Genomic DNA, 144,179 nt, shown 5'->3' on the forward strand with positions numbered 1-144,179 from the left:
AGATGGGTGTAGAAAAGCAAGCAAGCAAGGTGGTCCAGACCAGAAACAGTAATGCATTTGTGCCAAGGGGAAGTGGGCCTGAATTTTTAGAACAGTTCTGCTGAGGGTGTTCTGGTCACCCGTCGGGCGTGGATGACCGCCGACCTCGCAGGGAAATATCTAGTGCTGTGGAGGGTATATACAATGCTGTCTGTCTTCATGGTATATATATATGAATGATGTAAAGGGGATGATTTTGTATGTCGCAGGATAGGAATTGTATGGTTACTACATCAACATGATACACGTTGCTATATTACTGGATTGGAGATCAGTTTTGTCGTCTAATATTCAAGTTCCTGTCCTCAGTGGGAGAGCAGTGTAACTGAGTAAGTCTTTCCTTATTTGATGATACATAGGGGCACCTTGCAGGGTTTAATTGTCTGGTGCAATATGGCTATCTGTCTAAAATAGTTTTTTTCCCGCTGAAAGTCTCATCTGCAGACAAAAAGGCGGACAGTACTTCGATACAGGTGTCTCTACATAGCAGTGGGAACGTTTGTGTGTGTTGAAAGCAGGAAGGGTAACACATGATGGATGGGGCACCACTTTAGGACCACGAGGAAGACTGCACTCAATGTTATTCTCCCCTATTTTCGTAAACATGTTCTGTTAGGGCAAGAATTTCCATGCATACAAGCTGAGCCATCAAGAAAGCGAGCATTAACTATTTCTGGGACACTATACAATTCCTGAGAGGTCGACTCGGTTCTTACACTACTGGTCATTAAAATTGCTACACCAAGAAGAAATGCAAATGATAAACGGGTATTCATTGGACAAATATGATACTAGAACTGACATGTGATTACATTTTCACGCAATTTGGGTGCATAGATCCTGAGAAATCTGTACCCAGAACAACCACCTCTGGCCGTAATAATAGCCTTGATTGCCTGGGCATTGAGTCAAACTCAGCTTTGATGGCGTGTACAGGCACAGCTGCCCATGCAGCTTCAACACGATACCACAGTTCATCAAGAGTAGTGACTGGTGTATTGTGATGAGCCAGTTGCTCGGCCACCATTGACCAGACTTTTTCAGTTGTTGAGAGATCTGAAGAATGTGCTGGCCAGGGCAGCAGACGAACATTTTCTGTATCCATAAAGGTCCGTACAGTACGTTCAACATGTGGTCGTGCATTATCCTGCTGAAATGTAGGGTTTCGCAGGGATCGAGTGAAGTGTAGAGCCACGGGTTGTAACACATATGAAATGTAACGTCCACTGTTCAAAGTGCCGTCAATGCAAACAAGAGGTGACCGAGATGTGTAACCGATGGCACCCCATACCATCACGCTGAGTGATACACCAGTATGGCGATTCGCGAATACACGCTTCCAATGTGTGTTCACCGTGATGTCACCAAACATGGATGCAACCATCATGACGCTGTAAACAGAAGCTGGATTCATCTGAAAAAAATGACGTTTTGCCATTCGTGTACCCAGGTTCATCGTTGAGTACACCATTGTGTGTGCTCCTGTCTCTGATGTAGCGTCAAGGGTAACCGCAGCCATGGTCTCCGAGCTGATAGTCCATGCTGCTGTAAACGTCGTCAAACTGTTCATGCAGATGATTGTTGTCTTGCAAACGTTGTGGAGGAAGCGATCCATTACAGCCATGCGGATAAGATACCTGTCATCTCGACTGCTAGTGATACAAGGCCATTGGGATCCAGCACGGCGCTCTGTATTATCATCCTGAACCCCCCCCCCTCCCCCCCGATTCCATATTCTGCTAACAGTCATTGGTTCTCAACCAATGTGAGCAGCAATGTTGTGATACGATAAACCGGAATCGCGATAGTCTACAATTCGACCTTCATCAAAGTCGGAAACGTGATGGTACGCATTTCTCCTCCTTACATGAGGCATCACAACAACGTTTCACCAGGGAAACTGCCGTTTGTGTATGTGAAATCGGTTGGAAACTTTCCTCATGTCAGCACGTTGTAGTTGTCGCCACTGGCGCCAACCTTGTGTGAATGCTCTGAAAAGCTAATCATTTGCATATCACAGCATCTTCTTCCTGTCGGTTAAATTTCGCGTCTATAGCATGTCATCTTCGTGGTGTAGCCATTTTAATTGCCAGTAGTGTATTTTACATAGCCATATGACATCAGTAAAAGATTGGGAACCTTGTTAGATGCACTTGCTATGGTTTGCAGCTACACGCTCACACTTCATTGTGTTCCGTCAGTCACGCTGGGCAGTTAAGCACAGTTAGACGCATCTCGCATGTTGCGCTAAGAACAATGCACCCTGTGGTATTTGGTGATGTCAGTATCCCCAAGTATCACATCAGCAATGGGGAAACACACATGCTACTCAGAGGTGTCTCGCATCTGGGACTGGCGTGAGCGTGCATTAGAGTTCTGTGATGTTAGCATAACACTAGAAGGACTGTAACTGTATGCCCAAATATAGAATCAAGTGTCACTTGCTCGCTGCAGGCAGCAGCAGCAGTCACAGCTAAGTGCTTGGGGACGACGGGCGGGCTGTACTGTGGTGGGCACAGTTGCGAGGGCAGCGATTGCCGGTAGCCTCCTGTGCATTCCTGTGAACAGGGGATGGTGGGCGGTGCTTTCGCACGGTGTTTGTGTGTCTGTTACATTATTTTGCGAGCAGGTCTGTAGGCTGCGCTATGGATTATTTGGACAGTTTATGTGTTGATTTCGTGTTCGCACATCAGTGTACTGTATTATTTAGGAGGACTCTGTATGTCTGTACCGAAATTACTTCGGTAATTTAGGAGTTGTTTGCATGTCTGCAGAGCGTTATTTAGGAGTAGTTTACTGGTCTGTGGGCTGTGTAGCATGATCCCAAGCATGTCAGAGTGTGTTTTTGTATCAGTGTGGTAAATATACTACCTTTCAAAATCCATCCTTAAATCAATTGTTCCAAAATAAATAAAGTATACTCCTTACTTACTCTCTCCAGCAGTCCAGTGCAGGCTGAGTTATTTTCCTCTCCAGAAAGTCACCTTGGGTTATGTCACGAAATGGACAACAGCTCCCTCTGGTGACAGTATTGTGTATTATGTCCATACCTCTTGGCGACCACACTGTTTCCTGCCATTTCCCCCCTACTGTCTTGGGTTCCGTCACAGAACAGACAACATTGCTCTCTGGTGGCAGTACTGTGTACTAGGTCCAGACCTCGTGCAGAACAGTTTCACGCCAAAATCTGGCATCTTGTATAATGGTACTTGTGTCATCAGCTGACGTTATGGCCGCCAATTGGGTTTATGTCACGGAAAGGACGACAGCGTCCTTTGGTGGTGATACTGCATACTAGGTCAGTTGGACTCCTGACCCCATGGTGACCACACTGTTTCCCGCCATTTCTCCCCCCCCCCCCCACCCTAGACCGCCATCTTGGATTATGTCACAGAACAGACGACAGCACCCTCTGGTGGCAGTACTGTGTCCTAGGTCATTTGGAGTCCAGACCTCGTGGCAGACACACTGGATGGTGGTTCTGCCTCTAATTGTTTAAATGAAGACTGGTGCATGCAAAGTAATAAAGACTTATGTCCAGCACAGGACAATTCCTCTCTCCACCAATCCCTAGGAGGAGTTAGCAGTCGGGTGACTTAGGTTAGTGGAGGTAGCCCAAGTGACCTATGTTCCCGCCATTTTCTTTGGTTAGTAGAGAGAGCCCAAGTGACCTTTCTTTACCACCAAAATTCAAACTTCGCGCCAGTTCCTCAGATGAGGTGGCGGTCAGATGACTTGGGTTAGTGGAGTAGCTCAACTGCCCTTTCTTTACCACCATTTCATTAGGTTAGTAGAGGTGTGTTGCATTATGCTGATGGAATTTGAACTTCCCGCCATTTTCTGGGTGAAGGGGGTTAGGTTAGTGGAGGTAGCCCAGTTGATCGATCTTCCCGCCAAAATTCAAACTTCCCTGTACTGTAACTACTATTTGTTCACTCCGATTTAGTTTTTTACATCTTTCATTGTCTTTCCCAACTAGTTTTCATGCCTCCCCTCTGAGCTGTGTTACATACAATGTGCTTAGCTGTTCACTCTCATTAATTCATGCACAATGTTTAAGGAATAATCTCTGTCTTCATATTACCCTGTCTTCCACTATTAAGCTTTCAGGTTTCCAAACCTCATCCGATGCAGTCCCCAATAATGTCCTTCCTTCTCACCCTGTATGGTAAGTCTTCCCTGAACCACGGTTCTGGGTGACTTTCCGACTTTCCCTGAAATCTACCCCTTTTCCTAGACCTTTCTGGTCCTTTACCTTCACCCTTCTTCCTTCCCCTTTGGCCTTTCTGCCTGAAGAAAGAGCCATTGTCTCCAAAAGTTTACCAATTACAACTGTCCTTCATGTGTGTGTCCTGCTGCCACTTGCTGAATAGATTTTTTATCTATCCAATTACATTCATTAGTATGATACAACCTATGACTATATACATACAAAATTCAATTGTCTTTTAAACAGATAATGATTAATTATTTTTATCACAGATCTTCTCCAGACAATCTTTTAAACCGTAACACTGTTAACACAGATTTATTACACCCAACACTTCAGTATGCTAAATAACTTGCTCAAACTTGGGATCTTTGCCTTTCGTGGGCAAGTGCTCTACCATCTGAGTTACCCAAGTGCAACTCACGACCCGTCCTCACAGCCTCAGTTCCACCAGTACCACATCTCCTACCTTCCAAACTTCACAGAAGCTCTTCTGCAAAACTGTCAGAACTAGGACTCCTGGAAGAAAGGATATTGTGGAGACATGGCCCTTGCTCTCGAAAGGCAAAGGTCCCATGTTCGAGTCTCGGTTCAGCACACAGTTTTAATCTGCCAGGAAGTTTCGTATCAGTGTACACTCAGCTGCGGTATGAAGATTTTGTTCTGCTAAATAACTGATTATAATTATTTCCGTTCACTGAAGTTATGTTATCATGCGTATACATTATTGTACACCAAAGCAAAAATAACATATGAACATGATCTCATTTCATCTCAAACTTATGGGTTTGAGTATATGTATATTCATTGATAGCACACAGGTTTGTTAATTTTAACTGCATAAAACATATTTAGTGATAGCTTCCCACCGATCTGGACCCGACTACAACATGCTCTCTGTTGTTGATGGTCATGGGATGGAGTGAGAGCAATTATGATGACATACTAACTGGTGTGAACATGTTGAGGTATAACAAAGGAGTCAGTATGGAGCAAGAATTCCTTGCTAAATCAAATAAACAAAAACCATGAAAGTCTACAAGCGACAATTGAAGCAAAAATTTATGATATTCCATTGAACCTAGTCATTGACACAGGTGCTTCTGTTGTGTCCTCAGTTTGGAATTGTTTAAGGCTATGGGGAAAGGACGGAAGGTACCAACCTTTCCAGTTAATAATTGTAAGGTGCCTGGACCATGCACAGTCACAATTAATTAAGTATCGGGTGCAGATTTATATAGGAAATGAAGCAATAATTAGCTCGTTCCTAGTTGTAAAGGGATTAAGAGTGGCCTGCGTCCTGGGTGTTAATTTCCTCAGAGAGAGGAATGCAATTATCCACCTCTCTTCTGGGAAATTCAGCAATGTAAATAGATGTAGATGAATCGAACTACATATGTTTTGGACCAAGGAAGTACTTGTGCCTTGTTATAATAGACTAAGCATAAAATGTAGGAACCAGGGGGTACTACATTTACATGACAATTCACTGGAACAAGAGTCATATTATCCAAATGATCAGAGTAGTGATTATCAAGTAAAACTAGATGCAATTCAGGTTAAGGTACAGGAGTCGCAAGGTATAAGCACTCGACAAAAACAAGCACTTACACAGTTACTGTTCTGCCACGCAAATGTGTTCTCAGAAAAGCCAGGAATAATATATAGGTACACCTACTACATAGAAGTTGTACCACATCAAACTTCTGTAAAGCAACTTACTCCATCCCATGGACAAAAAAAAAGGCAATGGATGGTGAAATAAGAAAGATGGTAGAATGGGGCATAATAGAATCCTCGCTATCACTATACAGCAGCTCACTTGTGGCTGTGGCCAAATCTAATGGTAAGATCAGGCTCGTACTTGACACACGAAACATAAATAGGATAATAGCGCCCATCAGGACACAAACAGAAAATTTAGAAGAACAAATACAAAATTCCATGGAGTGCAGCACTTGACCTTCATCGATTTGAGTGCATCATACTGGCAGAGTCTGTTCATGCAGGAATCACAGAAGTTCACAGCATTCATTTTCAGAGCTAGGAGCTACCAATTTAAAGTATCTCTCTTCGGGCTGAACGTCAGCACCGGAGTATTTATTACAGTGTTCAACAAATTCCTCGGACAGGACTTACTTGAAAGGGTTACTGTGTATGTGGATGACTTAGTTACTGCTGCAGCCATGTGGGAGGAACATGTAGAACTGATACACAGTGTGTTAGAGAAATTTGAACAAGCAGGTGTAACAGCAAATCTGGAGAAATCCAAATTTGGACAAGATAAGATAAAGTTCTTAGGTCATATTACTACACCACAGAGGATCCGTCTTGATGCAAGGAAGCCGTAATCTATACAGAAATTCTCTAGGCCAAGGACAGAGAAACAATTAAAATCCTTTGTTGGATTAATGCCATTTTTCAGGTGGTTCGCACCTGAACAATTGCTTAACAATGAGGCGCTGCTTAACCTACTCAGAAAAAACATGTAACTGGTGTGGTCTCGGGAATGCCAGCTAGCCTTCAAAGCAATAAAGACAGCATTAGTAAATTCTAATATACTCTAGCACCCTGATATGATGAAAGACTTCTGTCTAGCAATGGATGCTTCCTCTTATAGGCTGGGGGCATGTTTCTTTCAATTAGAAGAAGGCAGCAATCCAGCTGAAATTAGAATTGTTGGATACCCAAGCCAAACATTAATCAGCTGCGAGAGAACATACTCCGTCGCGAAGCTAGAAGTGCTTGCGGTAGTGTGGCAAAAAAGAAATTCCATTATTACGTGTATACAGCAAAGAAATTTGCATATACAACGACCATCAAGTCTTAAGCTTTTAATGTCTACAAACTGTTCCACACCAGATTGAAAAGGTGTAGGCTCACATTACAAGAATACCACATCAAAATTATGTATATCAAGGGAAAGGACAATATAGTAGCCAATGCATTATTGCAACTACTGACTACCTGTAGAGTTACCTGAATTCCTGAATTATTGGAGCTCCTGGAGCAATCCACAGAATGTAAATTACGATTAGTATCAAGGGTACAGAAAAAATTTTCTGTATATGAATAAAAACATACAACATTTACAAGTGTGGACCCCATATGGGGAGAAATTATATAGGATATCAGAGCTGACAACAGTAAATATCAGCAGAACTATAAGGTAGTTGATGGGGGTGCTGTTTCACAGAAGGAAGATATCTGAAGACCAGTGGTGAGAGTGTGTGTGTGTGTGTGTGTGTGTGTGTGTGTGTGTGTGTGTGTGTGTGCCCAGCCAGTCTATAACAGGCATAGTGTGGCATACACACCTGACATGGGTTATGTAGGCATTGGGAGGTTTTGCAGACTTCCTTGGGAGGTACTGTTACTTCCCATGGATGAAAAAACAAATCCGTGTGGTTTGTCAGATGGCAAAGCACAACAATGTGTCTACGCAGTTTTAATTACACCCCATCATACCAGAAAAACCACTTCAATTGGTATCGCTGGATGTAGCAGGTCCTTATCCAGAGGCCAGGGGAGGCCTAAGTTATGTATTAGCTGTATACGACATCATCACAAAATATCTCAAGATTTACTCTATGAGAACATTCACAGCAAGGGAGATCGTTCAAAAAATAGGGACAGAATACCTACCAAACGAAGGAAAGCCAGAAACCATTGAGACAGATAACACAATGTATTTCACTGAGCACATGTGGAAAAATTACTGCAGGGAACAGGGAATACAACATGTCTTGGTATCAAAATTCCATCTGGAAGCAAGTTTAGTTGAATGAAGCTTTAAAGAGATGAACAAATTCATATGGATGTATATACCTGCACAACATTTAAAGTGGGCAGAATTAATATCATGTTATGAAGAAATTCACAATATGATGCCCCTTTCAGCTACAGGTTATGCGCCTGTGGAAGTAATTAAACGTAAAGATAGTGGAAAAAACGAGTGGCTTACGCCACTGGCACATTTACCAAGAAAGGAAACGATGAAGTAAGAAAAAGTTAAAGATGTGCTGGGCAACCTGACTAAGCATGCCCAGAAGAGAAAACAAAAATATGATCCATCTGTAAGAAATAACAAAAAATATAGCATAGGAGATTTGGTATTGGTGAGACACCATCCGAAATTGTCCACTGCACAGAAACAAAATAGCAAATGGCAACTCATATATTCAAGGCCATTTGAAGTGGTAAAACTACTGCATGGGTGTGGTTATTTACTAGCACATCCACAAACAAGAAGAGTAAAGGGTCTATACCCACTCACAGAGGCAGTAATAAGGTGTAAATAGTAGTATTACAAAACTAGTATCTTTGTGTTAGAACGTAAGCATAGCTAGCCGTAAGTTCAGACATCTGTTAACTGATACACCATGTGATCAAAAGTACCCGGACACCTGGCTGAAAATGACTTACAAGTTTGTGGCGCTCTCCATCAGTAATGCTGGAATTCAGTGTGGTATTAGCCCACCCTTAGCCTTGATGACAGCTTCCACTCTCGCAAGTATATGTTCGATCAGGTGCTGGAAGCTTTCCTGGCAAACGGCAGCCCATTCTTGATGCAGTGCTGCACTGAGGAGAGGTCTCTATGTCTATCGGTGAGACCTGGCATGAAGTCGGCTTTCCGAAACACACCAAAGGTGTTCTATAGGATTCATGTCAAGACTCTCTGCAGGCCAGTCCATTACAGGGATTGTTGTGTGACCACTCTGCCATAGGCTGTGCATTATGAACAGGTGCTCGATGGTGTTGATAGATGTAATCGCCATCCCCGAATTGCTCTTCAACAGTGCAAAGTAAAGAACATGCTTAAATCATCAATGTAGGTTTGTGCTGTGATAGTGCCACACAAAACAACAAGAGGTGCAAGCCCCCTTCATGAAAAACGTGACCACACCATAACACCATCGCCTCCGAATTTTACTGTTGGCACTACACATGCTGGAACATTATGTTCACCGGGCATTTCCCAAACCCACACCCTGGCACTGGATCGCCACACTGTGCGCCACTATTCGTCACTTCACACAATGTTTTTCCACTGTTCAATCATCCAATGTTTACACTCCTTACACCAAGTGAGGCATTTACCGGTGTGATATGTGGCTTATGAGCAGCTGCTTGACCATGAAATCCAAGTTTTCTCACCTCCCACCCAACTGTCATAGTACTTGCAGTGGGTCCTGATGCAGTTTGGAATTCCTGTGTGATGGTCTGGATAGATGCTGCCTATTACAAATTACGACCCTCTTCAACTGTTGGTGGTCTCTGTCAATTAATGGATGAGGTCGGCCTGTACACTTTTGTGCTGTACGTGTCCCTTCAATTTTCCACCTCACTATCACATCGGAAACATTGGACCTAGGAGTGTTTAGGAGTGTGGAAATCTCACGTACAGATGTATGACAAGTGACACCCAATTTGAAGTCCGTGAGTTCCGCAGAGTGCCCCATTCTGCTTTCTCACGATGTCTAATTACTGAGATCACTGATATGGAGTACCTGGCAGTAGGTGACAGCACAATGCACCTAATATGAAAAACTTATGTTTTGGGGGCGTCTGGATACTTTTGATCACATAGTGTATTTAATAGAAAATAATTATTAAATATGATTGTTTCAAAGTTGAAGACTTGCTACAAGCATGAACTGTGTGCAAGATGTAAAAACTTGTGTCAAACTGACAGTGTAGCTTAAATATTTTTTCTGAGAACCAGTGAAAGACTGAATAATTTTATTGTATTTTTCACAGTAATAGTAGTAAAGAGGATAATTTGTGCAAGGGGAATAGTACCTAGTGTACAGGCTTTATTTTTCACATTGCTTGGTATATAATATGTACTTGTAATCAAAGAGTTAGAACCCTGAGAGAGTCTCAGAGAAAAATTGTAACATTTTAAAAATAATGAGCAAATACACAAGGGCCAACATCATGAGTGACTTAGATATCGGCACTGAAACGTTCTTAAATGAATTCCAAACCCGCTAAAACATACGTTTTTGTATGGAAACTTAGCTTCTCTTTAAGCATGACAAACATTCACAATTTTTTTTACTTGGATATGCGAAACACTAAATATTGTTTACTATGAGAAAACTACACTGTAGTCCCATAGGAGTGAATTTTATGTGACAACTATTTGAAAAGTAAAAGTATTTATTGGAGAGTATGCCAACATCTAGCTAATGCACAAAATATATATATATATATATATATATATATATATATATATATATATATATATATATATATATATATATAATGGAAGGAAACATTCCACGTGGGAAAAATTATATATAAATACAAAGATGAGGTGACTTACCGAACAAAAACGCTGGCAGGTCGATAGACACACAAACAAACACAAACATACACACAAAATTCAAGCTTTCGCAACAAATTGTTGCCTCATCAGGAAAGAGGGAAGGAGAGGGGAAGACGAAAGGAAGTGGGCTTTAAAGGAGAGGGTAAGGAGTCATTCCAATCCCGGGAGCGGAAAGACTTACCTTAGGGGGAAAAAAGGACAGGTATACACTCGCACACACGCACATATCCATCCACACATACAGACACAAGCAGACATATTTAAAGACAAAGAGTTTGGGCAGAGATTGGGCAGAGATGTCAGTCGAGGCAGAAGTGTAGAGGCAAAGAAGTTGTTGAAAGACAGGTGAGGTATGAGTGGCGGCAACTTGAAATTAGCGGAGATTGAGGCCTGGCGGATGACGAGAAGAGAGGATATACTGAAGGGCAAGTTCCCATCTCCGGAGTTCGGATAGGTTGGTGTTGGTGGGAAGTATCCAGATAACCCGGACGGTGTAACACTGTGCCAAGATGTGCTGGCCGTGCACCAAGGCATGTTTAGCCACAGGGTGATCCTCATTACCAACAAACACTGTCTGCCTGTGTCCATTCATGCGAATGGACAGTTTGTTGCTGGTCATTCCCACATAGAATGCGTCACAGTGTAGACAGGTCAGTTGGTAAATCACGTGGGTGCTTTCACACGTGGCTCTGCCTTTGATCGTATACACCTTCCGGGTTACAGGACTGGAGTAGGTAGTGGTGGGAGGGTGCATGGGACAGGTTTTGCATCGGGGGCGGTTACAAGGATAGGAGCCAGAGGGTAGGGAAGGTGGTTTGGGGATTTCATAGGGATGAACTAACAGGTTACGAAGGTTAGGTGGACGGCGGAAAGACACTCTTGGCGGAGTGGGGAGGATTTCATGAAGGATGGATCTCATTTCAGGGCAGGATTTGAGGAAGTCGTATCCCTGCTGGAGAGCCACATTCAGAGTCTGGTCCAGTCCCGGAAAGTATCCTGTCACAAGTGGGGCACTTTTGTGGTTCTTCTGTGGGGGATTCTGGGTTTGAGGGGACGAGGAAGTGGCTCTGGTTATTTGCTTCTGTACCAGGTCGGGAGGGTAGTTGCGGGATGCGAAAGCTGTTTTCAGGTTGTTGGTGTAATGATTCAGGGATTCCGGACTGGAGCAGATTCGTTTGCCACGAAGACCTAGGCTGTAGGGAAGGGACCGTTTGATGTGGAATGGGTGGCAGCTGTCATAATGGAGGTACTGTTGCTTGTTGGTGGGTTTGATGTGGACAGACGTGTGAAGTTGGCCATTGGACAGGTGGAGGTCAACGTCAAGGAAAGTGGCATGGGATTTGGAGTAGGACCAGGTGAAACTGATGGAACCAAAGGAGTTGAGGTTGGAGAGGAAATTCTGGAGTTCTTCTTCACTGTGAGTCCAGATCATGAAGATGTCATCAATAAATCTGTACCAAACTTTGGGTTGGCAGACTTGGGTAACCAAGAAGGCTTCCTCTAAGCGACCCATGAATAGGTTGGCGTACGAGGGGGCCATCCTGGTACCCATGGCTGTTCCCTTTAATTGTTGGTATGTCTGGCCTTCAAAAGTGAAGAAGTTGTGGGTCAGGATGAAGCTGGCTAAGGTGATGAGGAAAGAGGTTTTAGGTAGGGTGGCAGGTGATCGGCGTGAAAGGAAATGCTCCATCGCAGCGAGGCCCTGGACGTGCGGAATATTTGTGTATAAGGACGTGGCATCAATGGTTACAAGGATGGTTTCCGGGGGTAACAGATTGGGTAAGGATTCCAGGCGTTCAAGGAAGTGGTTGGTGTCCTTGATGAAGGATGGGAGACTGCATGTAATGGGTTGAAGGTGTTGATCTACGTAGGCAGAGATACGTTCTGTGGGGGCTTGGTAACCAGCTACGATGGGGCGGCCGGGATGATTGGGTTTGTGGATTTTAGGAATCCTTACCCAATCTGTTACCCCCGGAAACCATCCTTGTAACCATTGATGCCACGTCCTTATACACAAATATTCCGCACGTCCAGGGCCTCGCTGCGATGGAGCATTTCCTTTCACGCCGATCACCTGCCACCCTACCTAAAACCTCTTTCCTCATCACCTTAGCCAGCTTCATCCTGACCCACAACTTCTTCACTTTTGAAGGCCAGACATACCAACAATTAAAGGGAACAGCCATGGGTACCAGGATGGCCCCCTCGTACGCCAACCTATTCATGGGTCGCTTAGAGGAAGCCTTCTTGGTTACCCAAGTCTGCCAACCCAAAGTTTGGTACAGATTTATTGATGACATCTTCATGATCTGGACTCACAGTGAAGAAGAACTCCAGAATTTCCTCTCCAACCTCAACTCCTTTGGTTCCATCAGTTTCACCTGGTCCTACTCCAAATCCCATGCCACTTTCCTTGACGTTGACCTCCACCTGTCCAATGGCCAACTTCACACGTCTGTCCACATCAAACCCACCAACAAGCAACAGTACCTCCATTATGACAGCTGCCACCCATTCCACATCAAACGGTCCCTTCCCTACAGCCTAGGTCTTCGTGGCAAACGAATCTGCTCCAGTCCGGAATCCCTGAATCATTACACCAACAACCTGAAAACAGCTTTCGCATCCCGCAACTACCCTCCCGACCTGGTACAGAAGCAAATAACCAGAGCCACTTCCTCGTCCCCTCAAACCCAGAATCCCCCACAGAAGAACCACAAAAGTGCCCCACTTGTGACAGGATACTTTCCGGGACTGGACCAGACTCTGAATGTGGCTCTCCAGCAGGGATACGACTTCCTCAAATCCTGCCCTGAAATGAGATCCATCCTTCATGAAATCCTCCCCACTCCGCCAAGAGTGTCTTTCCGCCGTCCACCTAACCTTCGTAACCTGTTAGTTCATCCCTATGAAATCCCCAAACCACCTTCCCTACCCTCTGGCTCCTATCCTTGTAACTGCCCCCGATGCAAAACCTGTCCCATGCACCCTCCCACCACTACCTACTCCAGTCCTGTAACCCGGAAGGTGTACACGATCAAAGGCAGAGCCACGTGTGAAAGCACCCACGTGATTTACCAACTGACCTGTCTACACTGTGACGCATTCTATGTGGGAATGACCAGCAACAAACTGTCCATTCGCATGAATGGACACAGGCAGACAGTGTTTGTTGGTAATGAGGATCACCCTGTGGCTAAACATGCCTTGGTGCACGGCCAGCACATCTTGGCACAGTGTTACACCGTCCGGGTTATCTGGATACTTCCCACCAACACCAACCTATCCGAACTCCGGAGATGGGAACTTGCCCTTCAGTATATCCTCTCTTCTCGTCATCCGCCAGGCCTCAATCTCCGCTAATTTCAAGTTGCCGCCACTCATACCTCACCTGTCTTTCAACAACTTCTTTGCCTCTACACTTCTGCCTCGACTGACATCTCTGCCCAATCTCTGCCCAAACTCTTTGTCTTTAAATATGTCTGCTTGTGTCTGTATGTGTGGATGGATATGTGCGTGTGTGCGAGTGTATACCTGTCCTTTTTTCCCCCTAAGGTAAGTCTTTCCGCTCCCGGGATTGGAATGACTCCTTACCCTCTCCTTTAAAGCCCACTTCCTTTCGTCTTCCCCTCTCCTTCCCTCTTTCCTGATGAGGCAACAATTTGTTGCGAAAGCTTGAATTTTGTGTGTATGTTTGTGTGTCTATCGACCTGCCAGCGTTTTTGTTCGGTAAGTCACCTCATCTTTGTATATATATATATATATATATATATATATATATATATATATATATATATATATATATATATATATATATATATACACACACATACACACACACACACACACACACACACACACACCAGAATATGTGCAGTGCAACGAATTTTTATAATATAAAGAATGTAAACGGATAATGTAAAATTTCTAAAGGATTGATGTGTCATATTTTAAAAAAAAAAAAAAAAAAAAGAGAGAGAGAGAAAGAGAGAGAGAGAGAGAGAGAGAGAGAGAGAAGCCTGATTATTACAGATATAAGAGGTAGACAAGAACAGAATATTATGTGATTGTACGATACAGAAAAATGACTGTTCAGACAACAACAATTGAACGTTGTGTAAAAATACAGCAGGACAGAATGTGCAAGTAAAGTGCTTTTGATAAACAATAAATGCGCAGTAGGCCACATAATGTGTATTCTTTCCGTTCGAAGAACCTGCACAACACCATGTGTCTCTAACAGTTTGAACATGAACTACATAACAGAGTCCAAAAGGGACAAACATTCAGTATTTGTGACCAACATTTATGTAATTTAATTATGTGTAACTTTCATTATTTGTGACATGTTTATCTCTTGGGCAAATATGACAGTATGGCAATGTTAAGCCAGTGATATGACCAAGGGCTCCGGCACAGTTTTCCTGGGTTTCCTGTTGCACATTGCCCATGTGGGGGAGCCATGTAAAGCAACTGTTCCCAGGACTAGGTGATTTCAGGTGTCTCAAGATATAAATGAAAAATATACATTCATCTGTTACAAAACTGAATTAAGACCAGCAGACAAATCATGTGAAAAACAATTAAGTAACTGCACAACTTAACAGTGATAAATCTTGTGAAATATGTATATAGTTCAGTGATTGTGTCACATTAGTGACTCCGCAGTAACAAACATTTCCATGTGTCTCACTACAAAGCCAGGTGGCATTATAATGGCTCCTGGATAAACAAAACATGAAATCATGATAAATTGTACATATTCATCTGAAATTCTTATTATTGACTCCCATAAGACGCAATGTAACGTAATTTGCAATGTAACATAATAAACAAAATTAAAATCAAACAAAATGGGAGACAGAATATTACATAACACTGACATGCAACTAACCTTTTCACATTTAAGTTTAGTTTACAGAAAAGCATTGTTCCAGCTGCAGCAACACTAAGATGGTACTGAACAACATTTTTTAATATACCTGAGGACTGCTACCTTCCAACTAAGAAACAACAGTATCTTCCACAAATTACTAAAATTAGCATAAAAAGGGTGAACTGATACTGAAGAGTTGTCTGGTGGCATTGTTGGAAAATACAATAAGAGAAGGAAAGTGTGTGAACAGACCATATGTTCAATGCAGTACCATCCCGGAAATGAAAATCTAAAACAAGCAATTGTCCTTTAACACAGCAAAGGAGAACCTGTAGACATTTCAAACTGAATGGCTATTTACTTCTCACCCTTGTAACAGACCATTCACTAGTACCACAAAATCATCTGAGCTGCTCTTTAAAGCAGAGTAAATGAATCAATATTGTGTAAGAAATTAACTGGAAATACAAACCAAATAACTGAAAGGTAGAAATTTTAATATTTAGTGGCAGTGTCAATTGAGCAAAAATTTCCACAAGGTTTCAGCAAACAATGAAGACTGCTACAATTTCTCGATCCAATAACAGGATATACACAATGCCACATCCTGACAGTTGTGTAAGAAACAAATGGGAAAGCGTGCGAAATCATAATTTCTGTGATTCTTGAGCTCCAAAGCTTTAGAAAAAGTGAAGGAGGTAGCCATGCACTGTGAAAGCTGCAGCAAATGGCTCTGTGCACCTCATTATTCAAAATTGCTGTATATTTGCATTCATAACTTTACTACTATGTATATGTTATACATGATGGTTTTCTTAACTTACATTCTCCATAGTTTCTTTTTATTTCTCACTCTCAAGCCGCTGTCTAGGCACAATACATTTAAATGTTACAAAGACACGCCGTGTCTGTTAGCATCTTTGAATTTTTTATTCCAAATAGTGAAACTAATGACCCGTTTCTTTTTCTTTTTTTTTCCTTAGGGCGTAAAACATCTAAGGTCATAAGAGCCCAGTATAGAACCACAAAAAGCTGGGATCGCAAGAGTTAAAAAGCATTTCAAGGTCCAATACAGAAAGGAAGAAAAAACAAATCTAAAATGTCGACACATTATGGAAGAGTATCTAAAATATGTCAACAAGATACCGAGTCACCAGGTAGAAATCAAATCTCTTTTGTCATGTTACTGCTTTAAAAAAAAGAAAACTTAAAACACAAGCCACAGTTCGCACGTCATCCACTAAAATGTCCGGCAAAGCAGGCAGCAGCACGACCGTGAGATGTAAGTGGCTAAAATAGGCGCAGAGGATCAGGAAATGTCTGACTTAATGGCTGACTACAGAAAGGACAGCTTGGTGCAGGGTTGCCACTCAACAAGTGGTGGTGACTAAAATGGCAGAGACTTATACGAAACCGAGCTAACATTATTTTCTAACGGCGAGACAGCTGGGAGGAAGTCGACCAGGCTGTTGGGAGAGGTTTGACTTCTCTGAGATTGTTCCCATGAAGGGAAAACCAATGGTCATGCCAAAGTGACTGATACGCCAATAGAAAAAACAGAGTAAGAGGCGGGCCAAAAGGAGATGGACTGCAGCCTTGGCTGCAGCATCAGCAGCATCATTTTTAGGCACACCAAGATGGCCAGGAACCAACATGAACATCACTTGGGCTCCCCCATCCGGGAACAAACAGAGGCAGTCCTGGATCAGTCGAACGATGAGGTGGACTGGATGTGGACCATCCAGACTGAAGGGCACTGAGGAAGTCAGAGCAGATCACACAGCAAGTGAGCTGGTGCTTCCAGACGTAGGGAACAGCCCGATAGAAGGCAAAATGCTCTGCAGTAAAAAATGTGCACTGGTCGAGAAGCTAGTATTGAAACTTATCATCCCTGATGACAAAAGCACAGCCAACACCGAGGGTGGACTTGGAGCCATCAGTGTACAAAACTATGCTATCAGCAAGTTGTGATTGAAGTTTGAGATATTTGCAGTGATGGTCAGCTCGGGAGTTGAATCCTTTGGGAACGAGCTGAGGTCAAAATGAACACAAACGTGTGCCTGAAGCCAAGGTGGTGAGGGGCTCTCACCCAATCGGAAGGTGGCAGGAAGTGTGAACTGCAGCTGCAGAAGCAGGTGATGAAAGTGGACGCCGGGAGGCCGCATAGAAGAAATTTACAGTCTTAGACATAAAAACTGGCCGCCGGCCGGCCGCCACAGAGACTAAGTCCGAGTCGTTCACTTAAGGTGGCCAATAAAACTGGCCGCCCCTGATAACTCTCTAAGTCCGGCCATCTGCACAATCTGGCAACACCGTAAGATGCGGAAGTGTTAGGAGGAAGTGTTGTCTACTTCCGATGTGTGCTCGCACTGTGTGAGCCCGTGGTCTAGCGATAATAGTCGCGCATTCTAAACTGATAGTCGCCTGTTCGCGTCCACCTATATGAATTTTTTTTTTTTTTTTTTACTACATTTCGGCCCTCGTATAAAGTTATGAGTCTGATTGGACATCGAAGATAATTCGCTTGACATTCTACCCACCAGCAATAACAAGTATTCCAGAAACAATTCCGCAGAACAGCTCGTGGCTGCGTCGCGATCATAACAGCTTACGCTCGAGCGTTTCCTCGCGCTGCAGCGGCTAGCCGGCTACCGGCCACCGGCCAGACGCCACCCGCCGCCTGAAATCCGGCGCCGCCCATGTGAACGCGGCGCGACGCTGTCAGTATATGTTTTAACTTGTCATTTTCGAATTTGAAGTTCTAGTTATCATCTTGCAGTGAAGCATTGCATTTTGCATACTTGAAAATCATGAACTACGGTTATGCATTGTAAAATTGAGTCGCAAGTGGAAGAAGGTGTAACATCTGCAACACAACGTTTACTTTTGGTATAACAGAGGGGTGAATGCAGAGGAGGCAACTAGAAAGATTTGAACTGTGTGTGGAGCGACTGCTTTTGGGAAAAATACGCCAGAAAAAGATATTCTTGTTTCAACAAAGATCGTTCTGGCATGAATGATTTTCCACATTAAGGAAGTCTCGACTACTGATACATGTGATAGATTACCATTTCACCATCATGCGACATTTGCAATCAACAGGCAAAGTTCAGAAGTCTGGCGTAGGAGTACTGCATGCTCTAATTCGAAACAACAAAAATCATGGAGTGACTATTATTGAACGTCATCTGGTCGCTCATTGAGCATTCGTATGCAGTACTGTTGTTGGTGACGTGTTATGATGCCTTTATCGTTAACTTCCTGAGAAGAAATGAAAGGCTGAGCCCCACCAAAAGACGTAAACTCGAGCAAAGAGTAGTGTGAACATAATATTTTACATCTGATAGCTCCAAAAGTGTGTTTTGGGCTACGAATTCTGCCCCACGGGGTGTGTGCAGCACAGCTGGAATTTGTTGCCAACAACTAAGACACCTTTTGGTGGCAGTGTAAGGAAATCGAGCAACAAAACTACATCACCTGTGCTACTGCATGATGACGCACTCTGTTGATTTGAGAAACAAAACTGTCCAGGAGATTGATAGTAAAGTCGTCTCTCAGGCATTTGTATTGATAGGGAAGTCCTCTCTCAAGCTCATGTCCCTCTCGTCATATATTCGTAAAAATTTACCTTTCCCGCTCTTGATCGATCAACCGTCAAGGCAATTCATTTCTAGACGAAAATACTCTTAAAACTACACTGGTTTAATGACATCGTTAGAACTAGTGGGTTTTTACGGGCGTAGAATTTGTAAACAACATTAGCATTGTCAGATTGTTTTAGATATCGTGAAAGAAACTTGTGCTCCTGATTAATTTCCCTTTGGCGGTTACTGATGCGTTTAGTAAACTAATGGAAAATTTAATTAAAATATTCACTGTACTTATACAAATTAAATTCAGCTTACTACAGTAACAACACGACGGCAGTCTATCTTAATAAAACATTAAGTGTCTATAAGACGATTGATCCTATTTTAACGCGAATTAGTAGGATATTACCGACTTTTGACATCGAAAAGATCTGTATTTACTTCATTTCGTGTATCATTCGCAAGTATTATGAAAATGTGTCATTTCATAGATAAAATTATGTATTCACAACAACTAAAATTTGTAGGTAGAAAACAAAAGTGGCATTATGAATTTGGCAGTACCGTAAGGTTTTCGTTCTGACACTAACGTAAGGGTTCCTGAAAGTAGCAAGACCAATTTTGCTCGAGCGTTGTCTTACGATTCCCTTATTGAGTTTGTATCTGCCTGCTTGTAGCTCTGCTACAAAAGAATTAAAAATCTGGCTTTCAGCGAGTCTCTAAAGGCGAACGAAAGCAGCTTGCACCTGGTAGCCAAGCATGTTACCTCAGAACTGGTTTTTTCCTGAAGTGGGAAGACATCCTTTTGAGGTTCAATTGTTGGCAAATGTCAGTCAGACATGTGCCGTTGGTCTAAACGTTTCGGTGTGTTGAATTTGTACCAATGATTTTTCTACAGGTTTTTTCTGTCCCAAATAGAGAGTTGAAGTCTCCCATTAGTATTTTCACGTCGTCTTGGTGAATTTTGCTCATAGTATTTTGAGTGTGTTCCAGAATTTTTCGACATTTTCGGTGTTTTTCTTATTTTCGATGTTGGTGGGGACATGTGCATTGATGAGTTTATATTTTTTACTGGGGCTCTTAATGGGCATAGTCATAAGTCGGTTGTTGATGGGCAGGCCGCGGTGGACGAGCGGTTCTAGGCGCTTCAGTCCGGAACCGCGCGACTGCTACGGTCGCAGGTTCGAATCCTGCTTCGGGCATGGATGTGTGTGATGTCCTTAGGTTAGTTAGGTTTAAGTTCTAGGGGACTGATGACCTCCACTGTTAAGTCCCATAGTGCTCAGAGCCATTTGAACCATTTCATTGTTGATGGGTGTGATTTCTTTGACAGAGTTGATGATAGATCTGTGTTCGAGAGATTCAATGCCAAAGATTGGTACGCCTTTCGCTACCTTTTGTTGTATTTTGCTCTTGAAGATTCAATGGTTTCCGTAATGCAAGGATTCATTGTCAGTTAGTCGTGGTTCATGAAGAGCAAGGGTGAGAATTTTTTGTCGGTCGATTTCTTATGTGAGATTATTTAGTTTTCGTGTTTTGATCAATGTGTCGATGTTTAGTTTTCAAGTGCATGTTTTCTGCTAGTAGGGAAATTTACCAGAGATCTTCGATATTCTCTGCCGTGCTAACCTGGACTCCCCAGAATCCGAAAATCCGACTGCCGCCTGTCGACAGGCGGGTTGTGTACCACCTGGGGTAATGTTGACTTTGCTTGCATAGTTCATGTTTCTTTGTGTCTCATTGGTTTGGCCTGGGTGATTCCAGGACCGGACAGGACCATAGGGTGTTGAAGCCTTTGCAACCAAATATTTTCAGCTGAACTCACTGAGCTGACAGACGGTGACCAGAGTAGCGGTGATTTTCACTCAGACGTGTCTGGATTTTGGGTTCAACGGATTGAGTAGCCGTTCAGGATTGTGTTAGTATTTGGTTCACCCCAAGTATTTGATTTCCTCGGTACCACCTATATGGGGGAGGGTTTCCCCTATCCGCCGCACTGGATTATTATTATTATTATTATTATTATTATTATTATTATTATTATTATTATTGTCATTATGTAATCAGCAAATCCGATATGGTGTATCTTCGAACCACTGAAATAGATGTGTATTGTTCGATTCAGTATTTCCATCACATAAATACGGGTTATAATTACGTTACATTGCTGCTAGTAGACATATTTCTCACTTTATCTTAGACAGTTGCTACCTGTTACTCCATCATAGGAATTTATGTGCGCAGCATTGTTGCAATACAGTCGTTCAAATTATACGATTTCTGTAGTTTCATTTCGATACCAGATCGTTCTAATAGGATTCAGTCAGTCAGTCTTAATGTGGATATTCGACTACGACCCTCATCATATGATAGGCTGGGTAAACCACATTCTTAATCGGACTGTTGAATATAGATCACTAATCTATGACAGGGTCTGAATTCTTAAACACTGTGGAAAATAATAATCCAATGTGCTTATAACAAACACGTTATTTAAATATAAATATATGAACTAACGAGATAACAGTTTATTTACAGGAGCAGAGCCCCATCCATCATAGCAGAGCAGTGCAAGATTGGTTTCAGGGCCAAGAGAGGATAAAGCTGTTGCCGTTTGTTGCACGATCGCCGAACATCAGCCAGATAGAGAATATGTGGGTAGAAGTAACAAGGTCATTGCCATGTGGACCTACAAATGCAAGCGACCTTTGGACGAATATAGAAATCGTATGGTGGGAAGTAATCCATCACGCTACACTGTCGACAACTTAATGAAATCAATGCCCCTACGCCTGCGAGAAATCTTACGTAATGGCCGTTGGTCGGTTGGTTACTAAAAGTATAGTCCACAAAACCCATGTGGACAATTTTCTGATAATCGGTCAAGCGTTGCTTTGTCGCAGCTCTTTAGCACCGAGCGAGGTGGCGCAGTGGTTAGCACACTGGACTCGCATTCGGGAGGACGACGGTTCAATCCCGTCTCCGGCCATCCTGATTTAGGTTTTCCGTGATTTCCCTAAATCGTTTCAGGCAAATGCCGGCATGGTTCCTTTGAAGGGGCACGGCCGATTTCCTTCCCAATCCTTCCCTAACCCGAGCTTGCGCTCCGTCTCTAATGACCTCGTTGTCGACGGGACGTTAAACACTACCCACCACCACCAGCTCTTTAGCATAAAAGTCCATTTACTTTCAGTCTCCTCCTTACAATTCTTGCAATGCAAGGTAATTGAAAAATCTCATCCACTCGACGCCAACTGAGGAATTGACTGGTGCATATGTTGTTCAACACACAGTAGTTGTCACCCTCACTGGAATAAATGACTGTTTGTGCGTGTGTGTGTGTTTTCGTGTTCACGCACAATCTGAATCAATACTACTAACATTAGAGAGACAACCAACAATAAATATTGCAGCAAATATGACTGTAAAGTATTTTAATGCGATGAAACTGAATTCTTACCCAACCCACGTCCTGCGTATTACGTTAAGTAAGATGTATTAACTCCATAGTATCGTTAGCAGAGACAGTGCGCTCTTGTTGTCGAGGCTCGCGACAAGTGCAGCGATTAGCAGTGCCCAATGCCGCCGCGCTTTGTTTATGCTGGCTGAGCGTGGACACTGCAGCAGACGCTTCGCCACAAACACAAGGAAATCACCTGGGCTCTGACAGCAGTGAGCGGATATCACTGCCTGCGTGTTCTTATAGTAACCAACGTGAGACTCTACTCACAGGTGCCATGGAGCAATTGCAACGGGTATCATGTCATTAGTCATCAGAATATCTACCAGTGATGAAATGTCCACTCTATTTGAATCCCACGAAAACAGGAACCTTATCAGAAAGGAATGTGAGGTGGTATTAAAATTTATCCAACATACAAAAATTAACTGCAGGGTTTTCAAGTATGCAGTAGCAGCACACAAGGAAATATTATGTCTTGGAAGCGTATATTTCATTTCCTCTTCTCATATTAACGCCCTTGTTTTAGTGTTTTAGTATGAAGTGAGAAAATAAACACGAAAAACTAAAGTCCCTGAGAAGTATTTAAGTCATTATCTCTTCTCATATCACGTTTGTTTTAGTATGAAGTAAAAAAATAAATAGTTTAGGGTTCTGAAGCATAGTATGACACCAGATTCTTATCGTAGGCGCTATCGGAAACGCAAAAACAGGGAGCTGTCCATCCTTTTGTCCAACAGGCTGTTTCCTTTCATGCCTTACTCTCGCTAGGAGATTCTTATTTAAGGACTTGTGGGCATCAAGTTCTTCAGCAGAATAAGCCTTATCTTATTGTGCTAATTACGGTACGGAAAAAAATGCAACAAAGACGAGTTCCCCTGAAGCAGTGAGGATATTTGCACATGTCTGTATTCAGCAATGACTGCCAGCTGCCACAACACTTCACAGAAACCATGCGGCAGGCAACACAACTGTGCGTGCGCTTCAGACTTCATTCAGTAAGCCGTCAGGAGATGGATGGAAACGTCAAATTAACGTCGCTTTCCGAGTCGTACTCAATCCAGAATGAGGTGTTATTAAGTTAGTTGAGCGTTCTACCAATTACACTTTCATAATTCCAATATGAGTATCCCGACAGCCAAAAGAACCCGTTAGTGTGAAACCATCGGGATCTGCATTAATAGCAAACTGCAAGAACTTGAGGCAATACGTCGACTCTTTTCTTCGCTGGGTGACCTATTACTGTTATTTAGGATTCTCTGTGTCCTAGCCGTAATGCAAATGGAACTTCAGAGGCGCTTTCCGCTATTCTTGACAAACATCAGCAACTTGTAATCACTGCGAGTTACAACTGCGTGATGATAATGGTTCAGGTTGTCAGTAGTTGTGGTGGTGTTATGCTGTCAAACTGCTTACAGTAACGTTAATGTTGGCGCACATAATTTAGCGCTAACTACCTACTTAAGTAAAAATAGTATTGTAGCGTCGTCGCTTCTCTTTATTTATCCTCAGCTTGAGTAATACAATTTTACGAACATACTACACCATTCGCGAGCTGCTAATGATACAGTATGACTACAGAGGTCATCGTGCGGGTATTACATTAATTCTGCAATGAATTGCTTAGCAAATATTACCCTCAGCTATGCAGCTGGAATGACTCATTACACAGGTACTCTATGTTGCATTTGGTTAAGTGACCAGTTCGCTGCAATCCTGCTTCTACTGTTCGTAAATGCTACTATATACTTAAAAAATGGTTCAAATGGCTCTGAGCACTATGGGACTTAACTTCTGAGGTTATCAGTCCGCTAGAACTTAGAACTACTTAAACCTAACTAAAATAAGGACATCAGACACACCCATGCCCGAGACAGGATTCGAACCTGCGACCGTAGCGGTCACGCGGTTCCAGACTGTAGCGCCTAGAAACACTCGGCCACCCCGGCCGGCATACTTGTATGCTGACCATCCGTTATTTGACTAAATATGAACTACAATCTGATTCGCATATATATGACATGGGTTATCGCCGGCACAAAGTAATGACTAAGGGTTGGATGCCGTTGAAGTCCCGTTACATTGATGGCAAGACAAATGTTCGCAAATCTCCTGTGCTGCCACAAAAAGCAATTGCATCTGAAGTATCGAAGGGCCGACGTCCACACTGTCACAGCGCGTTGAAATACAGCAACGATGGCAGATGAAAATTTGTGACCGACTGGGCTTCGAACCTGGACCTCCTAGTAACTAGACAGACGTGCTGATCACTGCACTATTATTAATTTTTTTTATAGTTTGAGAAGACTTTCAGCACCAGGTAGGCGGAGGCAAAGAAGGCAGGTGTCGCAGATCCGAGGCCTCGCCGCAATGCTTCCCCCGCACCTGTCACTGAGCACCTGCGTTAATCCCATGTATTCCATGTTTGCGCCCATATATTCCTTTAAATTGTAGAACAAAATTGAAGTAGTAATTAAGGTAAAATAAATTACAGTTGCCGCCTCCAATGGCGTGCATTCCTTGTAGAAAATAACTTATAACAGTGAAAAAGGTGACGGAAAAATACATGACAAACATTCATTCTGAAATATATTCACAATTTAGGTTATTATGCACTGGATGCATATGAGGTCTGTAATGAAGACATACATTTATCAACAAATGAAAAACGTTTCGGAGCTGGAGGGGTTTTGCCAAATTAGAACAGTTCTAATTTTAGGACCAACGTAAAAGAATATTCCGGGAATAAAAAAGTGAAAGAATGGTATTCTGCTTCTAATAAAAAAACTGTCCCCCTATTTGTAGCTCACATAAAGCAATAGATAAAAAAATTGATAGCATTCCTTATATTTATTATTCTTCTTCAGCTTAAAATGTTCTTCTGCAATATAAAGCATGTACTCTTCTTAGTTCTAAGTTTTGGTTGTTACGACATAAAACCCAAACGATCCCAGATGTCACGAATAACTGTTATTCTTTGCGGACGGGCAACATTTCCAGTCGGATTGTAAAGCTTCAGTTATCGGTATCTGACTTCTTGCTGTTCTGTGCTAATTTCTTCTCAGTCCAGTTCCAAATTCTGATTCTATTTGCGCATAAGAACATGAGCGCTACAGTTTCTACCAGCCGACATTTGTGCCAGTATGGAGATGGTCTCAATTTGATTTTCCATAATCGTTCCGCTGTGGGTATGGTTTCGTTTACAACGTCGCACCATACGGCATTGACTCTAGTTGGTAGAATTTTATTGTTGATATTTTTCCTGACGTTCCTCCAGTCTTTTGTAGGTTAATTTACCGTAATTAGTTTGTGAAGACGATGTCTGGTAATATAATAATCATAGACGGTTCTAGTGTTGGTTTGTGCTGGCGGAAGTCTTATAGCCGGCCGAAGTGGCCGTGCGGTTAAAGGCGCTGCAGTCTGGAACCGCAAGACCACTACGGTCGCAGGTTCGAATCCTGCCTCGCGCATGGATGTTTGTGATGTCCTTAGGTTAGTTAGGTTTAACTAGTTCTAAGTTCTAGGGGACTAATGACCTCAGCAGTTGAGTCCCATAGCGCTCAGAGCCATTTTGAAGTCTTATACAGCTCCAATCGCCATAGTACTTTCGGACGTAATCTAGGCTGGCATGCTACATTAACAGGAGCGTTCCTATCCCCAGGATCTAACGAGAGGAACAGAAGTTTCGTAACGCCTGTCTTAGTAGCATGTATTGGTTTAAAAGCACCTCTTCAATTCCAAGTCCTCTGCCTCTGCAAGTCATTGCCTCCGCAATGTCGCCGTGTGGAAGGATACTTTGAAGATATTTTGTTTCCACACATACCAAGAGGCTACAGCTAATAATTTATGTGCAGTGACCTGCGGTATCGGTAAGACTGCTGCGACATGATATATTTTGCTAAGTATGTATGTATTTTTAAACTGAACTTTCTGCAGTCGGTCTAACGATCGCATGTCGTTGTCCTTCAACAAGGTTCCGATGACATTAAGTTTGCGCTTCCAATTGTTCGTAACCATGCGCTTGGGATTCGCCCTTAACCACAATCCGAGTTCGAGTCTCCACTCGCTCGCGGATACATTGAATTCCTGCGATGGTTCGGACGATGACGGGCGTCTAGCACTGAAAATTTTCGATTACTCGTCGAGGCCCAAATAATCATACAGGATGTTTCAGGAGGAATAGTAAATATTGTAGGAGGTGGTAGTATAGACAAATTGCAGAAAAAAGCCATATAACATGTGTCCAATTTTTATCGCGTACATATAGCTGGGTTCAACGCATTTTCGTTTCGTATGTTGGTCCTTACGGCACCCTGTTGTCTACACTTCCTTGAAAATGAGCTTCCAGCGTTATTGGAAGAGTTTCATTTGGCTACAAGGATGGGTATGTTCCTTCAACATGACGGGGCTCCTGCACATTCTAGTTGTCAGCTGACACAGTATCCAAACCTAGTATTTCCTGTAAGATGGATCAGTAGATATGGGCACTTTTCTTGGCCTTCAAGGTCGCTGGGCCTTATCGCTTTGGATTTTTGCCTGCGGGGATGGTTAAATGCGAAGTCTACAAAGAAAAAGTAAACCCAAGAGCCGATTTGATCGTTCGGATTATGAATAGTGCAGCCCTCATAAAAGAACGCAAAGACGACCTCAGATGAACTACACGTGGTGTTATCAAGAGAAGTCAAATGTGCATTGAAGTCGGTGGGGGAAGTTTTGAAAATCAACTCTGAACGTCCTCATTTGCCTTTGCTTTGAGTTTGTTAGGGTTACGTACTAACAGCTGTATCTCTGTACTCAATAAAAAGTGGACGCATTTATTTGGAATTTTTTATGCAATTCGTCTGTATTACCACCTGCTAAAATATCTATTGTTCCTCCTGAAACACCCTGTATATGGATATGTGTGTGTTGTCTGTTCTTTCGGACATGTCCGAAAGAAAAGACACTACAAATCCGGGTTCGAACCTGGTCAGAGACTAATTTTCATCTGACGCCGTTGTTCTATTTTAATGCCCATGACGGCCTGGACATCTGTCTTTCAATCTTTAATTGTTTAACAAGGCTGTCTATTTCGATTCGTAGTGTCTGTTCTTTCGGAAATGTCCGAAAGAACAGACACACACACACACATACACACACACATTTTTATCTTAAGTGATATTCGGAAAATGTTCGGCAATTCAGTGATAGTGGCGGACTGGAGCTGCATTAGCCTACTCATTTCACTAGATATAGTTGTAATTTTCTGAACAATTCCTGTTTAAAAAATGACAGCGACAGTGCCTCTAATCGTTTACTTTGTCGGAAACCTGCTTCTTTCTGCCCTAGCCTATACTATAGCAATGAGTGATTGCTCACATTCTTGATACCTCACTGGACGTGCTACTGCAACTGTAGCCAAAGATTCAAATCCCGCTGGATAAGTATGTTTCAAGTCAGATGGTTTTGCTCCTCCCCTTTGTGATTGAAAACGATCACAACGAAATTAAGTATAGGTATCCTATGAAACCCTTGAGTTCATATTGCGGTGCTGTGAAGATGGAAAAAGTAGTTTTTCACAATTATCAGATGACAGATGGAATTTGTCAGATTCCACTAATTATGATTGCATTATTAACTGTTAGTTCAAAGACGCTTTTCTGCCGCTAATTGTAACTGTTATTTGAATGTTAGAACTGGAAGAATAGAAACATCAAATTTTCGCCATATGGAATGGTCGAATTCACCTTAAGTCTTCACGTTTCGAGGAAAGGCAGAATATCCGTCAGGAAAGCTGACAACAATAAACAAGGCCATGCCTGTCTTCTGGGGGATATGCCAATGACAGTGATCTCAATAACAATATTGTACAGCAAAGAGACATTGCCAACTCAACCACTGGAGAAGCTCCAAAATTGTGAATCGCGTCTGGTGAATACGCTTTCAAGGTTTCGGTCCGATGAAGACAGTAAAACACAAATAATTGTCGCAGTATTAATTTATGACATTTAGTTTGCATTCAGTACATCGATGTATTACAAGTAATTGCATTCTAGCTCCAAAACCTAGTTACAGAATGCGAATAAGACTCATTGATATATAATGAGGGTCTTGCGGCCCTAGCCACCCGCAACTTTGAGACGAAGCTACAGTCACTTCTGAGGTCACTCACAGAACACATCAGCTGGTATCCTTCCTGGCAGTATAACTGATACTTGGCAACAGCGCAGAATATGTTTGGCAACTCTGTGACCGACGAGTTACTTCCTTGATGGCATAGAACTATCCTGCTAAATTCACTTGATATTATCGTGTCATTTCAATTGAATACTGTGAGTGATTTTCTCTTGAGATGTGACATAAGGAGATCAGTTAATGTCTTTGAGTCAACGAAAGTGGTTCCACACTGGAAATACAACTACTCTCGTATCTTATGTTGCGATTTATCTGCCATAGCGGCTACTGAGCCAGTAAGTACAGCAAAGGCCCGCACCTGTTCGCTAGCTCCTTGGTAAAGTGCTTGCCTGTCAGGTGCACGCTGCCTTTGTTCGCCTTTCAAGACTCGCTGAAAACCAGATTTTTTAGTTCTTTTGTAGCAGAACTACAAGCAGACAGATACAAATTCAGTGTGGGAATCGTAAGACAACGCTCTAGCAAAATTCGCCTTGCTACTTTTAGTAAACCTTAGTGTCAAAGCAAAAACCTTACGGTACTGCCAAACTCATAATGCCACTCTTGTTTTCTGCCGACATATTTTTTGTTGTTGTGAATACGTAATTTTATCTATGAACTGCCACATTTTCACAATACTTGCGAAGCAAATCATGTGAAGTAACACTTCACCAACTTGTTGGGAAGGTGGAAAAAGCACTACCCTTTCTGGATGCTCTCTATATCTTCCTGTAGGTCGAGGGGGTTCTAATAATACGATCTTCGAGTAAGTGGTTAGAGATGTAGAAGCTAGTGGTGAATGAACTCATAGATGAGCTGAATGCGAGAGACTACTCTTGAAAAGAATAATCAGACGATTTATTCACAGTAAGACTAAGAAAATGTGCTAGTACTGTTAAACCTATGTGCACTGAAGATTATGGAAAAGTATTTAAAGACGAGCCCCACGAAAATTGGTGTAGTATTATTTATGGAGAAGCATGCCCGGCACACATACTGAGAAATTATGTTTCTCGATGAAACTGTAGAGAGACTTGTAGTGCATCTAGCGGTAGCCCTGGATGGAAAACTATTATGAAACCTCTCATAAAGAATATGTTCCACTGAGAAAGATAATCGTATAAGCACTAGAAGCTGCTGTAGGGTAAACTGGAGTCTAAACCCAGTACGTACTGGATATACATCCCTGCAAAAAGACCAATGATAATTTGTTGGCCTACAATAAGAACAAAGTTGAACAGAAGGTGGCTGCTAGGGAGTCTGACAAACTACAGAGACTGCCGTGCTTTCACAAACAGATGGGATTAGCAGCCCTCTTAAAATGGATATTATGCTAGACGTGCCTCCAATACACCTGTGGCTTAAAATGGAGGCAGCGGCAGGGGCATAAAGGCTAAAATTTGGAAATAACTGGATATAGTTAGAATATACGGAATCCCAAATCAGTATTGCTATGGCTGGGGAAATGCCGACTAAGTATACAATAGCTTATAGCTGTTACAATAAATCTTGCCATGTAATAGTTGGAAGCAGGGATCAGTGGAAGAACGAACCACAACACCGTGCAGGAGACATAATATAGTGGTTTACTGACAGGTCGAAAACAGATGAAAGTACCAGGTCTGGTGTACTGCCTAGAATCTCTTTCGGGATGATGGCCACAGTACTACACGGTATCTTCTATCAGCATGTGCACGGAGGAGAATTAGAGTAGACCCTACAAAAATCGTAACATCTACTTTTATTCAGGCAGCCAAGAAGCTCTGAAATATCTATCAGCCCCTGCAACTAGCTCGAAGATCGTTGCAAAATGCCATGAAGCATTTTCTTTCGGACATGTCCGAAAGAACAGACACCACACATATATATATCCATATACAGGGTGTTTCAGGAGGAACAGTAGATATTTTACCAGGTGGTAGTGCAGACGAATTGCATAAAAAATTCCATATAAATGCGTCCACTTTTTATTGAGTAAGCTGGCCGCGGTGGTCTCGCGGTTCTAGGCGTGCAGTCCGGAACCGTGCGACTGCTACGGTCGCAGGTTCGAATCCTGCCTCGGGCATGGATGTGTGTGCTGTCCTTAGCTTGTTGTTGTGTTTTTGGCGCGCAATTCAATTGCGTTGGAGCAACACGCTACCTAGTATTCCTAGGAGCGTGTTGCTGGAAAACTCACTTCCGGTGCGATTGCGTAAGCTGATAAGAGTCCACATCCGCTGCGTGCGCCAGGACTGATGCTATAAATAGCACACTGTTCTGTCTAGCGCATTCACTTGGTTTGAGTGAATAGCCACTGAGGCACTGCTTCTTACAATGACGCGTAAACGTTTAAGTAGTTCTAAGTTCTAGGGGACTACTGACCACAACAGTTGAGTCCTATAGTGCTCAGAGCCATTTGAACCATTTCTTTATTGAGTACAGAGATACAGTTGTTAGTACGTAGCCGTAACAAACTCAAAGCAAAGGCAAATGAGGACGTTCAGAGTTGATTTTCAAAACTTCCCCCACCGACTTCAATGCACATTTGAGTTCTCTTGATAACACCACGTGTAGTTCATCTGAGGTCGTCTTTGCGTTCTTTTATGAGAGCTGCACTATTCATCATCCGAACGATGAAATCGGCTGTTGGGTTTACTTTTTCTTTGTAGACTTCGCCTTTAACCATCCCCGCAAGCAAAAAGCCAAAGAGATAAGGTCCGGAGACCTTGAAGGCCAAGAAAAGTGCCCATATCTACTGATCCATCTTCCGGGAAATGTTAGGTTTGGATACTGTGTCACCTGACGACTAGAATGTGCAGGAGCCCCGTCATGCTGGAGGAACATACGCATCCTTGTAGCCAAATGAAACCCTTCCAATAACGCTGGAAGCTCATTTTCTAGGAAGTGTAGACAACAGGGTGCCGTAAGGACCAACATACGAAACGAAAATGCAGTGAACCCAGCTACATGTACGCAATAAAAATTGGACACGTGTTATATGGTATTTTTTCTGCAATTTGTCTATACTACCTTCTCCTACAAGACTATCTATTCCTCCTGAAACATCCTGTATAATTACTCAGGTCTCGACGGGTCATCAAAAGTTTTCAGTGCTAACCACCCGTCATCGTCCGAAACCTCGTGGGAATACAGTGTGGCCTCGAGAGAGTGGAATAATGGACCGGGGGAATTAGCGTCTGACGAGGAGCGCGTGTAGATAGGTGCTGCAGTGAGGTTGCATGCTGTGTCCCGACAGAGTCCACCGTCGGGGGTTCGAGTCCTCCCTCTGGCATGGGTGTGTGTGTTGTCCATAGAGTAAGATAGTTTAAGTTAGATTAAGTAGTGAGTAGCAGCTTGGTCTCATAAGTTCTTACCACAAATTTGCAAAACTGTAAATCCAAAATACTGCATCTCGGTTCTTACAATATTGCATTAGGTGCGCCCTGGTTAGATGTAACTGAAGAGAGACTCCTACTCGGATTGTGGTTAAAGGCGATTCCCAAGCGCATGGCCACGAACAATTGGGAGCGGAAACTAAATGTCATCGGAACCTTGTTGAAGGACAACGACATGCCATCGTTAGACCGACTGCAGAAAGTTCAATTTAAAAATACATACATACTTAGCTAAATATATCGTGTCGCAGCAGTCTTACCGATACCGCAGGTCACTGCACATAAATTATTAGCTGTAGCTAAATATCTTCAAAGTATCCTTCCACACGGCGACATTGCGGAGGCAATGACTTGCAGAGGCAGAGGACTTGGAATTGAAGAGGTGCTTTTAAACTAATACATGCTACTAAGACAGGCGTTACGAAACTTCTGTTCCTCTCGTTAGATCCTGGGGATAGGAACGCTCCTGTTAATGTAGCATGCCAGCCTAGATTACGTCCGAAAGTACTATGGCGATTGCAGCTGTATAAGACTTCAAAATGGCTCTGAGCACTATGGGACTCAACTGCTGAGGTCATTAGTCCCCTAGAACTTAGAACTAGTTAAACCTAACTAACCTAAGGACATCACAAACATCCATGCGCGAGGCAGGATTCGAACCTGCGACCGTAGTGGTCTTGCGGTTCCAGACTGCAGCGCCTTTAACCGCACGGCCACTTCGGCCGGCTATAAGACTTCCGCCAGCACAAACCAACACTAGAACCGTCTATGATTATTATATTACCAGACATCGTCTTCACAAACTAATTACGGTAAATTAACCTACAAAAGACTGGAGGAACGTCAGGAAAAATATCAACAATAAAATTCTACCAAGTAGAGTCAATGCCGTATGGTGCGACGTTGTAAACGAAACCATACCCACAGCGGAACGATTATGAAAAATCAAATTGAGACCATCTCCATACTGCCACAAATGTCGGCTGGTAGAAACTGTAGCGCTCATGTTCTTATGTGCAAATAGAATCAGAATTTGGAACTGGACTGAGAAGAAATTAGCACAGAACAGCAAGAAGTCAGATACCGATAACTGAAGCTTTACAATCCGACTGGAAATGTTGCCCGTATGCAAAGAATAACAGTTATTCGTGACATCTGGGATCGTTTGGGTTTTATGTCGTAACAACCAAAACTTAGAACTAAGAAGAGTACATGCTTTATATTGCAGAAGAACATTTTAAGCTGAAAAAGAATAATAAATATAAGGAATGCTATCAATTTTTTTTATCTATTGCTTTATGTGAGCTACAAATAGGGGGACAGTTTTTTTATTAGAAGCAGAATACTATTCTTTCACTTTTTTATTCCCGGAATATTCTTTTACGTTGGTCCTAAAATTAGAACTGTTCTAATTTGGCAAAACCCCTCCAGCTCCGAAACGTTTTTCATTTGTTGATAAATGTATGTCTTCATTACAGACCTCATATGCATCCAGTGCATAATAACCTAAATTGTGAATATATTTCAGAATGAATGTTTGTCATGTATTTTTCCGTCACCTTTCTCACTGTTATAAGTTATTTTCTACAAGGAATGCACGCCATTGGAGGCGGCAACTGTAATTTATTTTACCTTAATTACTACTTCAATTTTGTTCTACAATTTAAAGGAATATATGGGCGCAAACATGGAATACATGGGATTAACGCAGGTGCTCAGTGACAGGTGCGGGGGAAGCATTGCGGTGAGGCCTCGGATCTGCGACACCTGCCTTCTTTGCCTCCGCCTACCTGGTGCTGAAAGTCTTCTCAAACTATAAAAAAAAATTAATAATAGTGCAGTGATCAGCACGTCTGTCTAGTTACTAGGAGGTCCAGGTTCGAAGCCCAGTCGGTCACAAATTTTCATCTGCCATCGTTGCTGTATTTCAACGCGCTGTGACAGTGTGGACGTCGGCCCTTCGATACTTCAGATGCAATTGCTTTTTGTGGCAGCACAGGAGATTTGCGAACATTTGTCTTGCCATCAATGTAACGGGACTTCAACGGCATCCAACCCTTAGTCATTACTTTGTGCCGGCGATAACCCATGTCATATATATGCGAATCAGATTGTAGTTCATATTTAGTCAAATAACGGATGGTCAGCATACAAGTATGCCGGCCGGGGTGGCCGAGTGTTTCTAGGCGCTATGTCTGGAACCGCGTGACCGCTACGGTCGCAGGTTCGAATCCTGTCTCGGGCGTGGGTGTGTCTGATGTCCTTATTTTAGTTAGGTTTAAGTAGTTCTAAGTTCTAGCGGACTGATAACCTCAGAAGTTAAGTCCCATAGTGCTCAGAGCCATTTGAACCATTTTTTAAGTATATAGTAGTATTTACGAACAGTAGAAGCAGGATTGCAGCGAACTGGTCACTTAACCAAATGCAACATAGAGTACCTGTGTAATGAGTCATTCCAGCTGCATAGCTGAGGGTAATAGTTGCTAAGCAATTCATTGTAGAATTAATGTAATACCCGCACGATGACCTCTGTAGTCATACTGTATCATTAGCAGCTCGCGAATGGTGTAGTATGTTCGTAAAATTGTATTACTCAGGCTGAGGATAAATAAAGAGAAGCGACGACGCTACAATACTATCTTTACTTAAGTAGGTAGTTAGCGCTAAATTATGTGCGCCAACATTAACGTTACTGTAAGCAGTTTGACAGCATAACACCACCACAACTACTGACAACCTGAACCATTATCATCACGCAGTTGTAACTCGCAGTGATTACAAGTTGCTGATGTTTGTCAAGAATAGCGGAAAGCGCCTCTGAAGTTCCATTTGCATTACGGCTAGGACACAGAGAATCATAAATAACAGTAATAGGTCACCCAGCGAAGAAAAGAGTCGACGTATTGCCTCAAGTTCTTGCAGTTTGCTATTAATGCAGTTCCCGATGGTTTCACACTAACGGGTTCTTTTGGCTGTCGGGATACTCATATTGGAATTATGAAAGTGTAATTGGTAGAACGCTCAACTACCTTAATAACACCTCATTCTGGATTGAGTACGACTCGGAAAGCGACGTTAATTTGACGTTTCCATCCATCTCCTGACGGCATACTGAATGAAGTCTGAAGCGCACGCACAGTTGTGTTGCCTGCCGCATGGTTTCTGTGAAGTGTTGTGGCAGCTGGCAGTCATTGCTGAATACAGACATGTGCAAATATCCTCACTGCTTCAGGGGAACTCGTCTTTGTTGCATTTTTTTCCGTACCGTAATTAGCACAATAAGATAAGGCTTATTCTGCTGAAGAACTTGATGCCCACAAGTCCTTAAATAAGAATCTCCTAGCGAGAGTAAGGCATGAAAGGAAACAGCCTGTTGGACAAAAGGATGGACAGCTCCCTGTTTTTGCGTTTCCGATAGCGCCTACGATAAGAATCTGGTGTCATACTATGCTTCAGAACCCTAAACTATTTATTTTTTTACTTCATACTAAAACAAACGTGATATGAGAAGAGATAATGACTTAAATACTTCTCAGGAACTTTAGTTTTTCGTGTTTATTTTCTCACTTCATACTAAAACAAGGGCGTTAATATGAGAAGAGGAAATGAAATATACGCTTCCAAGACATAATATTTCCTTGTGTGCTGCTACTGCATACTTGAAAACCCTGCAGTTAATTTTTGTATGTTGGATAAATTTTAATACCACCTCACATTCCTTTCTGATAAGGTTCCTGTTTTCGTGGGATTCAAATAGAGTGGACATTTCATCACTGGTTGATATTCTGATGACTAATGACATGATACCCGTTGCAATTGCTCCATGGCACCTGTGAGTAGAGTCTCACGTTGGTTACTATAAGAACACGCAGGCAGTGATATCCGCTCACTGCTGTCAGAGCCCAGGTGATTTCCTTGTGTTTATGGCGAAGCGCCTGCTGCAGTGTCCACGCTCAGCCAGCATAAACAAAGCGCGGCGGCATTGGGCACTGCTAAGCGCTGCACTTGTCGCGAGCCTCGACAACAAGAGCGCACTGTCTCTGCTAACGATACTATGGAGTTAATACATCTTACTTAACGTAATACGCAGGACGTGGGTTGGGTAAGAATTCAGTTTCATCGCATTAAAATACTTTACAGTCATATTTGATGCATTATTTATTGTTGGTTGTCTCTCTAATGTTAGTAGTATTGATTCAGATTGTGCGTGAACACGAAAACACACACACAAGCACAAACAGTCATTGATTCCAGTGAGGGTGACAACTACTGTGTGTTGAACAACATATGCACCAGTCAATTCCTCAGTTGGCGTCGAGTGGATGAGATTTTTCAATTACCTTGCATTGCAAGAATTGTAAGGAGGAGACTGAAAGTAAATGGACTTTTATGCTAAAGAGCTGCGACAAAGCAAAGCTTGACCGATTATCAGAAAATTGTCCACATGGGTTTTGTGGACTATACTTTTAGTAACCAACCGACCAACGGCCATTACGTAAGATTTCTCGCAGGCGTAGGGGCATTGATTTCATTAAGTTGTCGACAGTGTAGCGTGATGGATTACTTCCCACCATACGATTTCTATATTCGTCCAAAGGTCGCTTGCATTTGTAGGTCCACATGGCAATGACCTTGTTACTTCTACCCACATATTCTCTATCTGGCTGATGTTCGGCGATCGTGCAACAAACGGCAACAGCTTTATCCTCTCTTGGCCCTGAAACCAATCTTGCACTGCTCTGCTATGATGGATGGGGCTCTGCTCCTGTAAATAAACTGTTATCTCGTTAGTTCATATATTTATATTTAAATAACGTGTTTGTTATAAGCACATTGGATTATTATTTTCCACAGTGTTTAAGAATTCAGACCCTGTCATAGATTAGTGATCTATATTCAACAGTCCGATTAAGAATGTGGTTTACCCAGCCTATCATATGATGAGGGTCGTAGTCGAATATCCACATTAAGACTGACTGACTGAATCCGATTAGAACGATCTGGTATCGAAATGAAACTACAGAAATCGTATAATTTGAACGACTGTATTGCAACAATGCTGCGCACATAAATTCCTATCATGGAGTAACAGGTAGCAACTGTCTAAGATAAAGTGAGAAATATGTCTACTAGCAGCAATGTAACGTAATTATAACCCGTATTTATGTGATGGAAATACTGAATCGAACAATACACATCTATTTCAGTGGTTCGAAGATACACCATATCGGATTTGCTGATTACATAATGACAATAATAATAATAATAATAATAACCCAGTGCGGCGGATAGGGGAAACCCTCCCCCATATGGGTGGTACCGAGGAAATCAAATACTTGGGGTGAACCAAATACTAACACAATCCTGAACGGCTACTCAATCCGTTGAACCCAAAATCCAGACACGTCTGAGTGAAAATCACCGCTACTCGGGTCACCGTCTGTCAGCTCAATGAGTTCAGCTGAAAATATTTGGTTGCAAAGGCTTCAACACCCTATGGTCCTGCCCGGTCCTGGAATCACCCAGGCCAAACCAATGAGACACAAAGAAACATGAACTATGCAAGCAAAGTCAACATTACCCCAGGTGGTACACAACCCACCTGTCGACAGGCGGCAGTCGGATTTTCGGATTCTGGGGAGTCCAGGTTAGCACGGCAGAGAATATCGAAGATCTCTGGTAAATTTCCCTACTAGCAGAAAACATGCACTTGAAAACTAAACATCGACACATTGATCAAAACACGAAAACTAAATAATCTCACATAAGAAATCGACCGACAAAAAATTCTCACCCTTGCTCTTCATGAACCACGACTAACTGACAATGAATCCTTGCATTACGGAAACCATTGAATCTTCAAGAGCAAAATACAACAAAAGGTAGCGAAAGGCGTACCAATCTTTGGCATTGAATCTCTCAAACACAGATCTATCATCAACTCTGTCAAAGAAATCACACCCATCAACAATGAAATGGTTCAAATGGCTCTGAGCACTATGGGACTTAACAGTGGAGGTCATCAGTCCCCTAGAACTAAAACCTAACTAACCTAAGGACATCACACACATCCATGCCCGAAGCAGGATTCGAACCTGCGACCGTAGCAGTCGCGCGGTTCCGGACTGAAGCGCCTAGAACCGCTCGTCCACCGCGGCCTGCCCATCAACAACCGACTTATGACTATGCCCATTAAGAGCCCCAGTAAAAAATATAAACTCATCAATGCACATGTCCCCACCAACATCGAAAATAAGAAAAACACCGAAAATGTCGAAAAATTCTGGAACACACTCAAAATACTATGAGCAAAATTCACCAAGATGACGTGAAAATACTAATGGGAGACTTCAACTCTCTATTTGGGACAGAAAAAACCTGTAGAAAAATCATTGGTACAAATTCAACACACCGAAACGTTTAGACCAACGGCACATGTCTGACTGACATTTGCCAACAATTGAACCTCAAAAGGATGTCTTCCCACTTCAGGAAAAAACCAGTTCTGAGGTAACATGCTTGGCTACCAGGTGCAAGCTGCTTTCGTTCGCCTTTAGAGACTCGCTGAAAGCCAGATTTTTAATTCTTTTGTAGCAGAGCTACAAGCAGGCAGATACAAACTCAATAAGGGAATCGTAAGACAACGCTCGAGCAAAATTGGTCTTGCTACTTTCAGGAACCCTTACGTTAGTGTCAGAACGAAAACCTTATGGTACTGCCAAATTCATAATGCCACTTTTGTTTTCTACCTACATATTTTTTGTTGTTGTGAATACATAATTTTATCTATGAAATATATGACGAGAGGGACATGAGCTTGAGAGAGGACTTCCCTATCAATACAAATGCCTGAGAGACGACTTTACTATCAATCTCCTGGACAGTTTTGTTTCTCAAATCAACAGAGTGCGTCATCATGCAGTAGCACAGGTGATGTAGTTTTGTTGCTCGATTTCCTTACACTGCCACCAAAAGGTGTCTTAGTTGTTGGCAACAAATTCCAGCTGTGTTGCACACACCCCGTGGGGCAGAATTCGTAGCCCAAAACACACTTTTGGAGCTATCAGATGTAAAATATTATGTTCACACTACTCTTTGCTCGAGTTTACGTCTTTTGGTGGGGCTCAGCCTTTCATTTCTTCTCAGGAAGTTAACGATAAAGGCATCATAACACGTCACCAACAACAGTACTGCATACGAATGCTCAATGAGCGACCAGATGACGTTCAATAATAGTCACTCCATGATTTTTGTTGTTTCGAATTAGAGCATGCAGTACTCCTACGCCAGACTTCTGAACTTTGCCTGTTGATTGCAAATGTCGCATGATGGTGAAATGGTAATCTATCACATGTATCAGTAGTCGAGACTTCCTTAATGTGGAAAATCATTCATGCCAGAACGATCTTTGTTGAAACAAGAGTATCTTTTTCTGGCGTATTTTTCCCAAAAGCACTCGCTCCACACACAGTTCAAATCTTTCTAGTTGCCTCCTCTGCATTCACCCCTCTGTTATACCAAAAGTAAACGTTGTGTTGCAGATGTTACACCTTCTTCCACTTGCGACTCAATTTTACAATGCATAACCGTAGTTCATGATTTTCAAGTATGCAAAATGCAATGCTTCACTGCAAGATGATAACTAGAACTTCAAATTCGAAAATGACAGTTAAAACATATACTGACAGCGTCGCGCTGCGTTCACATGGGCGGCGCCGGATTTCAGGCGGCGGGTGGCGTCTGGCCGGTGGCCGGTAGCCGGCTAGCCGCTGCAGCGCGAGGAAACGCTCGAGCGTAAGCTGTTATGATCGCGACGCAGCCACGAGCTGTCCTGCGGAATTGTTTCTGGAATACTTGTTATTGCTGGTGGGTAGAATGTCAAGCGAATTATCTTCGATGTCCAATCAGACTCATAACTTTATACGAGGGCCGAAATGTAGTAAAAAAAAAAAAAATTCATATAGGTGGACGCGAACAGGCGACTATCAGTTTAGAATGCGCGACTATTACCGCTAGACCACGGGCTCACACAGTGCGAGCACACATCGGAAGTAGACAACACTTCCTCCTAACACTTCCGCATCTTACGGTGTTGCCAGATTGTGCAGATGGCCGGACTTAGAGAGTTATCAGGGGCGGCCAGTTTTATTGGCCACCTTAAGTGAACGACTCGGACTTAGTCTCTGTGGCGGCCGGCCGGCGGCTAGTCTTTATGTCTAAGACTGTACATCTCATATTGGCAGTGAAGTATGTCATAAAAAAAAGGGTCAAAGGTTGGGTAGCCTGGCATGGAAGAAAGCCAACGCGCATACCTACTGAGTAGGATGTCGCGCTGATATGACAGTTGTAATTCACTGCCTTCTGTGTACGGACTCTCAACTGGGCTAGTACGGAAGGCACCAGTGATGAGACGAATCCCAAAATGGTGGACTGTATTTAGATGGCATAAGACAGACAGACGGCAGTGCAGAGGAGAAGACAATGCATCCATAATCCAACTTGAGGCAGACAAGAGATCGGTAGAGATGGGGGAGAACAGTCCAGTCAGCTTCCCAAGAGGTACAACTCAATACACGAAGGACATTGAGGGACTGAGTGCAGTGTAGGACACGTGGGGAGACCAACTGAGTTTCCTATCGAACGTAAGCCCTAAGAACTTCGTTGCATTCATGAGCAGGGGAGCATTTTGGTCCAGTCTTAAGGACGATGGAAGAAACATCTTTTACCACCAGAAGTTGACGCAAACTGATTTGGTAGCAGAAAAGCGGAAACCACTTACAACACTCCACGAATAGAGACGGTCCAGACGACGGTGAAGACTGTTGCAGGAAACACATCCGCTGGTAGTTGCAATAAATAGCAAAGTCATCAACGGAAAGAGAGGCGGAAATATTTGCTGGAAGGCAGTCCATAATTGGGTGGGTTGATGGCTATGGCGAAGTGCACGACACTCAATACGGAGTCCTGAGGCACCCTGTTCTCCTGCAAAAACGTGTGGGATAAGTCATACCCAGAAAACTCTGTCTGTTAAAAATTCACGGATGAAAGTAGGAAGACGGCTGCGAAGGCCCCATGTGTGCACAGTACGTAGAATGCCTGTCTGCCAACAGGTATCATAGGCTTTCTCCAAACCAAAGGACACGGCCACCGTTTGACGCTTCTGCAGAAAATTATTCATGACGAACACCGACAGGGTGATGAGATGATCAACTGCTGAGCACCACTTTCGGAACCCACAATGAGCATTAGTGAGAAGATGGTGTGACTCCAGCCACCATACTAATCGACCATTGATCATGCATTCCATCACCTTACAAACGCAGATGGTAAGGGAAATTGGATGATAGCTGGAAGGAAGATATTTATCTTTACCAGGTGTACTTCACGCACATAGTTGCTTGTAGTGGATGCAGTTCATTAAAGTAGAGTGACTGTGAAAGACACAAAGCACATGTCGTCGGGCATGACTCGCATTGCTGTACTCCAAAGTCCACCAAGGGACCAGGACCCGATGGGGAGTAGGAGTAGAAGTAGGAGGGACAGAGGATTCGACAGCCGAGAGAATAACGTCCACGAGGTGCTTGACCTGATCATCACAGCTGGGAAATGGCCATTCGTCAAAGACTACCAAGGAGGAATAGAGCCTCCAGTCAGCAAGAGAGAATTTCCAATGAGTGGGCTGCTGTGGCAGAGTACGACTGAACAGGCGAGTCACAGAAAGGAAGTGGTCATTCGAGTAAGTATCGGAAAGAGCACAAACGCCAAAAAGAGAATCTCTCGGGCAGGCGACAGGCGAGCCCCAAAGAGGATGATGGGCTTTGGCGTCACCGAGGAGCAGAAAGGGTGGAGAAAGATGAGCAACAAGCTGCATCAGGTCCACCCTAATGACAGCAGAAGACGAAGGGATATAAAGGGTGCAGACGGAAAAGATAAATTCGGGAAGGAAAACACAGGCAGCAACTGCTTGCAGGCGGGTGTGCAAGGAGATAGGACGATGATAAACATCATCTCGTATAAGCAGCATGACCCCACCATGAGCAGGAATCCCCGCTGTAAGGGGAAGGTTCACCTGTAGCGAAGTAAAATGGAAAAGAGCAACATGGTCTTGAGGACATAGCTTGGTTTCTTGGGGGCAGACTACAAGTGGGCATTGCGATTGCAGGAGCAGCTGGAGGTCCACCCTGTTAGACCAAAGGCGACAGATATTCCATTGTAAGAGGGCCATAAAAATTTAGGAACACTGGAGAAGGAATAAGAAACACTCACCTTGACGGTCACTTAAGGCGAGCAATCAAGGGAGGACGGCCACTGGAAACCACAGGTGGAGGATGTTCGTCCATTAACTCAGAGCGGTCAATGGAGCTTCCCCGGTGTCGGTCAGTTGTAATGGACCGATGGGTCTAAGAGGGCCTACGAGGCCAGAGGGCCGACGAGGCCAGAGGGCCGACGAGGCCAGAGGGCCGACGAGGCCAGAAGGCCGACGAGGCCAGAGGGCCGACGAGGCCAGAGGGCCGACGAGGCCAGAGGGCCGACGAGGCCAGAGGGCCGACGAGGCCAGAGGGCCGACGAGGCCAGAGGGCCGACGAGGCGAGAGGGCCGACGAGGCGAGAGGGCCGACGAGCCGAGAGGGGGAAGACTGTTTGCCTTTGGATGATTGTTTTGACTTTGCAGAAGAGCCAGACAGCTGTGAACTCGTGGTATGCAAGAAATCGTCTCGGGAATAATCCTTTTTGAACTGACGGTTTGCTGGCTGCATTTCAACAGTCTTCACTAGTGAGGGCGAAGAGCAGGTAGCAGAATCTACAGCCCAGGAAGCGGAAGGGAGTGTCAGATTTAACGCAAGGCGACTGTCACCATCACACTGAACTGTAAGTCACAAGTTAGCATAGCCATGTTTTTTGTGGGACAGGAGAGGCTAACATGGTGCTGTAGCTTCCTGATGAAGGGACATTCGGTTTACAGTTCACCAACAGTTTCCAGGCTACAGAAAAAGGTACTTTTTCCTTCACCCTTATCTCCTGAACAGCCCGCTTGTCCTGACTGACGAGACAAGAATGAGAAGAAGCAGCAGCAGCAGTATGTTCTCCATTACAATTGATGCAGCAGGGGGAAGGAGGTGTATTTTTACATGACGTACTGTTATGATTAAACTAGTGGCAGTTATAACACTGCAATGGATTGCAAATGTAAGAGATGACTTCATAGCCTGCCTTTATCTTGGTAGGAAGTGTTAACTGATCAAAAGTTAGGAACAACGTATGAGTGGGCACCAAATTGGCAGCTCCCTTCTTCATAACTCAAACAGCAGAAATGCCCTGATCCAATAGATAATTAGTTACTTCGTCCTCCATTAAACCATCCAACAGCCGCGTGTAGACAACCCCGCAGGACGAGTTAATTGTCCTGTAAGCCTCCACTTTTATAGGATATTCGTGGAGGATTTAGGCCTTAAGTAGTTTCTGGGCCTGGAGAGCACTATCAATTTCCAAAAGCAGAGTTCCACTGCAGAGACAAGAGCATGACTTCACAGGGCCGGCGATGTAATCCACACCTTTCTGTATAACAAAGGAGTTAACAGTAGCAAAAGTCTGGTTTTCGTTTAAACGTGAGATGACTAGATATCGAGGCGCAACAGGAAGAGACATTGAGGCAGGAGCCTCATTCAACTTTCATTTATGTGAAACACTGAGAAAGAGAAGGAAAAATCAGTCATTGGGAAGAAGTCCTCCACAATTGCCAGTGTCTCCAACGGCACGCTCCTTCCAGCCGGGGGACCTCCAAAGGGGAGCCCCCTGCCTTAGGTGATTGTCCTCACCTTAGGTCACACCTCCCAAACGACAGACAGAGGGACCAATGGGCAGAGGAGAAAGGTAACAGCGCAGGCAATCACCCCTCCCTGTGCCTGGCCAGTACCAGGAGGTACGTGCGGGCCCTACATGCCATTCTGGGGCTGGGAATTACCCATTACCCAGTCTCCTGCTACGCATAAAACGCATGGGTGGCAGTCAGGCGCACACAGGGAGGTGAAGGAAAGGAAGAGACAGGGAGAGAGCGGCACAGGGAGAGAGCAGCAGAAACCAATGCAAATGAGCTTCAGGAGCCCATGGAGGCACGAGACATATCCTCAAGAGAGGGGCAAAGAATAGTAGAAGAGGAGACAAGCAGCACAGAAAGAGAAGCGGTGCTGCAAGGGCTCGGGCCCCGTGGTCGCTGAGCACATTCTCACTGAAGAGCGGTGAGCCCCATGGAGGAGGGGAGGGGACGGGTGGTGGTGGAAATGGTGAGCTGAAAGATGACCACATGTTTAAAATGTTTGTCCAGTTTTTGAACAAAATACAACAGGAATTCTGCAATACATAGATTTGCCTGGATGACTGTATGCACTGCAATCTTAAGTGGGTGTCATTGAGTCTACATGGGAATACACAGGGGTCAGCTGCTGCATAGCCCCATGTTCAACGACATGCACTGACCAGTTTACTCAGGATCACTGGTGCCTGGACCAACAGTCTACTCTCATCATACCTGCCATAGATCACCACCTATTCCATTTTGAGGAGCAGGCAAGCTTCTGAACCCCACATACTGTGATGAGAATTGGAAACCCATCATCATCTTGGCTTATTCTCACCATCCTTCAATCATTTACAGAAATATCACATAGATGATAACAACAGAACATCAACAACCAATCAGCTTCACAGTTCCCAAGATACTTGCTCCAGACACCAGCCTATAACAATCTGCCGTTCGTCAAATTTGTTTATATTAGTGAATTTCCCCTTTTGATGCCCATATTGTCACTAGAATGATTCCCATTCATCTATGCTCCACCTATATAATTTCCTTACCATGCCACATGCCTACTACTACTACTACTACTACTACTACTACTATTGTTATTATTATTATTGTCTTCCCTTTCTCAGACCTTAGGTCTGGTTCGGAATGAAAGTGACGCGGACCTTGATCAAGCGTCACTTCCTTTTAACTGTACGGTATATGTTACATTGCGTTTAGGAACTTTCGGGTAATTGAACATGTATCAATAATTACGGATTTCTGAAGTTGTATATATAAGTTTGGATGTAGCTGTATTGCATTGATGTACTGGTGGATATTGCGTGGTATGACTCCTGTAGTTGATAGTATAATTGGTATAATGCCAACTTTATCCTGATGCCACATGTCCTTGACTTCCTCAGCCAGTTGGATGTATTTTATTATTATTATTATTATTATTATTATTATTTCTTTCCTTTCTCAGGCGTTATGTCTGGTTAAAAATGGAAAGTTACGCGGACCTTGATCAAGCGTGACTTCCTTTTAACTGTACGGTATATGTTACATTGCATTTAGGAACTTTCGGATAATTGAACATGTGTCAATAATTACAAATTTCTGTAGTTGTATGTACGCATTTGGATGTAGTTGTATTGCCTTGATGTACTGGTGGATACTGTGTGGTATGACTCCTGTAGTTGATAGTATAATTGGTATAATGTCAACTTTATCCTGATGCCACATGTCCTTGACTTCCTCAGCCATTTGGATGTATTTTTCAATTTTTTCTCCTGTTTTCTTCTGTATATTTGTTGTATTGGGTATGGATATTTCGATTAGTTGTGTTGATTTCTTCATTTTATTGGTGAGTATGATGTCAGTTTTGTTATGTGGTGGTGTTTTACCTGTTATAATGGTTCTGTTCCAGTATAATTTGTATTCATCATTCTCCAGTACATTTTGTGGTGCATACTTGTATGTGGGAAGGAGTTGTTTTATTAGTTTATGTTGTAAGGCAAGTTGTTGATGTATCATTTTTGCTACATTGTCACGTCTTCTGGGGTATTCCGTATTTGCTAGTATTGTACATCCGCTTGTGATGTGATCTACTGTTTCTATTTGTTGTTTGCAAAGTCTGCATTTACCTGTTGTGGTATTGGGATCTTTAATAATATGCTTGCTGTAATACCTGGTGTTTATTGTTTGATCCTGTATTGCAATCATGAATCCTTCCATCGCACTGTATATATTGCCTTTTCTTAGCCATGTGTTGGATGCGTCTTGATCGATGTGTGGCTGTGTTAGATGATACGGGTGCTTGCCATGTAGTGTTTTCTTTTTCCAATTTACTTTCTTCGTATCTGTTGATGTTGTGTGATCTAAAGGGTTGTAGAAGTGGTTATGAAATTGCAGTGGTGTAGCCGATGTATTTATATGAGTGATTGCTTTGTGTATTTTGCTAGTTTCTGCTCGTTCTAGAAAGAATTTTCTTAAATTGTCTACCTGTCCATAATGTAGGTTTTTTATGTCGATAAATCCCCTTCCTCCTTCCTTTCTGCTTAATGTGAATCTTCCTGTTGCTGAATGTATGTGATGTATTCTACATTTGTGGCATTGTGATTGTGTAAGTGTATTGAGTGCTTCTAGGTCTGTGTTACTCCATTTCACTACTCCAAATGAGTAGGCCAATATTGGTATAGCTTAAGTATTTACAGCTTTTGTCTTGCTTCTTGCTGTCAATTCTGTTTTCAGTATTTTTGTTAGTCTTTGTCTATATTTTTCTTTTAGTTCTTCTTTAATATTTGTATTATCTATTCCTATTTTTTGTCTGTATCCTAGATATTTATAGGCATCTGTTTTTTCCATCGCTTCTATGCAGTCGCTGTGGTTATCCAATATGTAATCTTCTTGTTTAGTGTGTTTTCCCTTGCCTATGCTATTTTTCTTACATTTGTCTGTTCCAAAAGCCACATTTATATCATTGCTGAATACTTCTGTTATCTTTAGTAATTGGTTGAGTTGTTGCTGCCAGTTTTAGATCATGTATAGCAAATGTGTGATTTTGTGTGGGTATGTTCCAGTAATATTGTATCCATAATTTGTATTTAGCATGTTGGATAGTGTGTTCAGAGCAAGGCAGAACCAGAAAGGACTTAACGAGTCCCTTGGTATATTCCACGCTTAATCTGTATTGGCTGTGATGTGCTATTATTTGAATTTGTTTGGATATTAAGTGTGGTTTTCCAATTTTTCATTACTATGTTTAGGAACTATCAATTTAGGATCTACTTTGTATATTTCCAATATTTGTAGTAACCATGAGTGGGGTACACTATCAAAAGCTTTTTGGTAATCAATGTATGCACACTGTAGCGACCTTTGTTTAGTTTTAGCTTGATATGTCACCTCTGCATCTATTATCAGTTGCTCTTTACATCCTCGTGCTCCTTTGCAACAGCCTTTTTGTTCTTCATTTATAATTTTGTTCTGTGTTGTATGTGTCATTAATTTCTGTGTAATGACTGAAGTTAATATTTTGTATATTGTTGGTAGGCATGTTATGGGGCGATATTTAGCTGGGTTTGCTGTGTCTGCTTGATCTTTAGGTTTCAGATACGTTATTCCATGTGTAAGTATCAGGGAATGTGTATGGGTCTGCAATATAACTGTTAAATAATTTAGTTAGATGTGAATGTGTTGAGGAGAACTTCTTTAGCCAGAAATTTGCTATTTTATCTTTTCCAGGGGCTTTCCAATTGTGAGTAGAATTAATTGCTTGGGTGACTTCATGTTGCAAAATTATCACTTCAGGCATTTGTCGTATCATCTTTTATGTATCCACCGTGCATGCCTGTTATGTTGTACCGGGTTTGACCATATGTTGCTCCAGAAGTGTTTCATGTCTGTTATGTTTGGTGGGTTGTCTATTTTAATGTGTGCGTTATCTATTGTCTGGTAAAATTTCTTTTGGTTTGTGTTGAATGTTTGGTTTTGTTTCCTTCTATTTTCATTTTTTTTGTATCTTCTAAGTCGTTTGGCCAATGCTTGTAATTTCTGCTTCTTTTCATCTAATTGCTCTATCACTTCTTGTTGTGAGATTTTACCTAACCTTTTTCGTTTTTTGTCTGACATTTCATTTCTTATAAATTGTGTTAGCTGTCCGATGTCTTTTCTCAGTTTTTCTATTCTGATCTGTAGCCTGTGTTGCCATGCTGGTTTTGTGGGTTTCTTCTGTGTTGGTTGGTTCTGATCTCTGCCTAGTGTGTATATTTAGTGTAGTGAGTGCTCCTATATAAACCAGTAGGTGTAACTCTTCCATAGTTTTTTCATTTATTTTGTTGTGTATGATTGTGTTGATACTTTTTATTGTTGTTTCGACTTGTGGGTTATTTGGCGGTCTATGTGAGAATGGTCTAATATCTGTGTTTGTGTCTTTGTATTCTATACATGTCAGCTGAAATTTTTCTTCTATATCTAACATGTGCGTCACCTCGTGTTCTATTTGTGCTTGTTCTGGTGGCTGTCTTAAGATTTCGTTTTCCTCTGATTGTTTAATTGATGCGTGTTCTTTGTTTGTTTGCTCTGGGATGTTTGAGCCTATTAGTGTATTTTCTTCTTCTTCTGATTGCACATTATTTTGTTCCAGTATTTGTTGTACTTGTTTGATGTTTTCTAATTCTGACTGGGGTATCGTGTTATTTTTGGTTATTACACGGATCTGATCAGCTAGTCGTTCTGTTAAAAATTTTAATTCTGGGTATCTGGTAATAAATGTTGTGTATACTTGTGATCTGTATCCAGTTGTGTTGGTTCCTAGGTTTGTTACTTGGTAATAACAGAACATGAGGTGTCGATTAACTTCATCTGACCATCTCATCCTCTGTCCGTTTTCCTTCTAGGGTGGTTGCAGGAAGCATATCCTGCAAAACACCTCTATTTGGATTTGAATCATTTTCCAGTTGGCTAGCAGTGTCGTTACCATTGTGGGCGGGCATAGGGTTCAAGCGTCGTCCCCGACCATGACGGCGCTTGTCAGAGGCTTCTTTAGTTCTGTCCTGAACCAACTAATCACACTAAAAGGGGGGTTAGCCCTATTAGTGGTTTGTTCTTTTCGTCGCCATTTACGACTGACAGAACATACCGGAGGCCTATTCTTTTCCCGGGCCTCCACGCGAATTATTATTAAATTTTAAGGAAGAGGTCTTCTGGCTACTAGGAATAATACTTAGATTTTAGATAATAGTATTTTTCAGTCTATGATCAAATAGCAAAAATAAATTACTTTTAATATCAAAGCTATATTTCCTCCGTTACTGACCAAAACACTGTCAATGAGCAGTGTTGGTGGGAGAAAAGTTTACAGTTAATAATGATCTATGAATATTTTCTGGAACTCCCACTGGTTTCATTGAACTTTCTCACTGGCCTTTGTTCAAATTTAAGATTTTTCTGTTCCTTTTGTCAGAGCTGGGATGAAAGTATTTAATACCAATTCTCTAGTTCCTACTTTATTTATTACAGACTGTACAGTAAAATAAGGTCACAAATACACTGGGATGAGACAAAGTAGTTTTCTAAAATTATAAAACTACACCGTTAGAAAGGTCACATTACCACACACACGCTATTCCAAATATTACATTTACACATTTACACACAGTACAAAGTTGACAGAAATTTGTTTCATCATTTCAGAGTCGATCATATAAAATGTTCATTATGTTACTTCATACAAAATTACAAAAACTATGGATTAAAGCAGAGTAGTGCCTTAAAACTAAATCACAGAAGTTTAGTCATCCTCTTCAGGTTAACAGGTGATACTTCAGGAAGGGTGCTCACTTTCAGGTACTTGCTTCTGGAGTACTTTTGGTACAATGCCTGAAAATTAAGAAATATAGCAGTATTAATGGCAAACAGAAAGCATGATGCAGTAACTGAAGAGTACACAGAATTCTTCTAAAAGCTCCCAAGCTTTTATGCATCAGTGTGTCCTGTGTTCTGGTTCATTACAGAGTTGCTAGTTGCCCGTGCATGGTCACTTTGAGGCCACTAACTCCCTGAATTGTTCTAATGTTACTGCAGAGTGATTCAGTATGTTCTGCAAACACTAGCACCAGCAACACTATCACTTATTCCTAAGCATTTTAATTACAACAAAACCAAAACGTTGCTCAAAATTTTTTCAATACTTCCTACCAGTTCACGTATATCAAGTTCTGCAGGTATTGCTCAACTATTATTACTAACATTTTATTGAGCCCATCAATTTATAATGCCTTTTTTTCAACAGTCCTGACATTTAAGTGAAATTATATTCTCAGGAGACAAAGCTGTCAACCTCCCTTGAAAATGCTGCACACAGTTTTTTCTAATAACTACCACACTTAATCCTGGCACAATACGTCAACTTTATATTGTACTACACCGAATCACTATAGTTACAACTCCTTCTGGCCTTTGCATCTATTATTCTTGCTTTGTGCTGATCCCCCTCTCTTTCCCTTTTCCAAAAAATGCTTTAAATTTAGCAATTGCTGTGTGGTTAAGTAACTTAATATACTACAATAAATTATAAAATATAACAACAACATTCTTTACCAGGGCTCAGATGACTACCAATGCTATGGGAACACTACATACCAAAATATGAAACAGTAACATACCTGATATTTAGAACTTTCAATGTTCATGACTGCAAATGCAATTTTTTTCGCAATATCTGCAATGTCTTTTAGTTTGTATTGTGAGTAGTAGATTAGCGTTTCTGACCACACACTGGAAGTATCAGTCTTGCTCCTCAACCTGGAAGAAAGGAGGGCAACGACTAACATTTTATTCATTCTATATACACTCATCTGAGCAACTGACAGTAAATCATACATCTGCTTTACATGAACACTTAAATATTTATAAATGAAGTAATATATGAAATACACCAGCACTATATGTTCACAAAATGTTGTGCATTATTTTAATTAAGAGAGAAAAATGGCAATTTAATTGGGTTTATAAAATAATGAATGCATCAGTTCCACATTTCACAATGTAATTGACCAGTAATCAAGAATTTGAGTACAATTCTAACAGCAAAAGATCTCTTAGAGTTTCACAAATACTGCACCTCCACAAAATTGGAAACCAGCCATTTACTGACAAAAAGCTTGTCCAAGTATGTGCTTGACAATGAGCACAGCACTGTGTTGCATTGCATCACAGAGGGAATGGAACAATTACTAAAAGTTCTGGTCGCTAGTACCATATTAAGGAACTGTCAATACTCTGTATTAAATGCCTTAAAGGTAACTGGACTAGACTTTCCTTCCCCATTCCACTTCTACAGTAGAACATGTTATGGAATTAGTAGAGTCAGTATAAATTTGACTATGTAATTGGACAAGTTAAATATCGCCTAATACTGATTTTTGAAAGAGACTTTACATCCGCTGAAATAAATATCGAGTACCTGAGACTATCCGAGTTTGAAAGACGTGTAGAATAAGAAATGAAAGAATCTTTATGCTATGGAACGGAATATGTGAACAAGATACTAATGAAATTCTTAGAGGACAAAGGAGTATAATATAAGATGACCATTCCCCATATTCCATAACAAAATGTGTAGTCTAGAGAATTTGGGACAACAATGACACGACATCGCAAAATTATGAAAAATTTGTCGGGACGTGGAGAAAGGGCTTCGAAAGACACCATACAGAAACGGAGGTCCAAAACTAAAACTTAAATGGCCTTCACCATACTGCTTTGATGGATAAAAATTAGAAAACAGTCTCAGCCTGCACATCATTTGCTAAAACAACTGGGAACGTAAATGTTTAAAAAAAAATGGGCATTCCATCAAGAAGTGACGGACACTTAAAACTCAGCTTAATGTGTACAAAGTGGTGAGGAGTGCCACTTATCAAATTACAATGGCTAAAAAGGCAGTGCCCAATACGCAACCTAGTTAAAATGCCATCCCGGAGGGAGGGCTGAGAGCAGGCCATCCAAGCTACTGGGAGAGGCTTAACAATCTTGAGTTTATTCCCATGAATGGAGGACCAATGGCGATGCCAAAGGGACACCACCACCTGACAGATGGCAACACAGATCATTGGAGCAAATACAGAAACTAGTGGGCTGAGGTACGAGGACTGCAGCCTTGGCAGCAGCCTCGTTTCCTGGCAGAGCAACATGACAAGGAACCCAAGAACATTACAGTAGCTCCATCAAGAGTGAGCACGTGACAGTTTTCCTGGGCTTGTTGCACTTTAAAAGTACTGAGAGTGTGAGCAGAGGGCAGAATTGAAAAATCTGTGTCGCTGGATGTACTAAGTGGCATGATACAGGGCAAAGAGCTCAGCTGTAAAAACTGAGCAGTGTGCTGGAAGCCAATTTCAGAAGATGTGGGCGCTAATGACGAAAGCACACCCAACACCATGGCCAGCCCGAGAACCATCAGTGTACCCAAACATGCTACTGTGAAGTGCTAAACACTGTGAAACTGAAGGCGATAGAGCAAGGCTGGAGCAGTGTCCTTAGGAAGAAAATGAAAGCCAAGGTTAACAAGGTCTGTTTCGTGGAGCCAAGGTGGTGAAGGGTTCACACCCACCAGGAAAGTTGCAGGTAGTGTGAAGTTAAGCTCCTGGAGCAAGTGCCGAAAGTGGACTCCAGGGGGTAACAAGAGGGACGCGCCCCATACTGGTGAGCAAAGGAATCATCAAAGGAGGCATAGGATTGGTGGCCATGCATGGCAGACTAATGGCATGCATACCTGCTGAGGAGAAAGTCACAGCAGTAGGACAGTGATAGTTCAGTAGCTTCAGCATATAGACACTCAACCAGGCTAGTGTAAAATGCGCCAATGGCCAAAGGGATGCCATGATGGTGGATAAAATTGAGACGGCATAAGAGGGACAGATGTGCAGAGACAAACGAAGCACCCAAAGTCTAGTTTCGAACAGACAAGGGACCGGTACAAAGGGAGAAGAGTAGTTCGATCTGCACCCCAGGAAGTACCACTGAGGGCACACAGGACATTGATGGGTCGCATACAGTTGGTTGCCAGGTAAGACACTTGGGAGGACAAAGAGTGTTTCCTATCAAGCATGAGCCCCAGGAATTTTGTAATTTCAATGAACGGAAGAGCAACAGACCTAGGATATAAAATGGTGGGAGAAACCAACTGTGTCACCAGGAATTCATACAGACTGTTTTGTCAGTGGAAAAACTAAAGCCATTGTCAATGCTCCAGGAGTAAAGACAATCAAGACATGACTGAAGACATCGCTCAGTGAGACAGGTCCATGAAGAATTGCAATAGATTGCAAAATCGTCAACAAAAATGAAGCCGGAGATGCCAGGCAGAAGACAGGCCATTATAGGGTCAATGGTGACAGCAAAGAGAATAATGCTCAGGACGGAACCCTGAGGTACACCAGTTTCCTGGATGAAAGTGGTCGACAAGGCAGCACCCCAGCCAATAACTTGCAAGCAAATGAGTAAGGCACTTTTTCTTTTACCTGGATCTCCTGGACAGCCCGCTCATGATACAAGGGACAATCTCGAGATGAGGTGGCATGGCTGCCATTGCAGTTGATACAATAGGGAGGCGGCGGCACACAATCGCCCTCATGTGCATCCCTACCACAGGTTACACATTTGGCTGGGTGTTGACAAGACATTCAAGTGTGCTTGAAACTATGACACTGGTAGCAGCGCATCGGATTCAGAATGTACAGTCTGACTGTGATAATTTCATAGCCTGCTTTGATCTTTGACAGCAGCACCACTATCAAAGGTGAGGAAAAGAGTGCGGGTGGGTACTAAGGAAGAATCTACCTTTTTCATTACACAATGGACGGCAACGACACCCTGATCGGAGAGGTAACATTGTATTTCAGCCTCTGTTGGACTGTCCAGCAAGCTGGTGTAAATTACACCACGGGACGAATTCAAAGTGCGATGGGCTTCCACACAAACAGGGTAGCCATGGAGACGTGAGGCAGCAAACAATTGTCGCATTATGAATCATAAGCCGTCTCCAAATGCAAAGTCCCATTCTATAAATGAAAGCAGTATTTCACAGGGCCAGCAACTGAATCAACACCTTTCTGAATAATACGTGGATTTACTGCAGCGAAGGACTGAATCTTTAGTACATGAAACCATGACGAACTGTGGTGCAGTGAGAAGGGTCTTTGAATACTTAGCTTCATTCAGTTTATGTTTCGGAGACTATGATGTGAAGGTGATTGGCTCATTGCAAGGAAGTCCCCCACAATTTCCAGCATCCCCAATGGCATGCTCCTTCCAACTGTGGGCCCCCCTTCACAAGTGGCGCACCCACCTTAGGTGATTGTTCACACTTCAGGTCACACCTCCTTAACACCTGACAGAGGGACCAATCGGCAATTTGGTAAGGTGGCAGCTCAGGCAATCACTCCTCCCTGGGCCTGGCCTGTACCAGGGGTATGTGCGAACCATACCTGTCGATCCCGGGCTGGGGATTACGTGTTACCCAGTCACCTTTTACACATCAGACACGTGGGCCAGATGTCGAAGTGCACAGGGATTTGAGGGGGGAGGGGGGGAGGAACCTTAAATGCCGAAGTGGAGGAATGAGAGGAAGGAAACAAAGAAAGGAAAGGGAAGGGAAGGGAACAAAAAAACTGGTGAGACTTCTGATGTCAGCGCCAGACAATACAGAACATTCCCATTAACACCCTAGACATGTTCTCCACGGAAAGGGAAAAGAATAGAGGATAGACATGCAGCACAGAAGGGGAAAGATGCTGCAAAGGCTGGGGCCCGTGGTAGCCAAGCACAAATTTGCCGAAGAGTTGCGAGCCTGCTGGGGGAGGTTGTGTATGCGACGCCAAACAAAAATTGCCCTACTTCCATTGAACTGCAGTTCAGTAGCAATTTTAACTGTTAACACCACACTTCCTGAACTCTTGTGCAATGAATCTTACCAAAAGTGACAGATTTGAGATATCTTTATTGCAGTGCAAAAATTAAACTATTTTTGTAACATGCAAGTGAAAGTATGGTAGTCTTTGCGAACACAAATTAACACTGGGCCTATTCAGTTTGCTTCTATCAGCCAATCCCTGCATAGGATGTGTATAGTGCACAAATATCATTCATGATAAAATTAATTTAAATTGTGCTGCAAGAGGTAGTTTGAAAGTTTCTTAAAAATACTGGAGTTCATTACTTTACAATCTATCTTAAACTGCAGGCTATGGACCACACTGTCACCACAAAATTTATTAAAGAAATGGTAAAAATAATAATACTAACTTGATATTGAAATAAACATTCTCAGTGTTATGTGTGATGGAAACAAACCAAGCATGCACAAGTTTATGTTCGTGTGAAGCTGTGGGGCTATATTTGGTGGTTTTCATGTCGAAACCTGTGCACTACAAAAATGTGCACTGTAATTGATGCAGTGCATTAAATATGTCCTTGTTGGTAATACCAAGAAATGTGATTTAGCAGGATGAAACTGTTACTTATGTTCCAAGTTAAGATTTCCTCACTATTGTGGCAAAAAGGAATTTCCAATGAAACAACTTTCGAGAAGGAGGGACAAATACTTCAGCTGACGTCAAGTAAACACAAACATTAGGTTGCACCTTAAAATTAGGCTAACAACTCTTATGGCCAGAGATCCATACAAGTCTGCGTTTAGCACAGACTTGTTTCAGCCATAGGGTGATATAAGGTATGTTAATGCTGACATGGCAAAGAGCCCGTTTTGCTATGGCAGGATTCAACTGGGTAAATATTTTAAAGAGATAGTAATCCCTTTAGTATTTAATGGGAAACTTCCAAGGCAGCAGGAAATTTGGCCATTGTTTTATTATACCACAGCAACAGACTTACCATCACAGAAAAGGCAAGATTTTTGTTATTTGATGAGAAACAGCCTACAAAATATTCAAGGGAAGGAATCTCCAGCATAACTTATGTTATTAAGAAATCACAGACAGTAAATTTGAACAACGAACAGCCAAAGCATGTTTTTACAAAAGAAATCAGGTCTCTCATATCAGATATTCTGTATTGTGTTCATATACCAAAACCCAGCCGGCATAAATGGAACTTTTTTTTTTGCAAAGTGCATACTTACAAGGCAAAAAAAACAGCCAAGATTATCAGTTCTACTCCTTTCAACAAAAATTTATACAAGCCTGGAACATAATCAAATAATTCCATTCATAGACCAAAAGGAAAATAATAAAACAGAAGAAATTTAGTAAGAACTGGACCATTGAGGCATATGAAGGACAAACAGTAGGTCTGATAAGAGCACCTCAGAAGAATCACATTCAGTCAAAATCAAAGACTAAAACCATCTCAATTTTTCATAATCAGATGTTTTCTTAAAATGAAGATCATAGAAATTGGGACATTGGGTGTCCTGTCATACTAAAGGTTCATATGAATCAAAATCAACTCTGCAAAAAACGGCTTCCGCATATACATACATACATACATACTCTACAAACCACCATACGGTGTGCAGTGGAGGATACCCTGTGCCATTACTGGACATTACATGCTCCAGTCGCAAATAGATCAAGGGAAAAAACAACTGTCTATATGCCTAAGTTCTAATTTCTCATATCTTATATAAGTGATCCTTATGCAAAATGTGTGTTGGTAGCAGTAGAATCTTTCTGCAGTCCACTTCAAATGCCAGTTCTTCAAATTTTCTGAACAGTGTTTACTTAAAAAGAATGTTGCCTACCCTCCAGGGACCCCCCCCCCCCTCCCCATTTGAGTTCCTTGACCATCTCTGTAATACCTATATGTTGTTTGAACCTACCGGTGTCGAATTTAGCAATCCACCTATGAACTGCTGCCACGTTTGCCTTTAATCTGCTCTGGTGTGAATCCCAAACATTAGCAGTATCAAAGAATAGGTGGTAGTAGCATCATATATGCTGTCTTCTTTACAGATGAACCACACTTTCCCAATAAACTGAATTTGACTATTCACCTTATCTACCACAATCCTCATATGCTCATTGCAGTTCTTATAGCTTTGATGTGCTAATGTTTTTCCTATTCATCCACATTCATGTTTTTTCTATATTTAGGGCTACCTGTCATTCATCACACCAACTAGAAATTCTGTTTCAGTCATCTTGTATTCTCCTACAGTCACTCAGCTTCCTATACACCACAGCATCATCAGCAAACAACTGCTGACTGCTGTCTACCCTGTCCACCAGATCATTTATGCATACAGGACACAATATCAAGGAAAGTTCTGGTCAAGAATAGCAAATTATTTAGGAATATAAAGTAGGATCAACCTTTAGTTGAGTAGTCTTCTTTATTCCTAAATATTTTGATAATAATAGCATTCTTATCACAAATCCCTTGAGCACTCCTCGCAATACCCTTCTGCGATTACAGGACACGACCTAATATCATGTCTAATCTCCTTTTGCCCTGAATAGTGCAGCAATTCGACATGGCTATTCCTTGAAGAAATAATGAGTCATGTTGTCCATGCTGCCTCTATAGCTAACCATAATTCCGAAAGTTCTGCTGGTGTAAGATTTTGTGCACAAACTGACCTCTCTGTCATGTCCCATAAATGTTCGATGGGATACATGTTGGACAACTCGTGTGGCCAAATCATTCACTGCAACTGTTCAGAATATCCTTCAAATCAATCATGAACAATTGTCACCTGGTGACACTGTGCACTATCATCCATAAAAATTCCACTGTTGTTTGGGAACAATAGTCCATGAATGGTTGTAAATGGTCTCCAAGAAGCTGAACTTTTTCCACTCAACAATCACTTCAGTTGGATCTGAGGATCCTGTCCATTCCGTGTAAACATAGCTCACACCATTTGAAGTAACCACCAGCTTGCACACTGGTTTGTTGACGACTTGAGTTACGGTTTCATGGGCTCTGCACCATGCTCGAACCCTGCTATCAGTTCTTACCTGATGAAATACAAACTCATCTAACCAGGCCACAATTTTCCAGCCATCTAGGATCCAACCAATGTTATCATGAGTGCAAGAGTGGCACTGCAGCTGATTTCGTGTTTTTGGCTGCCATAGCCCACTTACACCAAATTTTGCCATTTTGCCACATTGTGCAAATGTGGTACATTTGTCAATTCAGAACTGTCTCCCATAAGTCCAACCCCTCGTCCAAGTCGTGGGAGATGGGCAACGGCACAAAGTAGGGGATTGCCTTTAGGGGCGATGTACAGCGGGGACTTTGTGTGCCCCAGGACCGCTACGGTAGCTGAGAAGGCCCTATGGGAACCCTGAAACGTGACGGCTAACGGGGCTCTGGTGAAGCTGCGATAGGCCTAGCAAGCCAGTAGTGGATAAATCAACTGCTTTCAAAAAGGGAACATGCCTCGGATCACGGAACGGATTTAAAGGAAACCGACCAAGCAATGGAAAAGGATTACGAGATGGTTTACGGCTGGGCACCTTAAACGTAAGGACTCTAACTGGGAAGTTAGAAGAAATTGTAGAAATGATGGAAAGGAGGAAATTGGACATCTTGGGACTTGCTGAGACTAGGTGGAGAGGAGTTGGTGAAAAACCACTAAGTAAAGGATGTAAACTGTACTGGATAGGGAATGAGAGGGGAAGAAATGGAGTGGCAATAGTGGTCAGAGAGGGTCTGCAGGAGGAGGTGGAAGGTATCAATGATCGAATGATAAAAGCCAGAGTACGGGTGAAAGGAAAAAGCATTGAAATCATCCAAGCATATGCCCCACAGGTGGGGTGTACAAAAAAGGAGAAGGAGGAATTTGAAGATGACATGCAAAAGCAGCTAAATGGAGGAAATCAGATTATAATAGGGGACCTCAATGCACATGTTGGCACAGACAGGAAAGGATTCGAGGAGATAATGGGACCAGAGGGCTGGGGGAACCGAAATAGAGAAGGAAAATTGTTGCTGGAATTCTGCAAGAGGAATGGGCTGGCGATCGCAAATTCGTGGTACAAGAAGAGGAGTAGTCACAAAATAACTTGGTACAGTGGGGACTGGTCCCAAACTTCAGTAGTAGACTATGTACTAGTGGATAGGCAGATGATGAGCAGCCTCACAGATGTTAAGGTCATACCATCTGAGGCCTTAGACAGCGACCATCGGCTGTTGGTAGCCACCCTGAGAGAGAAAAAAGATAGGAGGGCAACAGATATACAGGAGAAAAGGTTGAAGACATGGATGCTGAAAGAAGATGAACGGAGGACCCAGTACCAGACACTGATCAGGAAGAAGCTGCCAAAGGAAGATCAGAGAACAGTGGAAGAAGAATGGGGCGATTTTAAGAGGGCTCTAGTTGAGGCAGCTGAGACTGTGTGCGGAAGAACTAGCACAAAGAGGAGAACTAGGGAAACCCCATGGTGGAACAACATATGTAAAGAGGCAGTACTTCGAAAGAACAAAGCCTTCAGAGAATGGTTCCAGACCCGAACAGAGGAAGCTAGGGTAAAATATAAGGAAAGCAAGAAAGCGGCACAGACCATAGTAAGGGCGGAGAAGAAGAAGTGGATGGAAAAATGGACAAGAATGTTAGAAGAGGACAGTGAAGGGAACAAAAAAGTACTTTACACCATGGTAAGAAATAAGAGGAACGACAGAAGCGAGTGCCTGAGGATCATGGATAATAATGGAAGAGTTGTGGAGGAAATGCATGAGCTCAAAAAGATTTGGAAGGAGTACTTTGAAGATCTGTTGAATGCTGCCAAGCAGGTAACTAACAGCAATGGAGAGCCTAAGGCAGCAGACGATTATAATAGTGGGGAAATTGATGATCTAACTTGGAATGAAGTGGAAGAAGCCATAAAGAGGATGAAAGGGGGCAAGGCACCAGGTTGGGACGAAGTAACAGTGGATATGATACGAGCAGCAGGAGAAGTAGGAACCCAGTGGCTATACAGAGTGCTGAGGGTGGTGTGGAAGGAGAACAGAATTCCTGAGGATTGGAAGAAAGGAATTATAGTCCCGATCTTCAAGAAAGGGGATAAAAGGAGATGTGAGAACTACAGAGGAATCACCCTGCTATGCCACTGTGGAAAAATCTATGAAAAGATGCTGGAGAAGAGAATAAGAAGCAGTATTGAAAGTAGACTGCAAGAGGAGCAGTACGGTTTCAGACCGGGAAGATCAACAACGGACCTCATATTTGCGGTAAGGCAACTGCAGGAAAGGCACTATGAGTACGGGAAGGACTTAATCATGGCCTTTTTGGATATTGAGAAGGCGTATGACAGTATCTGTAGGGACAAGCTCTGGGATGTGCTGAACGCAAAAGGGATAGATGAAGAGATTACACGAAAAGTCAGAAAAATGTATGAGGGAAGTGAGAGTTGTGTGAAAGTGGGGAGGGAACGTACTGCATGGTTCAAGCTGGAAAATGGGCTGCGACAGGGAAGTGCACTTTCGCCTTTATTGTTTATTATTGTTATGGATGAAATCCTACAGCAAGTATCAGATGCAATTGGAGATCATAAAATGAAAGCAGTGCTTTTTGCCGATGACCTGATGTTATGGGGAAATTGCGTGAAGGAGGTGCAAGAGCAGTTAGATGCATGGGAGGCAACGGCAGCACAATATGGAATGCATTTCTCTGCAAAGAAAAGTGAAATAATCGTCACAACAAGGAAGAAGAATAGGCCAAATGTGGATATAACTTGTGGAGGGGAAAAACTACAAGTGGTAGAGAACTTCAAGTACCTGGGAAGCATGATTGAAAGTAAGGGGGGAAACGCAATGGAAATAAATGAAAGGTGCAGAAAAGCAGGGCAGTTCTACAAATGCATTAGGGGGCTTATTTGGAGCAAGGAGGTGCCACAGAAATCCAAAGGAATTATATACCGAACCTACTTTGTCCCCATATTGACATACGGAAGTGAGACATGGGTAATGCACAAAAGCGACAAAAGTAGAATACAGGCTAGTGAAATGAAGTTCCAGAGGAGCAGGTTGGGTGTAACAAGACGAGACAGATTGCGAAATTTGTATGCGAGGGAAAGACTAAAGGAGGAACCAGTACAGGACAGGATAGAAAAATCAAGACTGCAGTGGTATGGACACATGAAGAGAATGGATGAGGGAAGAATTCCAAAGAGGATGTTTGATCTGCAACTGGAGGGGAAGAGGCCCAGAGGAAGACCAAGAGATAGATGGGTGAAGGGAGTGAAGGAATGTGTGATGAGAAGAGGAGAGAACTGGACGAAGGTGGAAGAGGGGGAATGGTGGAAAGACAGAACACGATGGAGAGGCTTGTGTTCCTGACAGACCCAGCCAGTGGCTGGAAACTGTCCAAGATGATGATGATGTTGTTGTTAGAATTCAGAACTCTATGCAAATGCTGCCGCTCTTTTTCATTAAGTGAAGACTGTCAGCCACTGTCTGAGGTGATAGGTAATGCCTGAAATTTGGTATTCTCAGCTTATTCTTCACACTGTGCACCTCCAAGGATTGAATTCCTGGAATGGAATGTTTCCTGCGCCTAGTTCCGACTACCATTCCATGTCCCAATCTGAACTCCTTGTGTGTGGCCACAATCATGCTGGAAATCTTTTCACATGAGTCAACCAGAGTACAAATGACTGCTCCACCAATACACTGCCTTTTTATACCTTGTGTATGCGATATTACCACCACCTGCAAATGTGCATGTAACTATCCCACAACCTGTTATCTCAGTGTATATCACGGGAGAAAGGCAAGCATAGTTTCACACAAATGAAGTTTTCTAAAACAGTATTTACTTATGGAAGTAAGCTTTTCCATCTCTAGGAAACTTATTAAAATAACTCTTGCAATTTAATAACTGAATAACATGCAGAAAGTCAGATGTGGGTAATGGAAATCCTGCTTTCGCACAGGAAAGTTATTGATACCGAACAGTTTCTTTAAGATGAATAAGGACAAATACACTGCTCAAAAGAATTAGGGGAACATCACTTGGGCATCTGCCACTCGCCAATGAGCAATAATTGAGAACTGTGTATATCTACATTATACCATTATCGTTCACAGATTAACTACAGAACAAATCATCACATTCTCAATTGTTCATATAAAAAAAATTATAACATTTGACAGGCGTCAAAAACGAAGCGAAAATCATTCCTCCCGTCATCCTAGGCGCTTTTCATTGGTCAGAGCGTCAATAATGTGTATGCCTCCACGAGCATTTATTACTGCCCGACACCTATGAGGCATGCTCCACGTACATCTACAGGGGTCACCATGTGGTATCCATTCCCATTATTCAATGACAACCCGGAGAGTTCTCGAAGAGTGTGATGGAACAGGACTGCCATGACAATATACATAATGGAGTTTAGGTTGTGATTCACCACTGGCAGTTCCTTTACTTCAATGTCTAGCCTAAGACATTCCTGCTGATGCTTGTCACATGGGCCCTGGCATCAGAAGGAACTTGGGGCCACCATTGTACACAGCAGCTACCACATAGTCCAACACAATCTGATGTTCTGCCTGGCAGTAAGGTAACCACAGAAAATGACAAGATCCATATGGTTGGAAACACTCAAGCCACTCTCAGCATCACGCAACCTTGGAAATCTGGCAGACATTTGGCAGGTATCTCTCACCATGGGTCGCTGCACACAAGCACAGCCACCACTTTGTATCTGAGGAGATCTGGAGTCATCTGTGACTAACATGTTTTGCTGGTCACTAAGTTGTCAGAGTCATATGGTCCTTTCTATTAAAATGTTCATCATAGTTATCAGACAAGAGGCTCCACTGGCCCTTCTGAGATCTTGCAGGACTGGCAGTATTTGTACGACACCGAAATAAACATATGGCCAGATATCTGTCTTCACTTGAGGTTGTAATGCTTCAGCAACCTGGTCCAACTCTCTGTGTTTTCTGACCTGTCTCTCTCTAATTTGTGTACAACGTATGGAAGACACAATGAGAGGTATTGGCATCTGCAGCAACACAATTGGTAGTTCATCCTGGTAGATCAAATAGACCGAACTTGCAACTTGCACTGCATTAAGATATCACATTGCATGTGTTTAGCCGAATACAGGCTGCGATTCAAAAGTTTGAAGACTTAACTCAGAACTAGAAATTTATTGGACATAAAAGTACACCGGACTGAAATGCTTCAAAATATGATCCTTCAGCATCAACACAGCGCTGCCTTCCACCGTTTGTAGCCCTGCTGGAAGGCCTCGGGTGTCATGCTGTCAATGGCTCTCGTCACAGCCTCTTGGATGGCGGTTGATGGAGCCTAATTGCTTCCCTTTTAGGCCTGCCTTGAGTCAGGGGAAGAGGAAAAGGTCACTTGGAGCCAAGTCGGGGCTGTAGGGTGGCTGTGGTAGTGTTGTCACATTTAATTTTACCAAAACGTTGGCGGCGGCACGTGACTTGTGAGCGGGCGCATTGTTGTTGTAAAGAATCAAATCGCCCTTGATTGCCAGGCAGATGTGGCGAACTCCATCCCTTCCATCCCTCAACTGGCAAAGCACTCCAGCATAAAAGGCACCTGTGACTGTCCATGGGGGAGCGGAGGGGGAGGGGGGGGGGGGGGGGAGATGTGTGTTCATGCGATCTTTCTTGGGATTCAGCAAGGAAGCATTGCGCCATTCTGAGCTTTGACGCTTCGACTTAGGATCGGACTTTTAGACCCAGGTCTCATCACTAGTAACCACTTTCTCCAGAAGGTTCGAATCAACATTCAACTGTTGGAGCATTTCCTGGCAAACAGTCGTGTGCTGTTTCTTCTGATCCACCAACAACTTTTGGCACACACTTTTCGCATCATCAAATTCTCCATCACAATCCTCCACACCGTACTCTGCCGATGAGCTGGGACTCAGTCAATTAATCTAGTACTAAGACGACGGTCATTGTTTGAAAGATCCCACACACTCCCCACATTTTGATCTGGTTGGCTTGATGATGGCCTCCCAGAGTGGTCACTGTCTTCAATATTCCCGCAGCAATCTTTGAAACATTTGTGCCACATGAAATCCATTGCACTGGACATGGCTTCTTCCTTAAAGGCCCCTTGAATCACACCGTGAGTCTCCGTGGCGGTTTTGTTCAGTCGCACGCAAAACTTAATCGCATAACGCTGCTCCCAGTGCTCCTCCATTTTCGCCTCTCCCACTTTTCGACCGAGGTCAATGACACACACACACAGACACACACACACACAGACACACACACACAGACACACACAGACACAGACACACACACACACACACAGACACAGACACACACACACACACACAGACACACACACACACACACAGACACACACACACACACACAGACACAGACACACACAGACACAGACACACACAGACACAGACACACACAGACACAGACACACACACACAGACACACACACACACACACACACACACACACACACAGACACACACACACACACAGACACACACACACACACACACACACAGACACACACACACACACAGACACACACACACACACACACACACAGACACACACACACACACAGACACACACACACACACACACACACAGACACACACACACACACACACACACACACACACACACAGACACACACACACACACACACACACACACACACACACACACACACAGACACACACACACACACACACACACACACACACACACACAGACACACACACACAGACACACACACACAGACACACACACACACACACACACACACACACACACACACACACACAGACACACACACACAGACACACACACACAGACACACACACACAGACACACACACACACACACACACACACACACACACACACACACAGACACACACACACAGACACACACACACAGACACACACACACACAGACACACACACACACACACACACACAGACACACACACACACACACACACACAGACACACACACACACACACACACACAGACACACACACACACACACACACAGACACACACACACACACACACACAGACACACACACACACACACAGACACACACACACACACACACACACAGACACACACACACACACACACACAGACACACACACACAGACACACACAGACACACACACACAGACACACACAGACACACACACAGACACACACAGACACACACACACAGACACACACAGACACACACACAGACACACACACAGACACACACACACACACACACACACAGACACACACACACACACAGACACACACACACACACACACACAGACACACACACACACACACACACACACAGACACACACACACACACACACACACACACACACACACACACAGACACAGACACACACACACACACACACACAGACACACACACACACACACACACACACACACACACACACACAGACACACACACACACACACACACACACACACACACACACACACACACACACACACACAGACACACACACACACACACACACACACAGACACACACACACACACACACACACACAGACACACACACACACACACACACACACACAGACACACACACACACACACACACACACACACAGACACACACACACACACACACACACACAGACACACACACACACACACACACACACAGACACACACACACACACACACACACACAGACACACACACACACACACACACACAGACACACACACACACACACAGACACACACACACACACACAGACACACACACACACACACAGACACACACACACACACACACAGACACACACACACACACACACAGACACACACACACACACACACAGACACACACACACACACACACAGACACACACACACACACACACAGACACACACACACACACACACAGACACACACACACACACACACAGACACACACACACACACACAGACACACACACACACACACAGACACACACACACACACACAGACACACACACACACACACACAGACACACACACACACACAGACACACACACACACACAGACACACACACACACACAGACACACACACACACACAGACACACACACACACACAGACACACACACACACACACAGACACACACACACACACACAGACACACACACACAGACACACACACACACACACACACAGACACACACACACACAGACACACACACACACAGACACACACACACACAGACACACACACACACACACAGACACACACACACACACACAGACACACACACACACACACACACAGACACACACACACACACACAGACACACACACACACACACACAGACACACACACACACACACAGACACACACACACACACACAGACACACACACACACACACACAGACACACACACACACACAGACACACACACACACACACAGACACACACACACACAGACACACACACACACACACACAGACACACACACACACAGACACACACACACACAGACACACACACACACAGACACACACACACACAGACACACACACACAGACACACACACACACAGACACACACACACACAGACACACACAGACACACACACACACAGACACACACACACACAGACACACACACACACAGACACACTGCAAGTGATGCACACTCTCCAGGGTTCCGGAGGCAACTGCCGCAGCATCAGTTCATTCCCTTATTTAGGAGTTGTACCTCGCTTGAGTTATCTGGACTATAGGAAACAAAATGGCGGCCATTTGAAAAAACTAGCGTTTTTTCATCTATTTCAAGAGGGGAAAAAAAGGGCGTTTCAAGAAAAAAGGCGTTTGAAGTTTAGACTACACATAAATGTAATATTATGCAACTTATGTTCGATCTACTATTCCAGATCCATAAACTAGGCCTTCCTCTTCCTCATATAGGGCGTTGTGCTCGATCTAGGCCATCCTGCACTGCTCCACAGCCACCCGTACAACCGGTGACAAGCGGTTTTGGCTGCTTGAATCCGGTGGTCATCCGAATGCTTGGTGAACTGTGTCGAATAGAGCCCCAGGGTGATTTCTATTGTTATGGTCTTCAGAAATGCTGAGTACCCTTCGTTAAAGCTGCTCACTGCCAGGAAAGTCACACTCTCCACAGTCTTCACACCAGAACGCAAATGCTTGCGGGTTAACTTCCGAACACACGCGTTCAAACTTTCATTTGAACTTTATGCTTTTCCTTCAAAGCAACAGTACACTAACTCTTCCTCCGAAAGGGCTTCGTAGATAGGATGAATCACTTTTTGAACTTCTTTGGAGAGCGGCTGGTCGTGCTGATATTCTTCCAGAGGTCCAGTAGCCTCTGCAATGCGCCACTTGCACCAACTAGTTTCCCCATCACTTGTGGAAGTACGTTGCCCAAATTGCCGCCTCTGTTACACCAAATTGGAATGCCGTCTGTGTCAAGCCATAGTACGTCATAAGCTTCTTGATCATTTTATCAGTTTTAGCCATGGGCAAGCACATTGAATAAGTTTTCAGGGCTGCAAAGTCGAAATTCCCAGAAAAAACTGGTGCGTGAAAAAGGCCGATTTCAGGCAGGTATATTTTTTGTTCAAGTGCGAACAACAAACATTTCCGTTCCATATTCGGAAAAATGGATTCAGGGGTGGATTGTAAACACTTATGGATCCAGAACTGCAATTAAAGGAAAAAAAATTGATTTTTTGAAACAAAATATAGTAACTTTGAGAAGTATATAGTTGGTTGGTTGGTTTGGGGAAGGAGACCAGACAGCGTAGTCATCAGTCTCATCGGATTAGGGAAGGAAGTCGGCCGTGCCCTTTCAGAGGAACCATCCCGGCATTTGCCGGGAGTGATTTAGGGAAATCACGGAAAACCTAAATCAGGATGGCCGGACGCGGGATTGAACCGTCGTCCTCCCGAATGCGAGTCCAGTGTCTAACCACTGCGCCACCTCGCTCGGTAAGTATATAGTTGCATACAGATTTGAGTAGAAAAGTTCATGATCAGATACTACGAAATCTAATGATCACTAGACATTTTGAACTAGTATCTCCTAAAGGTGATGAACTTCACAGTAAAAGATACGGTTATGCTGAGTGGGCCGAGGGCATCAATAACGAAAACCAGTCATGTTTCTTTATGTCACAATGTGCAGCAAATTCATGAAACAGCTAAATACAGCCCACAGGAACATTCTGTAACACAATCAGGGTATATTTCATTAACTTCTGCCTGTCACAAAGCTCTCTTGATGCAATGACTAAGAAGGCTTGATTCAGCTATTTTAGGAGTACAAATACCAACACATTTTGCACCCCAATAAGCAGATTTCATCTGGAAGAGGGAAACCATTATTAAAAGAATTCAAACTGACATTTCTGGACTATTTTATATCTTACCTCAGTGCGAGATACAGAGCTGCTGCTGCCAGGCGTGATGGAGCTAGGTAACACAGCTCATATTCCATTAAGCACATTTCTTGGAAGTACTTTGCTAGAGTGTACGTTACTTCATCTGGCTGAAAGTTACAAAACCAAGTGAATACACAAAAAACAGCAGGAAGAAGGAAGGAAGCACAGAAGAACTAATTACTATAGTATCTCTAGGAACACGGAAAATTTGTGTAATCGTAAATTCCAGCAGTTCCTATTTTGTTTGAGAAGAAAGACACCAATAAGCTCTTTATAAGTAAGTTACTTAAATTTGTTATGGACAAGAAAACAACTGAATTAAAAATCTGAAGGAAAACTGAATGGACACAGATTTCAGAAGCATTTCTGAATGTAAATGATTACCAGGTGTAGATGGAATTGAAAACTTATTGTCTTAGCAAGCACATTTCTTTAAAAATGCTGCAAAATTAAACAGCATTTCATTGTTAGTCTCCATTTGCATCCTCCCCCCTCCCCCTCCCCACTCCAGCACATTCTACATTTAAATACAACAGGACATTAACCAAGTCAATAGACAGATAAGCTACATAGGACTTCAAGTTTCTTCCTAAAGGTTGAACTCCCAACACAAGACAGAAATTAAAAATTATGTGTGTGTTAGACAATTATACAGCATAAGCATTAATTAAAGGACGATTTGAGGACAATGACAAGTATCCTATTAAAAACAGATCTGAAACCCAACACATTCATCAATACAACATATGCAGAAGTGTGGTTGTGCCAATGTTACAAATACTTTAATGTCTGTGGCTACATTTATTTCATAACACTGCACGTGAAGCATAAATTATGAAGTGATAAATGAAATTCCAGATATTTAAGTACTGATAAATAGCATTTCAACAAGTGTATCAGTCACAGCTAACCAGTACCATGCCCTCCTACATTCCCCAACTTGAACCCATTTGACGCTTTGCGTGGGGACTTAAGAGATTTGGTGTAATGCAGTGCTGTTGCTAGTTTAACTCTGGAAACGCATTGTCGATACTTCTTAATAATTCAGAACACGCGTGACATTTTTGAACATGTCCAGACACCATTGAGAAGCCCTGTTTAAATCTGCCTTCAGATAAGTGGTGGTTATATTGATGTTGAACATTAGCAATCTTTATGTCCTCAAGTATACATTTGCAATTTGGATCCTTTGGGACTATTTTACAGTGTTTTTTGTACTCAGCCTTATGTTGTGTTTGTGAAACCACTGGTTTCCAGACTCAGGACCATTTTCTCATTTCATTGTTCTCTACATCCATTTCATTTGTACTTACAGTAAACAACCTGTACAGGAAACATGACTAACTACAGGTTTTGTATCTGGCAGAGAACAGAGAAACAGTTTGGTGGTGGTCAGAGAGAGAGAGAGAGAGAGAGAGAGAGAGAGAGAGAGAGAGAGAGAGAGAGAGAGAGAGAGAGAGAGAGATGGTTAGAACAACATGGAAACTAAAAGGAATGCAATGTCGAAAACTGTGTGTACCACATGGAAGCACGAAACATAATGCCCATTTTAATACAATGAAACTGGAGGACCAAGGGATCAAGGAGTTAGAACAATGTATCAGATGGACATGACTGGCTGACCACAAGAATAAAGAAAGGACGACCCAGCCACTCGTGAACAAACTAGAACTGCCAGCCTAAAAGCTTAGACCAGAGTCCAGACATCATAAAACTTTAGTCACACTCATCATCAGCTCCACCCGAGGACAAATCCCCACCGTTATTTGCCTCCGCCCTTGCATCACGGTATAAAGTGCACCCTGTCAAAATACAGCATACTGTAATTTATATGCCACAAGCACCACAAAATGGGGGATCCTTTCACTATAGTAAGAAGCCACGTATAAGAGTATAGTGCTCGATGTTAAGACATGTAAGGGTCACTTCATCCTGCCTGAGCAACTGGCAGGAGAAATGCCACGGATGGAGTGTTAATTTCACAAACCACAGCTTATCGCCATTCACCGCCAGCCATTCTTCACCCCATACCTGCATGAGCTTCCTACATAATGCAGAAATGACAGCCTGCAAGGGAATAGGACAATTTGCTACATCTTGTCCTCTGCACACCTCCTTGGCAGCCCAATTGGCCTGTTCATTTCCCAGTATCCCTAAATTCCCTGGCACCCAGCAGAATGACACCTGTTTTCCCTGCCAGAGCAACTATAGTTGATTATATATTAGCTGGGTCAACAACTCAACTGGTTACAGAATCTGGAAAGGTAAGGCACTGAGGGAATCTGAACAGATGGGAAACTGTTCGCCTTTAATATGATGCATCTGCTCCAGTGCCTTCAGGATCGTGGGGAGCTCCACTGTGAAAAACGGTATACATCAGGAAAGGGAATTCCCTTGTTTGGAGCCATCAGTTTACACGACTTTCAAACTGTGATGCATGTCTAAAATGCCAGGAAACAGATTGAAACGTAAAATCTGACTTCCTATCTTTCTTAAAATTGGTCAGGTCTAAAATAAGCCTAGGACTCTACAGAACTTGAGGTGCAAAACTGCTCCAACCATGATGTAAAACATCAAGACTGGTCACACCCTTCTCTAGAAGGCAATCCTGTGCACAAATCTCAGAAGTTCTGTTGCCAGTTACATAAAAGCCTTTCCAGTGGAGGCTGAGTAATGGTATGGTAGGTGGGTGTGTATGGTGTGGACAGTGTTTTTATACACCTGGCACACCATAAGCAGCCGTCACCTGATGTGAAGGGGAGGTTCACCAGCCGCTGCACAGAGGCTTGGTATGGGGCTTGTTCCGAATGCCACAGTGGCCAACTGAATCCCTTCATGGTGCACCACATCCAACATCTTTAAATAAGAGGGCCTCGCAGACCCATACACCATGCACCCGTTATCTAGCTGAGATCGCACAAATTCCTGTAAAAATCACAGCAAAAGAAAGTCCTGTCTGCTTCCTATGTATTGTGGCTAAGACATTTTAAAATACATAGAGCCTTAGGAGGCCATTTTTCAGGTCTTTAAGATGTGGCAACCATGTAAGTTTAAAATACAATATAAGGTCCAGAAACCTCACTGTGTCTTTAAAAGTAAGAACAGTGTCCCTTGTCCTCAACTTAGGAAAGTTTAAAATGGAACAAGAATGGTTAAAAAGAACACATACTTCTCAGTTGAAAATTTAAACCACTCTTCTACGCTCATTCTTCTAAATGTTGAAGAGTTAGTTGCACCTGATGTGTTGTCATTGCAAGGCTTGAAGAAGAGCAAAACACACACAAATCACCCACAAAGAACACTGGAGAGGACTTATTATGGATATAATACTATTCACAGCTATGGCAAAGAGGCACACTTAAAACACTAACTTGAGGGGACACTGTTCTGCTCAGAGCAATCAGACAGAGCGTCACTGACTCTGCATTGAAAATGCCACGGCGAGAGAAAGGACCAGGTTAAAACGGGAAGATATCTATGGAAACCCCATTCGTGAAGCTGCTCGAGGATAAGATGCCTTCAAGTACTATCTTATACCTTCTCAATGTCGAAAAATATACCTAAAAGGTGATGCTGGCATAGAAACACCTGTTGTATAGCTGCCTCCAGCAGGGCCAGGTCATCAAAGAGAGCAATACCTCCTGAGCCCACACTGACAGCGACTATGGAGTTGTCTGGATTCCAAGATCCAGACGAAGTGACAGTTCACCTCCACTCCGAGGTCTTCCCCATGCAGCTAGCGAGGGCAACACTATGCTAACTACTTGGGCACGTACGGTCTTTCCCAGGATTTAGAAGAAGAATTAAAATTGTCTCGCGCCACAAGTTGGGAAAGTGACCTGACGCCCAAATGGCATTAAACAGTCTGAGGAGGATATTTTTATTATGCCTTGTGAGCTGCCACAGCAAACTATAATGGATTCTGTCATAACCAGGGTACTTATAACAAGCTGCAGACACATTAGAAAATGAGGAGTTGTAATCTTCAGCGGTGGACCGGTAGCGCAAACTACACCTCTCAGCAACTGCTCTATGGCACTGGAAACTTTGACCCTGACTGGCTGTTGCAGTCAGTGTGGCAAAATAGGGCGCCATAGTCTGGGCAATGTCTTGCCAAGTGGTTTGAAGAGTGTCATTCCCATTACAGCAGCCATGGAGCACCTCACTCCTCTTCCAGAAATCTTCCTCATGGTCTCCCATACAACTGAACTCTTGGTGGAACAATTAACGGTGTTCAGAAACTGTTGCTATCTCTTCTTGCCCTCTCAAACAATTCTACTACACTTTGCCCTCGCCACCTGAAAGACTTCCAAGATTCTCTGCAGTTGGCCGACACGAACCTATGCAGAGCTGCATGCCTAGTCCCGATTGCAGACTGGCATTTGTCACTCCACCAAGGAACAGGTTGCCTCTTCTCATGTCCCATGGACTGTTGAATGGATGCTGCAGTGGTGAGGTGGATCATTCTGGTAATCGACACATGCCTCGACATTGGCACAATGATCGAACTGGGCCAACTGGCTATAAAGTTTCCAGTCGCCTCTACCGAGCACCCATCGGGGTGGTTTCCTTTCGGGTTCCACTCCATCTGGCAGGAGAATCCAGATTGGGAAGTGATCACTTCCATGGAAATCACCGAGCACTTCCCATTGACCAGTGTGAGCAAGAGCTGGAGGGCAAAGTGAGAGATCAATGGCAGATAACCCAGTTGCTGTGCAGAAATGTGTGCTCTGTCCTCTATTTAGCAAGCACGTGCATGATGACATGAGAAGCCTCTCAACTGCTCTACCCCTGGGGTAGGTAGTTTCAGAGCCCCAAAGCACATTGTGTGCATTAAAATAATCAGAGGATGAAGGGATGTGGGAGGGGGGAGCTGTGTAATAAGGCCAGTTAGGGCCTCTTCATTGAGCACATCATGTGGAGGCAAGTAAATGGAATGTACAGTCAATGGATGACGCACATACACAGATATGGCAACTGCTTATAAAATCTTAGTAAGGGGGAGAGGTGAGGAGTGCTACTTAGTATTGACAAAAATACCTATGCCTGCTCTAGCTTTCTCTCCACTCAGGTCGTCTTTTTTGTGTAGGACATAGCCTCGTAGCTCAGGGGTGTACAACAGAGAGATTAACCTCCTGGAGACAGACACAGTGGTCTACCCTGAGAGAAGATAGTTCCTCCACATGCGTCCTGAACCCCTGCAAGTTACACTGTAGGGTGGGAGCCATTTCATCAATGTGATTTTAGTTTACCCCTACCTTTGCACTGCAGAGGTGAAGCACTTTTAGAGTGAGGAGGAATGGAGGGACTGCCTGGATCTGACGGATATAGCTCCACGATGTCCTCATCAGACATGAAAGAATGATGTCCGACTGCTCAGGACAGCTTCTGAACCAAAGGTCGTTAACCTTTCCCTGCACCCCATCCCTTTGAGGATGAGGGAACAGATGCAATGAGAGGTACTCTGCTTTTCATGTGCCTTCACTGAACTTGCTGTTGCTGGTTGTTTCTGTCGCAGCTGCTTGCATTGCTTCATAATTACTCACTTTGCCTTCACATGTACACATGCAAGTACAGATGCTGGTGGTGGATGGTTGCACACTGGACAACATATGCACCGAAGCATCGACCTTAAGAACAGGTTTCTGTGCCTTGGAAGCATAAGAAGTGGTAAAGGCGGGAGGGTTTTGTCACTTTATATTCCTTTTTGATTTCAGCATAGGTGATCCGGTTGGTGATCAAGTTCCTGAATTTTTCGGTCTTCTGCAAAAGTGGGGCAGGGAAATCTCTGCTCCAGACTGGGTGGCTCCCAGGGCAGTCAACACAGACTGCTGGAAATGGACAGTCAATCCCAGCTTCATAGGCACGGCATGTGACCACACCCTTGCCAGAGTTGGGCAGTTCAACACTTACATCATATTAACACAATTTTTTGGACTTCTTAAGTAGTTCCACTTGCTTTACCCTGTTAGTCTACCAGGGAACTATTCCTCAGCTACTTTATAGAAGGCTTCTAGCAAGTCTTTCCAAGCCTTTATGGATATAGAAGGGAGTCACTTTTTCAAATGTCCTGTCCTTCCTCTTATCACCGAAAACTTATTCCGATTTACGACTCCTTGAGCCCTGTTACTCCTACATTCATTTGGAGGATTGGGTATGGATACTCTGTTCCTGCTGGGAGGAGAAGGAGATTGCAATATACTACTTACTACCTCCAGAGCACCACTTAATTCACTACCAGTTGCTCAGCTGTCCAGATTTAAGTTTTTCATAGTTTTCTGGATGAATTAAACTGAATTCTGACATGGTTCCTTGGAAACCATGAACTATTTCTTTCCTTATTTTTTAACAATTGAAACATGCAATCGGCACCAAATGATGTCTACAGACAACCCAGATTTTACATTGAGCAGAAGGCTAGACTCATTCAAAAGCAATAGTGCCAATGAAAAAAAAAATGATCTGACAGTATGATAAAAGATATTAAACACCAAAGTACCTTATGTGCACCTTCCAGCAATTTGAGCCCATGAAAGAAGATTTGTAACTTGGCATGCAGTGTAAATTACATAATATTTGCAATAATAAAAAACCACAAAACTAGTTATAATACTAATGGAAAGTTGGTTGATTCATTTGATGTAAGGGACCAAACAGCAAGGTCATCCAGCATTTGCCTGAAGCAATTTAAGAAAATCACAGAAAATCTACATCAGGATAGTCGGATGCAGGTTTGAACTTTTGTCCGCCCATATGTGAGTAGTGGACTAACCACTGCACCACCTCACTCTGTAATGGAAAATTGCGAAGGGAACAAATGGTGATTTATGCGTGTATTATGGAAGGAACCATGGAAAAGACTTTTTTTTAAAAAAAAAACATTCTACAGTTTAAATTCCTAATAATTTGGAATTAGTTTAATGCAATGTCCTGGGGAATGTGTCAAAGCACAGCACTCATTCAGACTTTAAGCTCTTGAAATTCAGAGCATAAAAGTAGCCATACTTACTGAACATGCTTTGCTGTACCGACGAAGGAAGTGGACACTCAATGGATAGCCAATAAAGAAGTCCAGGGTCCTCAAGATTTGGTTTTCCATTTTTAATATTTCATTTTTTGTATAAAGATTACTGCAAATATATACAAAATTGCTTATCTCTGGAGGGTATGTTTCTTCATATTTGCTGGCTGTTAACATTGATGCTGCACCAAGTAACTGTATCTTCTTTTTGTCTATTATATGTACTTTCTGAAAACAAGAAACTGGCTAAACACCTCATTTTGCAGAGACATGCACTAATTAATATTTGTCGACAAACATGTACACCACATCACGAGCATTGTGAGACTAACAATTGCATTATGTTAAGAAATGGAAGTTTAATTTGTGTTTCAGCTAATTTAAACTCCTGCAAGGGTGAGGTGGATACTTCCTTTGATAAAAGGGGTAATTGAGGGTCATTTCACCTACAATGTCACAGCAGCCGTGTGTTTTAAACAAGTTCCTCACAATTCTTTCTAATATCGTTGGACAGGGAATCAGTTTAAACACCTAAAAACAAACTGATTTTCAAGGCTCTGTGCACAACCTAAATTATCTCAAAGTTTTGGTGAATGGTGTGGCAAACAGGTATCCTTGGTACGAAATGAACAACTGCAGTTAAATAGAGTATTTCAGTTATTTGCAAGTTTTTCCAAAGGTCAAAACCAATTCTTGAACATATTTTACAAGATTTATCCATAATAAACAATGAACAATGTTACAAAAAACTTGCAACTTGTCATAGCTTTAGAGTAACAGCATAATCTGTAAGAATTAAGATATTTCTGCCAGTTGAATACTGAACTAAATTCATGACAACAGGGAATGGCAACAAGAAAATCCTGAGAACCCATTACCCGAGAAGCTCTAATGGGGGAGGGGAGGGGGAAAAAAAATACAGCAATTTTTTTCTTATTTCTTTTCTTTGCAACTGTTAATTGTATTCCCAAATCACATTATGCTCATGGAAGTTTAATATTTAGTTCTGTTCTAAAGAATTCAATGCCTCTAAATACTAATTGCTTCCAATTTGGTTATCAACTGTATGCAAGCAGTATTTCTATTAACTTAGAAATTACAGTTAATTAACAACCTATTAATTGTAAAAGTTCACATGTGAAGGAGACCACAAAATTTAGTGCCACATGTAAGTACCATTTTCAAAACTATAAATGTATAAGACACAAATATTTTTCTTACCTGTAAGTATCTATCTATGATAGCTACTGATAGAAACATTGTCTCTGAGAGCAAAGAAAATTGAAGCTGTACATCGAACAACCAGTCCACAAGGACTAATCGCATCCGTGGAGTGACTGTGCCACACAGGAAGTTTGGTCTCAAAGGATATTTTATCTGTAATAAGATTAATAAAAATAAAGGGAAAGTAATGTTTCTAATGTTCAAAGAATGTCAAATTCAATAAACTCAAAATTACCTTCTAAAACTGAGGTTGTTTCACAATTAATGTAAAATGAGAACAAACAGTGTACGCAGTAGTCAGGAACACCAAAGAAATTTATGTTTCCTGAATTGTTAAATTGTGCCCATATTCTCTGTGTGCCTATTTACAACTCAGCATTTTAACTATTTTTAAATCAGTGTGTAGTTGGTAACTGCTGACCTTAAGCTATAGATACCTAGACTAAACAAGCCCCATCTCTACCGTGCTGAGGCAGGGACAGGAAAATGGTACAGCCGATTGGGTAAGGACTGGTCCTTGGCAAAATGTGCTATAGAAAAGCTGACAGCCATAGCTGGTCATTTATAGCTGAAATCTAATGCAGGTATTAATATTATAATGGTACTATAATTTTGCTGCACAGTGCATCATATCTACTTCCCTGATCAAATAAAACTGGAAGACGACCTATCAGTCCCAAACGAAGAATTTCACCTTTGTTTGATTCTACATATATACATTTACAATATTTTTATTGCATTATCAGAAATCAGCTTTTATCACCTACCCTTTGTTCTTTACGTAATGGGCATTAACATTATTGAATATAGTACGGATCTGACACAAAATTAGGACAAGCAAAACTGCCATTTAAGGTTGGATCTGAGGAGCAACATAAATCTCAGCTTTCTGCACCAAATCTTAACACAAATTAACTTTAGATTTAATGTCAAGTATATACACCACATTCTATTATTAAAATTCTCCCTCATTACTATTTATGCTTGGAGCAGCACCTCTTATTCAACAGCACTAATATTACTGTTTCTATGATTTTTTATATTAACTAAAGCACACTTCAACTAATTTCTTTTAGATCAAATTAAACTATACATATATGCAACCAAAGATTATGCATAAACTCCAGTCATACTGATGAAAGTACAGGCAAAATGCATCTCATTCCACTTCTTGATCATTTCTCAAAAGCGTAGCTTTATTTTTTTATTTATTTATTTAGTTAAAAGTAGAGGAAGTAAAAATTAGTGGCATAAACCAGTTTTCTTCTAACACCAGAGCTATCAATATCTAAATATTCAGTAAGGGAGTATTTACAGGTTAGCTTTGTTTGGTTGAAAGCATCCTTTTGAAGGAAAGGATAAATAATTTTCAGCAGTGGCAAAATTTACCAGAATTTCTGATTAGATAACATTAGTTACCAAGTTCAAATTTTGAAACTTAATAGAACTTTATACTTAATAAATTTCAGCACATTTTTGTGAGACTACCTTTATATAATCTGTATACAAATTATTCTTTAACATAAGTGTAGTTGTATTTGCATAGTAATCATATCACTCCTTACCTTCAGCATTTATTTTAACAACTTTATCCCAAAACATGTTGGCAAAATTTTACTATTTTCAAAATTTTATTTGTGGAATGAAATATTGCTCCCTTTCTCACCTTTTTTTTCTACACCCAAATGCTGCGGAAGACTAGCACAAAAGCAGGACTATATAAGAAAAAACTAATTCCACAAACTGCCTGCAACCGTCATCAGTCCTTTAGTTCAGGGGTAGTTTAGCTGCAGTCAGTGATGTCTGCCAGGAATGTATTCGGATTAAGAAGGTACATAGAAGCAGTAAAACCAAGGTACTGAAGATACTCATGCCCGAGATGAGAAATAAGTTACAAAGATGCTTATAGATTGGAATGGGACGTAGGTCAGATCACGAGTGGCGTCTCGCAAGGCTCATTCACAGAGAGGAACTACACCAGCATCCAATCCCCACCAACATGATTAGGCAAAGAGTTACAGAGTGTAATGGACATCAGGTGGTCGCCAATAACAAAAAGATGAAAAACAGGTATGGCAGTAGATAAGTGAATCTGGAGCACTGCATATGACTAGAGCCCTCCCACCCCTGATCCATAATAGTCGAGGCATGAAATAGTGCACACTATTCAACAGTGCATTATCCCCAAAATGGAAAATAGGGTGCAACAGAATGAGACAAAACCACTTCTAGACGCAGTTAAAACAGTAAAAAAGGAATGAAAGAACCAATGTGAATGAAAATTTGTACGAAGGTCAAAAGACAAACCCAGATCGCCTGCTCACTTAATCAGATGCACTAACCAGTAAAACCCTGTCACAATGTCTTTGCACAACCACATTGACTACCCTAGCAAATCACCCCCTCCCCCCAATCACTGTTCCTGCCACTTTCAGTCTGCACATATACGCTATGTGATCGAAAGTATCCAGACACCTGGCTGAAAATGACATACAAGTTCATGGTGCCCTCCATCTGTAATGCTGGAATTCAATATGGTGTTGGTTCACCTTTAGCTTTGATGACAGCTTTCACTCTCACAGACACACAGTCAACCAGGTGCTGGAAGCTTGCTCTCTCAAGGAGCACGGGACTTCACCATCACCATCACCATCACCATCCTTCACGGAGTGCTGCACTGAGGAGAGGTATCTATGTCTATCAGTGAGGCCTGACATGATATCGGTGTTCCAAAACATCCCAAAGTAATACAGCAGGATTCCTGTCAGGACTGTGCAGGCCAGTCCGTTACAGGGACGTTATTGATGTGTAACCACTATGCCACAGGCTGTGCATTATGAACAGGTGCTCGATCGTGTTTAAAGATGCAATTGCCATTGCTCAATTGCTCTTCAACACTGGGAAGCAAGAAGGTGCTTAAAACATCAGTGTAGGCCTGTGCTGTGATAGTGCCAAGCAAAACAAGGGGTGCAAGCCCCCTCCACAAAAACACAACCACACCATACCACCACTTCCGAATTTTACTGTTGACACTACACACGCTGGTAGATGATTTTCACCAGGCATTTGCCATACCCAAACCCTGTCATTAGATCACCATATTGTGTACCATGATTCGCCACTTTACACAACATTTTTCCACTCTTCAATCATTGTCCTTAGACTGAGCGAGGTGTCATTTGGCATTTACTGGCTCGATGTGTGGCTTATGAGCAGCCGCTCAACCACGAAATTCAAGTTCTCTCACTTCTCACCCAACTGCCATAGTACTTGCAGTGGCTCCTGATGCAGTTTGGAATTCCTGTGCAGCTGCCTGTACAGATGCCTGCCTATCACACACTATTATCGTCTTCAACTGTCGGCAGTCTCCGTCAGTCAATAGACGTCGGCCTGTATGTTTTCATGCTGTACGTGTCCCTCCACGTTTCCACTTTACTATCACATCAGAAACAGTGCACCTACAGATGTTTAGGAGTGTGGAAATCTCGTGTACAGACATATGACAAGTGACAATCACCTGACCACACTAAGACTGAGTTCCACACAGCACCCCATTCTGCCCTCTCAAGATGTCTAATGACTGCTGAGGTGTGTATTTAAAATGGTCTGCCAGATTTCTGCTTCAAACCTAACCAGAGGTTCAGTTATGGATCGTGCATTAAGATTTGAGAATCCACCATAATCTGCGAGCAATCATTTCAAGCAGTTTGCAGAGCACATGGGCAAGGCATTCTGTCTGTAGCTGTCAACAGACACCTTTGAGCCAAATTCAGTTTTTGAGCCTGAGTAGACGTAGCCTTCGAGTAACGTTCATATGTTTGAGCATCTGAGGACATGTTTGTTAGATGCTCCATAGAGCATTGGAATAATTTTTTTTATCAGAATTATACAAAACAAATCAGCTTACAGGGTATGTATGCATGCATGATTAGTGGTAATATTAATGTAGAAATTTTTAGTCCTACTCATGCAACTACACTTTACTGGCTGTTGGTTTTTAAGAAGAAATTTGTCAGAGTAGAAGGAGCTGTTCAGAAGAAATGATTTAAATTACATTTAAACCTTTCTTTGCTATCTGTAAGACATTTTACGTTGACGAGCAAATGATCAAAAATTTTTGTTGCTGCATAATTAACTCCTCAGCTCTAACAGTGGGTAATTAAGGTCATTTCTCCCCTCTAGTGTTTTAGATATGTGCATCACTGTTTTCACAAATTGTAACAAACTGTTACTAACTGATTTCATTTCATATGTATTACGAGACAAGAGCCTGAAGCAGTTCACAGTCTGTGGGCGGTGTTGACAGAGTGATTTCTAACTTGTTTCTGTGTCGGAAATGTTGCCGGGTATGAAGAGAACTGTTACAGAGTGTGTTACAAGTTGTTTAGCAACAACCTATGCATCAACACAAAAACCGCCCTGAAGAATGAGCCCCTGAACAGTTAATCTTCAGTGATTGTAGACCACAAACCCTGGCTCACACCCAGGAGGGAAAGGTATATATTCCGAAGAAGGAAATGTAGCCATCATTCCATCTTGCTGCACATTATTAGGAAGCCTTAAGATGGAGAAGGAATGGGGATAATTTAGAGAAGAGCATCGTGCAGGGAAAAATCTAGGGCAGAAGACTACATGGGAGAGCAGCAAACAGATGGAGACATCTGTCTGATGTTTCAACTACGTAAGAAAAAATAAGGAAATGAGGTCATGGCACTCAGCAATGAGTAAAACAACTAGTGAGAGGATGGAGTCACTTAAGTAACGAAGGTAGCCTGTAAAGGATGCCGCTTGAGATGTTGCGCGCCCCTATGACAATCCTGAATAGCTGCTGGTATGCCTGTGGCCCACCATGGGACTAGCTGGTGACAGAGTGTGTGTGTAGAAAGAGGAATAGTAGTTCCAGCAGCTCAGGTCTTGTGTGGGTCACATCTCCCACAATCTCATGGACGCAGCCTGACAGAGGGGGTCAAGGTAAGAGGTATATAACTGCCAGCTGGCTCTTCGAAGAGTCCAACATGGTAAGTTATCTATCAGACGGTGACAAGGAAGTGACTAGATCACCAGGACATGGTCAGTCACAGAGATGACCACAGAGTGACCACTGTAGTGTAGGCACAAGACAGGAGGAGGGGGGGGAATCCTAATATCAATAGCTGAAAAGGTGTCATGAGCAGCTCTTAAACGGGTAGGAGGATTGTTCAACTGCATCACAATATTTACATTTTGAATCTTGTTGCAAATGTTTTATCTCTATTTGCACTTATGGCAAATTTTTTTTTTTTTTTTTTGAGAACTTTATTTTCCTGTGGTACCCACTACCTTAATTTCCATATCCTTTTTTGCTCTGGGAAATTACGGGTCCTTGTTTACAAGGACCCTTCTGGCCATCACAGAGTTTTATCGTGGATAAAACCAACATACTGATACTGTTCATTATTGGAAAAAATTTTAATTAAAATAAATACACAAATCAAGGCAGTAAACACTTTGCACTCAGATTCTTTCAGATTTAAAGACACAAAATGATGTCATTAACTGAAGAACCATGCACATCAATTTAAAACAATGTAGTATTTGGAATGATAACTTCCTCTTAATAATCCAAACACGTTCGCTAAAAATTTTTATTATTTGTCTACAGTGTATGAGAAGAAGGGTTGCAACTTACCGTAAAGAAGACACGTAAGTTGCCAACAGTCACAATTTAGAGACACTAAATATCATTTTTGGCCACAACCTCTGTCAGCAAAAGAGATACAGGCACACACGTACAAAAAAAAAAAAAAGGGGGCAAGCACACCTCATTCACACACAACCACCAACTCCAGCATCTCTGACAGGAATCCTGGGGGGTGTGGGTGTATTACTGATAAAGGCTGTGGCCAAACACTAGGAGTGTCTTAATTGTGCTTTCTTTATGCTAAGTAGCAATCTGCCTTTTCCTACATTATCGATATTCTTATCTGGAGTTTCCATTGTCTGGTTTATTATTTGTCTTGCTTCTAAGTATAGAAATTTTATCCTTATTTTAGTTTCTTTACTTTATATGCTATCATCTTTCTTCAGTTGTTGAGGTTTGAGAAAAACTATTACTCACTATTAATTGCACTGGTTTCAATCACTTTAGGACATTAACAATATGTCCTGTGTTCAACGCCATACCACTATGTTAACATTTTATCTCCTCATTTCAAAACACGGAATGACAGGCTCATGATCTGTTGCTTAATAATTTAAACTGAATAAAAACTATTAACTATGTTCCTAAAATTTATAAAGATAAATACTAACATTAAATAACATCAATCTACCTAAGATATATTCCATGTCATATCACAAATTGTAATTTCACATTACACATCATTAAATATTTCTCAATTACCTCAAGTGCTCTGAGATATTCAAAAATATCTTTTGCATATTCCCCAATAAAAAGTACATCATTTGCAGATTCTTTGTCTATGTCCTGTATATTATACAGAGTTGACGAATATGAAGTCTGTTCTTTATTAACCACCTTTTTTTCTTCTACAGGAGGTGGATCTGCATCATTTATGGCAACACACTTTAATGTTTCTGTCAAGCGCACAACTTCATTTTCCACACTGAAAGCAAGCAATGATAAGCATCTTAATTCAATGCATGCCATGAAAAACTTTTCCTACAACTTAGAAATGCATGTACAGCCCACAGGAACACACAGTATGTGCACTGATTATTACAGAAAGTTTTTTCTTAACAGTTGTAGACTCAGAAGCAACACTAGGATAATTTTAGTAATTATATAAATACTTAATGACACACATTCAGAAAGCATTGGTTGGAATTCAGTTTAGAGTTAACTCTTGTTGAGACCACAACCTGTACCTTTTGAAACACAGACCACCACTTTCCACAGGACTTGGTAAAGAAATAAACATGGCAAAGAACTATAAGTATTTAGTCTATAGAAACACAGGTCAGAATGCACCTAAAATCTATCAATTTTGGTTAATTTTTAAACAATGTCTCAGATTTCTGATTTTCTGTTTGACAGTACTTACTAACATGGCCACTTCTACCAACTTTTGAATGTGCCAGTTTGTTTTTCAGTTTCAAAATTGGAAATGTGGTTTCCCAAATGTGTTCCTTAAAACATCTGAATATAACAAGAACTACTGAAGCCATAGCACTTTGTCTGGTACCAGTTCAAATCTCTTTAACTGTGCTTTAATTTGATATTAACGTTACAGTAATATGAAGTCTTGCAAAAACCTATAAATTACAGGTTTTTTTAACACTCAAAAACATTTTCCTCAGACAGACATTTCTTAGATGTGTGATTTTCTGAGAAAATTTGAGAAAGGAGAAAGGATATTTTCCACTGAGAAATTAGTTTGGCAAGTATCATAATGCACATGTTACCTAGCAGTTCATATTGCAAGTAATTGTCAACAACGAAAAAGTGTGGAATTTTGATGTAGCTTGAATTCTACTGATAGATAATAGTTTTATTTTCCATTTTAGTGTTTGAAGATATTGCATGAACCAATTACGAGAAGCACTATAATCTCATGTATGGGGCAACTTTCTTAGCACTTAGGTGCCGATGCCCGTAAAAATATGGGCGTGCACGGCCTGCCCAAAAGTCCGGCGCCTGTAATTTTACGGGCGCGGGTTCTCGTTCTTCCCCTTCCTTCCTTCGAGTGTTCTTATGGCTCCCGCTTGTCTGGGAGGTGCTGCATGGACTGTAGTTTGAGTATTGGTCACTAGATGGGGCGGGCATGCTGTGGAAGGGTGTGCTTCCCTTTTCATTTGTTGTGTTTTGTGAGCGGCGATTTTTTCCCGCGCGGTCTCAGTAGCGTCGACATGGCGAAGCGTGGCTTGACGGACGAAGAAATTGCTCGCGCGTTACATCGTGATTTAGAAGAAAGTGACGTTAATTTGTCAGAGGAAGATATTGCAGAGGACTGATGATGATGTGGACTATGTTCAAGAAGAAGTTTCTGGCAGTTCAGGTAAAGAATTCTGACAACAAAACATGTATAATTTTTGTTCAGATTTTCACTGAAAAACTTTCAGTACGTAATTATGATTTTATTTGCAAATACTACTCTTCTGATAGATTCAGAAGAGGAGAGCAGGTGTCCAAGCACTTCAGCAGCAAGTAATCCCATCTACATTGTACCTGAAGAACGAGCAAGGCTGACGGCGAGGGGGAAGCCGAGACCTGTGCGCCGCACCAATTCTGAGGAAGGTTGGACGACTACTGATTATGCACAAGATATCTATCTATTCTCAGGACAATCTGTAATATGCAATGTTGTCAGTTTAGACAAGAACAGTGCACCTCTAGAATTTCTCACATTTCCTGTGAGACAGTATGATGAAACATATAAAGGAACAAACTAATCTGTATGCTCAACAATGCATCAGGAAATTACAAAGCACAAATTCCCTTTCACCCACCAACTCATTATCAAAGTGGTAAGGAGTTACACTTATGGAAATAAGGAAGTTTGTGGCAATTGTAGTCCATATGAGTGTAAGTGTGAGGCCACGTATACGAGAGCACTGGTCCAAGAACCCTGTTGTGTCGTGTAATTTCTGTCCAAACCATCTTGAGCCATGAGATTTCTTTCTATTTTGAGAAACTTCCACATTAGTGATAATTCCTTAGCTAAGAGGAAAGGAGAAACTGGTTATGACCCACTGCACAAGGTGAGACCCCTCCTAGATAATGTGTGTGCTAATTTCCAGCGTGCGTATACACCTTCTCAAAAAATTACAACAGATGAAGGCATGTGTAAATTTCGAGGTCGTGTGTATTTCAAACAGTACATGCCACAAAAACCAACTAAATATGGTATCAAACTGTACATGTTATCCGAATCTGACACAGGTTACATCTGGAATTTCTCTGTTTACAGTGACTCTGGTAAAGACATTGCTTGCAAATCTTTCAGGAAAAGGCTACACTTTGTTTACAGACAGATTCTACACAAAAATGGCTCTGGCTCTGAGCACTATGGGACTCAACTGCTGAGGTCATTAGTCCCCTAGAACTTAGAACTAGTTAAACCTAACTAACCTAAGGACATCACAAACATCCATGCCCGAGGCAGGATTCGAACCTGCGACCGTAGCGGTCTTGCGGTTCCAGACTGCAGCGCCTTTAACCGCACGGCCACTTCGGCCGGCGATTCTACACAAGTCCAATACTTGCTTCAGAACTGGAAGCTGCAAAAACTGCTCTTGTGGGAACAAGAAAATCTCGGCAGGGATTGCCTCGTGCTATAAAAGATACGAAACCTTCAGCGAAGTGAACTTATTTTCAGGCGTAAAGGAAATATGTTAGCACTGTGTTGGAAGGACAAAAGAAATGTGCATATGATAAGTACAAGGCACACTACTGAGATGGTCACTTTCACTGATCAGAGAGGAAGAGAGAAGTCAAAGCCAGCCTGTATAGCGGACTACAATAACAAGTTTGGTGTTGACTTATCAGATCAGCGATTGTCATATGGCGCATTTGAACATCGAACTTTGAAGTGGTGGAGAAAGTTGGCATTCCATGTTATACTAATGGTGATTGTAAATTCCTGCATATTATATAATAATGTTACTGGAAAACACCCCACATCATCTCATTTCACGACAGTTATCTGTGCAGATCTTGCACAAAGCAAAGATCTTGAACCCCGACCTGGTCCATCTGGACACTCAAGACTGTCAACTGGAAATCATTCCCTGGAAAATGATTGAGACAGAAGTAGGTAAGAAACAGAAACAAAAGCAGTGTGTAGTGTGTTCTCTGAGAGGAAAAAAACTGCCTGGAAAAGTGTGGCGAAAAGACAAGCTACCAGTGTAGTGAATGTAAAGTAGCATTGTGCAAAATGCCGTGCTTCAAAATTTACCACACAAAGAGCAAAATTGCACCCTAAAATAGTTACAGGAAGTTACTGTAGATAAGACATACTGTATCCATCATAATTACAATTTTTGTGTCAAATATAAAAAAAATTCCTTCTAGAAAATACAGTGAATATACCTTTGACCAATTTTTCCTTTTTTCAAAAACAATGTTATAAAAATAACACTTGTCAAAAGTATGTATTAATTCAAGAGAAAGGTATTATATATGGTTTTAAATAAGAAAGTCTAGGTCTTTCAATAAGAGTAATTTTACTGCTATAACTGAAACCTTTCACGAGTTTTAGTAGTTTAAAATACGTTAAAATCAGCAGGCTTTATGGTAGACAACCGCGCGCAATGGCTCAGGACCCGAAGTGTTAGGTACGTACTGGCAACAGTCATCACTGGAGCTGCCACTGAAAATAACCAACTTCTTTTAGAAAATCTTTGGTATTCAAAGTGAGAAATGAGTTTTCTGGTCAACTAGATTAACTTAGACAAGTTCTCATAACCTATGATTTTGTTGGAAATGACATTTCTGCTTCAAGATGAAATTCCATATTACCAATGGACTATCAACCGAGGAACACAGCATCCTTTAGCTGTGTACTACAATGAGGATAGTAGCTAACTCTGTAGAGCTTCGCTTTCTGCGTAAATTCTAGAACCACTAGTCCTTCCACCATCTCGACACACAATATTTTAAAAAGTAAGGGAGACAGAATGTACATACTGTGCGACACATTTGTGTGTGCAGGCTGGAAAGGAGTCACGAGCACAAGGTAGAAGCGACAGTCTAATGGTTCCCACAAGTGTTTGCCGCTCACACCACAGAAGTCTTACTGGAAGAACAATGAGTGTTTATTATCTTATGGTTGAAAAATTGTTAATTGTATTTCATGTGTTGTACTTTCTAGAAGCAAAAAATGTTATTAAATTACGAGTGGTTCTTAAACCAACTCGCTTATGAATGTTAATTTAATGCATTTCTAAAGCTCGAAATATGAGTGAAATATGAGAAGACGGAGATATATACATGTGAAATGCGAGAATGTTATTCTGCATAATACAATACATCATTGATTGGTGAAAACAAAGTTTTTATATTTACTCCATATGTTCTATCATCTAAGAAGTGTTAGAACGTGGCAACCAATGGAATTGGGGAGGGGGGGGGGGGGGGGGGTGAATTTTGAGAGTAAATTGAAGCAGAAGATATGATGTGTTGCCATAGCAACCAGGTATAACAAGACAAGAGAACTGTTGCATGGAATTGGATTCGACTTAAAAGTTAGAATGGTGAAAATTAATAAATGCACTAAAAGAGATGACATAAGAAAGATATAATGTTAAGAGGGAAGATTCTGACGTTTTAGACTAAGAAGAAATATGACAAGAACAATTCATCGAAGAAGATCCGATGTGAGGAGGAAGCGGCTCTGATCCACATTGTGGGGACACAGATGTGGAAACCAGCCAAGTCAGTCGACGACGGCACAAGACGCTAATCACCGGTGCCAATTCCACATATGCTCGTCGACACCGAAACAGACATTCAACGCCACCAGCGCCAGTGCACTTCACCAGTGCTGATTACGCATCCTCTCACCAATGCTGCTAGAACTATGCCAAGTGAGCGCAAAACAATAATTGTCTGAATGTAAAGTTAAAGAAACTGTTGAATAATAGACTTAAGATAGTTATTAAACTCTGTGTAGAATTTTTTTTATGATTACTAGATCTAAAAGTAAGAAGAAAATGGATAATACAAATACTTGGGGAAACTCCGGAACCAGCTATGGCAATGAATGTGAGTAAGGAGGTGCCAGACTGGTCTGAGGTAGTAAATTTAATCAAAGCCCAAAGTGCAGATTCAGTGGCTTTAAAAAATGAACTAAGTCTTAAATTAGACTCAATAAATACTCAAATGATAAAATAGATGACCAGGGCGCTTCTTTGAGAAATGAAGTAAGTGCAACTTTAAATGCCAAACTAAAAGCCCAGAGTTTGCAGTTAAACTAAACTATAAATTCTCGACTGGATGATCAAAATACAACTTTGAGCATTTAAAGTCTTAAATTAGATTCAGTGAATACTCAATAAGTTGGATGTTCAGAATGAAACTTTAGGACTGTTAAGTGCTAAGATAGATTCACAAATTTAGTAATGTATGTGAAGGTATGGGAAATCTGAAGACAGAATTTGACACTTTAACTATTAAAGCAGAAAATTTTGAAATAGGTTTGAAAGAGGAATTAACTAGTTCGTTAAGCAGTCATGTAAACCAACAGTTCACTGACTTTAGTCAGACACAGAGTTACCAATTTAAGGACTTCGCTACAAAGTTAGAATGTGACATTGAAGGTAAACGTAATAATGTAGAATCTGAATTAGTGAGAAGTTAGGATCATTTCAAAATGTATGTAATGTTTGATGCTGTAAAGCAAAGATTACACAATTTAAGAGAGAATGTTGGAAGACAGTAAGTTATTACCAATGAACCACTCGCAGATTACAGGTGTCAGTACACGAGTAAATAATGTAGAACAGAATTTCAGAGAGAATATATCCAGCTTCTGATATTACAAGTGTATGTAGTTTAGAGGAGCCATTTGAGGAAATGATAGATCGAGGAGTTGCCGGAAGAGTAACCTCCGGAAACATTTCGACTATCAAATCTATCCAGAATGCAGTAGAAAATAGAATACCTTTACTTGATGTTTTGTTACCTAGTAAAGTGGCGATTGTTTTGCCGTGGGGAGACTTTCACACAAAACTTAACGAGAAGTACTGGTCTGCACTTGCTCAACTGAAGTTAATGTCTGATCCACAGGATCCGGGCAGAGTCACACCTATCCCCCCAGGGACAATAACATTCTGAGTTAACAGTCGGAGTGACGAACCTCTGATCCCGAGTTGTTTTCGGTGTTTCTTCCAAGATAGTTTTCCTGCACTAAATTATCTTCAAATCTTTACCTATTCTATAATCGATTCCTAAAATCTTAAACTATCCTATAATTTTAGTACATAAGAAACTAGATATGACAGTTAAGTAGAAAACTTACGAGAATCACCAATGAACAGTGATCTCTGGACATGAAATGAAACGAATAGAATGTTATATTAGTGAAAAGTACAATACGATGGTGCTATTTAAACAGAGTGATGTTGAGACTACATAAACTGAATAGAGGATTTTATGTAAAAAGATTATATAAAGTGACTAACTAGATAACTGTTTTATAGTAGTGTATAATTTTCTATTTGGTATAGAATATTTTATACCTTTTATGAAATGTGATGTAAATGGGAGGGTTTGTATAATTTTTGGAAGGGGGTGGGTATTTTAGATTAAAACATGATTTACACCAACATATAAATCATGGCTAACACAGAATACACACCACACCTTTCAAACAACCCTCACAAACAAGTGCGATTTATTCTTCACTATTTGCCGTTCCATAGGGGTTGCTAAGATTTTCTTGAGGGACCTCAAGGGTGAAAGTGAGAATGTCTTCTGTAGGAGATTATTTAACACCATCCCTCCTCCAGCTTCTCACTCCAGTACCGGTGAGGTAGGGATCCTAGGGAAGAGGTGTGGGAAGGGTTTCCTGTCTTTGGGGCTATGTTCTCTCTTTCTCTTGTTCGATCTTAGTAACCATTTCTCTTTTTTCCTTCCCTACTTATCTTTTAAGTACCTATCTATTTTCCCCCCTCTTTTCATATTCATCTACTTCTATCACAGAAGTCCTTCCTGGTTTCTGTGGTTTCCAATAACCTACAACTTATCTTCAGATAAGAAGGCCGAAGAATCAGACTGCACAAATACCAATCATCATACACACAAAGATATACAAGTATGCAAACAATGAAATGAGAACTATGACGATTTCTTATCGCATATATACGTAAGTCTATACAAACTATGATAATTCTACATCAGGTATACATAAGAAGGAAATGTAATTGAGGAGAACAAAGGCTAGAGGAATTTATTGTGCTTAATAATAAGGAGTGTCAGTATAACAAATATTCTGATGGTTTGTAGGATAGTGGGACTCTTATAACCTAAGTAAACTTATATTGAATAGTTTATGGAGACATAGTATATACCAAGTATGTATAACTTGAAAAGTAGGGGAGGACTCTAGGGACCAAAGGAAGTATTAAGAAGGATATACAGAGTGTATAACAGATGTATACATTTACCAGGAAATATTCAATTATAGTGCACATAAAGATGTATACTAGGGCAATTAACCATGAGGCCTACTCAATGGCTAAGGGGGAAGTTCTGTATTCCACTAGCATTGTTATGATTTATGTGAGTTTACTAGGGTAGAAAAGAACACTCATTTGCCCAGAGTTCCTCCAGACTACAAACAGTCTAAATGAGACTTGTGTACTAAAGACGCAGTACACAGAACCAGAATAAAGAGTAAAATACGCAAGTGTCAGGAACACCTGGGGCTTATGATTGGAAACCAAAGGTTTAGGCCTCATAACTCCTAGATATAAAAGAATTGACTCCAACATTGAGTTAAATACTCCTGTTTTATAATCAAAGTAAAATGAAAACGCAAAAGCTAAATAGTAGATAAAAGGGTTATAAGCGGATTACACTCTTCCTTCTACCATCTCGAACATACGATATTTTTTTTTTTTAAATAAGTGCGAGAAAATGAACATACCACACAACACATATTTGTTGTTTGCAGGCAGGAAAGGAGTCACAAGGGCAAGGTAGATGCGATGGTCGAACGGCATTGAAAAAGTGTTTGCAGCTCATGCCACGGAAGTTGTATTGGAACATGGGGTGTTTATGTATCTTATGGTGTTATGTATCCATTATTGTAACGAGAAAAAAGAAGAACAGTTGAAAAATTGTTGATTATACTTCATGTGTTGGACTTGTTAGAAGGAAGACATGTTCATAAATTATGTGGTTCCAAAACTACACTATAGTAAATGTATTTAATAAGAGTTTAATGCTAGATGAATAGTTGACCTGCAAACATTCGAATATTTATGTGAGAAGTGCTGAATTTGCTCTTTGTGGAAGTTGAAATATACCAAGACTAAACTAAAAGTATTCTGTGAGTATCCACTAATTTCATGATGGGGGAGGGGGGAAAGAGAGAGAGAGAGAGAGAGAGAGAGAGAGAGAGAGAGAGAGAGAGAGAGAGAGAGAGAGAGAGAGAGAGACACTGAAATTCCATTAACCAGCAGTATTCTTCAGAGATCTACTTAGCTGGCTATCCAGAGAAGAAAATCGACTGTGCATACCATGTAAGTAAACAAGTAAACTTATGTGAGAGGTGTGAATTTTGCATGCAATTTAATTTCACACCACACTCCAGGTCACCTAAAGCATTAGAACTCTAACATCTACATTACATTTCTGGCTGCTTAGAAAACGAAACAGCAGCACTTAAAGTTTTCCCATTAAAGCTGATATCAGAAATATTTCGAATGTTGGCAATTTTTGCTTTGGTATTATTATTCTGGTGGCTGTTCCACACAATGTAAAAGACAAAATCTTTAGAGACCCTCACAAGACTGATTACAATATCGATGCAGAATGGCACTATTTTGCCAGAACACTTGGAGAAAAACGTTTGCAGTGGACTTAGCTTTAAAATCATAAAACTGCTACAGCAAGTTTATAATGGCCACTTAAAAGTCATGACATCCAAGTAGTAGTACGATTTTGATCAAAAGACTTTTCCTGGCACCTTTATGAATTATGTACAGTAGAGGAATACAAACAAAATGGAATAAGTTTACAGTTCTGATTCAGTAATTAAAATCATTCCTGTATCAGTGTCAGGCTGCAATTAAAACACTAACTGGTAAACTAAGTACGCAAAATATTTCTGAACTGCATAGTTCCTCAGAAGATTTGAGCATTGCTGATTACAACTGCCGTAACCATTACTGCTAATCCTGTAGTAGTATGTTGTGTGCATTTTTGGCAAGTATCATTAACCTAAAATATTCAAAATTTGTGTTCGGAGAGTTTTTTCTGAAGAAAGGTATACAACTAAGCCATCATGTAATATCATCCAAGTGAGTGCTTTGTGCAGCTTTTTTATTTTACTTATTTTTATCCCATGTCAGAAAAAAATTGCTATAAGTTCTTGTAACAAAAATGCATGTGTAACTTTTTGGAATCTAAGTCATGTGTCCTAACATCACTTTCCATCCATGATAGAACTAATCTAACGCAATGTTTAACTAAAAGGCACTCTTGATCAGTTGGTGCATGTGTGTAGCGTACTGTACTGCGTTGCGATCACACGGAAGTCACATGGAACTACTGAAGATTATTTGAGCAAAAATATGTGATACTATACACTGATAAGCAAGTACAGGCTTGGCTAGAAATAAGAAGTCTTTATATGAGGGAGGAGCGGAAAGTAACGCACAATATTTTTTCTCTCTCGTGGTACTGCAGTTGGAACATCGAAATTTCATTAAGATACAGTTTGAAGTTTGTACAGCAGAGAATATTTCATTTTCATGTGTAGATCTAGGGAGAGAAGCCTGAGCTACAAAACAAATATGGCTTGCACAAAAGTGTAGTTTGCTATTTGTGGGTCAAAGGGCACAACAGAGGGACATGGGTAGTGTGTATGGGAGCGACTGTATGGACTGTAGCAATGTCTTCAGATGGTGTGCATTCTTTCAAGAGTGCCACGTAAACCTTAGTGACTTGCCACATTTCAGGGGACTGGTAAGAGCTGAAACCCTATAGAATGTTTGAGCCATTGAGGCAGCAATTCCCAACGATTGGCACGTGCAACTGCAAACATTACTGCAGCAGTTCAACATTTCCTGTGGTGCGATGTGCCATGTTGTTCACGACAGTTTGAAACTTCATAAAATTAGTGATTGCTGGTTGCCTAAGAACCTAGAAAACTAGAAGAGCCAGTTAATGATAAGCTTGGATCACTTAATCCATTACACCACAGAAGGGCCCGAGTTTCTGAAAGGAATGGTCATTGGTGATTAGTCATGGGCATACAATGACACATCTAAAACCAAGCAGACCTCTATGAAGTTTGTTTTGCTTAGAGGGAGGGGTGGGGGGGGGGGTGGGGGGGGTGGGGGGGGGAAGGCTCGCATCATTTGCACCCCAAGACAGTCAAAACTAGAGAACATGAACACTGGAGATAAATGACTATGCATCAGTCCCAATGGACAGAAAAGGAGACAGCTAAAAATGTGGAGGAAAAAAAAATTTGTAGAGGCTCAAAACTAAAAATTAAATGGCCTTCACCATATTGCTGCAGCAAATAAAAAGCTAAACACAGTCAACAGCCCACACGTCATTCGCTATAACTGCTAATAAATATATGCTGTAGGTAGTGTGAAGTTAAGCCGCCATAGCAAGTGGCGAAGGTGGACTCCAGGATGTAACAGAACAGGGACGAGCACCATACTGATGATCAAAGGAATCATCGAAGAAGGAGGCATATGATGGGTGGCCACGCATTGCAGACAAACCGCATGCATACCTGCTGAGGAGAAAGTCATGGCGGTAGGACAGCTGTAGTTCAGCAGCTTCAGCAAGGTGCCCATGACCAAACAGATGCCATGATAGTGGATAGTGTCGAGACGGCACAAGAGGGATGGGCGTGGAGGCACATAAAGCACACGTAGTCAAGTTTCGAACTGACAAGGGACCAGTACAAATCGAGGAGGTTTGTTTGATCGGCACTCCAGGAAGTACCTGTGAGAACACTTAAGAGATTGAGGGACCACGTACAGCAGGCTGTCAGGTAAGACACATGGGAGGACCAAGACTTTCCTATTGAGCATGAGCCTGAGAAAAGTTGTAGTTTCAATTAAAGGAAGGGCAACAGGCCCAAGATGTAGAGATGGTGAAAGAAACCATTTGCGCTGCCAGAAATTCATACCAAACATTTTGTCAGTGGAAAAGCAAAAGCCATTGTCGATGCTCCAGGAGTAAAGACAATCAACACAGTGCTGAAGACAGCTCAGTGAGACAGGTCTGTGGAGAACTGCAACAGACGGCAAAATAGCCAACAAAAAGAGCCTGATATGCCCGGCGGGAGACATGCCATTGTAGGGTTAATGGCAATAGCAAAGAGGATGATGATCACGACGGAACCCTGAGGCACACCATTTGCCTGGATAAAGATGTCTGACAAGGCAGAACCCACATGCACCTTGAAAACTGTCTTGTAAAAAATGCCCGAAGAAAACAGGGCAGGTGCCCACAGAAGCACCAAGAGTAAAGAGTATGGAGGATACCACTTCTGAGGCGGGTGGCAGGTGTCTTAAGCATTCACCAAATCAAAAAACATGGCCAGTCTGTGATTTCAGCAGAAAACCATTCATGACCTGGGTGGACAAAGTAACGAGATGGTCAACTGTATAACACCACGCACAAAATCCACACTGTGCATTCGTTAGTAAATGGCAAGACTCTAGCCACCACACCAGTCGGGCATGAATCATACGCTCCATAGGTCATGGTTAATAGATGTGCGAGGAGTTGGAAAGGAATGTGGGCACTCCAGTGTAAAGGCATAAGAGGTTGAGCAGCTGTCAAGATAGATGGGCTGTTAGCTAGAAGGAAGGTTTTTGTCCTTACCGGGCTTAGGTATGGATATGATGGTGGCTCCACACCACCATCCAGGAAATGTGTCCTCTGTCCAGATGTGGTTGTACATGTTAAGCAGAAAGTGCTTGCCCGCAAGAGAAAGGTGTTGCAACATCTGAATGTGGATAGTATCTGGCCCCGTGGCTGAGGATCAGAATTAACAGAGCATGATCTAGCTCCTCATAGTGAAGGCCGCACTCTAGTACTCCCGATGCAGAGAAGGGTATCATCCGAGCCTCCTTCGCGCATTTCTGATAGTGGGAAGATGTCGAAACTTCGGCAAAATGGCAGCCCAAGGTGTTGGAGATAGCAAGAGCGTCCACAATGACATCGTCAGCGACTCTCAGGCTGGAAATTGAGGAATGGATCTTTGTGCCAGAGAGCCGTCCAAGGTTTGCCCACACAACAGAAGGTGTGAAACTCTTGAAAGAGCTAGTGAATGAAAGCCAGCTAGCTCTTTTGTTATCCCGAAGAATGCGGCAACACTTTGCAAGCATCCGTTCATAATGAATGAAGTCTGCCAGCGTAGGGTGGCAGTTAAAAATGCAGAGAGCTTGTGGATGTGCGAGAACTGCGTCGCAGCATGCTTCAGTCCACCAAGGAATAAAACGTGGTAAAGAGGAAGTGCGAGGAATGGAATTTCCTGCAGCAGTAAGGATAACGTTTTTATGAGATAGTCCACCTGGTCACCACAACTGGGGAATCTTGTTCTGCAAAGGTCACCAGGGAGGTGCAAAGCTGCCAGTTGGCCTTAGTAAGCTGCCATTTGGGCATGCACGTAGGTCGGGTAGGAGTCAACAAATGGATAGCACACGGGAAATGTTGCTCTAGTAGGTGTCAGACAGAACAAACCACTCCAGACAATTGGCAAGCTGGGCAGTACGAAAGGATAGGCCCAAATTGTAATAGGTGTGTCAGAAGTTGGAAAGGAATGTGGGCGCTCCAGTGTAAAGGCATAAGTGGTTGAGTTGTTTAAGGTCAGCCAAGAGGACACCTCTCAGACAGGGCCTGGGAGAACCCCAAATGGGATTATGTGCATTAAAGTCACCGAGAAGCAAAAACAGTGGAGGTAGCTGCCCAATAAGCTGAGGGAAGTCTGCCCTGGTGACATTGAATGACTGAGGTACATAAATGGTACAGAAGGAAAAAGTCAGGCAGGGAAGGAAAAGGCGAACTGCAACAGCATGAAGACAGGTAGTCAGGGAAATGAGTTGACTATGTAGGTAATCCCATATGAGCAGCACGACACCCCCACGAGATGGAATGCTGACCTCAGATGGAAGGTGAAAACGAATCGCTAAGTAATGTGAAAGCTCAAAGCCATCATGAAGGCGCAATTTTGTTTCCTGAAGGCATAGTAAAAGGGGATGCTGCGATGCTGAAAGCAACAAGACAGTCATGAGGAGGAAGAGATGTAGGGGTGTCCACTCGGCAGCCACCCCGAGTGACAGCCGGTGAGGAGTCACAACTACAGGGCACAGAGGCAGGAGGATATCCTGCTCCATGGGGTCCACAGAAGCTTGTGCGGTCGGTCCGTGGCGTCTAACACTGAAATACGGTTAGTGGCATGCACCAGCGAAACGGGGGTCAGCTGGGCTAAGGTACCACACGGTGACAACGTCATACACGATCTTCGAGTTGGCGAAGGAGAAGACTGTTTGCCTTTAGTAGAGTTCTTCGAGGCTTTCTGGTTAGAGGAAGACTCAGGTGGTGTTTGGCTGGAGAGATGGAGGAAGTATTCATGGGATTACTCTTCTGTCCTTTCCTGCCTACTGGTTGTGTAGTTGGTGGCTTTGCCCTTGAGGTGAGAGTTTGACGGTTTGTTGCACAGTGGGACGAGGGGATGGCAACGCTACCTTAACATTGGGCAACTTCACAACCTCAGAGCTGAATTCCAGGTTGCATATCTGCGTGGTCATGTCCTTCATGGAGCAAGGGGTAACAAGAACAGAACTATAGGTGCCACACGGGAGAACACAGGGTTTCTGACTAGCCAGTAACTTTTAAGAAGAGGAGGAGGAGGAGGAGGCGGCGGGCTATCGCCCTCATGTGCATCCCTACCAGAGGTTACACATTTGGCTGGGTGTTGACAATACATTCTAGTGTGCTTGAAACTATGACACTGGTAGCAACGCATCGGGTTCGGAAGGTACAGTCCGACTGATAATTTCATAGCCTGCTTTGATCTTTGATAGAAGCACCACACTATCAAAGGTGAGAAAAAACAGTGTGAATGGGCAGTAAGGATGAATCTACATTTTTCATTACCTGATGGATGGCAATGACACCCTGGCCAGAGAGGATTTCGGCCTCTGTTGGACTGTCAAGCAAGCTGGTGTAAATTACACCACGGGAAGAATTCAAAGTGCAATGGGGCTCCACACAAACAGGGTACCCACGGAGAAGTGAGGCAGCAAACAATTGTTGCATTATGACTCATAATGCCGTCTCCAAAAGCAAAGTCCCATTCCATAAACAAGAGCAGTATTTCACAGGGTCAGCAATTGAATCAGTGCCTTTCTGAATAATAAACAGATTTACCGTGGCAAAGGATTGACCGTCTTCAGTATGTGAGACTACAAGAAGCCATGGTGCAGCAGGAAGGGTCTTTAAATCCATGGCCTCATCACATTTGTGTTTGGTAGACGTTGAATGGGGGAGACGATTGACTCATCGTGCGGAAATCCCCATGATTGCCAGCATCTCTGATGGGATGCTCCTTCCAACTGGGGGCTCCCTTCACAAGGGGGCGCACCCGCCATAGGTGACTGTTCACACCTAAGGTCACACCTCCCGGACATCTGACAGAGGGACCAATCAGCAATTCGGGAAGGTTGCAGCTCAGGCAACCACCCCTCCCTGGACCTGGCCTGTACCAGGGGTATGTGCGAACCCTATCTGTGTCTGGGGCTGGGAATTATGCATTACCCAGTCACCTGTCATGCGTCAGACACCAGGGCCGGTCTTCAGGAGTGCACAGGGAGGGGAGGGGGGGGGGGGGGAAAGAAGAGGATCCTGAAACACTTAAGTGGAGGAACAAGAGGAGAAGGGAAACAAAGGAAATGGGAGCCACAAACACAGGCAAGACTGTTGATACGTCAGCGACAGAATGCAGAACATTCCCAAAAATTCCCCAGACATGTTTCCCAAGAGAGGGGAAAAAAATAGGAAGAGGATAGACATTCAGCACGTAACGGAAAAATGCTGCAGAGGCTGGGGCCCCGTGGTAGCCAAGCAGGAACCCGTCAAAGAGTGGCGAGCCCCCTGGTGGTGGCGGCGGTCGTGGTGGTGGGAGACTTCTATGGAGTAGAAACATGCTTGTTCCCACTATGAAAGAATTTGAAGTGCTTCTGACAGTGTTCTGGGATATTCATGGTGTGTTATTGGCGAATTTACTGAACAATGGACCACTGTTAATGCTGCAGCCAACATTAAAACTTGTGTCATGCCTTTTGTGACAATCCACAACATTAAGGGTGATTGTGTCTAACTTTACAAAACTGTTTGCCCCCTATGTTGCAGCCAAATCTGGGTAGGAGATGTTCCAGCATCTACCACTGTCTGGATCTCGTACATCAAACTTTCATTTGTTTTGTGCCATAAAGGCAGATTCCACAAGAAGAATGATAGGAAGAGAAATAAGAGCAAATAAAGTCAAAACAACGATAAAAAAAATATGCCAAATTACTGGATATAACATTACATTTACACCAATTAATTGAATAAAAAATAAAGTCTTGATTGTATTTAGAAAAATTAAAATTTTGAAGTATTTTACGAGATTCAAACCTACGACCTTCCGTACATACTGTGACCACTGCACTATGACATTACATTGCTGAGAACTAGCTTGGTTGCAACTTCCTGTATTTGTGCCACAGGGTTAAGAAGTGTAGGGTCTCCCTAATTGGGTCAGGTGTGCACCTCACATCTGAGGCTGCTACTGACTGGGGTGCCCACAAGGATAATTTTTTTTTTTAACAACAATCCAATACAGATAACAGCTGTAGTAAACACAGACGTATCAGTGTAAAACAAAGCAATGCCTACCACAGGTAAGAGTATTAAAATCCTGATCAACTGCCGAGACATTCACAACAAAGCGAGAGTTTTAAGCCCTCCTGAAAAGCAGTGAAGTTCACATAATATTAGGTACAGAAAGCTGGCTGAAACCTGAAAATGATAGTGAGATTTTTGGGGAAATTTTGAATTATATCTAAAGGACAGGCAAATGGGAAATGCAGGTGGTATATTTTTCACAGTAGACAAGAAACTCAAATCCAGTGAGATAGAAAATGAAGCTGCATGTAAAACTGTTTTGGCAAGACTCTTGTATCATGGTGGGCATAAAACGATGACTGAATCTATCACCCACCAGACTTTTCTCCTAATGTAACCGAAATCTTTAGAGGAAATCTCAGTTCACTTGTACGCAAGTTCCCAATCATATTGGAGACTTCAATCATCCAACAGTTGTATCTCAATGAGGAACTTTAAACTTTCAGCAAAGGGCGAGAGCACACAGGGGAACTATGGCTCAAGTTTAAAAGAATAGTAACCAGTACAACAATTCGTAATGGGAGGGAACCATTGTGGTATATGATCACTAAAAATACTTCCACAGAAACAAACATTACTGCATAATAAGTGGAAAGCTAAGCATAGGGCTGTACATAGAGAAGTTGCATGAAATGTGTTTGACTATCAAGACAGCAATGCCCAAAGCTTTCAATGACTACCATAGCAGAATATTGTCAAGTGACCTTTCACAGAACCCAAAGAAATTCCGGTTGTATGTAATGGCTGTTAACAGCACCAAAGTTATTGTCCAGCCCCTAATGAACGAGACAGGAATGGATATTGAGTGTGGTAAATCTAATGCCGAAATGCTTAGCTCTGTTCCCAAATGTTCCTTTTGGAAGGAAAGCTCAGCAGAATTGTCCTAATTTAATCCTCGTACCACTAAAGAGGAATGAAATAAGCAATGGTATCAGTGGTGTTGAGAAACAGTAAACTGTTAAAATCTGAGAGCTCCAGGGCCCAATAGAATCCCTGTCAGATTCTATACTGAATTTGTGGCCGAGTTGGCCCCTTTTCTAACTATAAAATACTGTAGATTCCTCAAACAAAAAAACAGTGCCCAGGTCAAATCTGTCTGCAAGGAGGACAGTAAAAATCCACAGAACTACCATAAAATACTTTGACATTTATTTGTTATAGGATCTTAGAAAATATTTTGAAATCAAACATGATGAGGTATCTAACAGAATGAGCTCCATGCCAATCAGCATGGATGTCAAAAACACTGATCACGTAAAACCCAACTCCCACTCTCACATGACATACTGAAAGTTTTGGATCAAAGCAGTCAGGTAGAGGCAGTACTTCTTGATTTCTGGAAAGCATCCGACTCCGAACCACACCTACGCTTCTTGTCGAAAGTACAATCTCGTGGGTTATCAAGTGCAAATTGTGACTAGGTTGAGGCCTTTTTGGTAGGGAAGAGAGAGCATGATATCTTTGATGGACACTCATCACCAGACCTGTATATCAATAAATGTATTGTAATATATCTAATCTTTATTTTCACTAATAATAAAGTGTGTTGGGACTGTTCATGTTGTATATCAATGACCTTGAAGACAATAGTAACCTCAGCCTTTTTTCCTGCAGACGATGCAGTTATCTATGATTAAGTACCATCTGAAAGAAGCTGCATAAATTTTCAGTCAGACCTCAATAAGATTTTGAAGTCACGCAAAGATTGGCAACTTGCTTTAAATGTCCAGAAATTTAAAATTTTGCACTTCAAAATGAAAAAACGTAGTATCCTATGACTAATAGGAGTGAGTCACTGGTGGAATCTGTTAACTCATACAAAAATACCTGGGTCTAACACTGTAGGAATATGAAATGGAATGACCACATAGATTCAGTCAGGGGTAAAGCAGTTGGTAGACTTCTGTTTATTGGTACGACGATACTGGGGAAGAAGACTGCTCACATATCACTCATGTAACTGGTTCTAGGATATTGCTCAACTGAATGGGACCCGGACCAAATAGGGCTAACAGGGGATATCAAACAAATACAGATAAGGAGACCATGAATGACCACAGGGTTGTTTGAACCAAGGCAGAGTGTCACAGAGATACTGAAGGAACTGAACTAGAAGACTTCTGAAAATAAAGAAAAGATCTCAAGATCTAAACAACAGGTATCATTTGTGTCAGATATGAGCCACAGCTCTAAGATGACTGCAGCCAGCACCCTCAATAGCTGCAAGCAGTGCCACCTCCTGCTAGATTTGTAACTGCTGTTTAATCAATATTCAGCAATTATGGAAACTGCTCTAACTCAACTGGCAATCACTGGAGAGGTGACCCTTCCACAAAACACTCAATACTGCCACTTGCAGCTGACTACAGAACAATTCTACTACCACCAACAAATGCAATGTATGAGGACTGAAAGAGAACATAAACAGAATCTGAGCTCATAGAGAGGCAGACAGAGTGATTTTTCCCTTGCTCCATTTGCGAGTGGAACAGGAAAGGGAATGAATAGTATGGGTACAAGGTACCCTCCTTCCTGCACCATATGGTGATTTGCACAGTATGTATTTAGACGTAGAAAAAGCTCACAAAAATCGATGTAGTGCCACAAACAATCAGTAGATACCAGTGTATCCAGTCACTAACACTTTAATCAACTGAAAATAATTTACAGAATATATGAAGACAAAGGAAATCTACAAGAAAGTGGTTAAAAAGATATACAATAAAATCAGTTATAGGAACAGCAAACAAAAATAAAATGGAGTTAAAAAGAAAAATGCTTAAAATAAAGACAATTTTAAAAATATCAGTATTATGCAGTAATCTAATTATAGCAGATTACATAAATTACTACTACATTTTTACTCCAGTCAACCTGACTGGCTACTGCTTTAAGGATTGTAGATCCTCAGTTTCAAGAGTGTGTTAATCCAATGCTATTAGCCCTACAACTAACTTAGAATTTCTTAAAATGAAGAATAATTACATAACTTACAGTAATACAGCTGGGTGATGTTGACAACTGATAATACTTCCAACAGATGCAGACCCTGCAATTTTCAAGGACAAACTGCAGCAAGTAAGTGTTGTAGAAGAAAATTTAACTAGCTTTTGAAAGCTGTTGCTGCTGTTTTGCATCATAAATGGCAGGGTATGCACCTGACAAAATACTAGCACTTGTCTGTCATCCAACTGCATTCCCCCCCCAAGTTATTTGAACACTATATACAGTAGATGAAACCAACCTTGATGAAGAATGAAATAACTTACAGCTCAACAGGGTAACTGATTCAGTCAAACATGTAAGGGTCACAACAAAATCATTCCCACATGTCACATTTCTCAGATTTTAGATGCATCTGGCACTGATCTAGACTATCAAAATTTCCTCAACTGTGCATCCCTAGAAGTAGTTGAATTGAATTTTACATGTCAATTCAATAGTCAATCATTAAGAACAGACAGGAAATTGGAAATGCCCAGACATTCAGAAACAAACTGAAAGAATACCTCATCCACTCCAACATGGAAGATTGGCAACTTGCTTTAAATGTCCAGAAATTTAAAATTTTGCACTTCAAAATGAAAAAACGTAGTATCCTATGACTAATATCAGTGAGTCCCTGGTGGAATCTGTTAACTCATACACATGACATGTGGGAATGATTTTGTTGTGACCCTTACATGTTTGACTGAATCAGTTACCCTGTTGAGCTGACACATGACTAATGTTGGTTTTCAGAAGGACCTGACCAATACACGGCATAGGTAGTGTGTCTGTGTACGGTTACATGAATGCTTTGTTTTAAGTAAAACCAGCAGATTAACAGCTTAAATCAAGAGCACTAGTTGTTAGTATACCTCACATAAGTTTTTAGACAACATAGTTGTATGGAGATAAACAGCGATTAATTTACCTAAACTCAACTATTCAAAATGACAGTCACAATCGCATTTTTTATTTTACCGCCAACCGGTTTCAACCCACGGAGGGGTAGTCTTCAGGGAAATTTACACCATTTGGTCACTTGCTGGAGTCGTCACCAACCATGCACAGACAGGGTGAAGACTCCAGCGAATGACCAAATAGTGTAAATTGCCCTGAAGATGACCCCATCGCAGGTTGAAACCGGTTGGCGGCAAAATAATGTGATTGTGACAGTCGTTTTGAATAATTGACTACCTCACATAAGTAGCCTTCGGTTGCTACTTCTGCCACTAAATTACAAATTTGGATATTATACATGCCTGAAACCGCTTCAGGATGGGATTTACAGAATCTTATGTTCGACAATGAATCATTAGCTCTTTTACAAGAAAATTTTCCAGACTAATGAACAGAAGGGGGGGGGGGGGGGGGGGTAGAAACGAAATTATATATATTCGGAATACTAATCTCACAGAATCTGGAGACGTTACAAGATAATTTTAAACACCCAAAATCATTTCTGAAAATGAAGTGACATTACGATCACACTTTGTAATTAGTTAAATTTTAATTTATAATAGTAATTTTGCGACACATCTAGAAGTCAAAATTTAAGTTCTTAAGTATAGGAAGCTACAGAACCCTAAAAAATTTGGACTACACGAAACACTGAATACCTAACACGAATTTAACAAAGACAGTCGCAAAATATCCTTCCATTACACTTTACCCCAACTACACAAGCAATAGTACAATTCTCACTACCGCAAAATTTTGTTTCCTCAGAGATTCCTTACAGTCCCAATCACTTACCCTTTCAAAGGTTTCCTTATTACGTTGGAGACATTTGTTGGCTTCAGTGGACGCCTCGCATCTTCTTCCACATTATGTGAGCGTAATTTATTGCCAATTTCTGCTAGCACAGACGTCTTTTGCGTGCCATGTAATGGAGGCCTTGCTTTCACTTGGGCTCCTGCTACATTTAGCTAAAAACCAAGCATCACATACTGAAACTGAAAAACGTGCCGTAAAATCCTAGATTATTCAATTGCTGACTCCTCTGGTTAACACCAACTAGCTGATTACAGACAACGCTTTTGACAAGATATGATATAGTCCAAAAGCTGTTGAAAGTCACTACAAATATCTTGGGTATCCAACCCGAAATGTCAGAACCTGAACTTAGTAAACTTACTGAAGCAGTACAGGTATGAATAGGACAACCACTGACATATCCCGCCAATTAGGAAAATACTTCATAAAATTAATAAAACATCGCAAAAAATTACATCTCTATGTTTACTTACATGATGCGTACGGAATGCCATTCTCTATTACACACAAATACTGATTGCATGAACAACACCAATGCAAGCGAGCTGCACACAATTTTAAATAGTCCACATTATTTTGAACTCAGCCATAGACATTAGTCCGTTAGCCACCATAGCCAACACCGCATCGCGGCAGCCACTACCAACCTTACAAACGCACACACCGAAAAAAAGCTAGGTATTGCGTATCCGAGTATTTGGCTGTGGTATTCACAGGCAATGTAAATGAGCACATGGACCTGGGATAACAGTTTTACATTCACAAATACTAACGGAACGAATACAAGACGAGTTAACTAAACTGAAGAACACGATCGACACTGAATCCATAATAGAATACTTACAAGATTATAAACTAAGACGCCCTTTCGGGCCAACGGCATCTTGCACGAGATATGTTTCCATATCGTAAGGCGTTGTGAATACTGAGATGAAAAAGATACTTTAAATCTCATAACTTACCAAAAAAATTAAATCACCAAAAATGATACAAAATAGTGTAAGCTGAACGAGTGTATTTCTTTTTGTTACGTTACGACCTGATTTACTCTAATACTTTGAAAAATAATGGGGATTACAAAATAAAGTGTGCCGTGTTGGCATTATTACAACATTTAAAATCCATTGATTGGAACACTGATTATTTCTCATAGTAGTTTGTTTGTTGAGAAGCATTAATTATTGAGTTTGGAGGAGTGAGAAACTTAATCTTGTCTTTTGGGGCATGGTGAAGCAGTAAATCCTTATTTAAAGTGATATTAAGTCTGTGGCTACATAAAGAATTATTCTGGTTCTGGCAATTAAGGTTTAAGATAAAACATGTGGAGCAGTACTTCGCAAAATTTGTCTAGAACACTGCATAATGCCAAGAATGCGCATATTCTGGCCACAGCTGCGAGTGTGATTTCACATGACACTACAGAAATTCTGAGGAATGAAAGGAAGGAATGTTTCACCTGGTGACACTGCCAGAATTGGAATGACACCACACAACTTCATTTTCGCCTGATGGTAACATCGTAACATCGACCATCATATCATCACCGGCTGCAAGCATCGAACGTCGGCTGTACATATTAAAAATCACAGTTAGATATATGCTACAGTTTATCACAACACAGTCCGAGCAATCTGGGTGCTGGTGGTTAGTTTTGTGCTTGTCTCAGCTGATTTTCTCGTTGGTGCTCCTGACTGCTGGAATCTGTGCGAATGGTTTATGATTTCGAAGAGATTTTTTTAAATAACTTATGGAGAGATTTTACGTATATCAGTTTCTTTAGACTTTGGGCGGGAGTGAAACAAGGGAAATAGCGGAATGCTAATTAAGTATTCAGAAAAAAGAAATGGAGGAACCAGAATAGAAGAAAGAAATTTTGGAACCATTTGGTTTCTGATGCTTCAGATACTGTGGCAGATTCCGGATAATATGCTGAATGTTTCGTGTAGCGTAAAATGGAAAAGTATAGGAGAACTAGACTATGTTTTCAATGAAACGGTGAACACAACCCAATCCACTCATATGATTCCATGTCCCCTGATTTCTTTTAACGTCGCAATATACGAGAAACAACACAGTAGGTAAATCATAAAACCAACAACTACATACATTAAGCATCCATTACTTAATGATTCAGCTTTACGCTATGTCATTACTTAACTTGCGTTTCTTGTTTGAATCCATTCACTGGAAGAAAAAGAGAAAGAAAAATGTACAGTGCGTAGAGTACACCCTTCTTGCGCACTCCGACTCACAAACTAAAACATTTTCATTAGACACATAGCTGCCAATCAATCACAGTTTTTCACGGTACAGCCAGTGCACCTCCGCTTACCCATGTGTCACCATATATGGCACAATGATCTATCGACATGGTGTGAACAGCCTCAAGGCCGTTGCTGCTGCTCTGCCAGCAGTGTAGATCTCACTGATGCAGAGAATTAGGTCTAGCAATCCCACACTGGTTGCTGTGTTGGATGGACACACTCTCCCTACACCTGCACAGTGTCGATATTTGGACTGGATCCAGTTCAGTGCTCAGTGGGAGGGAGCAGTCCAATCCTCTCATCTGCACAATACTAACGTCTGTCCATGCAGATGCATTAAACATCCCCTGTGCTATAAACTGGAAGAAAAATAAATACCACCTAAGCACCCATTCACAGAAAACATTACAACATTGGGAAAATAACTTACACTCAAAAAGTTGGTGTTGAACACCTATGTGCCCTTGCTGTCACTATATAATAACGAGGCTTGCAGTCTGTCTTCTTTCTTCCTCTTTCTATTGTTCTATCTCATGCTGTAAAGTAAGTTCTTCTTCTGTGGTACGCACGGGACAGTACGAGTCACCTGTCTCATTAGGCTTTTTAGTCCCATCCATGCTTCCCTCTTGTTTCTTTGCTGCGAATTTTTCTTATTCAGTTTAATTTTCTGGTACTTTGGTCTGTCTTCATCCGTTTTGGTAACATTCTCTTCAATTTTCCGGGTAATTTTCCGTTCTTCAATGGTGTTTTATTCCTCTTCTACTTGCTCTTTCAAAATACTATATTTTACATGTCGCATTTGTGCCCTCTTCCTACAGTCTTAATTTACCATAGTGCAATATACAGTACATTTACGTCCGAAGTCAAAGGATAGCGATACACACATTTACAGATGGCGGTAGTGTACCTTATACAAGGTATAAAAGATTGTGTATTGGCAGAGCAAGCATTTGTACTCAGGTGGTTCATGTGAAAAAGTTTCCAACGTGATTATGGGCACACAATGAGAATTAACAGACTCAGAACGCGGAATAGCTGCTGGAGCTAGACATTCAATTTCGAAAATCGTTAGGGTATTCAATATACCGAGATTCAAATGCCAAGAGTGTGCTAAGACTGTCAAATTTCAGAAATTACCTCTAACCACAGACAACGCTGTGGCCAATGGTTTCCACTTAATAACCGAGATAGTAGCTTTTGCATAGTGCTCCCAGTGCTAAAGGACAAGCAAACACTGTATGAAATAACCACAGAAATCAATGTGGGACATATGGCGAATATATCTGTTAGGACAGTGTGGTGAAATTTTGTGTTAATGGGCTATGGCAGTAGATGACCAACATGATTGTCTTTGCGCACAGCATGACATCAACTGCAGCACCTCTCCTGGTCTTGTGACCATATGCGTTGGACCGTAGATGACTGGAAAACCATGGCCTGGTCAGACGAGTTCCTATTTTAGTTCGTCAGAGCTGATGGTAGGTTTCGAGTGTGGAGCACTCCCCACGAAGTCATGGACACAAGTTGTCCACAAGGCACAATTCAAACTGGTGGTGGCTCCATAATGGTGTGGCCTATTAACAAGGAATGGGCTGGGTCCTCTGGTCCATGTGAATAGATCATTGTCTGAGAATTGTTATGTTTGGCAACTTGGAAATCATCTGCAGCCATTCATGGACTTCATATTCCCAAAAAATCGTGGTTTTTTTCTATGGATGACAATGCCCCATGTCACCAAGCCACAAATGATCATGATTAGTTTGAAGAATATGCTGGACAATTCGAGTGAGTGGTTATGCCAGCCAGATTGCCCAATATGAATCCTATCGAACATTTATGGAACATAATCAGGAGGCCAGTTCATGCACAATACCCTGCAATGCAACACTTTCGCAATTACGGATGGCTATAGAGGCAGCATAGCTCAATATATCTGCTGAGGGGGTTCTAACAACTTGTTGAGCGCATGCTACTTCCAGTTCCTGAACTATGTCGGCAAAAGGTGGCCCAACACCATATTAAGAGGTATCCCATGACTTCTGTCACCTCAGTGCACTCTTACAAATGCCTCTGTATTCTCTACAGTTTTCTTCCCTTTAGATGTAACCATTCGCTCTCTTTCCCTCTTCCAAATCTTCATTTTCGCCAAAATTAACCTCCACCTGTCATTCAATCGTTCAGTCTTCTTCTAAAGTACCGTCCACATACAAAGTTGGTACTACTAAAGTCTCCATGGCATAAATTTCTCCCTCTATTTCGGTTACATTGCTATCCACTAATAGTGTATCACTCGTTTCTTTTGAACTGTCTTCTTGATCTAAATATGCGTTCATTACTATTTTTTCTCATGTGTTTGTGGATGTTTCAGTTTGGCCATGGGTTTGTAAGTCGCGTCCATTTCAGAAATAGTAATTGATTTTTTTTCTACACCCTCATATCTGGCCATATCTTTTCCTAGCAGCCAGCATCTCGTGGTCATGCGGTAGCGTTCTCGCTTCCCACGCCCGGGTTCCCGGGTTCGATTCCCGGCGGGGTCAGGGATTTTCTCTGCCTCGTGATGGCTGGGTGTTGTGTGCTGTCCTTAGGTTAGTTAGGTTTAAGTAGTTCTAAGTTCTAGGGGACTGATGACCATAGATGTTAAGTCCCATAGTGCTCAGAGCCAACTGACACACTTTTCCTAGCTAACTAGATGATGACAACAAAATTTCTTCAGATTATTTTGTTGTTTTTGTCCAAAATTCTTCTCATATCTTTCTCAATCGTTCTTCATATTCTTCCTCGCTTTTATTCACTCGTTCTTCATGTTTTCTCCATCACTCTTCCATATACGCCTTTAACATTTTCTCCTGTTTTTCCATTTGTGTCTCAAACACCTTTATTATTTCTGATTCACTAATAACTGTTTCCTCCAGTTGTCGCCCTTCACATATCCCTCAACAAGGTGTGCTATTGCTTATAAAAATGATTTTCACCTTCAGCCATTACGAAAAATTTTGTTGTATTTCATGCATAATAATTTGGCCAAACACATAAAGTGCAGACTTAATGCAGTTCACTTTCAATCATCATCAATTATTCACACTCCAAATGTATGACAGTTTCAATCAGTTGTCTACTACAGCACTTCTTGCAGCTGCAAACTTATTGTTTGCTGTCTTGAACTGTTGTTGTTTTCTGTTGGGTCCCCTTCAACGCTGAAAGCTACTCCATGATGTTTTAAAATTTCTTCTGCCATTTCAATTTTGTGAATATATCCCATTTACTTGAACAACTGTCTGAAAATTCCTCTTCATTGGCACAGTGTCATCCATTATGCTGTTCATCCACTCGATAATGGGTAGCATCCCATCTACTGTGAACATTTGCCTCTGATTCTTTTATGATCATGACTTAATTTTAATAGTTCACACAGCTTGTCCCCCCTGTGTAATTCTTGTACAAAGATTGTACAGTTAGTGCGCACCAAACATAATGCATTGGTGAAAAACGAACAGTTAATTACAATATGCCCCAGTATGTCAGTCATTTATGCTAATTAATTCTCCAAACACACAATTAATCTAGAGAACTGTTGATTGCACATAACTTCATCACTCACATATTTACAAACATATACTTTTTGCCTCTTAACTGCACTTAGGCTATTTTCATGTTCCTCTAACAATAACATTAATTGTCTGGCACTGCAGCCTCAACAACAAATCACTCTCCTTAATCTGAACACAAATTTATCTACACATTGTAGCATTTTTGATAGCTTGTAATATTAATAATTGTGCACTCAGCCTATTTCTATTGTTTCACTATCTGTGTGATTATGCTTATCAGACAGCCATGATAAACGGTCCACATCCCAGCCACTGCTCAACTGCCCCAAAGACAACTGCAAGGCAAAGATGCCTTACAGCAACTGCAACATTGTAAATACGTGAGATGTAATTCCTGGCTGATAGCGATCATGATGCACAGACCAAGTTATAGGAAGTCAAAATTCACATATATGCTGGATGAAACAATGATACTATACGATAAAGATGTGAAACCTATGTGAAGGCCTTCACCCTTCTGATCCACTTCCGCAATCGTACAAAGTGTTTGTTAAGTACACTGAATACACAGTTGTGACAGTAAAGCACAGACATTAAAGAGAGCTGTGTTTCTGTCAGTGACCAGTTTATCAATACACGTTTCAAAAAAGGGACATATATATGTTTGCTTAGTGAAAGATGCATGATCCAAAATACTGTATATACGGTTTTGTTGACCTGTTGATGGTCACACATTTATACTGATCATGTACTTAATTAATGGTATTCCTAATGAGAAAAACCTTTCCTTCTGTTTAGCTCATACATTCATTTCTTTTACATGTGTTTACATTAGTAGCTCCTATTTGGACGAATATGTACATTTGGTTTTTAATTTTGTATGGATTAAAGACAGTATTTCAAAGAATTTTACATACTGGTTTCACTGATTCTGTATCAGGGGAAGAATCAAAACATTGTGCTCTTGTGATTTATAGTTCATTTTTTTTATGCTTGAGGAGATAATTATCTTGGTTTGAATGAGATTTTAAATCATTTTGATTCAGTTTGTTTGTTCCACATCTTTAAATGTTATCCTTTTTTTACGTCTTTGTGTTCATAATAATAGCTCTTTAGGGATTTAGAGAAGTAGTACAAATTTATTTTGTTTATTTCTGAGTACATCCTCAGGACTATACAAGGACTTCCCCATCACAGTCAGCATCCATCAAGGTTCTGCATTATCACCACTTCTCTTCATTCTCGTAATGGTCACCATAACTGCTGATCTGCACCAGCCATTACCATGGACCCTACTTTATGCTGACGACATGCTGCTGGTGGCAGAAAACATGCTTGATCTGCAGAGCCAAACAAAAAAATGGAGTAACGAGTTGCTGCAACGTGGTTTTCTCCTTAATATGAAGAAAATCGAGTACATGATATCAGACGTACATGAAATATGAACCATCATGATTAATGGTGAAGATCTGACATGTGTGAATAAGTCTAAGCACCATGTTTCCACGATCACTGTTGATGGCTGACTCACCAAAGAGGTCAACACTAGAACTCAGGCAGCCTGAATGAAGTGGCGAACAACAACCAGAGTCACTTGCAACAGCAGTGCTGGCGAACTGCAGTTGAGACAGAACGCCACCTAAGTGTAATGGAAACATAGATGCTAAGGTGGACAGCGCGCTTCACTAAGTTAGATCACGTTTCCAATGACAGCATTATGAAACAGTTTGGTGTTGCACCGATCCAAGACAAGATGCGTGAGAGTCGTCTTCGATAGTTTGGGCATGTTTTACAGGCCGGTGATGACTCTATTGCCAAGGCGGGTTACAGACATGAAGTCGTCAGCAGAAGGGCAAAGGACGACCTAATCAACATTGGGCTGATATGATTCATATAGACGTTAAATGCATGAACATCCACCCAGATGCAGTCCGTGATAGAGCGAAATGGAGACAATGGATCTATGTAACGGACTCCGGGGGCATGTGGGACAAATGCTGAAGGAAAAAAGTAGGAAGATTTCTGAGTATTTAGATTCTTGTACATCATTGCCATTTTAGTTTCCAGTTTGGATGGATAGATATTTTAGAAAATACTCATTTTCCTTAATTCATTTGTAACATTTTGATCACTAAAGCAACAGCACTATAATGATCAGTTACCTTACAATGATTTGAGATTCATTTTCTTTTGCTTTTAGAGATGAGAATCTTTATATGTCATTTTAAATTATATATTTCAAGTGTCTCATCAGTTTTTAGTATTTGCTGTTTCTTAAGTTATGTAATGAGCCTGCAATATTAGAATTTACGATTTGTGTAATTTACATTTTTATTTGAAGTAACTATTTTCGAACAATAGAAACAGTTAGAAATGTATATATGTGGCTACTGTAGACACCAACCATCTAGCTATTGCTTGAACATGTTACACAAATTTCTGTAGCTCCATTTTCTCATTATCCTGATTAGGAATAATTTCATCTATCGCTGAAAAATGGTGTTGCATAGTACATCATTCTGGGACCATGCCTATTTATTCATTTCTATGGTTATTGTGTTTTCCAGGGAAAGATGTTTGCTACAGCTTGACGGTGATGACATAGACATTGTGTACTCTTCTTAAATGGATTGTTGAGGAGACCTAAAAAGTTTACTCATGGAAAAGTGTTTTTTCCAGAATGGCAAGATTTTCCAAGCTCCTGCTGGTGGGGAACAAACGTCACTTAAGCCCTTGTGGCAGGAGTGTTTCGAAGGGGGGCGATTAGTGTTAGTGGCAATAACGAATGAAATTGGTGGCATTTGGCTACTGAGTGTAGGTGGCTGACAACAGTCATGGGTTTACAAGTCGTGTACCTGCTGTGGCAGATGTGGTGTTTCATAGTGACTTTCAGAAGTCGGAAGTAGGTGATACCTCATGATCAGCCGAGTTATTTCTTGTACTACTGAGTATTGTGAGAACCTGAAAATACTTTCCTGTAGGTTGGGCATGAATTTTGGGTTTAGTCATACTTGGTTTCCAAGCAAATGTTGCTGTTTAATGAGTGTGCAGACCGTCAATAGCCAGAAACACCAAATTAGGTTGTGGAACCAAGTAGCTAACTTGCAACCAAGTAGCTAACTTGATGGTGGCATTTAGTGAATGAGGCTATCTTGGCAAAGATTAACTGAAGCAAATGAATTCTATTTATTATCATGAAAATTTGAGTGTGTGTCTTAGAATTTCTTTTGAGCTATTGACGTTTAATTGTGTCCCTGTGGTGTTGTTGTGGAGAGTACTGGTGAGAATTGGGAGGAGGCAGTTGGAAACTGAGTACGATCTTTCACCAGAGTATATCGTTCGGTTCACTCATCGGATTGCAGTGTATTTCTGCTAGTACAGCGTGTTTCATAATGCTCCGATGACCTCAAATTCTAATAACACATAAACTAATCGCGAAATAAATTTGAGCATTTTACACGACGTACAATATTTATTCAGGTTCACTTATGAAATATTGCAATGGACAAAAATGATGAGTATTCGCAGGTCACAATACTCGAGGCGTTTCACCCAGTTTTTGAACACATATTTCGTAAGTGCAGGAGGAATTCTGGAAATTTCATTATGAATTCGATCTTTTAACTGGTGCAAACTTCCCATCCGGTCGGAGTATACTCTTCTCGCCTTCATACAACCCCACAGGTAAACGTCTGGCACGGTAAAAGCGGGCGAGCGAGACGGCCATTCGACACAAGCACGTTTGGAAATTATACTGTTACCGAACACTTCACGGAGAATTTGCAAGGTCTTGCTGGATGTATGGCATGTCGCACCATCTTTTTGGAACGTTTCCGCACTGTTTTCGTAACGAACGACGAGGGCTTGCGTGTAAACTGCTACGCACACATTTAATGCTCTCGGGAGTTTGGATGGTTTTCCAAGAGTCGGCTGGCTTTCGATTCGATGCACTGGCAGTTGCATGGAAGTTCTTTACCTGATTTAATATTGTTCCACGAGCAAGATTTGGATAACGCGGCACAGTTCACACGCACGACAAATTCGCTGTAGCGAAAATGGCACTCACTGCGAACGTACGATGGTACTTCGACCAGTACGACATGAGTACCGACCTGTATATGGAATGTAACTTGACAACTTGACATTCCGCACTCTGCTAATGGACGGCGCCACTGTTGCTGTACCTTTTTTATATTAGCTTGCGCTATTCAGATTTCAACACTTCAAAACATTCTGAAACAGACTTAGATGGATTGCAACAAGACATTAATTATTGAATCTGAAGTAGTGGTAAGTTTAACCATGTCTCACAGCTCAAAGTGAGACTGTTGAAATTTATTTAAACTGATTTTATGTGTGTAGCAGTGCAGAAAATTAATTCAGGTCCCAATAAATGTTTTTGTTAAATACTTGTATGTGGAGAAGTACATTGCATAATTTGTCTAGTGCATCACATACAGGGCGGCAGTTATTGAACTATATGGAAAATAGTTCAAAATGGTTCAAATGGCTCTGAGCACTATGGGACAACTGCTGTGGTCATCAGTCCCCTAGAACTTAGAACTACTTAAACCTAACTAACCTAAGGACATCACACACATCTATGCCCGAGGCAGGATCCGAACCTGCGACCATAGCGGCCATGCGGCTCCAGATTGTAGCGCCTAGAACCCCCCAGCCACTCTGGTCCGCTGTAAAATAGTTACAAGGTACAGTGTGCACACTCTTTGTTCAACATGTAAATGTCACTACATATATTCGGATTTAAGTTATGACATGTTCGATATGCCTGCCATCATTGGCTATGATATGGCGAAGACGAATAGCGAAATAGTGAATGACAAATTGAAGTGTCGGGACAAGGATGCTGTCAGTGACCTCCTGAATGGCTGTTTTTAGCTTGGCAAAGGTTTTGGGGTTACTGCTGTACACCTTGTCTTTAATATAACCTCACAAAAAAGAGTCGCATGTGTTCAGGTCCAGGGAATATGAGGCCAATGGACGCTCATGTCAATGGCCTCTGGGTACTGCAGATCCAGAATGCAGTCTCCAAAGTGCTCTTCCAGGACATCAAACACTCTCCTGCTATGATGGGATCGAGCTATGTCTTACACAAACCACATCTTGTCGAAATCACAGTCACTTTGAATAATGGAAATGAAATCATCTTCCAAAACCTTCACATACCGTTCAGTAGCCAATGTGGCATCAAGGAATATCATACCGATTATTCTGTGACTGGATTTGCACACCACACAGTCACCTGCAGATGGCGAAGAGACTTCTTGACTGTGAATTCTTAGTTCCCCAAATGTGCCAATTTTGCTTATTGATTAACTCGTCCTAATGAAAGTGGGCTTCATCGCTAAACCAAACCATGTTTATATCAAAGTCGTGTTTGTCAACTCTGTGGAAAATAGTGTTGGCGAAATGCAACCACTGTTCCATGGCCCTGGGGCATGGGTTTGAATTTTGTATGGGAATAGATGCAGGTCTTCAACAACAATTTATTCCAGTGTCTTCCAGTTGATTCCTGTTGTGCAGCTTGTCTGATCCATTTCCTGGGGCTGGTTTGAGACACAGCGCATGTCTTCTCGAAGTTTTCAGACTTTTTCACTTTTTTTGAATGACCGACGTTGTCACGAACTCTACCCATTCTGTCAAACTTGCAATTTAAATTCTTGATTAATAGCACGTTTGGATCCATTGTCTTCAGCTTGAACTCGGTCGCAAAGTTCCATTGAGCCGCAGTTGGGCTGTTATTGCTCACATAGTAGGCCTTCACAAGTGCTATGTGTTCAGACACGCTGTACTGTGACAGTTTCACGTGCAAATGCCGACAACAAAAAGGCATATATGCATGCACATACTAATTCCCATCACAGCCAACCGTGCAGTTTGAATGTCCTAACGCAAAAAGTTTAAAAGTTACAACGATTTTATTTCATGTAGTTCAATAATTGCCACCCTGTATCACCAAGGGTTCTGGCTGTGGCTGTTTATTAATGTGTGTATTGCTACAGAAGATCGAAGAAACAGACAAAACGAACGTTTCACTCTGATACTCTGAAAATATGGATTTAATTAAGGTACAGACATGAGGTCAAATGTTGGTTCTTCATGTGGTAGATTTCTTTAAGTGGCAGATATTTTAAGAATATTTTAAACACCTTATTGTTAATAGGTGCCTCAAGGACGTTTGTATGGGAATACTTGATCTTTATATTTTATTTTTTGTCTTTGGGTTAATGATAAGACAAAAAAGAGATATCATCTTCAGTTCATATAATGAAAAACTATATAGTTACAGATTTCGCAGATATCATATAATTAACTAATTGTTACATTAAAAAATTATTTTATACTTAGTATTATTTTCTGCTGTCATGCATTTTACAAAAAGAAGAAACTTGTTGGAAATAAATTATTGTCATGGGAGAAACGACAATTTAATGCACTATTGTGAACAGGAATAAAAACTGTGCACTGCAAACATTCTTTTTTCGGTTTAGAATTGGCCATTGAGGAAATAGTTATAGGGCTTTTCCTTGATTGTGGGATACAATAAACTTTAGGGTCACATTTATTGTTTTGGAGATGTATAAAACAAGTTGTTTATTTCTCTTCAGGGGACAACTGGGTCGTTTTGTTTTAAAAAAGTCCTGGAAATTTTAGAAAAAATTATTTGTAGGCTTGTAATAATAATCATATCTGCCAGGAACCATGTGCTTTGGGAGATTGAGTGTCATTGGACCTTGTTGGGATGGCAGTGCGAATTTCTTCCACTTTAGCATGCATGCACTTTGAAGTAGTTAGGAGTTGGGTGTAAGAAAGTGGGCCAATAGGTCATGTTGTGAAGAAAGATAGGCAAAATCAAAATCAAACAAAGTTATACAGACAAGTAATATCTCTTTAAATTAGGCCTTCAATGTAGAAGAAAATCATATCAAATCTTAACATTAAATAATTATATTTATATTTGATGACAAACTGCAGTTTCAAATATTGAAATTTATTCCTGAAATTCAATTTAACTGTAATAGGTGTAGATGCACTGCCTAAAGCAACATACGAAAATTTATGCCTGACCGGGTTACAAACCCGGATTTACTGCTTTGGCAAGCAGTCACTTTGGCTATCAGTGCATGCAACACAAACTGACTCAAATTTCTATAGCCCACACACCTATCTATTTCTTCTCTTAACTTATTAATTGATTTACACAAACACATGTGTTTTGTGCAATCATGACAACAAGAAGCCATAGACTATCATTGTCAATTTCGTCAAAGGCCTGTCTCTGATTTTTATATATATATATATATATATATATATATATATATATATATATATATTTTATGACTAATTACAGTTTCAAATATTGAAATTTGTTTCTGAAATTCAACTTAGCTGTAATTGGTTCAAATTTTCATATGTCACTTTAGGTAGAAAATCTATGCCTATTAGAGTTAAGTCGAATTTCAGGAATAAATTTCAGTATTTGAAACTGTAGTGCATCGTGAAACATAACTCTGTATAAGGTGAAGACGGGCCTGTGCTGAGATGATAATGCGAGTCTGTGACTTCTTGTTGTCTTGACTCTTAAACCTTCATGGGAAACTTGAAATGTGAGAGTTTGGGTAAATGCATCATTAATACATGAGAAGAAATAGATAGGTTTGTGATTTATGGAAATTTAGGTCTTTCAAGGAGCATTCTGAGATAGCTTAAGTATTAGGTCGACTGCTTGCGATAAGAGGGAAATATGGATTTGAGTCCTAGCCTGACAAAAATTTTCCTATATTGCTTTATGTAGTACATCTATACCTATAACACTTACGTTGAATTTCAGAAATAAATTTCATTAAATAATATTGCAGTGAATAAATACTGGTTTGATAAGGTAGTACAAAGGTTCATAGTATTCTCTACACATTATTTTGTCTCCTTCTTTCCAAAGACAACGCAGAGCCAGAGAAGTTAGTTCAGTTCATCATCGAAACCAATAAGACGCATTTTGCTCGCTTGTCAGTCGTTAGCAGATATCCATCTTTACAAGAAGGTATATGAAAGCAGCCATGTAGCCCTTTAAGGTATTCTTTAATTTTCTCGTTCTCCTTTTTTGCGATTTTAAGCCTTCCATATTAACTGATGATAACATTTTTATTTAGTCTGTCCAATAAAAATTATACAGTTATATACCATGTCAATTATGCCTTGGGCCCTGGTATACCATAACAAAGAGATACTTCATTTGTTCTCTGTCTATATGATTCTGGGAACATTTAATTCTTTTGGACTAATAACACATACAAGACACAAAATAGGTTTTCACACTGTCTTAGCATTTAGACAGAAAGTATCTTATTGCCCCCAATGACAAACGAGAACAAACTTCTCTGTCATTATTTCCATCTTTGAGAAGAGGGAGACAATAAATGAACATAGAGTAAGGTGAAATTTTCACCTACATTGCTGTAGATGGTATTTATTAGCTGAATAGTATTTAGATATACATAAGATTTGTTGCTACATTGGAAACCGAAAATAAACGAATATTACAACTGCTAAATATTAAAAATTGGATAAATTCTGGCAGAAAGTAACAAGTGTAACTGTGGTAGAAGCAAGAATATTAACCAAAAAACACAAGAAAAAAATATTAATAAGTAGTTACATTCAGACACAAGTGATTCAAGTATTTCAGATGAACAATTATCTGTGTTTGATGAGAATCTATAGCTATCCTATAAGAGGTCTCTATCCTTTATCAGAGCTCATGGGGAAATTGTTCCAAAATATCACTAACAAGGGTGAAGTTGTATTGTAATGTGAATGATGAAAGAGTGGACTGAACTGTCGTAGGGTTAAAATGCTTGTCTAAAAACTAGTGAATGTAACTGCAAATGTCATTTTATAAGAATTATTGATATAAACCATGTGTTTCCTAGCATTTACGAAATTGGATGGAAGCTTGCAGAAGTTGAAAGCTATTCAACTTACTTTTCTCATGCACCTTTCACCCCTCCTCCCACCCCCCACAATCCAAGACCAACTCCTGCTACGTGAATCTGCTCTCATACTGCTTTCATTCATCTGATAGCACAAGTTTTGAGTAATTTGTTTGTGTATATGAACAGTTAGCAATATAGCGAAAAGGTAGGCTTTGTCTTCACCTATGCAAATAAACATTTTGTAAATTGATAAAATGTTCTGAAACCTTGTGATAGAAATCTCGTTCTAGCCTTCAGAAATTTCTTCCAATAGCTTACTGGTATTATATTGTAAGGTGACTATAATTTCGCACCTTACAAGCACTCATCTTCATAGTTTTCTGTGATTTATAACTGGAATTAGGTATCATTTGATAGGTTGTACATCATATATATGAATATTTAAAGAAGACTGCCATTGTCAAGTACACCTTGTAAATAGTTGTTAATGCTTGTTGCATCTAAGGTGATGGAGTGTCTGTATTATTAAAATGGCGTAATGAATGATTGCCTACGCTAGTAGAGGTTGGAACACCAGTGGAAATGAAAGGGCAGGCGTAACTCAGGCCTTGGATGGAAAAGCCTGCACAGGTGTGTTGGTCGTGCTTAATACAGGAAGTAGTCCAAGACAGACTGTGGGCACCTGAGCGCTGAAGCACAATACGGTGGCAGCTGGCAGGTGTTGTAGAGGGACCAGAAGGATAACCAGATAATACTTCAGAAACTCTGAAAATTCTGGATGCAGCAGAGAGGAACGAGGAAGCGTTACCTCAGATATCAAGCAGGCTGGTTTAGTTCCAAAGATTTTTACTCTGAGAAGCGTACCATTGTATGAATTTCTAATTAACACAGACAGGTATTTCCTCACAAACTTTCCGTGCTGGACGACAAAAGACTAAAATACGATTGGTCAACGTTAGGAAGAATCTGTAGAGAGGGAGAATATTCTGTAGTTTTGAGAATATGATTCGCCTTCTGCTTTTATGAGGGAGGGGAGCAGAGCTTTGCTGGGAAGCCAGCGGTGGAGAGAAAGAGCGCTCGTGTCTTATGGTCGCACAGTAATAGCTTTGTTGCTACAATCGGACTTGCTGTCTTTGTTCTTAGGAGATTTTATAGTTAGAACGGTTAGGCACTGTACTGTTGCGAACTTATACGATTCTGGACTTCGCTTCTGGGTAGGAAGTCGTCGTTGAGTACGCAGCGTTCAGTGATTGAGAGCACTTCTTCTGCCTAAATTCACGTTGAGACGTTATCTGAACTCCGTCCTTGTGGCCGGAGTTCGTGTTTCTCGTCTGTAAAACACAGAGAGAAGCAGACAGTATTAGATTACACTAGTCAGAGGACCGTCTTCTGACATCCTAGTGTCTGAATGAGTTTTTTTATATTTTGTGGCTGGAGTTCTACCGTCTTCGCAGACGTGTATGAGAATCATCACTCCAACCCACTGGACGCAGTACTTATGGTGATATTGCTAAATGCTTCGGTTTATTAGTTCTATAAAGCTAAACAGCTGTGATAACATAACTTTTACTTCCACTGAGGTTGCATACCACTGTCAGAGTTTTTCTGAGACACCCTGTCTTTACAGAACCTGTATGTTCTGGAATTCAGATTAAGTTTAAAATAATTATAAAGCAGAAACATTGAGATAAGGCCTTACTTTCCAATGTTTCTTCTGGATCTTCTAAGTAACAGACAGAAATGTACATAAAAACTTTGAAAATGTGGTTTTAAAAATGCAATGAGCATGCACTCTATGAAAAAAACTAAGCACCACTAAGAAATTATCAGAATGGGACAGAAATCGGTAGATGTGATGTACATGTACAGACAAAGAAATTATTATAATTTCAGAAAAAATAGATTTATTCAAGAAAAAGATCTTCACAAATTGTGCAAATCAATAATGCGTTGATCCACCTCTGGCCCTCATTTAAGCTGTTAATCAGCTTGGAATTGACTGGTAGAGTTGTTGGATAACCTTCTGAGGTATATGTTGACGAATTCTGTCCAGTCGGTGCGCCAGACCGACAAAATCCCGAGATTATTGGCGGGATCTTCCCATAGTGCTGCAAATGTTGCTACGAAGGGCAACTAAATGGGGCATAGAATATCGTCAACATACCGCTGTGATGTATGAGAGCAGCAGATGACAATAAAAGGGGTTCTGCTATACTAAGAAATGGCGACCTGGACCATCACTCCTGGTTGTTAGGCTGTATTGGTATCCCAACACTGTCCAGGGCATCTCCAGACATGCCTTAACTGCTCATTGGGGTTAAGTTAAAAGTGGGACTCATCACTGAAGACAACTCTACTCGATTCAATGAGATTACAGGCCGAAGATGTATCTTGAGATGCCCCCAACAGAGGTGGGACACCAACCTGAATGTCGCCTGCCATACAGTCCGACAACCAGGAGTGACGTTTTGGGGTGCCATTTCATTTCATAAATTTCTCTGTGATTGTCGTCTGTGGCATCCTTACAGCACAGCAGTACGTTGACGATATTCTAGACCCCGTTTTGTTGCCCTTCATGACAAGCCATCCTGGGCTTACATTTCAGCAATATAATGCCTGCCCCCACACGACTAGTGTTTCTCCTGCTTGTCTTCGTGCTTGCCAAACCCTACCTTTGTCAGCAAAGTCGCTGGAGCTCTCTCCAATTGAGAACGTTTGCAGTGTTATGGGCAAAGACCGAGCGAGGTGGCGCAGTGGTTAGACACTGGACTCGCATTCGGGAGGACGACGGTTCAATCCCACGTCCGGCCATCCTGATTTAGGTTTTCCGTGATTTCCCTAAATCACTCCAGGCAAATGCCGGGATGGTTCCTCTGAAAGAGCACGGCCGACTTCCTTCCCCATCCTTCCCTAATCCGATGAGACCGATTACCACGCTGTCTGGTCTCCTTCCCCAAACAACCAACCAACCAACCAACCATGGGCAAGTCTCTCCAATCATCTCAGGTCTTTGATGACCTAACGCGACAATTGGACAGAATTTGGCACAATATCCCTCAAAATGCCCCCAACGCCAAGCCGAATAACTGCTTGCATAAGGGCCAGGTGTGGACCAACTCGTTATTGACTCACTCAATTTGTGAAGCTCTTTCTCTTGATTTCATCATCCAGTTTTTCTGAAATTGTAATCATCTATTTGTCTGTACATGAACATCAGATCTACGCAGAACAGGAACTCAGCGATCATAAAACGCTTACTGCATCGAAGATTTCAGCCGTAAATAGAAATATTAAAAAAGGTAGGAAGATTTTTCTGTTTAACAAAAGTGACAAAAAGCAGATTTCAGAGTACCTGATGTCTCAACACAAAAGTTTTGTCTCAAGTACAGATAGTGTTGAGGATCAGTGGACAAAGTTCAAAACCATCATACAATATGTGTTAGATGAGTATGTGCCAAGCATGATCGTAAGAGATGGAAAATAGCCACCGTGGTACAACAACCGATTTAGAAAACTGCTGCGGAAGCAAAGGGAACTACACAGCAAACATAAACATAGCCAAAGCCTTGCAGACAAACAAAAATTACGCGAAGCGAAATGTAGTATGAGGAGGGCTATGCGAGAGGCGTTCAATGAATTCGAAAGTAAAGTTCTATGTACTGACTTGGCAGAAAATCCTAATAAATTGTGGTCTTATGTCAAAGCGGTAGGTGGATCAAAACAAAATGTCCAGACACTCTGTGACCAAAATGGTACTCAAACAGAGGATAACAGACTAAAGGCCGAAATACTAAATATCTTTTTCCAAAGCTGTTTCACAGAGGAAGAATGCACTGTAGTTCCTTCTCTAGATTGTCGCACAGATGACAAAATGGTAGATATCGAAATAGACGACACAGGGATAAAGAAACAATTAAAATCGCTCAAAAGAGTAAAGGCCGCTGGACCTGATGGGATACCAGTTCGATTTTACATAGAGTACGCGAAGGAACTTGCCCCCCGTCTTGCAGTGGTGTACCGTAGGTCTCTAGAAGAGCGTAGCGTTCCAAAGGGTTGGAAAAGGGCACAGGTCATCCCCGTTTTCAAGAAGGGACATCGAACAGATGTGCAGAACTATAGACCTATATCTCTAACGTCGATCAGTTGTAGAATTTTGGAACACGTATTATGTTCGAGTATAATGACTTTTCTGGAGACTAGAAATCTACTCTGTAGGAATCAGCATGGGTTTCGAAAACGACGATCGTGTGAAACCCAGCTCGCACTATTCGTCCACAAGACTCAGAGGTCCATAGACACAGGTAGATGCCGTGTTTCTTGACTTCCGCAAGGCGTTCGATACAGTTCCCCACAGTCGTTTAATGAACAAAGTAAGAGCATATGGATTATCAGACCAACTGTGTGATTGGATTGAAGAGTTCCTAGATAACAGAACCCAGCATGTCATTCTCAATGGAGAGAAGTCTTCCAAAGTAATAGTGATTTCAGGTGTGCCGCAGGGGAGTGTCGTAGGACCGTTGCTATTCACAATATACATAAATGACCTTGTGGATGACATTGGAAGTTCACTGAGGCTTTTTGCGGTTGATGCTGTGGTATATCGAGAGGTTGTAACAATGGAAAATTGTACTGAAATACAGGAGGATCTGCAGCGAATTGATGCATGGTGCAGGGAATGGCAATTGAATCTCAATGAAGACAAGTGTAATGTGCTGCGACTACATTGAAAGAAAGATCCCTTATCATTTAGCTACAATATAGCAGATCAGCAACTGGAAGCAGTTAATTCCATAAATTGTCTGGGAGTACGCACTACGAGTGATTTAAAATGGAATGACCATATAAAGTTGATCATCGGTAAAGCAGATGCGAGACTGAGATTCATTGGAAGAATCCTAAGGAAATGCAATCCGGAAACAAAGAAGTAGGTTACAGTACGCTTGTTCATCCACTGCTTGAATTCTGTTCAGCAGTGTGGGATCCATACCAGATAGGGTTGATAGAAGAGATAGAGAAGATCCAACGGAGAACAGCGCGTTTCGTTACAGAGATGATAGATAAACTCCAGTGGAAAACTCTGCAGGAGAGACGCTCAGTAGCTCAGTACGGGCTTTTGTTGAAATCTCAAGAACATACCTTCACCGAGGAGTCAATTAGTATATTGCTCCCTCCTACGTATTTCTCGCGAAGAGACCATGACAATAAAATCAGAGAGATTAGAGCCCACACAGAGGCATACCGACAATCCTTGTTTCCACTAACAATACGAGACTGGAATAGAAGGGAGAACCGATAGAGGTACTCAAGGTACCCTCCGCCACAGACCGTCAGGTGGCTTGAGGAGTATGGATGTAGATGTAGATGTAGATGTAGATTTCCGCCCTATCGGATGATTCCTTGATGGTGCACCTTTTATTTTTTTCTTAGAGTGTGTGAAAGTGCTAACAAAGAGTGTTTTCAGTTGCCAGAGATTTTGATGTTACTTGTAATTTAACGTTATCTGCCATACGATTTTGCATAGGGCGTGTATCTCACTTCTGTGAAGACCAAAAAGCATAGCTCAAAAGTGATTTATATTTTAGTCATTCTTGACGACAACAACATTATTAACGTGCCTGATGCTCCTAAATAATTTCTGGGAGAAACGCAATTTCGTGCCCAATATTTATGGTAAAATTTTCTGTTAATGTTTCTCTGAGTTCTTGAACTAGAATTTGAACAACTACATTTCGTCCACATGAAATATTTCAGGTGACACCATCTTAAAAAATATAACAGTAGAAAATTTCATCGCATTAGTGGAAGCACTAACTATCTTCCAAGATCGATGGTATGGGAATGCAAGTTTTTGCTGTAAATGAAAATGTGGTTTTCCCTTTCGTTTCGTTCACGTCCAGTGTGAATCGACCTTCATTTTCCAGGAAGCGCCTACGTACAGTAAGGTCCTGTTTGCCAGATTGGATGAGATGTGACTTCACCATTTAGAACAACTTACGGCCATCCAGTCACAGTCTGTGCAGTCACTTCTTTGCCAAATTCAATATGCCTACTTCTTGGTGTGCTGTATGGGACAGTAAAGTCTTGTTTGCTGATTGGCTGAAAGACGCTATTTCCAAACTTTTTTAATACCCTGCAGATACAACTGTTCTAAATGATGATGTGTTATATTTTGGCCAATCATACAGGGTGGGGCACGAAATGTGTTACCAATTGTTTCTTTGCCGGCCGGGGTGGCCGACCAGTTCTAGGCGCTACAGTGTGGAACCGCGCTACCGCTACAGTCGCAGGTTCGAATCCTGTCTCGGGCATGGATATGTGTGATGTCCTTAGGTTAGTTAGGTTTAAGTAGTTCTAAGTTCTAGGGGACTGATGACCTCAGAAGTTAAGTCCCATAGTGCTCAGAGTCATTTGAACCAATTGTATCTTTCACAATTTACGACGCACATTAGATATCCCGCTGGGATCTCTACAGCAGTACCAACAGAGCTTGGAAAAATAAATGAGTTGCGAAATGACGGGTAATTCACGATACTGCCGCTAGGAGACTAGTAAGCAGCAATGGCTGACAATGGAAGGCTGACGACACAGCAACGATCGGCAATTGTGTTACTTTTTCATGAAACGAAAAGCCTTTTGTGACTCAGAGGCGTTTTCGACAACAGTGTAACACACGATGGGTCCCTTGCAAGAAGACCATCCACAGGCTGTACGATAAATTTGTACAGGAAGGAACAGAATTGGAAGCAAAGCGACCTCGGCCTATGCTGTTTGTTCGCCGGAGAATATTGAAGCAGTACGAGTTGGCTGTACAGAGAAGTCCTGGGAAACAGTGTAGAAAGGCAGCAGTGCAACTGGGAATATCCAGACGCTCCATTCAACGCATTCTTAAAAGTGACTTCCATTTGTACCCATACAAGATGACCTGTGCACAGAAGCTCACTGAAGAACACAAGCAGCAGAGACTACTGTTTGCTCAGTGGGCAGAGGATAGGGAAGAAACACTCAACAACTTTTGGCTTTCAGACGAGGCGCATTTTCATTTAGACGGTGTGGTTAACAAACAAAATGTACGCTTTTGGGCCACCGAAAACCCACAAGTGCTTCATGAACGACAACATTATGCTCTGAGGATTACAACGTGGGCAGCCGTTTCCAGTCACGGACTTAATGGACCTTTTTTCTTTGAAGAAAATGTGAACAGCGAGTGTTATTTAAGCATGCTTAGCAATAGCTTCATTCCACAGCTTCTTGCTTCTGTCTTGCCCTTCAACACGCAGTGGTTCATGCAAGATGGGGCAAGGCCACATACTGCAAACACTGTGTTGGAGTTTTTACACGAGCACTTCGACATTCGGATCATTTCACTCAGGTTTCCAGGTCGCTTCAATGATGGACAAAATTGGCCCCCCAATAGTCCAGACCTCAATCCATGTGGCTTTTTTCTTTGGGGGTACCTAAAGGAAAAAGAATTTCTCGAAACGTCCACGTGATTTAATGTAGCTCAGAAGACTTATTCTTCAAGCTAGCAATGAAATTACGGAAGACATTTGCCGTAGGGTAATCACTAACTTCAGTGTTCGTTTGAAGAGAGTTGGGAAACTAAATGGTGGACATATTGAGCATGTGCTGAGTTAGAACTAATTTCCATGGAGGGCTCTTCATTGTACTATATGTTCCTTTCAGATTGTACTGACAACAAAGTTTATATTCAAAAACAAAATGGTAACACATTTCGTGAGCCACCCTGTACATACATGATATTATTGTACATAGACACTTCCAACTGTCCAAAGGTTTACAAAGAGATTACTTCGTAAAGGGTCCCAACACATGAGCGATGGGCTGCTGGCGATATTGCTGTACATGCCGCCGTTGTCCAAAGGTTTCCACAGCGATTACTTTGTAAAGAACCTCCACACACGAACGACAGATCGCTGGCGATATCGCCTTTAATCGGTCGCTTCGTTCGACCCTGCCGTGAACGAGGGTTTTTCTGAGCAATTTCAACAGTATTACCTACGCCACCATCTACCTACACCACAACAGCTACAGCTGTACTGTGGAAATCACTATGAAAAGCCTGAAAGAGGGTACATTCCATTGTACCAGTTATTACGACTCCCTCCAGTACCATTCACATATGGATTATGAGAAGGGTGATGCTTAAATGGCTCTGTGCGTGCTGTAATTAGTCTTATCTTGTCTTCGCGATCGATAGACGAGCGATACATATGGGGTTGTAACATATTCCTTGATTTAGCTCTTAAAGTTGGTCTAGAAATTTCTCAGTAGGTTTTCATAGGATAGTTGGTATCTATCTTCAAGCGTCTGCCAGTTCCGTTCTTTCAACATCTTTATCACACTCTTTCATGGGTCAAACAAAATTTAAACGTTTGTGCTGCCCTTCATTGTATTTGTTCCATATCCCCTGGTTAAGGTTCTGAAATAGCAGAGTGTCAGACGCTGGCTGTCACTGGTTGGGAGGCAGTTCAAGCATTGGTAAATGAAATGGTGCTATTGAGGGCAGATACTGCAGATGTGTAATAGGCTTGCGTCTAGAAGTGAAGAGTTGACATTAGCTGAGCCCTGTTTGGAATGGGTTCCAAACACTTGAGAAATATTCTAAGATGACCTACACGAATATTTAGTGTTGAGTCTCCCTTGAAAACTAACTGTATTTTCCCAATATTCTAATAATGATTACAGTCTGCCGGATGCTTTAATTGTTACAGAAATTTCATTTGATATCCCTACAAACCTTTATACCCAAGTATTTCTATTCTAACTGTGATTCGCTGGTATTATAATTGTACGATACTACGTTTTTTCCTTTCCTAAAGTGCACAATACTACATTTCTCAGAAGATAGAGCAAGTTGCCAATTTTGCCACAACTTTGAAATCGTATCAAGATTTGATTCAGTTGTAACTGCCGCTAAATTTGGGCATTACTGGTTGAGAAGTAGCTCAATTGCAGCCATATGAGAGGCAAGCAGCCAGTTGTGGAGGCGCTGATATGTAATTTCACAAGTGAGCTCGTTTGTACACCACAAGTCTGCTGGGATGAGTCACGAAATCTGTGGTGACATTGCAGAATGGCCATACAACTACAGACAGGCTTGTAGAGAATATCCTCACCATTGACACATGAAGAGTTGGTCTGTATATGTTTGGAAACATTGTATTGGCACAGCAACAGTGATATTAATCAGTACAAATTCCCTCCAATTCTACGACAGTTGTGAGCACTCTGGCAGAAGCCTACATGGCATCGGGTCCACATTATGTTCAGCCAGCAGCTGATGCCTGGTTTGGGCAGCTGCCTCTACCACAGTAGCTGTAGGTCCTAAGTCTGCACCTGTGGAGTTGAAACGACATGAGAGACGAGCAGTTACCAGGCTTCATAGTAACAACCAAACTCCTTCCTTGGTGGGTAGCGATTCTCGACCAGAACAGTACTGCTGCCATCCATCCACACCAGTGTGAGCTTCTGTCCTCATAGTGCTGGATAATGGACATTAGTTTCACAGGCACTTCTCACTCAGGCCACTTAGTGCTAACTCAGACATCCGCTGATGAGTGGAGTAAACAGTGTCAGCAAAGGAGGCCCTGGATGTCAATGATAATACCACTGCTGAGATCTTCTGAATATCTGGCGCTGCCACAAGACCATGGGCCAGCAGAGGGTGAATCTGGAGGTTTTGCAGTATTTCAAAATTGTTGCTCAAGACAATATAAAAGATGATGTATCTTGTAATATAGTTTTCATAGCCACATCCGGCCAGCACCGCCACCTCCAGAGCCCGCCGCTTCACCAGCTCTAGACCATATTGGCCCCACTCACCCTGACTTGCTATACAATATTTGCACAGCTTCTTTCACACCGTGCTTCCTTGTAGATAACTAGAGTGTCTGCAAAACGTCTGAGGTTGTCCACAAGTTCATTAATATCCAACAGAATGAGCGTGGGTCCCAACATGCTTCCCTGGGCCCCACCCATCTGTTGATGGCTCTCCTTCCAAGATCACACGCTGCATCCTCGCTACCAAAGACTTCACAACCCAATCACAAATTTTGCTTGATGCTCCATACGACCAATAGATTATGGTTAAAAGAGGGGCTAACTCAGTCACAAATTCAATATCGAATCCGATTGGGATCCACTGCGTTCTGGAACGACGTACAGTTTTAACGATTTCAACTGTTTATCAGTGCCATTAATAGTAGCACCTATTTCACTCATCTTTCCAGTGCTAGGAGAATTAAACTGTGATAATACTCCAGGGTTTTCCTTAGTATACATCTGGAAACGGAGTTAAACATTCACTCTTTCGTTTTGCTACCTCAATTTCAATTCCTGTCTCATCCATGAATCGGTGAACACTAACTTTTGTGCCACTAGCAGCCTGCATATACAGCCAGAACTTCTTTACTTTTCCGCGACAGATCTTTCACTTATATTCAGTATCATTGAAGGCTTTATGAATTGCTATCTTGACAGGCATATATGTTCCATTCAGCAACTCTCTATCAATAGCCCTTAGTTTTATACTTATTATACTATACTATCTGACTCTTTATGAGTTTCACTATAGTGACTGCATACCGCGAAGGGTCCCTTCGATCACAAACTGTTCTACTGGGTACAGTTAACTATTCTACAGTTCTATTTTTCAGTTTCATGGTAAACTATTCTTTTAAACTTAAGGGGACCACACCCTGCCTATCTATCCCATTTTAGCTTAGGCACGTATTTGACCCATTTCTGAAAAAACTATTTGATGCAGGACCTTAATATTTTTACTGTATGTTACACGATGCTAATAGAGTCAACTATACTATAATCTACTTTATCCATTTTATTGTTTTCTTTAAATTTATTAACATAAAATTTAAGTTTTTTCTGCAGAAAATATTTTTTGGGAAATTCCTAGGGGAATATTAATGACTGTATTAGTGGAGGTGGCTTTTTATGTAATGCAGAGTCTCTGAAAATATCATTCATTTATCTATGATAGTTTCTGATATAATAGGGCATATGCACTGAAAATTTTAGTTTGTGATAAATTGACTTTAAAGAAAAAACTTTTGAAATTAGTTACAAACAGTTAATTAAAACTGTCCTGCCGCATATGATGGCCCTTCTTTGGCCTCTAGCAGGTGTTCGAGCTTCTTTTTCACCTTCCTGGACGTTTGTCTTGCTTTCTTGACCATATTAGATGCAGAACTGTCTGCATTGGCTATCCTCATTTTATCGCAATATTGCAGCGCAGTGATCATATTTTCACCAAGATTAATTCCCAGCTTCTTCAGTACCCAACACTTTCCAATATTACCACAGCTGAATGTAATAACAGCATCATGAACTCCTTGTTTCAGTGTATGTATGCCTACAAATACAGTTTTAGGAAGGCAGTTCCAAATTATGCTGTTGAAACATTCATTTCGGTTCTGTGTCTGCCCATGCAGACATTTCCTTAGAAGGTCAGAGTGAACAAAGTCACTGAAACTAGGTTTAATTGCTGTAATAACAGCAGCAGAAATAGAATGCTGGTGAGAATAAGATTCTCCCGTTGCCTGAGCCCTATTGTATTTGCACAACAAATTTTCTCCTGATGGACACAATCCATGACATGACTGATCATCAGTAGAGACTTATGGAAGAATATGGCCCAAACATTTCTCTTCATTGCCTCCAGATTTTCTTTATTTCTCTTAATTGCCTGTCCATAGTATACCTACAAGTTTTCTATAACAAGTACTCGCAATCACACTTGAGCAATACTAACTACACGTTTCAAAGCGTGTTGTTTACAAACAGCAGAAACAAAAGAATACCGACCATTGCTTTCTAAGGATAGTCAACTTACTCGGGAGAAAGAAAAAAATCCCTAACATGCAATGTAGGGGATATAAAGACCTAAAATATATGCAGTAAATTGGGTGACAGAAAAGTGGGCGTGGCAGATAAACACACATGGTAGAAAAATGCTCATTAAATGCTCAAAATAATTTGTTTCAGCAAAATCCTTTTCAGTACTTAAATAAAACCTTAATCTGTCGAAGTATGATGAAAACCGAAAATCGATTTTTTTCGACCTGAACCACAGTGTGGTCCCCTTAAGCCTCAGTTCCTCGGCATGATCCTGTCGTCAGGTAAAATCTTTGAGTTCCTCAATGAGATAAGACGCTACTCTTCTTTATCCAGTTTACTGAATATCTTCCTAATTGTTTTAGTTGCCCTTTGTACGTTGGCAATCATTGTTTCTACAACTGCCTCTTGGTCACTGATACCATTTCTTTCATGTGGACATACTCGAAAGGTCAGATCTATTTGTTGCCATTTGATCTAAGGTACTTCCATCATGAGAGTTAGTTTCGAGAGAAGGCATTTAGCAATGTTTGGCAGGATGTCTGTGACACCAACTGTTAGCAAAACTGTAACTATCCCAGACAAATGCTGGATGATTAAAGTTGTAAGGTTTTGATATGTTTTCTCCCATTGTAGATAATTCACCTGTAGTGTACTGGCACAAAGATCAATAGTGTGTTGCACAAGAAATCGATTAGATCCTTGACTTTGTGTTGAATATAATCTGTGTTGTGCTTTTTCGCAAGTCAGCTGGGCAGCGCTGGGGCACTCTTATTTGAGGTGTAGTAGGGGGCAGTTGAGATTTGGGAGAAGGAGATTTGATATCTGTGATTCTGAGAAAAGTTATCTGGAATACTTTATTATGGAGATGAAAATTTGTTTGCAAATATAAATATATTATCGATTTTTGGAGCAATTTTTCAAGGTAAATAATGCGTGGGCAAGAATGGAAAGTATGTTTGTCAGAACTATTTTTTTTAATCTTATGGGACTTAACTGCTAAGGTCATCAGTCCCTAAGCTTACACACTACTTAACCTAAATTATCCTAAGGACAAACGCACACACACTCATGCCTGAGGGAGGACTCAAACCTCCGCAGGGATCAGCCACACAGTCCATGACTGCAGCACCTTAGACTGCTCGGCTAAACCCACGTGGCGGTGTCAGAACTATTAACGAAAGGAAATCTTTGTTCCTAAAATAATTAAAATATTCATGATTAGTGCTAACTTGATCTCTTTGTTTTCATTATGTGTCAAATAATGCAATTAGTGTAAATGTAAGTAATTTTTCTATTGCGAGAATTTCATAAGTTCATAAGCGTTAGGGTCTTCTGATGTAATAGAGCCTTTTTCGTCAATAATTAGAGTTTATTTTTTAAAGAACCATTTTCTTTAAAGTAAAAGCCAAATCCAACATTCTTAGTCAAGTTTTGAACATTTTAGTGAAGCCACATATTGTCTCTGACAAGCATCAACAAATTTTGCAGTGAGTTGTTTATATTTCTTTAGTTGCTCCGTCTGCTGATTTCTATTTGCTCTCAAGATCATCAGTACATCAGACACAAAACAGCATGCTAAGCAAGAAGTAAGTTACTTTTACTTCAGGGCAGATCTCACCCTGCATTCTCATGAGGAAACAGCATGTAGTCAGAATTTTCAGGTGTTGTGCTAAATAAGCAGAGTAATTTGCTGTGAACAGTGTAGGTAATCTCAAAACAGTTATTTTCTTATGAATAGAGTAGTGTTTTATTCTTGTGGATATTCCAACTCAAACTTTGCACTTCATGTTACTCAAATTCTATAATGTACTGCAGTACTGAGTTTTACTTAAATAGTTTTCACTGTGCACACAGTTAGTGGCATATAATTTGATTCGTTTTCATTATTTCAGATTCAGTATTTCACTGAGATTAAGGTTTTATTTCGTGAAAATGTTCACATGCACAACACAGGGCCAACCAACATTCAGTACTGCTCAGCAGTTGAACAAAATATCTAAATTACATGTTATTTGAAAAAAAAGAATATTTAGTATTTTCATGTGTAGTTAAAGTCTGTATAGAAAACTTACATAATCTTATACAGTGATTCCAGTGTGATTGGGGACCTTACATACTAGTGGACTGAAGTTTAAAGTTTCATCAGGAGGTGAGTCTGATGGCTGATAGAAGGATACAGTTATAATTTTATGTGCACCCCTGATACTGAGTCTTGGCCAAACGATCTCACATAAAGCTTCAAATTCTACCTTGATAGATCTAGTGCAACAAATGCATCATCTTCGTTTTCCCTTTAGCCTATGCTTTCGATACATGCTTGAACTTTCCTCCAAAATTTCACTGCTGTCAACTTCGCACTTTTATCAGCTTTCTGTACGTAGTATTGCGTGATCTTCACTGCTTTTTAGGATCACTTCAAACTCTGGTACTCTGTTGTGAATGCTTCAGCAGTTAACCACTAGAATTTTAATACTCCCACCTGTGGTGGGTATCCATTTGAATATTACTCTGACACTTACAGGTCTTCTCCATCTATCGTTATTTGGACTGGGTTGAGAGTCCCCTAATCGAAACACGCACCCTGAGTAGGAGCTTCTGACATGTAGGACACACCTGATCCATTTAGGGGGATCCTACAGTTCTCAACCCTGTATCGCAAGTCCAGAAAGTCACAGTCTATATTGTACCAGAAACTTCGCAGTTTTGATTCAAGCCTTCCACGCAACTCAGGACCAGGGAGACACAATCTGTACTGGGGACAATGCCGCAGCTCGTGAGCTTCATTGAAACTCCATGAGCAAGTCTGGTTTTCTCAGCCATCTCTGCTGGTCGCTGGAATAACACATGCCCAGACGGCAGGCATTGTTTATCAAAATCTACGCCTTTTGTATTTTCCTTAGCTTGACATGGGACTCAGCATGTTTCCCAAGGGGTAAAGTGTGTACCAATGGCTCATTTTCGGTTTCAGTGAAAGACACCACCACCAACAGATTTGGTTAGGGAGGTGGGTCTGAGGTTCTGTTAACATTTGTTCTATGGGTATAAACACGGGGTCCAAGGCATAGTTCTCTTCCCAATATTTCATATTCCAATGCTGGCGACATAACCAGAGGCTATAATGACTCAGAAATCGGTTATAGTCTCACACATGCCCAGCAAGCCGAACGGTTTATATATATCACTGCAACAGTCGGTCCATGACGTTATCAGACTGCTAACTAAGACTGCACATTATGGAGCTTGTAGTGGGGAAGCGTTGTCGCTGTCTGTTTGATTTAGCAGTAGTGCCCACAACTTACCTGAATTCAGTCCTTCCTCTTTTCTGTTAAAACTGTTTTGTGCTTTTGAATTTCTATGACCTGTCTGAGTTCTGCCTTGTCTTTGTCTACCCTGTGCACTACGATGGACCTTCCATTGATACACCACTCACAATCAAGTGGACTTCCTGGAGAAGAGACAGTATCCACAGTGGAGGATAGTGGTTGGTGGCCCCCCCGGCACACACATTTGCAGCAGTTTCCAATCGCTTGATATTAGTAAGAGTGATTTCCAGCTTTTGCTGAATAGCAACTAACTTAATCCATGACTGGGAGCAACGTACACAGTGGGGTTGCATTACATTTGTGCAATATTTTACAGAACAGTAAAGAAGCAACTTTAAACTAAAATTGCTGATTATCTTTTAATTCGTGGGTCTATCATCCTATAAACATTATCAGTAGCATGTAGAACTGAAGTAATAAACAACCAAAATGACATAACTATTACAACAGAAAAAATAAGGTGCAGAATTCATTGCTTCTATAAAAGATTTTTCGGTTGTAGTCGCTAATAAATTCGATAATAGCGTTACTTTACGATAATTGCAGACAATATACTCTCCTATGCGTTTTTCGCAGCACTCTCAAATGGCCGAAAAAACACAATGTATCATGATGTACACACTTATTGACACGCTCGACGACAAATTTTTTGTTTAGCTGAATTTGTGATACTTTCATACTGGCATGCCGAAGATGAACACTGCAGCATTAGGTTTTCACAGTTAAAAATTTCGAAATTTGTACAACATCAGCAAATCTGGGGTAATTCTTCGTTGAGTAGAAATGTATTCATTGCTCAAAAACGTGTAATTAGAATAATTGCTGGAGCCCACCCACGGTCATCCTGCAGACATCTATTTAAGGATCTAGGGATCCTCACAGTAGCCTCACAGTATATATATTCACTTATGAAATTTGTTGTTAATAATCCAACACAGTTCAAATGTAATAGCAGTGTGCATAGCTATAACACCAGGAGAAAGGATGATCTTCACTATGCAGGGTTAAATCTGACTTTGGTACAGAAAGGGGTAAATTATGCTGCCACAAAAGTCTTTGGTCACCTACCAAACAGCATCAAAAGCCTGACAGATAGCCAACCAGCATTTAAAAATAAATTAAAAGAATTTCTAGATGACAACTCCTTCTACTCATTGGCTGAATTTTTAGATATAAATTAAGGGAAAAAAACCAACTTAAACATTAGTGTCATGCAATATTTTGTGTAATGTAATATCTTGTACAGACATCTTTTACTAACCTGACATGTTCCTCATCATTACGAAGTGTCGTATTCATAATCTATGGAACAAGTATTAATCTCATCTCTACTCTAACCTAATCATGTCTTCCACTTACGGTTGTGTCCAGACATTGTAGTATGGGAAATGAGCTGTTACTTTCAGCATCTCCACAGATAGCTGCAAAATAAATAAATCAATAGGAACTGAGATTTATTAAAATTGTTTTGAAATACTTTTCTGGGGACCTGTTGGTTACTTTACACAAATCCAAAGTGAGATAGGGTGAATGGGGCCGCTATAGAGTAGAGGTGGTGCAGTAGCAGGTTGTGGAGGTGATAGTGTTGACCAGGGTGACTAAGTAAATTCTGATGAAAGATACAACACATTTAATTTGGTCTTGAGTTACAATGTCAGAGTGCTGTGATTCCCCTCAATATGCCATCTGTAGGCATGTGGTCCACTGGCAGTGCCGAGGACATCAAAAGATTGTGACGCTGGAATGGCTGTCTGATATCTACAACCTGCTTTACTGACACTGTTTGCCCTACTCAGCAGCATGTGCCTGAGTTACCACCATGTGTTTGTCTGAAGAATTCTCATATGCTTCCACTGCTACCAGGTTAGAAGGTCACCCTGGTGTGAAAGAACGTGAACTGCTGTCTTCCAAGGCATAAGATCGGTGGCGCTGTGGAGACTGGGGGATAGCTCATTCATCTAGATCCACAGGTGTAGACATAGAACAATGGTCGAGCTGGCTACCCAGACTGGTGTCGGCTTCTGGCTGGATCATAGCACAATGGAGACTTGCATGGACCCAATATGCGGAGGGTGCTGCCAGACTGTTCGTAACTAGAATCAGAGGGTATTAAGAGTGGTTAATAGCACACCTGTTGTGGCAGTACGTTACTTCCACACACATTCAGATCAACACTCCTGTGTCTCCATGGTGTAGAAATACTCTGCAGGGCACCTCTTAGTTGCATGGCCTTTCTGAAATGTCACCACGATTGCTCGGCTTGGCCCTGCTTCCATGCAGTGTACAAACAGATTCGGTTTTGAAATTATATATCAGTGTCCCTTCGCCTGCCTGCTTGAACCACACACAGCTGTAAGGGACCTGATTTTAATTCATTAATGCCCAAATTTAGTGATAGTGTTACAATATATTGCCTCTTTTTAATTATGTCAAGAGTGTAGGTACACCTTTCCAGTGTCCAAAAACAATTCGTTTTTCATTTATTAGTGCTACATTCCTTCAGTCATCAGTCTGCAAATATTTTCACAAAAATGGTGCATTTCGCTACATGTAAATAAAAGTTGTCAATATCAGCACTGTTGATTTCAATGACTCTTGTTGTAGATTGTATGGAGGATGGTTATATTATATGAAATGATGGGGTACTTGAAAAAGCTGTAAAGTATATATAATTTAAATATTTTAATTAAAATGTCCACTTAATATTACGTCACATCATTATATGCAGATGTTTAAAACTTTAATAACGCCATTTTGGGTATAGAGATAACAAGAGCAAAAAAAAACTCAAAACAGAATTTTGTATCAAGGACTATTGATTGTCAGTTGACGTGGAATGAGAACACAAGGACACTCGATTATCTGGACCTCAGTTATAAGGATTCACAATAACCTGGATTGTCAACCATGAACAAATATCATTGAAGTTGACATGCAGCAGGATTTCGGAACATATGTTGCGTTCGAATACTATGAATTACCTTGAAGAGAATGGTCTATTGACACACAGACAACACGGATTTATAAAACGTCATTCTCTTGATACACAACCAGCTTCTTACCCACATGTAGAGTTGAGTGCTACTGACAAGGGATTTCAATTTGATTCCGTATTTCTAGATTTCCAGAAGGCTTTTTACATTGTACCTCACAATCGGCTTGTAATCAAATTGCATGCTTTAGGAATATCGTCTCAGCTATGCGACTGGATTCGTAATTTCCTCTCACAGAGATCACAGTTCGTAGTAATTGAAAGAAAGTCATGGAGTAAAACACAAGTGATTTCCGGTGTTCACCAAGATGGTGCTATTGGCCATCTGCTGTTCCTTATGCATATAAACGATTTAGGAGACAATCTGAGCAACTGTCTTACGTTGTTTGCAGATGATGCTGTCGTTTACTGTCTAGTAAAGCCATTAGAAGATGAAAAGAAACTGCAAAGTGATATAGAAAAGATATGTTTATAGTGCGAAAATTAGCGGTTGACCCTAAATAACGAATAGTGTGACCGCTAAAAGGAATCTGTTAAACTTCTGTTAAACGAAAAGTCAACCAAATCTGAATTCAACTGAATACCTAGAAATTACAGTTACGAACAGCTTAAATCGGAAAGAACACATAGAAAACGTTGTGGAGAAGGCGAACCAAAGACTACGTTTTATGGCACAACACGTAGAAGATGCAACAGATCTACTAAAGATAATGCCAACACAACACTTGTTCATCCTCTTTTGGATTACTTCTTCATGGTATGGGATCTTTACCAGACAGGATTAACAGAGTACATCCAGAAAGTTCAAAGAAGAGCAGCACGTTTGTGTTATCAAAAAATATGGGAGAGTGTCAGGACATGATATGGATTTGGGAAGGACTTCATTAAAACAAAGGCTTTCTCATTGTGGCAGGATCTTCTCATGAAATTTCAATCCCCAACTTTCTCCTCTGAACGCGACAATATTTTGATAACGCCGATCTAAAGTAAGGAGAAACGACCATCAAAATAAAATAAGGGAAATCAGAGCTCACATGGAAAGGTGTAGGTGCTCGTTTCTTCCGCACTCTGTTCGAGAGAATTGATGTGAAGTTGGTTTGAAGAACCCCCTGCCAGGCGCTTAAGTATGATTTGCAGAATATCCAGTAGATGTAGATGTTTGCAGTGTAGTCCATGTGTGCACATACATGTCACACTAGCTCTACTCGCCAGCGCTCCGCGCGATCTCTGCCCCATAAGTTTCATTATTGTTTGAGTTAGACAGCCTGTGTTTCACTATTGTTTGAGTTACACCATGAGTTCCCAAACTTTTGTTTGTCGCATCTCTCTACTGCCAAAAATGGAAACTTCGCGCCCCCTTCACAATCATAATACTGTGTTACTTGCAGCAAGCACCTGAAAATGTGGGCGATTAGATCATTGTCTTGGGTGGGAGGGGGGTAAAAGGGAAAATGGTAAGAACTTGGCGAGAAGAGAGTGTCATCATGAAAAGGGCGTATGTAGCAGTTTCTCTCTCGGCACTGCCAAAATAAAGCCACTATGGTATAAATACTGTACAGATGTAACAGTATTTGTGAAGACTCATTATTAGAACATCAATTTCCATGCAGTATGATGTCTTAAACCCGCATGCATTCGTGAACTGCCACAAGACCAAAATTGCAAAATGAACCGAAAGAACAATAAAAATATGCGGTATCAAATTCAGTTTTAGTTTACTTCACTTTGGCCAATGCTTTTATCTGAAACGTTGGCCTGTGGACACAAGTTCCATGCTGTAGCAAGTGCATGTGTCTGTGGGTTAGCAGCACCAATGTGGAGCCATGTAAACATGCTGCCTCTCACGAACATGATGGCTAAACAAAATTCTCTCTGCTTCAAACACGCTTTTGAGGTAAGCCACTAACTAAAATGCATGTATAACAGCCACAACAACGAAGTCTGTTCATTTTCGGACAAGGTCAAATCTCACAATACTGGTAAGTGCAAGGGGTACGCTTCATAGTTCTACACAAATTTATACTGATGTTAATGGATTCATTGGATTATGAGCTGTAGAGTATTTGTTACAGCACGAAGCAAGAGCGTACCATTGTCACTGTAGTGAGAGTGTCGTGAGAGGGGAATGTTTATCTGTCTCCAGTTCAACCGGCAAATTCGCGCATTATGACAAAAAGCTGCAATTGTATAAATTTGACACTGAGGAAACATTCAAGATCGCAGTAGGTTGCAAAATACTAACACGAATTATTTACATATGAATGTAAAAAATGGTAGAAGCTGACGTCACCCAAGATCAGTTTGGATTCCATAGAATTGCAGGAGCAAGTGAGGCAACTAACCCTACGACTCCTCATGCAACATAGGTTAAGTAAGGGCAAACTAACGTTTATCATTTCTAGACTTAGAGAAAGCTTTTGACAATGTTGACTGGAATATTCTCATTCAAATTCTAAAGGTGACAGGGGTAAAATACAGGGAGCAAAAGGCTATTTACAATTTCTACATAAACCAGATGGCAGTTATAAGAGTCAAAGGCCACAAAAAGGAAGTAATGGTTGAGAAGGGAGTGAGACAGGTGTGCAGTCTATCCCCAATGTTATTCAAACTGTCTATAGAGCATGCAGTAAACGAAACAAAAGAAAAATTTGGAGTAGGTATTAAAGTCCTGGAAGAAGAAATAAAAACTTGAAGTTTTGCCGATGACATTGTAATTCTGTCAAAGACAGCAAAAGACTTAGAAGAGCATTTGAATGGAGTGGACAGTGTTTGGAAGGAGGCTATAAGATGAAAATTAATAAAAGCAAAACGACAATAATGGAATGTAGTCGAATTAAATCAGGTGATGCTGAGGAAATTAGATTAGGAAATGAGACACTTAAAGTAGCAGATGAGTTTTGCTATTTGGGTAGCATAATAACCGATGATGGTCGAAGTAGAGAGGATATAAAATGTAGACTGGCGATGGTAAGAAAAGCGTTTCTGGAGAAGAGAAATTTGTTAACATTGAGTATAGATTGGTAGATCGCCAACTAATGAGGAGGTACTGAATAGAACTGGTGAGAAGAGGAATTTGCGGCAAAACATGACTAAAAGAAAGAAAGGGATCAGTTGGTAGGACGCATTCTTAGGCATCAAGGGATCACCGATTTAGTACTGCGGGGAAGCTTGGAGGGTAAAAATCGCAGAGAGAGACCAAGAGACGAACACAGTAAGCAGATTCAGAAGGATGTAGGTTGCAATAGTTACTTGGAGGTGAAGAGGCTTGCGCAGGATAGAGTGGCATGTAGAGCTGCATCAAACCAGTGTTTGGAGTGAAGATTATAACAACAATAACAGGTAATTTTATATAAATACAATTATCACTATGAGTAATTAACCACCCATTTCTTTGTTATTTAAATTGTCAACGTCGGACAATACACCATGATATGGCACCATTTCCTCTGCATCTTTAGTGCCACAAAAGTTAGATTCTGACGATGGCGCCAGTGGGAGAAAGAGGTTTATCTGTATGAAATGTTCCACCCTTTTCTGACGTGCCACGGGAAGAACAACTAAAAATGTGCAACTGTACTTCCCTCGGCCATTTCCCTTTGTAGGTAACAAGGTAACAATTTTGCTTTATCGAATAACATCTTAATATAGACATGAGGAGGAAATGGTTTAGGCCTACTGTGTTGCATTTTAACCACAATTCTATGAAACAAAGGGCTCCAAAAATTGCCAAAGTTTTTCAAATCTAAAATAATAATTAGTTGATCCAAATTACCATAAATTTTACGTTATCGACAATTTGGTCTTAATTCATATGAGAAAATAGAGTATCTATTATGCCTAAGCAAGTGGTTGTAACATTTCCATTGAAGCCAGGAAAATTATTTGTATCCCTTATAAATTTCTAATTACAAAATATCAAATAAAAAATTCTTTGACATAAGCAGTTATTCTCTAAAATGGTGAATCGTGCATTTGCAGGAAATTTAGGACTCTACTCATTACAGAGATGACCAGTTTTAAATGCGACGCTTATTTGCAGCAAATATTGTGAAAATAATTAAGTCTGTTTGAATACATCGCAATGAATAGAAGAAAAATAGCGACTGCTGATAGATAGGTGAGGCTGTGAGCAGTCTTAAACCAAAGACAGCTCACACAAAGTGCTTTGAATGGGGGCAACATTGGACAACCGAACACAACTATTTGTTCGGTTCAGGTTAATAAGAACAAAAAGAAGTTCATACACTTTGTGGTATAAATATTTTATTGTAGACATATACGATTTACGCACGTATTTGGTAATACAGAAGAAATAAATCAGTGTGATAGATAAGCTTGCACATTTAGCAATGATTTTCTGTTCTTGCTTGAATAGATAAAACGCATAACGGAAATCATTAGCAAAAGTGACCTTTCTTCTATATTTCGTTTCATTGTTGCAGGTGGTGAAAACGAACCTGCACACAAATAAGTGTTTGAAAATGGTAGGTACAGCTGAAGTGCTTGCATTCCTATTGAAACACGTATGTTCTGTAGCAGCGATGGCGAGGCATGACAGAATCTCTGGCCAGAGAGGTATTTATCGTTGCTAGTCTGCGCTTGACCGCGCGAGAGTTCAGTTGCATGTAAGGAGTCGGCAGTTGCAGTTGCGGTCGAGTTGCGAGAAAGTTCAGTTGTACGTAGCAAGTCGCGAGAGCATGTAGTAGCGCGTGAGAGACAGTCGGAGTTGTGTGTGAGGAGTCGGCGGGCGTCGACATGGGCCTCTGGTCAAGATTCAGGACGAGGTATATTTTTTAAATAAGGTAATGAAGCAGCATTGCGCTCATCTGATAATGTAATGCATCTTGAGAGTAATTAATTTGTTCAAGAATCGCCCCAATAATAATTTTGTTTTTCAAACCAAGCATTTTAACAAAACAAACATTTTATTGAAAGAAAATTTCCCATGCATTTCCTTAAAGAAAACATTTACTTAAGTTCAAAGAATTTTTGCGATGCATTTGCTCCAATCTATGGCCAAGAATAAGAGCAGAATTTAGACATGTAGTTTTACTGAGGTAAGAATTTGAGTTTAATTACGGCCTAAGATCGACATTTCGGTCTATTTGCGTTTTCATTGTCACTGAGATTTCATTATCATTGAATTGTCTTTCATTTTTGTGGGCAGCTTACATTAGGCTCAGATTGATAGTTCACATTTATTGGCATTGTCATTAAATTTTGTTTTTGCTGGGAGGTTACACTTAGCACGATGAGTATTCACATTTAAGTATTGTCATTGCAAAATTCTCCGGTGAAATTACACTAATGTCCTTTCAAAAATTCTCTGGGGGGGGTTACACTTAGCTCTATGTCCATTAGCATTTGAATAAGAATACTTTTACAATTTTTGTGGGGAGGTTACACTTGGCGACCCTGCCAGGATCGTATTTCTTTGGGAATCTTCTAAGAAACAGTCAGATATCTGCTCTTATTTGCTTAATATATTTAACATTTGGCGCAACGCTTTTACCAATTTTGTGACTTTCTTTCCTCAGATCATCGACAATTCGTTGCTCTGTTGTATTTGTGTTTGTTGCTTTTTGCATTGTGCTTATTTCATTTGTGAATAATTGTGACTATTGTAAAAATGCCGCGAAAGACTGTGAATAGTGTATCGCGAGGTATTATGAACGAAATTACCGACTTAAACAACTTTACTGATAGTACTTGTGACACGCAGTGTAATGATGACAATCCTGTGTTCACTGACAATCAGTGCGTTCCAACCACTAATGATGATTTTTATCTTACTGATGAACAAACGAACTCATCTGTCTCCTCTGTTAATTTGACGACAATTGATGACGTGGGAAGCTCTACTGTAATGAGCGCTGCCCAGCTTAACACACCCGGTTTGGAAAATTCAAATAACGTACAGACAAATTTTTCTAATGAAAATGGACAGTGTACTGAAGGTACGACGGGTCCATTTAATTCCGAAATAGTGACCGACAGTGTACATTCGACTGGCAAACCTTTTTGTAAATCTCAGAATAACCAAATGGTTACAGAAAGCGAGACAATTCCAGATCCACCATTAAACAGCACAGAGAATAGATATGCTAATTTTGTGTCGGATCCAATTATGGCATTGTTGCTACGAATTAATGAACGTATTGAAAAACTTGATAACGATTCCAAACAACAGAACGAAAATCAAGACAAGTTTAATGAAAAATTAGACAACAATTCCAGACAATTAAATGAAAAATTAGACAATAATTCCAGACAATTAAATGAAAAATTAGACAACAATTCCAGGCAGCTTAGTGAACAAATTAGAGCCGTTGCCGCGTAGTGTCATGACACTAAGGAAGAGTTACGCGAGGAAATTGAGGCTTGTTCAAGAAAAAGTAGCGAAGAAATTAGGGCTGTTGTTCAGGAATTAAGGGAAATGCAAACAGCTACAACAGAAACACTTAGAAACGAAATTAGCGGAGTCGCTAAACAATGCTCTGAAAAAGCTATACAATTACGCGACGAGTTTAAAGCAATGACAGCAGAACTCTCGCGCACAATGGACGCAAAGATAGACGCGAAATTCGAACAACAGAACACTCAAATTAACGAGCGCTTTAATCAACACATACAAAATAGTGATACACGTTTCCGCAAATTTATTCAGGATCAAAATAAAGTAAAACGTCAAGTCATGGAAACAATCACTGCACAGAGACAGGAAGACAAACGTAAATTGTTCGTGAAAGCAAAGACATACGTAGATAACAATATTGCTACAGTGTCCGACGAAATTAATACCATCAAACAGTTGAACACAGAATTACGTGATGAAATTTCCGATCTTAAATCAAAAACAGATACACACACCGCAGATATTCAGACAGCGACAGACAGATTTGAACAATTAGAACTAACACAGGATTGCGATGTCATCAAAGCTGACGTTAAAAAACTGAACGAAACTACATGTAAATTGCAAAAAACAGATTAATGCCTCTGATACTAAAACCGATGATCAGGTAAAAATACTGACTGAAAAATGTGATGAATTGGCCAGTCGTATTGACGTTATTGAAAGTAATAATGACAGCAAATCAGACGATACCTCACCGGTTTCATTTAATCAAATACCTGAATTTCAAAATCTACAGCAGACAATTAATGAGATCGATTCGTCTAATAACACGTTGCGTAGAAAATTGTCAAGTTTACAGCAAGAAGTAACAGAGATGAAAAGTATTTCAATTAGTAACACATCACGGCAGACGCCACTTTGCGAACATTTGTCAGACTCACGCAGCGCGTATAATATGGGTAATCTACAGAGAGTACGGGACTTAGATTCCGAACAACCACAGTTCAACAGATTCTCTTACAATCCTGAACCTGTTCCA

At 41.3% G+C, this 144,179-nt stretch overlaps 1 protein-coding gene across 1 annotated transcript; it reads right to left on the reverse strand.

Moving 5' to 3' along the window:
• Window positions 1-49,317: 49,317 nt before the first annotated feature.
• On the reverse strand, window positions 49,318-104,457 carry LOC124799243 (G2/mitotic-specific cyclin-B-like). The gene is made up of 8 exons (XM_047262788.1): window positions 104,301-104,457; window positions 103,807-103,979; window positions 82,861-83,083; window positions 76,476-76,631; window positions 75,243-75,482; window positions 68,222-68,340; window positions 50,480-50,618; window positions 49,318-49,694 (listed from the first exon to the last, which is right to left on the reverse strand). Exons 1-8 carry the CDS (start codon window positions 104,319-104,321, stop codon window positions 49,596-49,598), a joined length of 1,170 nt encoding a protein of 389 aa, XP_047118744.1. The 5' UTR covers window positions 104,322-104,457; the 3' UTR covers window positions 49,318-49,595.
• Between the last annotated feature and the right edge of the window lie 39,722 nt (window positions 104,458-144,179).

This window comes from Schistocerca piceifrons, chromosome 5, assembly GCF_021461385.2.
Source record: "Schistocerca piceifrons isolate TAMUIC-IGC-003096 chromosome 5, iqSchPice1.1, whole genome shotgun sequence".
NCBI classification, from domain to species: domain Eukaryota; kingdom Metazoa; phylum Arthropoda; class Insecta; order Orthoptera; family Acrididae; genus Schistocerca; species Schistocerca piceifrons.

Bases quoted from the DNA above. Each gene is read 5' to 3' on its own strand.
- LOC124799243 (XM_047262788.1), bottom strand. From the start codon at position 104,321: ATGGCATTCCGTACGCATCAT. The intron at 68,341-75,242 runs GTAAGTATGGCT...TGTAACTTTCAG, and splicing joins GGTACAGCAAAGCATGTTCA to CCAGATGAAGTAACGTACAC. The intron at 49,695-50,479 runs GTATGTTACTGT...CTTAATTTTCAG, and splicing joins TTGAAAGTTCTAAATATCAG to GCATTGTACCAAAAGTACTC.